Source organism: Physeter macrocephalus, chromosome 7, assembly GCF_002837175.3.
Source record: "Physeter macrocephalus isolate SW-GA chromosome 7, ASM283717v5, whole genome shotgun sequence".
In the NCBI taxonomy this organism is placed as follows: domain Eukaryota; kingdom Metazoa; phylum Chordata; class Mammalia; order Artiodactyla; family Physeteridae; genus Physeter; species Physeter macrocephalus.
In genome coordinates, this window is record NC_041220.1 from 82,246,105 (window position 1) to 82,376,210 (window position 130,106).

At 37.1% G+C, this 130,106-nt stretch overlaps 2 protein-coding genes and 1 pseudogene across 2 annotated transcripts; all 3 read right to left on the reverse strand.

Annotated features, from left to right (window-relative positions):
- Positions 1–4,898: 4,898 nt before the first annotated feature.
- Positions 4,899–79,817, reverse strand: DTHD1 (death domain containing 1). The gene is made up of 10 exons (XM_007120177.3): positions 79,547–79,817; positions 76,996–77,611; positions 72,856–73,186; positions 70,055–70,234; positions 68,742–68,986; positions 53,702–53,866; positions 51,708–51,997; positions 44,429–44,673; positions 10,330–10,387; positions 4,899–5,260 (listed from the first exon to the last, which is right to left on the reverse strand). The coding sequence occupies exons 1-10, from the start codon at positions 79,815–79,817 to the stop codon at positions 4,899–4,901; spliced, it is 2,763 nt and encodes a 920-aa protein (XP_007120239.3).
- On the reverse strand, positions 58,234–58,368 carry LOC112063506 (uncharacterized; annotated as a pseudogene).
- Positions 79,818–117,155: 37,338 nt separating the features above from the next.
- On the reverse strand, positions 117,156–118,305 carry LOC129392223 (uncharacterized). The gene is made up of 2 exons (XM_055085757.1): positions 118,208–118,305; positions 117,156–117,894 (listed from the first exon to the last, which is right to left on the reverse strand). The coding sequence occupies exons 1-2, from the start codon at positions 118,284–118,286 to the stop codon at positions 117,326–117,328; spliced, it is 648 nt and encodes a 215-aa protein (XP_054941732.1). The 5' UTR covers positions 118,287–118,305; the 3' UTR covers positions 117,156–117,325.
- Between the last annotated feature and the right edge of the window lie 11,801 nt (positions 118,306–130,106).

Sequence of the window (130,106 nt, forward strand, 5' to 3'; positions counted from 1 at the left end):
GAGCCTGCGCGTCCGGAGCCTGTGCTCCGCAACGGGAGAGGCCACAACTGTGAGAGGCCCGCGTACTGCAAAAAAAAAAAAAAAAAAAAAAGTTGTATCATGATGCCCTCAGTCTACCTCACTTGCTTATTAAGGTATTTCTATTTTACTCTAAAATACTTCAGAATATACAATGTGATATTGTGTATGCATTCATTTAGGTTACATTTTTTAGGAATAATCAGTTGTTCCAGTCGTGAATTTATACCCCAGATATGGTAAGCATCTGATCAAGATAACTATGATGTAACATCACAGGTTTTGTTCCTTAGAATAATAAATGTTAGAAGTATTTTAATTTATAAAATGTGGTGCTTAATGATTAGCAAAATGATGGTTGTAATGGGTTTTCATTAGTGAAATTGATATTAATAGAGATATGTAGATCAGCTCTAAATGGTAGAAGCATTCTTACCCCTTTATGGTATAAAACAGGCATGTCAGTAATGATGCCCAAGGCTTTATTGCTAAATGGTCCTATTTTGCAGCCGCTATTTGGAAGCGCTCTTGATGTGCCTGAATAGCCGAGTTGGGGTAATGTGGCTCTACTTATTGGTGATTACTGATATCTACTGCAAATAGCACAATATTTGTGCATCACCAGTTTGTGTTAGGTCAATATGCAATGTGATCCTAATCAGTCAGTCTCTTAAACAAGTCTAAGAGAGCATTTAACTAATTGAGTTGGGACAACTATCAATGATCACAACCCCTTCCCACCTCCTTGCCCTTCCCCCATCCCCATCCTCAAAACTAATATCTATTTGTACTGCTGATATGAAGTAGAAATACTGTTTTGCAAAATGAGAAGTAGGAATAAAGAAAGTTTAGGCAACATGATACGGTGGGAGCGAAGCCAACAACCTAACTTTGAATCCTGTGTCACTCACTTGTGACCTTAAACAAGGCACTCAATCTTTCTAACCTCCAGTTTCCTCTCTTGTAAAACTGGGCTGTGTACCTACCTCATAGGACACTGGTAGAATTAAATAAGTGAATACTTGTAAAGGGCTAAGCCGAAAGAGCTTGGTTCACTACAGGAAATGAACAATATGATGATCTCATTCATTCGCTCTCCCTTTACGCAGAAAGCATAACCCAAGGGACTGTCTCTTACTCATTTTTGTACTTCTGGCATTGAACAGATTGCCGATTGCCTGACCCAGGGTTTGTGTTCAGTAAATATCTGTTGAATAAATGAATTTAACATTCCTTTTTTTGGAAATTAGCTATATTTGCTAAGTTCTCTGACATCCTGGAATCTGTCCATATGCTATATTACTCCTCCTTTTGATACTTTTTTTTTTTTTTTTTTGCGGTACGCAGGCCTCTCACTGTTGTGGCCTCTCCCGTTGCGGAGCACAGGCTCCGGACGCGCAGGCTCAGCGGCCACGGCTCGCGGGCCCAGCCGCTCCGCGGCATGTGGGATCCTCCCGGACCGGGGCACGAACCCGTGTCCCCTGCTTCGGCAGGTGGACTCTCAACCACTGCGCCACCAGGGGAGCCCTTTTTGATACTTTTTAAAGATGGCAATGCCACTAGACTATGCTCTATTCATTAGTAGAAGCAATAATGTAAAATATTTAAACCAATATCTCTTTTTTTCCAATAGAGCAATTGAAGACAATCCATGCTTACCTAGGATGTAGAATTTCATGTTATGTGCCTCAAGTTGATTAATTTATGTAATAAATGTACTTAAATATACTGTTTTCCTAAGAATCTTCATAACCTGATGATTAGAATATAAAATGGCAATTTGGCAATGTGTATCAGGAGCCTTAAAAGTGTCCCTAGTAAGTAATCCCATTTCTAAAACTGTATCCTAATGAAATAATAATTTATATACATATGTAGAAAGATGATCATTGCATCATTATTTTTATGAGAAGGAAGTCATCTGAATATACAACAAGAGGGGAAAGACTAAATGAACTATGGTAACCAATTGTAGTACTCTTTAAGTATACGTTTGGAAGAAATTAATATATATGTTCACTAAAATGTGTCTACAGAAAGTTCATATAAACCCCGTTTGTGATAGCTCCAAACTGGAATCTACTGAAATACCTATTTACAGTGAAATGGATGTATAATATATAGTATCTACATATAACGGAATATTATTTATTAATGAGAAGGAGCAAACTATTGTCACATAAACAACATGGATGGATTTCAACAACATAAATTTGAATTCGAAAGCCAGACATAAAAGAATACATACTGCATTATTTCACTTCTTAAATTTTCAAAAATAGGTAATACTAAAATTAATTATGCTATGGCTATGAAGTGAGATATTATACAGCTATTAAAACATTTAAAGACATTGGAAAATGCCCATAATTTAATAAAATACAATAATATTTAAAACTGTATATATAATATATGACCCCTATTCTGGAAAAAAAAAAACCATGTAAGTTGCTATTAGAAGTACCAGTCAGGGTCTCAATAGGAAACACATGATACACTCAAATTAGGATAATTAGAGGAGGCTTTGTCTTAAAAGGGTGGGCGGGGTATGGAGGACCACAAGGAACAGTGCAGCAATACAGCTGTCACTACCCCAGACCGGATGGCACATGAACAGGAGTGGTTCCCAATCCCGGGAGAGAGCTTCCCATAGAGGAGAGGGGCAGTGGCCTTTGGGTGAGGGATGCATCCCGGCTTCAGTGAATTCAAGGGAGGAAGAAAGGGGATCATCTAACTCACTCTTCTCCCTCCTCCCAGCCTCCTGCTGGAGCTCCCCATTAACCAAGGCCACCCAGAAGCCAGAGCATCGCCAGTGTGGTCCCTAGAGTTCAGCCCACCAGACAGAGAGCAGGATGCACAAGGGTAGAGCGTGGCTGTGGCACACATGCCACATATGGGACTGATAATTCCTTTGGTTACCCAAGGGACAGGAGGTGCTGCAGAGATGATCAATTTTTTTTCTTTATCTACCTTTGTATTATTTTACTGCTGCCATAATACATGCATTTTAAAAAATTCTGGGGAAAAATGTGTGTCAGCATGTGTGTGTGAAGGGATATGTGCCTGTGAGGGTATGGATGTAAATGAGTTTGTGTGTGTGTGTGTGTGTGTGTGAGAGAGAGAGAGAGTGCAGGTGCGTGAGGATGTGTGTGTATGTGAAGGTGTACAGGTAACGTGAGAGGGCGTGTGTGTGTGTCGGGGGGGTATGCATGTTGACGAGTATATGTGTGCGTGTGCTGCAGGAGGGTGGTGTGTATGCATGGGTGAAGCCATATGTGAGGGTGTACACGTGAACCTGAGACTGTATGTTGTGTAAGGGTGTCTGTGCGGGTGAGACGTATATGAAGAAGTGTGTCTGTGTGAGGCGGCAGGAGTGCGGTGTGTGTATGTGAGAGTGTATGAATGCAGGTGAGAAGGTACAGGTGGATGAGAGTCTGTCCCTGTAAGGGGCAGGAGTGTCTGAAACAGGGGTGTGGGAGGCTATGCGTGTGTCTATATGAGTGAGCGTGCTTGGGGGGTATGAGGACACAGAGAGGGAGTGTGAGGAGATGTGTCAGTGAGTGAGGTGGTACATCTGAAGAGATTTGCGTGTATTTGTAAGTGTGTGTGTGTGTGCACATAGGTGTGTTTATATACATCTGCATACACAGAAGTAGAAACCTTTCCTTCCAGGAAAAAAGAAAAACTGGAAGAAAATATTTTCATAGTGGTAATCTCTAGTGGCAGAATAAGAGGCAAATTTTATTTTCGTGACTTCTTTTTTACTTCGTAGTCAGAAAGACAATGAATATTTCAGTCTGTTTTCTTCACTCCAAGGATATGTGACAAATATTGTACCTTTCTGGAAACATGTAAAAATGATAAAAATCTTGACTGCTGAAAGGTTTCTTAATAGGAACGTGTTTGAAAATTGGAATTCTCTTTTTTAACATATAACCAAATAGATCTCTAAGTCTCTGGTTAATTTAAAAGAAGGAAATCCTGCCTTTAAATCTGAGAACCATATACGTGTTTAATTTTTCATGTAACTAATGTAAGGCCCATTCATGTCATGCTGTTACAGGAAGCTAAAGTGCTTCAGGGTTTCCAAAGCCTCAAAACATAAACATTAACAGGAATTATCAATGATGGAGGGGCTTAGGTAATTATCATCTTTTTCTTTTAGTTTTTGTTTTTTTACAGGTGGTTTTTCTAAAAAAATAATGCTCCCATAGGGCTTATGTAATAAGGTTTCTGTCAAACTGATTTAGTAGCAGGTTGTTTTCCTAAGTCGGTGCAAAAGGCCCTGAGTTCTTTCACTTACGCTCCATGGTCTCTGCGCTGCCCCATTTTACTAATAATAACATACGAGGTTTTCCCGATTCTAGGCTAAATCTTATTAATAGTTTGTGGGAGTAAATGGCTGAAGTGTTCTTCTATTTTTAATTTATTTCAACCTTGGATGTTTTCTTAAAGTGATTTGCTATCATCAACATCAGGCGTCTGCAGCCCAATTTATTTTGTATTGTTATCTGTGGGCTCCATGGTATGCACATAATGTGAATCAGTTGCTTGGAGTCCTGGGTAACTAGTTTACTTTTATGTAGATAACAATTAAAAAAAAAGGGATTCTGTATACCATACCTATCCTTTATACTTAAAAAGCAACCCCAGCTATTAAAATACACACAGGGCAAACACTATTACAAATGCTATTAAGTTTGGCTGCAGAACACGTATCACTGAACCATGAGTGAGGCTTCAAACCCACAGATGCTTTTTATTGTCTGATTAGTGCTTCTTCACTTGTCTCAATAACACATCTATCAAAGAGATTCACTTCAAACAACATTACTTGGAAACTGCTAGTAAAATGTTGACAGAAACGGTCTTCAAACCAACTATGACCCTTTGTCTAGGGCAAAAGAAAGAGCAACGGGGCTGAACTCCGCCACATCAGACCACTGCTGGGGTTCAGTGAACACTTTATTTTCCCACTTGAATTTGAGCTCTTCAGCAAGGTCACTCCTGCCGATCTTGCGGAGATGGCGAGCCAGAAGGCGAAGTTTGTCCGTGGAATTTGGGAGTGATCTTTTCCAAAAGCAAAGAAGTTCGTGGGTCTGTCCTGTGAGATCATCAGGGTTCTTCAGTGTGATGAGCTGAATGGTGCTGCGGCGAAGGGGGAGGGATGAGGAGAGACACAGGGCGTTTTCTTCTGAGAGCTCGTCTGCCAGCCAGTAGAGCAAGTTGTCCCACAGGGCTTCTGCCAGGCACACGTGGGACACTCAGTGTTAGGAGCCTTTCATGGAGGGTGTGCTCATCTAACCCTCCAACTGTTCACAGGAAACTTAACCTCTGGTTTGGCCTCTGAGAAGCAGAAAGATTTGGGACCACCCAGATGAACCCCTGCCCTTTCTGGGGTCTTCTTCTGAGGGAACCACCTATTGCAAAGGGTTAGAAATGCTTCTCAAATTGTAACTTCCCTGAGATCCAGTAGGGCTCATTAAAACGGTGTTTAGGTCCCCACCCCAGATAGTCTAATTAAGCAAGACTAGGATAGGGGCAAATCTTGGCATTTTTAACAAGTTCCCAGATGATGCTGACGCTGAGGTCCCCAACCACACTTTGAGTAACACTATATTAGAAGACATTTTTCGATTCAAAAACTACTTCCCTTAATTTGTACTAACCTGATGCATAAATTATAGCAGCAGCTAGGCAATCCTCATGCCCCAACCCCCCAACTATACACACACACACACACACACACACACACACACACACACACACACACACAAACTCACCAAAATTCAATATCCAAAGAGCAATTCTGTGGAACGTCCATTTCACCAACATTCCCCCTGGCTTCTGGACTATTTAGAACTATACACATCTCTGACTATATCCTGTAAGTTCAGCATACCCCTTCCCTTACCCTGTGACTCCTGGCTACCACCTAAACTCAAGATTCCAATGTTCTGTTGTTTGGTTGTTATTTATTTTATTGTGTAGCTCAAATCCATCACTCTCAGCAAACCCCTCAAGCCCTTCTCTCTCCTTGTACACATCAGCCCTAACCTGCATCACAGTCATTTTCTCCCACTCATGCAAAACTCTGCTCCAGTTTCCCTGGTTGGGTGTCAGAAAAGAATTCTGTCTGCCACGTTTTACTCTGTTCTTTCCATCGACCTACTCACATAAATTGTACCTGCTTTGACACTATAAATCATGCCACTTTTCTGTGAAAGCTACTCAGGAAATGGAGCCTGTTAACACATCCTTCCCCTCCATTGCCACGTTCAAACCAACATTCTACTTCCCCCTTGCAATATATTCATTTTAATGTCCATGCTACATGGGTAGGCTTTCTTCTCCCCATCCACATCATCTGTCTCCTGCCATTAGCAGGCAGCAGCAACAGCAACCCTGTTGATAGTCACTCATACCTCTGACCACATGATTTCTTAATCTTGTCAACATCACTGACCTGTGTGGTGTCTCCATATTAAAAACTGACTTACATGGCCAATCCTTATGTTTCATCATCAGCCAGAACTGTTCCACTTCCATGGCTTCAGCTGCTCAATATTACTGCTCACCACTACCCCCTAAACTTCCACAGCTTCTATTCCTTTGCTCCTGCTTAATATGTTTCTTGCCCCATCACTAATACAGCAGGTCCTTTGATGCCCGCAGTCATTCCATCATCTCTGCCTCTGTACCCATACTGCCCTAATGATCAGTTGTGTAGGTCAATAATGGTCTTGCATCCACCTTAAAATCTGTTGTCCTCTTTAGCTTTCAGTGTTCTCAATTCGTCAATCGCCAATTCTGTCTTACTCACATTGCAGTCAACTACAGGGATGCCCAGGGTTATGAAACGATACTGAATGTGATCAACAAGCTCTATGCTTTGTACACAGTTTAAGCCTTTAGCAGTTTACAAATCCATTAAAAACTCTGTTTCTTGAATTCAATTTAAAATTTTCCAGAGCAATGACATAACACTTTCCTACCATCCTTAAGCCCCAATCTCACTCTTATTCTGTTTCACCCGGCCAGTGTCAGTCTCTCATAAATTTCCCCAAAGCCATTTGACCTGAGTTCTCATAACCTCGTTTTCATTTCAAAACCACTTTCTTACAGAATCTCACTCCTCCATGTTTTCTGGGTGCCATCCCCACAGTGTTTTTCATCTAATAATTTCCCTTCACACCTGTTCTTTAACCTCCTCGTCAGGTTCTTTCCATTCTTCCCACAGGCACTCTCAAGCCTCCCCTTTCCTTGCTTCTGCTGCTGTTTCAAGTTCTCAGGCTATCTCGCCCCGTCCTTTTACCATAAAATCTTTTCATGCCTATTGTAAATCTGATGCCTTAAGTCCAACACTATTAACTCACTCCTTAAGCCTTTGCTTTAGAGGTTATATAGGCTCTTTTTAAAAAATTTATTTTATTGAAATATAGTTGATTTACAATGTTGTGTTAATTTCTACTGTACTGCAAAGTGATTAAGATATATATATATATATTCTTTTTCATATTCTTTTCCATTATGGTTCATCACAAGATATTGATATCCTCTTTTAAAACTCTATTAAAGCCTTATTTTCCAATCTTTCTAGATCCCTCCTAAATACTACTTACAGCAACTGATTCTCAGTCTACATCTTCTCCGACTTCCACAGAGCATTTTCCTCCTTCCCTTGGGTTCCATTGCCTGCCCTGGTCTTCCTCTTCCCTCTCTTTTCCCTTTGCTGACTGTCTTCCTCCTGATTGTGCTGAATTACTGCTTCCTATCTCAGGCCCCTTCTATTTCTGTCCCCTCCCCTCAGTGAATTCACCAACTGCCTTAACTATATCTCCTCTATGTGAAATATCCCATATCTACTATATCTTCATCTTTGACTCTGTTTCCCTAAATCCTGGTACAGGCCTACCTTATTTTCTTGTACTTTGCTTTATTGCCCTTCATGGATACTGTGTTTTTTACAAATTGAAGATTTGTGGCAACCCTGCGTCAAGCAAGTCTATGGGCACCATTTTTCCAATGGCATTTGCTCACTTTGTGTCTCTGTGTCACATTTTGGTAATTCTCACAGTATTTCAAACTTTTTCATTATTTTATTTGTTATGGTGATCTGTAATTAGTGATCATTGATGTTACTATTGCAAAAAGATTATGACTCGCTGAAGGCTCAGATGATGGTCAGCATTTTTTAGCAATAAAGTATTTTTAAATTAAGGTATGTACATCGATTTTTAGACATAATGCTATTGCACACTTAACAGACTACAGTATAATGTAAACATAATTTTATATGCACTAGGAAACACAAAAATTCATGTGACTCATTTTATCATGATATTTACTTTATTGTGGTGGTTTGGAATCAAACCCACAATATCGTCAAGGTATGCCTGTATACCATTTACAATATTCATCTCCTAATTATCTTTACCAGTGTATACTAGAGCCAATTCAAATACCACATTTCTAATTTTTCTTTATTGGGGTATAGTTGCTTTACAATGTTGTGTTAGTTTCTACTGTACAGCAAAGTGGAGTTCCCTGTGCTATACAGCAGTTTCTCATTAGTTATCTATTTTATACATATTAGTGTATGTATATCAAACCCAATCTCCCAATTCATCCCACCCACCCCCTTTTCCCCCTTGGTGTCCATACGTTTGTTCTATACATCTGTGTCTCTATTTCTGCCTTGCATTCATCTGCACCATTTTTCTAGATTCCACATATATGCGTTAATATATGATATTTGTTTTCCTCTTTCTGACTTACTTTACTCCGTATGACAGTCTCTAGGTCCATCCCACATTTCTAAAATTGAAATCAACTTTTGTCTTTCCCTCTCTCCACCTGATCCTTCACTCTGTTCACTTTCTTAGTGAATGTGACTACTCAGCTGAGTATAATAACACATGAAAGATTATTCCCATTTCTCAAAGCCTATTTCTTATCACCTGTACTCAAGTTTTACTGGCCCTAACCCTAAACATATCTTAGAAATTTCCTCCACTTTCCAGCCTTACTGACTCAATCTTAATCATGACCTACCGCTTATTTTCTGGAATACTCCAAGAACCAGGGTTCTAACTCATACCCCTGCTATCAGTGTAGACTGACTTTAGTCTCCTACACAACTAATAGAGAGAAGTGTTCAAAGTCTAATCTGATCTTATTCATTCCTTGTTAATACATCTCTTGTAACCTCCTTCATTGTCTGAACTTCTTAATTTGCATTTAAAACTGTTTATAGTTTTGTCCTGCTCTAACCTCATCTGCCATCATCCTGCAACAGCTCAGATGGCATTGGTCATGCAAGACCACATTGTATAACAATTTAGGACTTCCTGGGACACTTAAGAAAGATCACTATACTCTTGTGGTTGTTGACAACAGTAGTGGGAGTACTTTTATTTGAACATCAAGTTCTTCAATAGTTAACAACATTATAAACTTGCTGGGCTTTCACCTACTGCTATTGTTGTTTTACTGGGTTTTTTTCTTTTGTTTTTTGGGGTTTTGGCTTTGGTATTTTATGTTTTGTTTTTGCTCTGTCACCTGCTCTCTCTTTGAAAATAATTTTATTGCCTTTGAAAGAGTGTATAACTCTAAGGTTTATTTCTATCCTACTCACTTCTAATAATTCAGCAAAGCTTGTATATTTTCTGTACAAGTCCATAAAGATAACCCCTGAATGAAATGTTAAGCCATCAGTGGTGAGACTGACACAGTAGTCAAATGCATTCGGCGATGTCTGTTGAAGACTAATAGATTATCACAGTAGTAACAATTAGCATCACAAAATGAATTGTTTCAAAGGCTAAAATAGAATAAAAGTGTCAAATTCTACCCTGAAATATGCTTCATTTTTATGTAATTGTATTACTCATAACCACAATCAAATTTTACATGTTTCCTATGTGGTTTCATACCTCCATATATACCTCTATTTAAAATCTACTTTAAGATTTGAACCCTAACGGTCAACATTTCAGGACAAACTGTAGTAGTCTATTTACCAAACAAAGCAATTACTAGTTATCTTAGTTCAATAATACTTAGTAGAATTCATATTTCTTGTAGATTTTAATAAAATTTAACTACATCTACATTCAAGAATGTTTTTGTTTATACGTGCATGACTTATAAAGGAAAACTCATTTATTAGGCTGATAATAAATGATTATTTAATAACTTATTGTTAATTACAAAGTTCTCTATTCTTTCTTACCAAAAGATTCACATAACATATAAAATATAAGAGAAAAATAGCACCATCATAATGAAGACAGAGCAAGTATTCCTTACCTAGAGGATCTGTAGAAATTCTTTTGGTACTCTGTGGACGGTTGATTAATTTTTCATGCTTTTGGGAGAAAGGGACACAGAATAAGCAGAAGAAATCACTAATTTGTGAACAAGCTACACATAAAAGTCCATCTGAACTTCACCCCTATTTGGAAAAAGTCCTGAACTGCATGCCTTGCAAAATTAGGTTGTGTATTTGTGCATGCATGCTCAGCAATTGCTTTCCTAAGATAAGGCAACATATATTAACCCAAATCTTTCAGAGAATTTAAATTTAGGAATACATATTTAAATATTACTTTAGCATTCACATTAACTCTCAATAAACATTTTCTAAACTAAAATTTAAAACTGTTAGTACTAGCTAACAAAGATCAAGTTACCGCTATGCTACAAACATAGTATTTTGTAAAAGCTGTGATGGGCCAGGCATCTTGCCTCAACACTCAGCACCAGGCCTGGTACCTAATGGGTACTCAAACATTAGTTTTTGTGAATAAATGAGTGAATCAGTGTGCAGACATGATGCTAAAAACAATCAAATCTTTAAGCAGATATTATTCTGAAACCAAAACTTTGTCAAGGAGAAATCAAATCTATAATCATTACTTTTCTACACTGTCTGCAGTTTGTTCTCATTAATATGGGATCATGAAAACAGCACAGGAGGTAAAGTAAAAACATCAGGGTTTGGAAATCTGTTCAGTCCTCTGGACAATTGATTTACCCCCTCAGTCTCAGCTCTGAAATGTGATTTCTTATAATGCACACACACATCACAAAAACCTGTACACGAATGGTCAGAGCAACTTTATTTGTAATAGCCAAAAACTGGAAACAACTAAAATTTTCTGCAATAGGTGAATGGCTAAACAAACTATGGTACATACACAAGATGGGATACTATTTAATAATAAAGAGGATAAATCATTGATAAATGCAACAACTTGCATGGACCTCAGGGTACTGTGCTGAGTGAAAAATTCCAGTCTCCAAAGGTCACATATCCTGATTCCATTTATGTCATTGTTGAAATTACAGAATTATAAAGATATAGAACAGATTAGTGATTTCCAGGGGTTAGCATAGTGGTAGAAGACCATAAAAAAGTAGCACAGGGGAGGTCTTTGTAGTGCTAGAATAGTTGTGTATCTTGAATGCAGTAGTTACACAAATCTACACATCTGATAAAATGTTATAGTACTATACATAAACATTGTATCAATGTTAACTTCCTGGCTTTGATATTTTGCTAAAATTATGTAAGGTGTAACCACTGAGGAAAACTGGGTGAGAATATATAGCGCCTCTCTGTACTATATTTAGCAACTTCCTGTAAATCTATAATTATTTCAAAATAAAACAAAATTTTTAAAACATTTACTCGTAGCAATGATACCAGAATGATGTAAGTGTTCTATGTTAATGCATAGCACACTGGTTCATAAAAAACACTCAATACAGGTTTATTAAATCTGAATATAATATTTTGTAGGTATTCTTGTCATAGACATTACATAAATATGTATATACAACTTCCATTAAGGCATATGAGCAAGATGGCAGCATAGAAGATACTGAACCCACCTCCTCCCATGGACACAACATATCTACAACCACGTATCAAATAATTCCCTCAGTAAGGGACTAAAGCTGGATGAACAATGCCTCCATGACAAAGGGTAAAAGGAAAACATTGAGACAGGTAGGAGAGACAGAGATAAAAGTCTCACCAAGGAAAAATCCAAACCCAGCCACAGTGATCCACAATCAGGAGAGATCATAAAGTATGGATCTTTTCCCTGAGAAGTGAGGGAATCGAGCTCTACATCCAGCACCCCAAACCCTAGATCCTGCACAAGAGAGATGAGCCCCCAAAACACCTGGCTTTGAAAACCAACAGGAAATATGTCCAGGAACACAATAGAATTAAATGGAACAAAAAAAACCTCTTAAAGAGCTTGTACAAAGCCTTCCTCAACTCAAAATCCAGTGTAAAAACATCAGGTTAAAAAACATATGGACCATAGGTAAAGGGGGCTGACTTACCAATCTTTCAGAGAGGAAGCCACCAGTTGGGATGTTCGCTGGGGACTGAGACACTGGTAGGAGCCATTTTTGTGATCTCACGCTATCTTGTGAATGAGGGCACAGGTGGATGCCATTTTGGAATTGTCCCTCTAAACTGTTACTGCTAATGAGGTTACCCCACTGAGAACTCTGCCAATGCCTGCATCTCAGCCAGCCCTCACAGCCAGCTAAACAATAGCCCCACCCACCAGCAGGCACAGTAGTAGCAGGTGGGCCTTGAAGCTGGTGGGAGGCCAGCTCCACCAACCAGTGCCCTGCAGCAGCAGCAGCTGGGCCCTGCCACAACAGGAAGGGGATATCTCTCGACACCTGGCTCTGGTGGCCACGTGGGATTATGCTTCTGAGTCCCACAGGACATTTCCTAAAAAAGACCATCCTTCAAGACTGGGAGAGATGGCTAATCTACCTAATACATAGAAACAAACCCAGAGAATTAGAAAATTGAGGAGAAAGAGAAATATGTTACAATCAAAAGAACAAGACAAAACATCAGAAAAAGAATTAAATGAAATGGAAATGAGCAATCTACCTAATAAAGAGTTCTGCATAATTGCCATAAAGATGCTCACCAAACTTGCGAGAAGAATGGATGAACACAGTGAGATCTTCAACAGAGACAGAAAATATAATAAAATACTAAACATAAGTTATAATTGAACTTAAAAATACACTTAAGGGATTCAACAGCAGACTGGATAAGGTAGAAGAACAAATCACTGACCTGGAACACAAAGCAATAGAAAACCGAGACTGAGCAGCAAAATGAAAAAAAAAGAAAAATAAAAAAAAAAGAAATAAAAAGAATTTTAAAAAGTAAATATACCTTAATATACCTTTAGGAAAACCTCAAATGGAATAACTTTCACATTATCAGGCTCCCAGAAGGAGAAAGGAGAGAGAAAGAGACAGAAAAATTCTTTAAAGAAACATTAGCTGAAAATGTCCCTAATCTGAGTAAGAAAAGAGACATCAAGGTCCAAGAAGCTCAGAGATTTACAAATAAGATGAACCCAAAGAGACATACACCAAAACACATTACAATTAAAATGGTAAAAGTTAAGGATAAAGAGAGAATCCTAAAAGTAGCAAGAGAAAAACAACTTGTTACATGCAAAATAACCCCCCATAAGTCTATCAGCAGACTTTTCAGCAGAGATTTTACAGGCCTTAAGGGAAAGGCAAGACATATTCAAAGTGCTGAAAAAATTTTTTTTTCCAACCAATAATTCTCTATCCAGCAAGCTTATCTTTCAGAATTGAAGGAAACAGCAATAGTTTCCAGATAAGCAAAAGCTAAAGTCCATCATCAGTAAACCAGCCCTGCAACAAATATTAAAGGGACTTCCTTAAGCTGAAAAGAAATGGCACTAATTAATAGTAAGAAAACATATAAAAGTAAAAATCTCATTGGAAAAGGTAAATATATAAAAGGAGTAGTGGATCAATCACTCGTAAAGCAAGTATGAAGGGTAAAAGACAAAGGTAGAAAATTAAAATTACAATAATTAGTTAAGGAGTACATAAAATAAAAAGATGTAAAATGTGTCATCAAAAATAGAAAATGGGGGTGGGGAAGTAAAAGATAAATATTTGGAATGTGTTCAGATTTAAGTTGCTACCAACTTAAAACAGAGTACTAGTTACATTGAATGTTCTATTTGAGCCTCACAATAACCACAGGAAAAAAAAATAATAGTGAATACACAAAAGAAAATGAGAAAGAAATCTAAACAAAACACTAAAGAAAACTATCAAAACACAAGCGAAGAGAGAAAGATAAGAAGAACAAAAAAAAAAAAACTATAAAAATAGCCAGAAAACAATTAACAAAATGGCAATAAGTAAATATCTATCAATAATTACTTTAAATACAAATAGACCTAATGTTCCAATCAAAAGTTATAGAGTGGTTGAATGGATAAAAAAAAAAAAAGACCCATCTATACACTGCCTATGAAAGACTCATTTCAGAAGAAAGGACACACAAATGGAAAATGAAGGAGCAGAGAAAGATATTCCATGCAAATTGAAATGAAAAGAAAGTGGAGTAGCTATAGCCATATCAGACAAAATAGACTTTAAAACAAAGACTGTAATAAAAGAAAAGAAGGGCATTACATAATGATAACAGGATAAATCCAGTAAGAGATATAACATTTATAAATGTATATGTACCCTACAGAGAAGCACCAAAATATATAAAACAAATAATAATGGTCTTAAAGTGAGAAATTTAAGCAATACAATAATACTAGGGGATTTTAACACTTCACTTACAACAATGGATAAATCATCCAGACAGAAAATCAATAAGGAAATATTGGACTTATATGACACATTAGACCAGATGAACTTAATAGATATGCACAGAACATTCTATCCAAGAGCAGCGGCATACACATTCTTTTCAAGTGCACATGGAACAATCTCCAGGATAGATCATATGCTAGGCCACAAAACAAGTCTTGATAAATTCAAGAAGACTGAAATATTATCGAAGCATCTTCTCTGACCACAATGGCATAAAACTGGAAATCAACTACAAGAAAGAAACTGGAAAACCTACAAAAATGTAAAGATTAAACAACATGCTACCAAACAACAGTGGATTATTAGGAAAGAAGAAGAAAATATGAAGAAGAAAGAAGAAAGAAGAAATTTCTTCTTCTTCAAAGAAGAAATATGACATACTAAAATCTATGGAAAACCACCAGCAAAAGTTGTTCTAAGAGGGGAATTCTTAGAGATGCAGGCCTACTTCCAGAACAAGAAAAATCCCAAATAAACAATTTAACTTTACACCTAAAGGAACTAGTGAAAGAAGAATAAACAAGTAGAAGGAAGGAAATTAGTAGAAGGAAGGAAATAATAAACATAAATGCAGAAAAAAATGAAATAGAGACAAAAAATAGAAACAATCAATGAAACTAAGAGCTGTTTTTTTAAAAGATAAACAAAATCAACAAATCTAACTAGACTAACCAAGAAAAAAAGAGAGAGCACTCAAATAAGTGAATTCAGAAATGAAAGATAAGTTACAACTGATATCACAGTAATAAAACAGACCACAAGAGACAATTTTAAACAAATATATGACCAAAAATGGGCAATCTGGAAGAAATGGATAAATTCCTAGAAACATACAATTTCTCAAGGCTGAATTATGAAGAAATAAATCTGAATAGACAAATTACTAGCAAGGAGATTGAAGCAGTAATCAGAAAGTTTCCAACGAACAAAAGTCCAGGACCAGATGGCTGCACAGATGAATTCTACCAAATATTCAAGAAGATTTAATACCTATCCTTCTCAAGCTCTATCAAAAAATTGAAGAGTTGGGAACACTCCCAAACTTGTTTTACAAAGCCAGCATTACTCTGATATCAAAACCAGTCAAGGACACCACACACACACACACACACACACACACACACACACACACACACACACACACAAAACCCAGACCAAATCCCTTGATGAATGTAGATGCAAAAATCCTCAACAAAATGTTAGCAAACTGAATCCAACAATGTGTTAAAATAATCATATACCACAACCAAGTGGGATTTATTCCAGGAATTCAAGGATGATTCAATGAATCAATAGCCACAAATTAATTAATGTGAAAAATCACATTAACAAATGAAGGATAGAAATCATTTGATCATTTCAATAGATGTGGAAAAAGCATTTGACAAAATTCAGCATCCATTTATGATAAAAAAAAAACTCTTAACAAAGTAGGTATAGAGGTAACATACCTCAACATAATAAAAGCCATATATGACAAACCCACAGCTAACATCATACTCACTGGTAAAAAGTTGAAAGCTTTTCCTTGAAGAACAGGAATAATACAAGAATGCTCATGATCATCACTGTTATTCCACAGATTATTGTAGTCCTAGCCATAGCAATTAGGCAAGAAAAAGAAATAAAAGACATCCAAACCAAAAAAGGAAGAAGTAAAACTATCATATTTGCAGATGATATGATACTGTATATAGAAAACCCAAAAGCTTCCACCAAAAAACAGTGAGAACTAATAAATGAATTCAGAAAAGTTGCAGGATACTAAATCAATATACAGAAATGTGTGGCATTTCTATACACTAATAACAAACTATCAGAAAGAGAAATTAGAAAAAAAATCCTGTTTACAATTGCATCAAAAAGAATAAAATATCTAGGGATAAATTTAACCAAGGTGAAAGACCTGTATATTGAAAACTATTAAACACTGATGAAAGTAATTGAAGACACAAACAAATGGAAATGTATTCCATGTCCATGGATTGGAACAATTAATATTATTAAAATGTCCATACAATTCAAAGCAATATACAGATTCAGTGCAATCTCTATCAAAATTCCAATGGCACATTTTACAGAACTGGAACAAGTAATACTAAAAACTATATGGAACCTCAAAAGATTTCAAATAGCCAAAACAATCTTGAAAAAAAAGAGCAAAGCTGGAGGTGTCATGCTCCCTGATTTCAAACTACACTACAAAGCTAATCAAAAGAGTATAGTATGGCCATAAAAACAGACACACAGATAAATGAAACAGAATTGAGATCCTAGAAATAAACCCACATAAATATGGACAATTAATTTATGACAAAGGAGCAAAGAACATACAATGGTGAAAGGATAGTGTATTCAATAAATGGTGTTGATAAAACTGGACAGCCACATGCAAAAAAAAGAAAGAAAGAAACTAGACCACTATTTTGCATCATACACAAAATTGAACTAAAAATAGATTAAAGACTTGAATGTAAGACCTGAAACCATAATAATCCTAGAGAAAAGCATAGGCGGTAACCTCCCTGACATCATTCTTATTTATGTTTTTTGTGTCTCTGACCCAAAGACAAAGGAAACAAAATCAAAAATAAACAAATGGGACTATATAAACTAAAAAACTTCTGCAAAGTGAAGGAAAGCATCATCAAAATGAAAAAGCAACCTACTGAATTAGAGAAGATATTTGCAAATCATATATCTAATAAGGGGTTAATATCTAACATACATTTAAAAAACTCATACAACTCAATAACAAACAAACAAATGATTTAAAAAATGGGCAGAGAATCTGAACAGACAGTTTTACAAAGAAGACATAGAGATGGCTAACAGGCACATGAAAAGATGTTCAACATTTTTAGGGAAATGCAAATCAAAATGACAATGAGATATTACCTCATACCCATCAGATGGCTATTATTGAAAAGAGAAGAAATAACAAATTTTAGAGAGGATATGGAGAAAAGAGAACCCTAATTGTTGTGGGACTGTAAATTGGTGCAGCCATTATGGAAAAGAGTATGGAGGTTCCTCAGAAAATTAAGAATAGAACTACCATATTTCCACTTCTTGATATTTATCCAAAGAAGACAAAAACACTAAATTGAAAAGATAGATGCACCCCTATGTTTATTGCAGCATAGAAACAGCGTAAGTGTCTATTGATGGATGAATGGATAAAGAAGATGTGGTATGTATATACACAATGAAATATTACTCAGCCATAAAAAAGAACGAAATCCTGCCATTTGTGACAACATGGATGAACCTTGAAGGTATGATGCTAAGTGAAAGAGTTCAGGCAGAGAAAGACAAATACCACATGATTTCATTCATATGTCTAATCTCAAAAAACAAAACAAAGGAACAAACAAAATAAACCCAAAACAAACTCATAGATACAGATATCAGAATTGTGGTTTCCAGAGAAGGGGTTTGGAGGGTTAGTGAAATGGGTGAAGGGGGTAAACTGTATGGTGATGGATGGTAACAAGACTTGTAGTGCTGATCACTGCGTAGTGTGTACACATGTTGAATTATAATGCTGTACACCTGAAATTTATATAATTTTTTTAAAACTTACATTAAGAAGTTTTAATGGGAGGAGGTTAAGAATCAACATAAGAACAATGTAAATTTAAGTATATTGATACTATAGCACTGTAAAATAAGTGCATAGAATTTTTGAGATATTAACTAGGTACTTAATCCTCTCAAAAAATTGAGAAATACCAATTTAAATAGTGCAGCAGATTCTATCATTTCCATCAACAGGCGTATGACCTGAATTGAGTCTAGGACAAGAGGTGCACATTGGATTTTTTTCTTTTCTTTGTGTAAACAATTTACCCCCCTCAGTCATTCTTTCTTCACAGATGTCTCATAGCACCTTGATGCACTGAGAGTGATTCTAGTGTTTAAGTATATGTATTTTTTCACATACGTGAAAATTCAAGCCACATTCTTTATCTGGTGCCCAACCACAGAAGCAGTGGATTGTGGATGTACAGGAAATCTTGGGCTCTTTTACACTTCCAGGCACTGTGCTGGTCTCCCATATAGTCTCTTTATTCAGGGATTTTCAGCACCCCCTTCCTATTCCTTCCCTTCCCTTTTCTTTCTTTTTTCTTTTTTTTCCCCCCATGGTTTTTTTCTGTGCACTATTTTTGCCTTGCATACCGCCTTTTAAATTTCACTGGTACTCAGGGTCAGTTCCAAGCCAAACAGGGAAGCCTCTATTTGTCCTGGAGTGTCCCCTCCCACAGATTCTGTGTCTACATGTTGTTCCTTGGATGCCTTCATTGGCAGGACTGGCTTTAATTTTTCCCTACTTTCCTCTCTTCCCTTCTTCCAATCAAAAAGTGCTATTCTGTTGCATCTTCTCAGGATCCACTATTTGCTAAAGGAATTTTTATTATTCCTCTCAGGTAACCTGATTTTATGTTAATATTGTATATTTTATTTTGCTTAATGCAGTTTCTAAAATGTCACTTTCAGCATGTTACTGCTCAGGAAGATTGTCTGGAAAATCTAAACCTGGCTCTCAAATTCTCAGTAATACACATATACCTTGTAAAAGGATGTAGTGGGGCTTATGTGGCATTTTTTCTTTCACTGTAAGTCTTTCAAGGGCATCAGTATAAAAGTATAAATAACTCGGATATGTACAGATATGTCTTATTTATGCTGCAAAGCACAACAGAGTTCTCATTGACTTAGAAGTGTTTTTAAAAGATTGGAACCAAAGACAGCCACTCACACCTGGAAGGAGTATGTGTCTTGAAGTTTACAGGCCACTGTTTTTTAAGACTCCTTCAATTACTGACTATTCTTTCCATCCTTCTTAAGTACAATCCTGTTATTGAATTCTTAAAACTAAGCAAACCATTTTTTAATGCAGATCATACATGTACCAGCTTGATCTTTTGTGTGCAACCCAATAAATTGGACTTGGGCACAACCTTTATTTTACCCAACATTGTTTTCCATGGCACATCTTAAAGTTTCCTTTCATTGTATCTTTACACCACTCCAAGAACCAGCCATGATCAGTCATGGCTCTATTTGTTAGACTGCCATCTCTTTGAGGGCTAATAAGTTATCTTGTTCTTATATTAATTGTTCACCATGCTTTACATGGTATTGACATATACATATAGGGTAGTAAAAACTGTTTATATGATACCTTCTCTTGACTTGAATTATCTCCTCCTTCAAATCCTACCATATTTTCAAAGCCATTGGTCAAATTCCACCTCTTTTATCAACTACTCTAGTCCCTGGTTTCTTATTTGTGAATTTATGCACTGCCACTCAATTTATCTCTTAACTTAATGTTGTCTTGTGTTGTCATCAATGCCATTCATATATCCTTATTCGCATATGCTTGTTTTCCCTCCCCAGTTAGACTTTCAGTAATTTTTGTATCCTTTTATTTTCAATCAAATAAATAATTTTATTAACATATTAATTTTTTTCCTCATCATAAAGTTTTGATCTCAAATAACTGTCAGGTCTGCTACTCAAATGAATTTATAGCCGGACAATTTATGGAACCCTGAAGATACCTGTTCCCTGTCCAGGTTAGGGTCCATTGCAGATAGTTCTCACTTTCCTTCTCCAGCCCCTCAAGGGCCTTTGCAAATATCCCTTTCATTTTATGCCCAGAATCCCCTGAAATGTATCAGGGTATAACATCAACTTGTACAAAATACCAAGATCTCATCCCCTATTTTAGTTTCCTTGTCAAAAAAGCTGAGTTAGCCTATCCAAACAAACTGGCCAGACAGATTATATCAGATAGTGTGTCACACAAAATTTAAATTTTCAGCAAAATACATCTTTCCTTCCTTGCTCTCACACAGAAACTAAAATCCCAAAATACAGACAATACCGTCCTCCACCCCTTCTTCTGATTCATCAATCTTAGCCAAGTCAGCCCCATTCACACTCCCAGTAGGAGTCTGGTCCCCTGTTCAGCTTCTTTAGCAGTTGCTGCATGAAATCATCTTCCAATAATAATGCAGCTCCTTTGGCACCTCCAGAGCTAGTGAACTCCATCTGTGAGTCTCGTGAGCCACACACACAGACCCAACATTCCTGGGAGCTATCTGGTCACACAAGAAAGAGCAAAGTACCTCAAAATTTAGAAATAACCCAAAGCCCAGGAACAAATGTGATTACAAGATTCCTTACAAGAAGCTTGCAGCTTCTCTTACCACTGCAAGAGCCTTAGGCACTAATTCTCATATGTAAGGGCATTTCCCAAATAAAAGTTACTTCCCCAAACGAAAATTTTAGACAGTTACAACTCATATTGAGGTCATTAACCACAGACCATAGCAGAACCTTAGTGTAAGTGAGGACAGCGTGTACACAGAGAGGAAAAGAGAAAACAAAAGACTCTCTTGCTTCAGCTTCTTTAGGTTGTCAGCCAATCTCCATTGCTTGACCAGAATCCATTAGCTATAAACGGCTGGTCCTCTTTCAAGACAATTGCTTTTCTTTATCCACTGGACTAGGTCAGCCAACATCTATCTCTGCTATCTTTGCAGTTTCCTTTGCCTTCTCCTCCACCTTCTCACACCTTTTGGTCACTCTGCCCTCAACTCCATCATCTGGATTCTGAAGATGACTTAGAGTGCTTTTCTCCAAGGCTTCCACCTGGGTTTTTATTTGGATGAATATATTGTCCATCTCCTACAACTTGCTCCTATTCTGCCTACATGCTCTCCTGTGCACTCCAGTGTAAGACACAATAGTCTCCTGTATCTTGCTGATGACTGGAAACAGGAACTGCTCAAAATATTCCTCAGGCCCCAGCACTTTCACTTTCCCTGGTTCCACCAGTTCCACGATGTCCAAGAGCTGCATTTCCCCTGCTACTTTAGAATCACAGTGTGGACCTGAGCACAGAGCGGTGAACAAGCAGTTGACCTAGAGGTCAACCAGAGCTCTGAGTGTCATGGCCCCTTTTACCACAACGCTGTGCCTCTATTGAAACAAAGCTCCTTTCAAGGGTGCCACATCAGCAAACATTCATGTCTCTGTAAATGCTCTGCTTGACCAGAAAGGCAGTGTGTCCAGTCAGCCAGTCACCAAAGGCCAAGCCAGCTCTGGGCCTTCTCACCCCCAACAAGAGTGACTATGTGACCCCAACCAATCAGATATTTTCTATTTGTCTCATCCTTGTTCTTTTTCTTTATCTTATGGAAGTTTCTTGCCTTCCGCCCCATTTTGTAGTTCTCTGAAAGGAGAATGTCCACTTCATGAAGTCTTAAATAAAGTTTATTTGTATGATGTAAATTGTCTTCTTTAACCATTTTAGCACCTCTTACAGTCATGCCACTGGTAGAACCTATTGTGTCATTTTCTGTGTTTTCTTTTATATCAGCACTTCTATTTACCACAGGGTTACCACACCATACCCTCAATCAATTCCTGATAGCTTCAAGGACTCTCTGTGGACAATTATGAAGATGATTATCACCACAAATTTAAAGTCTGTAGTTTCAGCTGAGCACCAGGGCTGCTCAGCAATATTTTTATGTATCCCTGGAGATTTCTTCCACCATTCCCTACAGAAGACATTGCAACTCTTTACTACTCTTTGCAAGACCTCTACCTCACCCTTGCCTACCACTCCCACCAAGGAGTTTGGTCTTCTACTCACTGAGAAAATAAGGCAGTATTCTCAAAGCTTAGTATTTATAAAAATGAATCTTGAGAAAAAGGCAAAAAAGTAAGCCCACACTTTGATAGAATTGGTCTCAGATAAGGCCACATTTATAACACGGGTGATTCTGATAGCGAAGTATGGTGGCTCCACTTAGAAAAGCACAATCAAGTAGGAATTACATCAATTATCAACTTGCATTCCAAAGGTATCCCAGCAAATGCATGGAAGAATGAAAGAAATATCTTTATCCAAGAAGTTATGAAGATTTTCAATATCATGTCAGGACCAAAGTGAAATTCTGATTTCACTTTAGTCCTGATGCTATAGAGATACAGTAATAAAAATAATTTCTGATTTATAAATTGCCCCATAGGTGTCATACAGATGACCTAGCTCTGGTGCATTCCTCCTCACGCAGGAACGCCAACTCTGGCAAAGTCCTCTCCAGGTATTTCTGGCAGTCCTATGGGCTTTACTCTCTTGGTATCCACATGTTCCACCAGGTACACCACAATGCTCAGCCAGGAAATACAGCCATCCACGCTCTTTTTGTGGGCACAACAGTTTCCCCTCCTGTGTCTATCATGGAGTCTATCATGTGCACTACCACGTAGTGCACCATGTTGGTTTCTACCCATACCACACTTTTGCTTCCAAGGTACCACATAAGCACAGTTGTTCCACATCAGTGGTCACCACAGGTTTGTTCTGCTGCAGTTCCAGCACCATTCTGCTGGATCTTTCCAGCAGTGATACCATTCTGACCTACTCTATATGGATCCCATGATCTCTCCTACTTTTCTCCCAAGCAAAGCAATTCTCCATTAGTGGCCACCCTAAGCCCTCTTGGTACGTAAGTTGTATGGTAAAGTGAGATAGAATGAAGGAAGTTTTTTTGTTTGTTTGTTTGTTTTAGTAAATTTATTTATTTATTTTTGGCTGCATTGGGTCTTCGTTGCTGCATGCGGGCTTTTCTCTAGTTGCCTCGAGCAGGGGCTACTTTTAGTTGTGTTGTGTGGGCTTCTCTTTGTGGTGACTTCTCTTGTTGTGGAGCACAGGCTCTAGGCATGTGGTCTTCAGTAGTTGTGGCACGCAGGCTCAGTAGTTGTGGCTCACAGGCTCTAGAGTGCAGGCTCAGTAGTTGTGGCACACAGGCTTAGTTGCTCCAAGGCATGTGGAATCTTCCTGGACCAGGGCTCGAACCCATGTCCCCCACATTGGCAGGCAGATTCTTAACCACTGCACCACCAGGGCAGTGGTTTCCCATTTTGCACTTCATAATATGTGTGATATTATTGTTTCCCAATGGACAGTGGGAAACAATGATATCCTTGACACCTAGAGCAATATCCTATCTCTTTTTTTCTTTTACTGAAGTATAGTTGATTTACAATATGGTGTTAATTTCAGGTGTACAGCACAGTTATTCAGTTATATATATATATATATATGGAGAGAGAGAGAGAAGAGTTCCCTGTGCTATACAGTAGGTCCTTGTTGTTAATATATTTTATATATAGTAATGTGTATATGTTAATCCCAACCTCCTAATTTGTCCCTCCCCCCACCTTTCCCTTTGGTAACTATAAGTTTGTTTTTTATGTTTGTGGGTCTATTTCTGTTTTATAAAATAAGTTCATTTGTATTTTTCTTTTAATTCCACATATAAGCGATATCATATGATATTTGTCTTTCTCTGTCTGGCTTACTTCACTTAGTATGATAATCTCTAGGGGCATTCATGTTGCTGCAAATGGCATTATTTCATTCTTTTTTATGGCTAAGTAATATTCCATTTGGGCATATATTCGTAGAAAATTATAATTTAAAAAGATACATGCACCCCAATGTTCATTGCAGCACTGTTTACAATAGCCACGACATGCAAGCAACCTAAATGTCCATCGACAGATGAATGGCAATATCCTATTTTAAATTGTAACTTGGGTGGTCACTAATTTCAGGGGCACCAACAAGAATATACTATTGCTATTTGATGGATTTAGAAATAAAAAGTGGTAGAGTTTTCTTCTTTAATTTCTACCTGCCTACTGGCTCTTGGAGTCTCTACTGAAGAACCAGTTTTTGTGTAAGGTAACATGCTAAGAACTTTCTGATACTTGAAGCACCACCTAACATGGGTGCTTCACAACCTTACAGCTAAATGTCATTGTAACACATCCAACAACAAAAAAAATGTGATGCTGGCATTAGCATTTTTATCATTTGCCCTAAGGCACTTATCCATGAAGAGATTTTCACAGGTGATTACTATAATATCGTGTGGCAAAAACTCCTCCATCCAGCCTTAACCCCCATACTCCTCCCACCTCCATGCACTTACTGTAGATTTTTCTGATAAATAGGTCATTTATTTTGTAGTTAGAAGATATAGAAGTGAGAGTGGTATGAATAATAAACCAAGGGAATGTACATAATTAGTATATTTCCATGTATCTTTACCACAGATTTTACCAGAAGACTTTACAATACTATAGCCAACCAAGTACCAGTTTTCACTGCTTACTCTGCTCTGTATTTATTTCATATAGAGGCCTCTTCAACTAAGTAATAGTTGACATTTGCTTAACTTGAGTTCATTTATTGAATCATAATAATAAACTGTAGAGTCTCAAATTTATAATGTATGACTCCTATAAGATTCTTAGTGGTTTTACATTGTAAATACATTAGAATATTGATCAAAGAAGTAATCTGATACAAAAGATTAATGTCAGCATAAAAACTCTGTGCTTCAGTTATGGGTCCAACATAATACAAATCAAATAAGAGCTTATATCACTGTTGGGTGAGGACATACTGGCATGAAGAAGTGGGCTAGACTTTCGGTTTCCAGTCTAATATGTGAGAGGTTAGAAGTTGCCACTCTGTCCTAAAAAGTAAAAAAGCAGAACAAACTGAAAAATCAACAACTCTCTTTAAATCTATCAGAGAAGTAAGGTCACAGGGCAAACCTCTGTGCCAAATTTGAAGAGACTGACAGGCAGATACAGAGAATCCCAACTTACCAGAGCAGAAACCCACATGGGAAGCACAAACCACCATGGGAACTAGGGCCAGGGTAAGGAAACCTGAACCAAAATTGATAAATTGCTAGAGGCTCAGTATGGATAAGTCCAAGAGTTGTAAACTCCAGGGGGACCCGTCATGGGCGGGGGGAGTTTCCACACTTTTGTGAATTTTACCTCCAGGAGCTCAATCGGGTTCTCATAGTGAACACCTGAGAAAAATCCTGTTGTGCTTCCTGCAGGTAGAGGGGAGAGGAAGCATTCTGAAATATCCCCTAACACTCTGTTCTTCTGAACCAGGCCTGCCCTCTGAAGAAACTATTTAACCAAAGCCTAATATTTTGGTGTTTTATCAGAGCCTAACTGACCTGGGGAAGGGAAATACCCAACTTCAGGCCCCTCTAGCCATCCTGTCCCGCCAAAGCTGGGGGTGGGGAGGAGACTGAGACTGAGAATCAGGGAGACTGAAGTTCACAGGCTCACTGAAGACTGAGACCTAGTCACAGGCCTATAGAACACTTCCCCTCCCTCACACTTACCACCACATCACAGAAGGGCTATTTACAGCAGTTCTTTTACCCAGTATATCACATTCAGCTATCAAGAAAAACAATTACAAGACATACCAAATGGCAAAAAACACAGTTTGAAGAGACAGAGCAAGTATCAAAACCAGTCTCAGATATAGCAGGGATGTTAGAATTATCAGATAAGAATTTTTTTAAAACTATCATTAATATGCTAAGGGCTCTAGAGGAAAAAGTGGACAGCATACAAGAGCAGATGTGAAATGTAAGCAGAGAGATGGAAATTCTAAGAAAGAACCAAAGAGATATACTAGAGATAAAAAACACTGTAAGAGACATGAAGACTGTCTTTAAAAGGATTATTAGTACATGTACATAGCTGAGGAAAGAATTTGAGCTTCAGGATATCTCAATAGAAACCCCAAAACTGAAAAGCAAAGAGAAAAACACAACATCCAAAAACTGTGAAACAACTATGAAAACGTATAGATAATAGGAATTCCAGAAGAAGAAAAAGAGAAAGAAACAGAAGTATTTGAAACAATAATGAGTGAGGGTTTCCCCCAAATTAATGTCAGACACCAAACCACAGAGCCAGGAAGCTCAGAGAATACCAGGCAGGGTAGATGCCAACAAATGAGCTAAATGTGTAACTGTATTATTTCATTCCAAACCCTTAACAGTAGTCTGAAGAATTGTCATCCCCATTTCACAAACGTAACTTGTCCAAGGTAACATGGAACTAATCTTGAAATCCAGGTCTGTCTAAAGCCCTGACTTAAATCGTAAATATTATTGCCTCCAGATAGTGATATCAGCTGCTATTTTATCTACTTACCATGTACCAGTAATTATTCTAATAATTGAAAATATATAATCTTGGTAGAGTGTAGTACATCTATAACCTTGTGAGGTAGTTGTTATACTTACTTTACAACTGAGAAAACTGAAGTTTATTTTTTTAAATTGAAGTATAGTTGATTTACAATGTTGTGTTAATTTCTGCTGTACAGCCAGGTGACTCAGTTATACACACACATATATATATATACATTCTTTTTTCATATTTTTTTCCATTATGGTTTATCATAGAATGTTGAATATAGTTCCCTGTGCTATATAGTAGGATCTTGTTGTTTATCCATTCTATATATGCCAGTTTGCACCTGCTAATCCCAAACTCCCAATCCAACCCTCTCCCAACCCCATCCCCCTTGGCAACCACTGGTCTGTTCTCTATGTCCATAAGTCTGGTTCTGTTTTGTAGACAGGTTCATTTGTGTCATATTCTGGGTTCCATATATAAGTGATATCATATGGTATTTGCCTTTCTCTTTCTGAGTTACTTCACTTAGTATGATCACCTTTAGTTGCATCCATGTTGCTGCAAATGGCATTATTTCAATCTTTTTTATGGCTGAGTAGTATTCCATTGTATACATGTACAGCATCTACTTTATGCATTCATCTGTCGATGAACATTTAAATTGTTTCCATGTCTTTGCTATCATGAATAGTGCTGCTATGAACAAAAGAGTGCATGTATCTTTTTGAATTATAGTTTTGTCTGGGTATATGCCCAGGAGTGGGATTGCTGGATCATATGGTAATTCTATTTTTAGTTTTCTGAGGAACCTCCATACTGTTTTTCACAGTGGCTGCGCCAACTTACATTCCCACCAACAGTGTAGGAAGTTTCCCTAGAAAACTGAAGTTTAGAGAGATAAAATAGTTTGACTAAAAACATACACACTAAGTGGCAGATGTAATATTTAAGCTAACATTTATAAGACTATGGATCCTTTATTTATATAACCTATAAGTTAAAACATACATAAAGTGAAGGATGTGAGGTAAGTCTTTCCCTAGGCCATTCTAGTATCTCTTGCATTATGCTCACCATTCACAAATATCATCATCACTGCTCTTGATTTACAAGCAGTATTAGATGGAGGGAAAGAGCTCAACTCCTAATCATATTTCCTTTAACCTTGTGATTTTATAGGTTTGTGCCTTGCTTGCCTCATTCATAAAATGGCCATGATAATAGTATCTGCTTCATAGTGCCACTAAAGGAAACCTTTAGCCATATCATATAACTTAGAGCAGGGCACCATATGTAATAAGTACTCAAAATAATAGCTGCTATTACTTAACATTTTTCTTTAGAATTACTTTTTTACCTACACAACTACATTTTTAAAAGAAACTATATTTCAGTCATAGGCGGAAATACTATATAACATGTATAAACACACGGAAACCTTAAAAACACAGTTAAAGCAAAACTCTATTTTTATATTCTCTTGTCAGTCAAGATCTCTGAGCCTGAGAGTTGTTCCCTGTTTGTTAACAGGGAAGTTTTGCAAGTGTTAGAGAGAGATAAAAACATGCAAAAACCAATCTGAGATCTACTCAGAAGATCATGGATTAAAAAGGATTAAAAATAAAATAACTGCCTCACCATGTGAATCCATTTTATTCAAAGCTGGTATGTTATTGTCCTAAAAAAAAAAAGCACTTACAATTCCAAAATTTAGGAAAAACATGACTGAGCGTTGACTTTTATTTGCCAGGAATCATATCTTTTACTATCTCCTACTGTAAACATGCATGGAAAGTATTTGTGTTCTTTTAAAACCATAGAGAACATTTTGAGGGCATCTGAATGATAGATCATCAAAAAAAGCAAGGAATGTGAACTCATAACCTAAGCCAGAGAAAGCTGGAGCCTTCATCATGTTAAAGGGATGGCCATTATCTCTGCTCTGAAAATGAGGAGCTATGAGCTGATGTCACTATGTGGAAATAACAGAGGAACTTACTGGGCTGTTCAGAAGTGACTATGCATTTAAAACCAGGATGATAGAGAAAGTCTGCTTCTGCCTCAAGAGCTAAAAATTCCAGATAACAAAGGAAGCCACCATCTGAGGCTATGGTTGCTCTATTAGTTTCAGCAAAAGGTACAAGCACTCTGGCTCTCTGGAAGATCTAGATTTGTCAAACACACTGAAGGGGGACAAATGATATGTGAGGCTATATGACACAGTGACAAAAGTGGCAGACATAAGGAAACAAAAGACCCGGCTTGCACAAGGAATGGGGGAAGTGGAAAAGCATGAGAGAATAATGACTTTTAATACTGGGTCCTCACACAGCCTCTGTCCCTGTGAGGTTATACAAGTCGAGGCAAACCATCTAAATGCTCTTGCTAAAGTCTCAGACTGGTGAAACAAAGATGATGGTTCCTACCTCTGAAGTATGCTACGAGGCTAAATTAAGATGATGTCTGTAAAGGATGTCACCTACACTGAGAATTCAACAAGGGGTGGAGGAGACCCACAAACCAAATGCAATGTGTGGACAATTTTTAGATGTTGTTTTTGAACAAATTAACTATAAAAATAGAAAAGTAAATCAGTAGGTGAATATAGGGCTGGGTAGTAGATGCTATTAAGTAATAGCTACTAATTTTATCGGGTTTTGCAATGGTTTTGTGGTTATTTGTTTGTTTTAAAAGTCCTTACCTTTTAAAGAAACTTATAGAATTATTTACAAATAAAGTTATAGAATAGCTGTGATTTGCTTTAAAATACTCAAACAAACAAACAAACAAAAAACCCTATTAGATGAAACAAAAATGGCAGAAAAATGATGAGTGATGGGTCCACATAGGTTCATTGTATAGTTCCTCTATTTTTGTGTGCCTCTGAAAATTTACACACACACACACACACACACACACACACACCCCTTTTAAAATAAATATATAGAGATTAAAATACACCAGCATCAGTTAGTAAATATCCTGTTATTGTTTTCATCACAGACATTATTTTAACTACACATTCAGTGTAGACTTCCTGTAGGTTTAGTCCACACAATAAAAGGAAGGGCTTCTACATAGAAAGATCTAAAGACCAGAATAAGCCCATGGAGAAGCAAGACTACTGTGGAAAAAAAGTAAAAACTGAGTTTAGAGCAAGAAGAACTGACCCAGAGTGCTCTCACTTGGAGATAAATCTAGGAATTAAGATTTTTGGAAATGAAATCAGGCTGTTACCAATCCCAGAAGAAATGTCCATCCATATCTTGCTTTAGCTCAGATCTTTCTTAGTTTTAAAACTGTACAACTTTTACTGCAACCAAACTTACATTTTGTTTCTTCATTATTTTTTCAATTGCTCCTTAGAAAATGACTCTTTTTAAGGCTTCAATTTGATTATGATTTTGTCAAGAGGAAGGGATTAAGTATCTCTCAGCCTTTGAAGGAGTCAGTCACAAAAGAAGACAGCTTTAGAAAACCCAGGAAACCAGATAGACCAATTCAAGATACCCCAAATGATCTAAAAATCTGGCAGAGATAGAAGGAAGGGGCCCTAGGGATGGCTGCAGGTATAAAGTCAGCAAGGTCTGGATAATTCAGGAAATATATATGTAATACACATGGAACCAGTAAAGGAAAGTTGTCAAAAGCAGTCTGGAATAGGTAAACCTAATTTCTAAATTAATGTCTCCAGATTCATTTTTTTATCTACCAAAGGGTGAAGCAGTAGACATACCACGTGGGGTTGCAGTGAAGATTAAATGACATAATGCATAGAGAATACTTCAAACACACCTGGCACTTACCAAGCACTCTGTCAGTGTTAACTATGGTGAATATGGTGAAAATTTTGCTCACTATTCCAAGCAGTTCTGGCCAAAGCAGATGCTTTTGATGCATAAATGCAGCTATGTGGGAGACCATATTGATTTTAAAAGCAGTTCAACAAATCAAAGATACACAGCACTATTAGAACTTGCATAAGCTTCTACCTTCTCTCTTTATTGTTTCACTTATAAATTATAATCCCAACAAGTTTTTGTCAGTCATGAAGACCTGTCAAGTATCCTGCTCAACTGTGAGCAAAATTCTTTCTAGAATGTTCTAACAGATTGTTTTTAATTTCCTGATTTTTTTTTTTTTTTCTTCTAGATAGGAATAGCCTTTCTGACAGAAAGGGTGATGTGAATATGCCAGGAAAGGCCTGGATAGCTACAAACATCTTCCTCCCATATCTGGCCAGAGTGTGTGAAATCCCCACATTAATCATTCCTTTGAAGGCATGAAAAGCTACTCCTAAATGTAACTGTTAGCTGGGAAAGGAAACACATAAAACTTTTGTCAGCTATTAAGACTCCACCTTTAATTGTTTTATCAATGTCCCCAGCATGCATTCATTTATTCTTTAATAGTTCAACAAAACATTATTGAATGTGTACTAGAGATGGGATTACAAAATTGAATGAGCTATGCTTCCAGCCCTGAGGAGCTCTATCACAAAAGAAGACACTGAGTATAGTGGTTGGGAGTGCCACCATTGGAATCAGACAATCTTGGCTTCAAACAGTAGCTTTGCCATTCTCTACTTATTTCCTCTGGAGCAATCCTCTCTGTACCTCAGTTTCTTCAACCACTGACCTTTTTAGTAAATGGCTTAATAGGTGTAAATGCTTTATCAAGTTACTATCAGGGAATAACAATAAATATTAGTTATTATTATCATTACTTTTCTTATTACATGAATTAAAATTATAACAGACCATAAGTTAGTACATATTCAAAGTGCTTTGGTTGCAGATACAGTGTAGTACCTTATTCTGCCTGGGAAAGTTAAAGGCTTCTTCTAAAGAGATGATAATAGAGCTAAGTGTGGAGGCAGTGCTGTCACAAGGACAGCTGTGGGAAGAGCCACGAGGCAGTTAAGACCACAATATGTAAAAGAAGTGAGACCTTAAGTGGAACTAGAGCAAAAGATGTTAGTTGGGTAAATGTAATATGAAGGGTTCGTAAGGGTAAGTTGTGGGGCTTTGTGAAGGGCCTTATAGGCCAGGGTAAGTGGCTCGGACTTTGATCAAGAGATAAAAAATGCCAATTGAGAAATTTTAGGAGAAGAGTGAAAATCATATTTGTTTTGGAGAAAAACGACTCTATCACTTGTATAGCCTAGAGTAGAAAAGGGGACTGGTGATAGGCCTTCAAGGAGAAAGTTGCAATCATCTACTGGATGGGACAACATTAGGGGGAATAGAGATGAAATGCAAGTTTGAACACACTCCCAAACTAAAGTCGGTGAAACATGAAGTTGTATCATAGGGCAGCAGCACAAACCAGTGTCCTGGGAGCCACCCTAGGAAGCACCCACTCCACAACTTCCTCCATCTCCCAGTGCCCTCTGTGTACCAACCTCCATGTGTGTTTACTCTATCACCAAGTCCATTTGATCCCAAGTCCTAAATCTCTCTCCAGTTCTGCTCTCTACTTGCCATCCTTACTGCTATGGTCTGAACATCAGGCCATCACCACCTCTTCCAAGGACTACTTCATTAGCCCTTTATTTCACTGTTGCTAAGCTTATCGCTTTCTAATTTATTCTTATAGGCTGTCACAATGATATGCTAACAAAATTTGATCATGTCACCCTCCTGGTTAAGATTTTCCAATCACTGGCCTCTACCTATAGGACAAAAGATGAGCTCAATGAAAACTAACTAGATACCTACTTCTTCATCCTCAGTTATGGCCAGAGTCATTCCAAGAATACCAGTGGCTGAGAGATTTTGTTGTCTACTCATATGCTAAGGATCTCTGGTTTGAATCTCTTCTTTGAACATGATCTCTATATCATGAAATCAATCACATTCTTTTGACAAATTTTGACAAAAGGATCCCCCTATAACAATTTCACAGAGACATTTGGATGACCTAAATAAGACATTCAAGGCCCTCCATAATCTTTACCCATCTTATTTCCAATATGATTTTTCCAAATCTTTCACTCAAGCCACATAGGTCTATTCATTGTCCTTTCTTAAAACACACCTGGTGCTTTGCTACTTCTAAGTTTCAGCTCATGGCATCCCCCTTATGTGGAACCCACTGCCTCTTTCTCTCTTGCTCTCCAGAACGTAAATATTCTCTACATCTGTCTTGCTCTGTGAAGTGTCCCCAAGTCACCTCAGCCCACCGGAACTACTCCCTTTTCTGAAGTGTCCTAGTACTTACCATCTCAGCCACTTATTTGCAATTTATCATCAGTTCCTGTCTTGTGATATTACTGTATTGTTGTATTCGATTATTTATATCTTTCATTGTTTTATAACTTTTAAAATGTTTATGCTTTATTTCCTGCACCAGAGTGTAATTTCCTTGAAAGCTAGGACTTTGACATGTATTACTTTATATATATATATATATTTTATATATATATATTTTATATATATATTTTATATATAAAAGTGCCTCCTCCTTTTTAGGAGGGCCTAAAAAGAAATAATACATGAGTAATATGTATATAGTAGGCACTTAATTAGTAATTAACAATTAATTAGTAATTGTTCATTGATATGGCTGATATAGCTACAGGAGAAAAAAGATTTGTAGTTCATGAACTAGAAAATTGTTTGAATTAATGAACATCATTTTTTACTTATTAAATGTTACAATTTTAACAGACTATATCCAAATACATCAATTACCTATTTTTGTTACATTTTCCCAGACAGGAAAGAATGTATGTGCTTCCTTTATAAAAGAATTATTGAAAGTCATATGACAAAACAGTGCACAGTTCTTGGTTTAGTTGTACTGCCCACTGAGCAGAGAAAACCTTCCCTTTTATGGACAGGGGGTTAAGGAGGAAGGAGGAGGAGGAGGGACAGAGATGGAGAAAGGGGAACAGGGAGGGAAAGAGATGGGGGGAGAAGAGGAGAAGAGAGGAGAATGACAAGGAAAGGGAGGGGGAAGCAGAAGAGGAAGGAGAAGGAAAAGAGAAGGGAAAGGTTCTCTTCTGATTAAATCGGTGGGCAAAGCAGTTTCCAAAAAAGAATGCAGTATCCTGTTGCTGACTAAACCAGTTTTGCTCATTTTCTTCCTTTCATATGTCATATACAATATAAAGTCTATTTTTCACTGACATGGTCAAAACTGTGTCTTTGAAGATCATTCTGATGGCTTAGAGGAAGTTTAGACTACAGGTAGGAAGGGCATGTCTAGGCAGTGCCAAGGGATGCCAGCATTGAAACACCGGGAAGAGTGAGGAGGCTTTTAAAACTTTCACAGCTTAAAGAAATTGACATGATAACTCTACTTACCAAGATTCTAGTGACTTTCTTCTATAATTCGTAGGGGATGGAGTATGAAGCAACATAGTATTGTAATTAACTCTTATACAGAAAGCATGAAACTAAGTTATCAAAAATTTTTAAATTACTATTTTAAATTCACTATTGTTATTTTAAATTCACCATTCCCCCCAACACACACAACCGTGATTTCTCTTACAGGTTTTTTAAGATCCATGCTTTTTCTAATCTGCTTTATTAATAGTTACCAATAGCGTTAAAAGTTCCATTTCAGTGTTGAACCTTAATATAATTTTGTAAACTATTACAACTAAAAAGCCTGGGTAGAATTGAAGTGCCTGTGAGTGTAAAAATTTTCAGTAGTGGGAAACTTCTCATTTATTTAATCAGGATTGTTCTCTAGTAGTTAATATCGTTAGGGAAAAAAAAATCAGATAGAAAAGAAAGCCAAGGGACTTCACTGGAGGTTCAGTGGTTAAGGTTAAGACTCCACGCTTCCACTGCAGGGGGCGTGGGTTTAATTCCTGGTTGGGGAACTAAGATCCCGCATGCTGCGCAGTGCGGCCAAAAAAATAAAAGAAAAAAGAAAAGAAAGTCAACCCTGGCAGGGCAGGGAGATGGCAATGAAAGTCCAAAGTGGTAAGAAAGTGGTGATTCTGAAGAACTGAATGTTGCATCAGCCTCTGCATGCTTCCTCCCTTTGACACAGCGAGTTATTTAACGTGGTGAGAAAGTAAGTGTTGAAGCAGTATCATTATTTTCTAGAAATCACATGTCAGGAGTTCAGTTTAAAAAAAAAAAAAAGAGGAAGTTCAGGCTAAGCAAAACTTGGGTCAACAGCTGGCTTACGTAAATGTGAAGGTTATGTATGACTGGGATGCTGCAGCCTCAAACGGAGTCCACAGAAGCAGCCACCTGGAGCTCTTCTCTCCTTCAAAGCAAAGCCTCTGAGCAGACAGGAAGAGTCAGCACTCAAAGGCAGCCACAACGCAAGTTGGTGCAAATAACGGAAGAGCACAGTCACCTATGTGACTTGATTTCAGAAGCACACACGTATTCCACTTCCTGCCACCTAAAAATATCTTTGACAGTTCTCTGAAACTTGCCTTGTTTCTGCCAAAGCACAAATAGACATAATGTGAACTGAATTGACTTGAATATTCTGTAAAATGAGGAAGTTTGAAGCATAACTTAGGAAAAATTTAGAGATAAATCATGCTTCTTTTCAGCCATACATTTTCACATATATTGACTATGTGATCGTTTTCAGAAGATCATATTGAAACGTGAACTATCACCAGGACCCTCTTTGTCTCTCAAACCTCATCCTTTTCTCGGTCCCTTATGTGTGCATTCACCATGATAGTCTTCCTTCGAGTCCTTGATGAGAAGCTTATGCCCATTGCAGTCTGGGTGCTTGCCATTTGCCTCCCTGGGTGCTCTCCTGGCCACATGAGCACACAGGCCTCTTGTCACTGTAACTCCTCAGCTCAGAAGACACCTCCACAGTGAAGTCCTTACTGGCCATCCCATCTGTAAGTGTCCACTGCCAATTCTGTCTATCCTCTGATGCTAATTTACTTTTGTTCTTGATGCTTCTTATGTTCCTCTTTAAACTTTTGGTATTTAACATGCAAGCTCTATTTATGAATTCACCCATTTAACAAACATTTGTTGAGCACCTAACATATGCCAGACATTATTCTAGATCCTTGTGATTCATCGGTGAACAAAACAGATAAAGGTCCTTGCCCTCAAGGAACTTTGTCCTGGTTGTGGAGTGGAGGTGCTCCTATGATAAACATAATACATGAGGAAATACATGTTCAAAGATAAAAATGCTTTCGAGGAGGGCTTCCCTGGTGGCGCAGTGGTTGACAGTCCGCCTGCCGATGCAGGGGACACGGGTTCGTGCCGCGGTCCGGGAAGATCCCACATGCCGCGGGGCGGCAGGGCCCGTGAGCCATGGCCGCTGAGCCTGTGCGTCCGAAGTCTGTGCCCCGCAACGGGAGAGGCCACAACAGTGAGAGGCCCGCGTACCGCCGAAAAAAAAAAAGCTTTCGAGGAAAGAAAAAAATCAGAGCAATTTAAGGAGGATCAGGAGTGTCAGGTTGTGTGTGTTGCAGCTGATTGCAATAAGAAATAGAATCAAGGTCGGCCTCAGAGAGAAGATGAAATTTGATCAAACTGAAGGAGATGAAGGTGTTAGCCGTGCAGATATCTGAAACCAAGTCATTGCAGGGTTTGGAGCAGAGGCAGGATGTGGCTGATGGTTTAAAGACTCACTCTGCCCTCTGAGTTGAGAGTAGTCTGTAGAGAGGCACGGGAAGAATGAGACTGTATACATAGGAACACTACTGTGTGACTGGCCCATGAAGACAAGAAGTGTTTGTTGAATGAATTCATATATGAATGAATGGAATATGGAGGCTGAAGAATAAGAGATCCTCACAAGCATGAAGTAATGGGCTATATGTTCACATCTTTGGGAAACAGACGTAATACATTAAGGTCACATCTTATAATTATTTGTATGTGAATATGTGTGTGTTTATATCTATATTCATATATATGAATATTTACTGCTTGCCTTCTCTGTGGAAAACACTTTGAGTTTTGACAGATGCCTTCACCTAATTTATGCCACATCCATAAATGTACGCATAATGTAGTTTTCATTAATGCTAAGCTCCATATAATGTGACTACTTCCATTTCCTGAAAAATAGCATATTCTAATACTGCCTAGCTGAGATGCCTTCTTTTTAAAATTCTGAACTTTATGGAAGAAGTCTGTTCTCATAAAAACAGAGGTCATGGTTTCAATTCCCATTTAGGTATGTTAGTTTTAAACAAGGAAGAAAATTTCTCCAGCTATAGGGTCTTTCTCAACGCCAAAAAGTTACTTGTGAAAACTTAGTTTAGGCATGAGAAAGGGCCAAAAGAGTGAATCCGGAAAGCCCTATACCAACCAATTTGGAGAAAAAAAAAACAGGTAGCATACTGGCTATAGATTAATATATGAAAGGCAGCAGACATTTAAAATGTAATGTTTTTTAAAAATGCCAATATAGTTTCAAGATGATACATTTCAAGGTTGGACAATTTTAAGGTTTGAAAAATTGTCTAATTTATCTGATAATTTGCAAATAATTATCAAATGTGTACTATGCCTGGCACCGACAATACAAATTGAGCACGACAGTGGATGTGTTTGTATGGTTGGTTGCACTAATTCCCAACCAAGGTAACATCACTCTCAAGGAGAGAAAATCTGCTCTTGGGCAAGACAAAAAAGCTTAAACTTTTAATGTATAAAACATAGATATACGTACAATGCAAAAACAGACATACAGTCTAAAGATCCCTTAGGAAGGCAAAAACAAACAAAATAAGGTTGAGAAACACTTGTCTATTGGAAAGCTAGGGATTAGGATAAAATAAGATAACTGCAGTGATAGGAAAAGTATAGAATGTTGTGGAAACACACACCAGGAACACCTAACTTGGTATGAAGGGGAGGTCGGGAAAGGCTTCCAGGGAGAAGTCACACTTCAGCAGAGCTGTATGGGATGACCAGTAGGGACTGCTCAGGCAAGCAGGTGGAGAGTGTTGTTCTAGAATCAAAGCAGAGGAAGAGCTCATGCAAAAGATATGGACAATCACAAGCACAGACTTTCCTTGAGGAAAATCTATATAAAACCCTTAATTATATAGCTTGGCTAAGTTGGCTAATTAACTCACAATGTCAGATAGGCCACAGAGAAAACACTACAAACTGAAAGTTGAATTTGGGTCACATTTTGTACCTCAAGTGTGTCCTCTCTCACATAGGAGTCTTTCTTTCCATTGTCCACCATCATCACAGTGAGACTTTCACCATTTCCTACCAGAGAATTCCAACAGCCCCCCTTACTTGTCTTCCTCTGCTCACCCCATACGTCAGAACAACACAGCGATCTTAGGAAGTAAAGTGCTAAATCAAGCTACCAAGAGATCACCCCTGATGTATCCTTTCTCTGCTCTCAAATCTTCATGTTGATCCAAATCAGTTCCTTGGCCTGCTAGCTAAGTGTTTTCATAGCCAGGCTCTAAACCGCTGCCGTGAGAGAACTCAAGTATTCCTTTAAGTCAACAGTTCCTAAACTTTTAGAATCTAATGAACTCTATAGACCTCCCCGCATTCATCCAGTCACAAATATTTAGAGTGCCTACAATATGCCCAACACTGTTCTAATTACTGACGCTAGAGCCGGAATAGGGTAGACAAGGTCCTTAGCTCATGGGACTTGCTCTCTCAAGGAGGAAAGTCAAGTCGAAATTAAATAAACAAATAAATAAATCTAATAATTTCAATTGATGATAAGCATTATGAAGTAAGTTTTGAAAGGGTCAGGCGTTAAAGAGTGACTTGAGATAAGGAGATGGAAGAATAAGGATAAGGAGGTGATAGTTGAGCTGAGACCTGACTAATAAGAACCAGTTTCATGACTATCTGAGGGAAGAGACCCCCAAACATAGGGAACAGCAAGGGCAAAGGCCCTAAAATGGAAATGAAAACTCACAGAGGAAAAACCAATAGTGGGTATACACTGCTCTAGCTATATCATTCTTAAAATATAATTTTCAGTATCAGTGGTTTACTAGACTATGCTACCCTACACATGCCTCCCAAGAACTCCAGGATCTCCCCCAAACCAGCAAGTAAAGGGTTAATGTCTCTAGGACCCTGCTCAAATGGCTACTTTCAATGTGAATGACAAGAACCCATGTCCTATCATTTGTGAAATAATTTTAATATCACCTCTACACTAAAGCATGGTATACATGAAATTGTTATACAATTTCCTAGGAGAACCCAAATGTCCTAAAATCCATCCTGTATCCTCGACTAAGAATCCTAGTGTTATCTGCTAAAGAGGAAATAGCATACAGTGGTTGCCTATGTGTGAAGCAGATTTTCTGGGTATGAATCCCACTTCTGGCACTTTCTTAGTCACGGGTACATGGGCAAGTTGCCTAAAATTTTTATGCCTCAGTTTCCTAAAATGAGAACAGTGATAATGCTTCATATGATGTTTGTGAGGATTTAATGATACAGTACATGGAAAACATTTGAAAGATCTTTGGCACATTAGAAATTATTTTAATGGTGGTTATACGAATTCTGAATTCCTGCCTACCATCCCCGGTCAAATTCATTCCATTTCCTTAGCCTAACATACTTTCTTCTTCATTCCCAATGGCCAAATTTCTACAAACTTACAAAGCTCAGGTAAAATGCCACAACCACCATGAATCTTCTATTGATTTTAGCTTCCAGAAAAACAATTTCCCTCCTCTGAATAACTATTCGTACACTGTTTATACCCTTAGTCTAATTATTCACAATCTTACAAGGTGATTTTGTATACATGTTTTGCATACTCTGCTAGATTGTAAACAATTTTGAGCAATGATGTCCTATAGAAATATAGTTTGAAACACATAATTTCAACTATTCTAGTTAGCCACATAAAAACTTTTTAAGCATATGAGATTAATTTTAATAATATATTTTTGTTTAACTCCATAACCAAAACTTACTATGAAATCATTATGAGCAAAATAACGAAATATTTTCTATCTTTTTGTACTAACTCTTTGAAATCCAATGTGTATTTGACACTTAAGGTACATCTAAATTTGGACTAGCCATATTTCAAGTGCTCCATAGACACATGTGGATAGTGGCTGCATCAAGGACAACATAGCTTTAGGGCATGTATTATCCTATACAGCTCTGTATTTATCAGAATGCCTAGCATAGCACATTTCCTATTTCAGAAGTTCAAATAATATTTGTCAAATTAATGACTTACTTTACTAATTTATTCAAAATCAGTACAAGATCTAATCCCATAGAAAACATGTTTCTGCTATTCATAACACAAGTAAAACCATGTAAAACTACTTCTGGCTTTCTTTAAATGATAAAAAGTTTGTTCTTCCTCTGGAGTGATAAATTTTTCAGTTATATTCCTCATTAGAATATAGTTTAGAAGTACAAGTCCTGGATCACTGAAAGAAATAGTACATATAACAATAAAATTATTTACTTTTTGTTTCATGTGTTGAGAGAATTCATTCCTACACTCCTGATAAGAATAAGAATTTTAGAAAAAAGTAATTAACTCTTTTTAAAAATTGAGGTAAAATTGGTATGTTATCAATACATTATATACGATTCAGGTGTACATTACAATTTGATATCTGTATACACTACAGAGTGAACAACACCAAAAATCTAGTTACCAATCACCATACAACTGACATCTTCAACCATTTTGTCCCCCAAACCCCCCTCCTCTCTGGTTGGTAATCACCAATCTGTTATCTGTATCCATGAGTTTGTTTTTGTTTTGGTTTGTTTGATCATTTTTTTGTATTTTAGATTCCACAGATGAGTGAAATCACATGGTATTTGTCTTTCTCTGTCTGCCTTATTTCACTTAGCATTATACCATAAAAGTCCAGCCATGTTATTGCACATCGCAAGATTTCATTCTTTCTGTTGCTGAGTAGTATGCCATTATGTATATATACCACATCTTCCTTATCCATTCATCCATCAATGGACACTTAGGTTGTTTCCATAGCTTGGCTATTGTAAATAATCCTGCAATGAAGATAGGGTGCACATATCTTTTCAAATTATTATTTTTGTATTCTTTGGATAAATACCCAGAAGGGGAAGAGCTGAATCATATGGTAGTTGTATTTTTAATTTTTGAAGAATCTTCATACTGTTTTTCATAGTGGCTGGACCAATTTACATTCCCACCAACCCCAAAGTGTATAAAGGTTCCCTTTTCTCCACATCCTCTCCAATACTTGCTATTTCTTGTCTTTTTGACAATAGCTATTCTATACAAGAGGTTTGAGATGATATCTCATTTTGGTGCTGATTCTTATTTCCCTAATAACTAGTGATGTTGAATATCTTTTCATATGCCTATCAACCATCTGTATGTCTTCTTTGGAAAAGTGTCTGTCTGGTTTCTCTGCCCACTGTCTAATTGAGTTGCTTCTGTATTTGTTGTCATATTATATGCATTCTTTATATATTTTGGATATTAACCCCTTCTCAGATATATGATTTGTAAATATTTTTTCTCATTCAATAGGTTCAACTTTTATTTGGATGATGATTTCATTCACTATGAAGAAACATTTTAGTTTGATGTAGTTGAATTTGTTTATTTTCATTTTTGTTTCCTGTGCCTTTGGAGTCAGATCTACAAAGACATTGCTAAGACCAATGTCAAGGAGGTTATGCCTATGTTTTCCTCTACGATTTTCTTGGTCTTACATGCAAGCCTTTAATCCATTGTGAGTTAATTTTTATGCATTGTGTAAGATACTGGTCTAGTTTCAGTCTTTTGCATGTGGATGTCCAGTTTTCCCAGCATGATTTATGGAGGAGACTATCCTTTCTTTGCAGTATGTTCTTGGCTCCAATGTCATAATTTAATTGTCCATATGTATGGGTTTATTTCTGGCTTCTCAGTTCTGTTCCATTGATCTGTGTGTCTGTCCTTATACCAATACCATACTGTTTTGATTACTATAGCCTTGTAATATAGTTTGAATCAAGGTGCTTGATCCCTCCAGCTTTGTTTTCATTCTCAAGATTGCTTTGGCTATTTGCGATCTTTTGTGTTTCCACACAAAGTTTAAAATTATTTGTTATAGGTCTGTGAAAAATGCCTTTGGAATTTTGATAGGGATTGCATTAAATCTGTAGATTGCTTTAGTTAGTATGAACATTTTGACTATTTTAATTCTTCCAATCCATGAGCACAGGGTATTTTTCCATTTATTTGTATCTTCTCCAATTTCTTTTATCAATGTCTTACAATTGTTAGTGTAGAGGCCTTTCACCTCCTTGGTTAAATTTATTACTGGCTTTTTTTTATACAATTGTAAATGGGATTGTTTTCTTAATTCTCTTTCTGATAGTTCATTATTAGTGTATAGAAATGCCACAGATTTATTTATATATGGATTTTGTATTCTGCAACTTTACTGAATTGATGAATTAGTTCCCACAGTTTTTGGTAGTGTCTTTAGGGTTTTCTATATATATTATTATACCATCTGCAAATAGTGACAATTTTACTTTTTTAAAAAATTTGGATTCCTTTTACTTATTTTTCTTGTCTACACTACTTTAGATAAGACCTTTAGTACTAAATTAAATAAAAGTGGCAAGAGTGGGCATCCTTGTCATGTTCCTTATCTTAGTGTAAATGCTTCAGCTTTTCACCATTGAGTATGATGTTTGCTGTAGGTTTGTCATGTATGGCATTTATTATGTTGAGGTAACTTTTCTCTATACCTGCTTTGTTGATAATTTTTATTATAAATGGATGTTGAATTTTGTCAAAATTTTTTTCTGCTTCTATTGAGATGATCATATGATTCTTATCCTTTATTTTGTTAATGTGGTATAACACATTGATTGATTTGCAGATGTTGAACTATCCTTGCATCCCTGGGATAAATCCCACTTGATCCTGGTGTATGATTCTTTTAATGTATTGTTGGATTCACTTTGCTAACATCTCGTTGAGGATTTTTGCATCTAAGTTCATCAAGGATATTGGCCTGTAATTTTCTCTTTTTCATGGTGTCCTTGTTTGGTTTTGGTATCAGGGTAATATTGACTTCATAAAAAAATTTTGGAAGCTTTCCCTCCTTTTCAATATTTTGGAAGAGTTTGAGAAGGATAGATAGTAAATATTCTTTTGAATGTTTGTTAGAATTCATCCATGAAGCTGTCTGGTCCTGGACTTTTGTTTGCTGGGAAGTTTTTGATCATTGTTTCAATCTCCTAACAAGAAATCAGTCTATTCAGATTTTCTATTTCTTCATGACTGAATCTTAGAAGATTTTTTGTTTCTAGGAATTTATCCATTTCTTGTAGGTTGCCTAATTTGTTGGTATATAATTGTTTGTAGTAGTTTCTTATGATCTTTTTTATTTTTGTGGTATCAGTTGTAACTTCTCCTCTAGATGTAACATTTATAAATATATATGCAGACAGTATAGTAGCACCAAAATAAATAAAGCAAATATTAACTGACCTAAAGGGAGAAATTGACAACAATACAGTAATAATAAGGGACTTTAATATTCCACTTACATCAATGATAGATCATCCATACAGAAAATTAATAAGCAAACATCAACTTTAAACAACACATTAAACCAAATGAACCTAATATATAGAGAGAAAGAACATTCCATCTAAAAGCAGCAGAATACACATTTTTCTCAAGTGCATGTGGACCATTCTCCAAATAGGTCACGTGTTAGGTCACAAAATAAGTCTCCATAAATTCAAGGAGATTGTAATCCTGTCAAGCATCTTCTGCAAACAACAGTGACATGAAACTAGTAATCAACTACAAGAAGAAACTGAGAAATTCAATAAAATGTGGAGATTAATCAACATGCTACTGAATAACCAATGAGTCATTAGGAATTTGAAGACAAAATCAAAAACTACACAGACAAATGAAAACAGAAACAGGACATACCAACATCTATGCTAAAGCAGGTCTAAGAGAAAAGTTCTTGAAGATACAGGCTTACTTCAAGAAACAAGAAAAATTGCAAATAAGCTAACTTTACACATGAAAGACCTAGAAAAAGAAGAACAAAAAAGTCCAAATTTAATCAAGGAAGGAAATAATAAAGATTAGAGTGGAAATAAATGAAAGAGTCTGAAAAGACAGTATAAATGATCAATGAAACTAAGAGTTGGTTCTTTGAAAAGATAAACAAAATTAACAAAACTTTAACTAGACTAACCAAAAAGAAAAAAAAAAAGAACTCAAATAAACAAAATCAGAAATGAAAGAGTAATTAACTCTTAAAACAAACGTGCAGGATTTGGTAAGTCTCACTGAAAATATTTTGATGTCATTTTCCTTGTCACCACATGATTTTTCGAAAATTGTGTTCTGAAAGGTATTCAATGTTTTTATAAATGATTTTTTTTAGTTACTCAGAATCAGTTACAGAAAATGAATGACATTTTTTCAATAGTCATTAACAACATACTGTCAGGACCAGACCAACTTGAATTGTTCCTATTACAAAGTTGATATGGAAGAAAGTAGAAATCCTGACATGCATTCTATCACTCTTGTAGCTTATCCTTCCTTATCAACATTATTCCTATCTTTCCTTTCAACCATAAGTATCCATATTTATGCAATATTGAATTTGGTAGAGAATTATAGAGAATTAACAAAATACAGTAATTAGGAAAGTAAAATCACTCACCTTTGGCAATTTCAATGGTAATTTGCAAATTGGCAACTGATAATTGTTTTCGTTAAGTATGAGAGATTGATCCAAGTTGTGGACTATCTTTTCTTTAGCTACTTTATAAACTACAATGGTACCCTTGTAATGAGGGCAGCTATAATTTCCAAATTCATCCACCTCTTTGATTTGGAGTTCCAGTCTAGGTTTCCTTTGTAAATGAAAAATAAGCTTGTAGTCTTTTCCATAATCCTTCCCATTGCCTAAATGGAAGTAAAATGCATTTGTTACTATTAATATATACCACTGTTTTTTTACTTACTTTAAAAAAATCCAAATAATCATTCATTTTTAAAAATTTGTCTTTTTTGTGTCAATACCTCTTGTCAAAACATAACCTAATAAAGCAGCACTAGGCTGAGACTGTATAAATTACTAAAATGATTCTCATCTATATTTGGACCAGGTGCTCTCTGGCTGCTTCTAGATCTAATAATCTTTGATTTTCTTTTTCTTTTTTTAATGCATTTGTGGGAGTCATCATTAATCTGATTTTCTTTATCTATTCCATTTTGCTACAACAAGAAACCACTGGAAATACTCATCTCTTTCTCTACATAGAAAATTATTTTCACTTTTTAAGAATGATATTTTTCCTTTCGCTTAACTATTCATATCACATTGCACACCATCATGACCTCACAACAGACATTCTAGAACTGTGCTCTCCTATACGGTAGCCACTAGCAAAATGTGGCTTTTAAAATTAAAGTTAAAACTAATTAAGATAAAAATTCAATTCCTTCGGTGCTCTAGCCACATTTCGAATGTTCAATAGCCACATTTGTCTAGTAGCTACCATATGGGAGAGTACATATATAAAACATTTTCACCATGCAGAAATACAGTGCTGTTCTAGAACTTCCAAACGGAATAGTTTCTAGATTTAATAGTAACTGAAATTTCTATTAAAACCTGGTGAATTCTCCCCAAACAAGCATATGTAAAAGTCTCCTCAACTGTCCACTGAAAATAATGGAGCTTTAGTGAACATAACATTTCACTCTTGGGGGTTTTACCATGACAGTCAGGATATTTCACCTTCTCATTGCAACAGTAAAACAGACACTACGATATTCGTAAGGCAAGTGTGCATTACCCTTAGCAAAATTTAAAAGTAAGCTGTAATGTAGTGGTTATAATATGTTTCTGACATAAAGATCTAGATCCACGTTCAGCCTCTAATATTTACCTACGCCGTAATATTTATCCAGTTCTTGCACATCTCTGAACTTCTTGGAGCCTTAACTTCCTTACCTTTAAAACGAGAAGTAAAACTTACCTCCTAGGATTGTTCTGGGAATGAAATGAGGCAGTATGGATAGAATGGTTGGCACAGGGCCTGGCACATAATAAAGGCTCAGTAAATAATAGCAATGACAGCAAATGAGAAGAACGAAGACGGATTCTTACATTGTTTTGAATTTGTATGACAAAAAACAGCCCACTTAAATTTTTAAAAAAACTGTCAATATGAAGCTTTTATATCTAAGTTGCAACTTTCTGCTGCTCTCAGAGGCCTGGAAGTTGACTGCCCAGAGCTTTCTCTTTCTCGCTCTCTCTCTCTCTCTCTCATGGGAAGCTTTCCCTCTTGCATTCTGTGAGAGATGTAGATGACACTAATACTTTTCTCCTTGTTGTGACTGCTAGAGGTCATTTTGGTGAATTTCTAAAGCACAATTAAATCTAGAATTAGAATAACTCCAGGTTATGGAAGGTATAGGAGTATGTCCCTTTGCTTAAGTCTACATTTTAGAAGCAACCTGGCTCCTTGAACAAAACAGATTCCTAGGACATCCTAGGACAGTCATGTCTAGCCAGGGTTTGCTTTAAAAGTTTCATTCCGGTAAGAAAGAAAAAGAAAGGGAAAAAGAAAAAAAAGAGAAATTATTTGGAGTCACTGAAATGTCATCTAGTAAATAGTAAATTAGAGTTTCTAGATCACTGTGGGAACACTTAGCAAACTTCTACTTCCATGTCACTAGAGTACTACCAATAAAAATGTTGCTACTTTTGTCCCAACAGAATATAATTTAGTAAATTTCTCCTTCCACCCCTTGAACGATACTCCCTGCCAGGTATACAATTACTTACAAGGGATAATGTAAGTATATAAAGTATATAAAGATTGGAGGATGAGGCGTAGTCACATTGGTTCTACCTATTTCTAAAACTTATTTACCTCGTATTGCCAGTTAATTTTAAAAAATAAAGATTTGTAATGTAAATCTCTAAGAATCACATTTATATATGAAATAAGGATGAAATTATTGAGGATTTACTAGTAATAAATAGCATGATCTTAGTGTTATCAAAGAAAGTATTATGTAGACTTAAGTTGGAGTTTCATTGTTGCTAAGATGTAACACTATATTTTGAAGACCTTTTGTCACAGAAAAAAACAGAACCAAAAAATGAACAAATAGCACAAAGAAATTGCATTATTTTATTTTTTTCTCCCACTCTGGCATATTTAGAGAAGTAAAACCAAAAGTCACTCATTACATACCAAAATTATGAAAGCAATCATTAGTTGACATTTTGAGAACCTCTTTCTCATCAACATATTATGTACATAGTTCCTAGTAGGGATCGTAAGATAGGAGCTATACAATAAATATTTGTCATTTAAAGAACTAAATTATTTATTTATTTATTTATATTTTGTGAGTTACTAGATATTTCTTATAGCAATGTATTTTCTTCTCAATAATGCGTATTGGAATATTTTTCATTGAAGACATAGGAAGTACAAACATAGACCTATATGTTTTTGCTTAGAAAAGTCACATGAAGAAGTGACATGCTACCAACACAGAGAACCAGAAGACTCTCATGAGAACCACTGGCTCAGGATATTTCTGTGTCCTAACACCTCTCCACCAGTTCTAGGTACTTTCACCATAAGCATCTTTGCTGTAGACATCTTTGCCACAAGGCTTTTTTCCACCACATTTTTGCCATATAACTATCTGGCCATAAGGCAATTTTGCTGTAAAAGGTAAAATAACTGGTTAACAGTTTGGTTTGACATATACAACAAAAAAATCATGACAGATGATGATGTTTTACCCCAAGAATTGGTTTCTTATTTCGAAACACACTACACTGGGGGGGAAGGAGGCTGAGACTGAGAGCCTGGCAGGCCCAGAGTTGAACCCACATTTCCCATAGAACTTTGGAACATCTGTCAACAGACATGTGACAATATGCAAAGGACAAACAGTGTAGAAGGTTTTGCAATGCAACACAAAGCTCAGTTACAAATATGCTTCCTAGTAAATGGAAACTGATACCTCTCTCAGTGAAGGATGAAGTTTTAGTGAATAAGAAAAAGTGCGATGCCAAACCGAAAGAGGAATAAACAAGTAAAAAAAAATGTATAAAATACTATGAACAAAAGACTTGGAAACAAGTGCTTAGGTACAACCCACAAAATAAAATCAGTTATCTGTGCAGCATTGTCATGAATCTACACACATTTTAATTGTATTTAAATATTTTGTGTCGCAGTAAAGTCTTTATAATTCTGTTATTCATTTTTCATGTTTCATTATGTGCTTTTAAATGCCCCTTTTTTATTTTTTGCCATTATACCTTTTATGGCAAAATTGCCTTATGGCTAATTAGTTATGCAGTAAAAAATGCTTGTGGCAAAGATGTCTATGGCAAAGATGCTTATGGCGAAAATACCAGAAACAATTTCTAATACCTTTGCCTCTAAGCCTCCATCATCCTTTGCTTGATTCATTGCAATAGCTCATTAACCTGTCTCCCTGCTGCTACACTTGCCGTATACCATCTAATCTCAACACAGATATAATCTGACCCAGATCATGTGTTGCCCCTGTTGAAAACCCTTCTTGGCTCCCCACTTCATTTAGAATAAAAGGCAAAGTCCTTGAAATGGCCTTCAAGGCATGACCAGTACCTACCTCATCTCCTCCAACTCTCCTCTTCATCCCTCTCATCCAGCCATCCCAGCCTCCTTGCTCTGCCTGGGACAAATTCTCCTGGGGTAGGATTATGGCTTGCTCTCTCATCTTCAAGTCTCTGCTGAAACGGCACTTTCTCTGATGAGTCTATTTAAAATTGCAAATCTGCCACTCTCTGAGACTTTCTATTTCCTTTCCTTTATTCTTCTGTAAGGAACTTTCCATCTCATTAAGCTGTACATTTTATTATTTATTTGCTTCTTCTCTGTGTCTCTCCAGTAAAATATGATGTACATAAGGACAGGGAATCTTTGTTAAATGAGTAAAAGGAAGGTCATTCTAACATTCTAACATGTGTGTCTGGGAAAACTATTTCTCTGGGCCAAAGGGCATTTGGGGCAACTTGGACACACACAGACCTCTTTGGGGCATTACTCAATGTTATGAGTGGTGCTAAGGTGTCATTATATAAAATTCTGTCTGCCCGTTTCCTAGCACTTTATGAATTTTCTGAGCACTGGGGGCTTAGATGTGATGCAATAGAAAGCTTAAGTGCTGAATCAACAGCTCTAACCTAGAGAGAGAAAGAAGATTCTAGCTGTGTCCAGAAGAATGCCAAAGGCCAATATAAAAACCAAAGGAACACCTATCTTATTTTCTCATAGAAGTAGAAATTATCTCCATGTCCCAAGGTCCTCAGTCAAAAGAATCATCTGTATTCTATATAAGGAATATAGAGATTGTGATATTTCTCAACGAGCAGTCATCTAAATTTATTAATTAAAGTTTTAAATACTTTTAATCACATAATACTATAATGTTAATTTTGTTCCAAATCTTTTGTCTGCATTCTTCAAACAAATACTTCTTCTAGCTTTTAGGCACCTCCCTAAAATAAAGCAAACCCACCAATAAAACAGGCCCTCCTTTCATGGCACTGTAGTCAGAGACACTGACATTGATCAAACAATTAAAAAATAAATAGAAGATTATATCTATGACCATGTCCACTAAGAGAATTACATAAGGATCTGAATAAGTAAAATAAGAACAGATGTAATCAGGAAAGATAGGAAAAGCTTCTCCAAACGTGATCATTATAAGCGAGATAGGAAAATACAGTAGGAGATGACTGGAGAAGAGGGTGGGGATGGATTGAGGGGAGGACCTCCAGGCCGACAACCTCTGGCAGTTTGTATCTGAGATTCACAGAGGCTACCACAGGCCCTGATGGAAGGATCAGGTATCAATTCTTTACTGAGGGTCTTGTTCCTCTTAGATGGAGAAAATCCAGTGAAGCTCCAGATCTGGCCATAAGTCTCTAGAAAAGGCACAGGAGAAAGGATCCTGGCATCCTGACTGACTCATTTTCTTTGAGTGAAGAGTTCTTCTTCATTCCTATATGGAGGGACTGCACACATGCTGCCTGTCTCCAAGTACTCTTATTTTAGCATATACTCCCTATTCCCCATTATAGGCAATAGTACACTCCACCGTTGCCTATGAGAAGCACGGTAACTCTCTCCTGTGTGGAGCAGGAGGTAAACACAGCTGCTGTCCCAAGCACTACAGGAAGTCATTTGCATCACTAGTTTGGGTGGGACACCTCCAGGTTTTGACTCTCTCTTAGAGGGATTATCCTAGCGTAGTTTCTACTCCGGAAGCCAAGTAGGAAGGGATATCTTCCACCCTTCATTCCTCTCCTCCTCTCCTTTCCCTTCCCCTTTTTCTGACATTTAGTCACTCACTCCATAGGTCCCATCAACTGGCTCCGATGGCTGAGATTCTGCATGCGAAAGTGGAAGACATACTTCAAATTGGGACGCTTTGAATCTCACTTATTTCTGAGATACCAAAAAAAGGGCAGCCTCAGCTTTAAGCCACATCATTTTTGAAGCCACAGAGAGCAAAGAGCCAGTGGAGCTTACAGTAATTTCCAGAATTAGAGAGAAAATAGGCACCATGTAAAAAATCAATGAGATCTATATTAATTTATAAGTAAACAGAGACTCTTACTTCAAGTCAAGTCTATCACAGGACTCCTGGGCCAGAAATTCCCACAAAACCCATTCCTGAATTTCCCCCACACCTCATCTTTACATGCATGCTGTTCGATATTATTCTGCCTCAAGGAAAGGAGTTAGAAAGGAAAAGCGGTTGAATCAATAAAAAAGAAATGTCTGTGATGGCAACTCCCCCAAAGCTCTCTTTCTCTCTTCTCTCACACAGCTCTTTCCTCTCTGTGTTCTTCTTTTTCTTCCTTTTCTCTTTCTCTCCTTTTATCTCTTCTGTCTCGCCCATTCCCTCACTTCTCCCACATCTCCTGCCACCTCTCATAGTCACTCACCCTGTTTGTCTTCCTCAGCATCATCATATATTCATTCATTTACTGCATATTTATTGAAAGCCCTTGATATACCAGGCACTATTCTAGGCTCAAGGGTACACGGCAAGAAAGATACAGTCACTGCCCTAATGGAATTTACATTCCAGTGAAGAACATAAATATAGGAATGAAAAGTATATAAACAAATAAATAAGTAATTTCAAGTTGTGGTAAGATTTATAATGGAAATAAAAGATCACTAGATAAATATAAAGATAAGAGGTAAGCAGGGGTATGTCATCTGGATCTGAGGTTCTTAACCACTTTTGTGCCATGGTCCCTTTTGGACTTTGGTGAAGCTTATTGATTCCTTCCCAGCGTAGTCTTTTAAATATATAAAATAGAATAATTGGAATTATAAATAAGACAGTTATGCTGGAATATAGTCTATCCACACATCTCTTGGGAGTCCACTGACCCCACGTTAAATTCTTTGTAGGATAACGTAGAGTTTGGGTATTATTTAAAGTGGAATAGGAGGTAATTACAAAGTTTTAATCAGGGGAGTAATAAAGTATGACTCATATTTTTAAAAGATCACTGTTATTACTCTATGGAAATATTGATACATTCCATTTCACATGGCTAATAGTGAAAACAGAGGAATATTTAAGAGGCAACGACACTGGTGTAGGAAAGAGATGATCCTAGCTTGAACTCAGCTATACAAATTATGGAGAAGATTATTTCTAAAAGTGTCACTTAGAGTCTGCCCATTAAGGAATGTGCATGCCCTAAAAAGAGAAGAAACAGACTGGAAAGAAAGAAGTAAATAAGTCCTTTTTCTCTTCCTACTTTTCCAAAGCTTCCCCTCAGTTCTTTGAAGATTTCATTAGTAAAACATGTTTAGTGGACTCCTTCTGAAGCTTGTGCCTGATAGCCCATAGCATATGCAAAAAGATTTCTTGATACTTACTTGAAGCCAATATGTTTCCAGTAAACCTTAAAAAGAGTTGTTCTCCTTCTTTCACTTGGAAATGGCGAGATGGCTCTGGAGGACCACTAGAGGCTTCCAAGCGCAAGTTCCTAAGCACCTGATGTAAATCTTTAGAAGGCACCACTAAAATAACGATTCTATGTGGGTTGTCTTTCTGGTGATAAAGTACAATGCAAACTGTGATGCTGAGCATAGCTTCCTCCAAAGACTTCACAAAAGAAACCAAATGGCTATTGTCCACAATGGAAGACGGGTGAAGCACTATAAACCTGCATGGAAGAAAGAAGGAGTAACCTGAGGGAAACAGCCAGTTTCAAAAATATCAAGAATAACTAATAACAGCCCCCCAAAGCAATGATTAACCAAACCTCCTTTAAAAATCAAGCATTCTGATGATTAATTGATTAAATTCCTGAACTACTTGAATGAAACTCTTGGCAGTCAGGAAACCAGCTTAAACAAATCAAGTTCTAAAACAGATGCCCATAAACAAAGAAGTCATCCAGCCTCAGCTTAGCTCTAAATATGGCAGCATATTTTAAATTATATTTTAACTAGCATTACCAAAGAGAATTACTTCAAAAAGAGAAAGATAATCCAGATAATCTGTTTACTATCAATAGGACACAAAATATATGTCATTATTAAGTGGGGATTGAAATATTAATCTCTGTCACTGTGTGATAAGAGTTGTTATGGTGGACACTGTATGGGTTGAATTGTGTCCCCTCCACCCAAATCCTGTGTTGGAGGCCAAATCCCCAGTACCTCGGAATGCAACCTTATTTGAAGATATGGTCTTTGCAGAGGTAATCAAATCAGTGTGAGGTCATTAGAGCACACCCTAATCCAGTATGACTGGTGTCATAAAAAAGAAATTTGGACACAAATGCACATACAGAGAGAATGCCGTGTGAACATGAAGTGAGCCATCTATAAGCCAAGGAAAGAGGCCTGAGACAGATCCCTCAGAGTCCTCAGAAGGAATAAACCTTGCTAACACCTTGATTTTGGACTTCTAGCCTCCAGAAATGTAAGACAATACATTTCTGTTGTTTAAGCCACCGAGTTCGTGATACTTTATGATGGCAGCCTAGCAAACTAATTCATATCCCTTTTCCTGTTCTGGCCCACCCATTGCCCAACTGTTCTCCAGAAAATTACTCTATAAGAGCCCCCTCCCCCAGAACAGCCCCACATCCATAGACAAAAACTAACTGATGCAAGAGTGTAAAGCCAGCCTCCTTGGTACTCACACTTCAGAGCTCCCCTGAGGTATCAGGCTGAGGTAAAACTTCAGCTCAAGCCATAATTTCTCCCATTTCTTCCCTTACCCTCCCTGCTTTCTTTCATCACTCTACAGGAGTCCCCCTGAGAGCCCTTCCTCAAAGAATCACTTGCATTCTCATCTTAGACTCTTTTTCTAGGGAACTGACCCAAAACAATTACAAATGTAAGCTCTTCCTTTATGAGATAAAGGCTATCCTGGGACATGTGACTGCCCTCTCTTTATGAGTGTCTACTTCTCAGGAACCTTAACATGTCTAACTCTTCTCATAATGAGCTGTCTAGAAAACATGGAAATGAGAAAGCAAAATGAGGACACTGGAATAACAAATTCAGTTTATATATACATAGGAGATAAGCATAATATGAATGGTTAATTACTATCTCCCTGGAATTTCAGAAATGAAGGTGCTATTTTAAAACTATTTTGGAGTTAGAAGAAAACTGTAAAAATAAATTTACGTTAAGAGTGGTTTCCAACAGCACCTATTAAACTATCATGAATGAAATTACAGACAGCGTATTCATGTCAGGACTAGTTTGCATTTTAAGAACACCCTAAAGGACTATTCATATTTCTATTTGAGGAATAAAAAGTCTAATCCTATGATTCTACTTCTGTAAACATCAATTATGAACCATCAGGATATAATATCATCAATATTTATTGTTTACTGTTGTATTACCTCTCTAAATGTTCACACAATTCAAATGATATCAAGCCACTTTGCACGGTTCTCACCATGACACCATCAAGCACAAACCAACCACTGTCTCGGCTTCTGAATCCCAATAATTTCAAAGATTCACAAGCGTTGTTCCCAGGTTTTCTTATGGAAGTGCTTTTTGTCCTATAATCCGGAAGCAGAAGAGAAACTGGTAAAATTTGTGTAGCATAAATCATATTTAATGCATTCATTCTTTCAGTAAGTGAATAATCTAATAACAATTCATTAAGTTATGTGCCAGTAATTATGCTGTGCACCAGGAACACAAAGATAAGATATATATTGCCCTTGCTCGACAGAAGCTCACAGTATTACAGTATTAAACAATCACAGAACAAGGTGATCTGTGTGGTAATGAAGAGAATGTACAGAGTGGTTTAACAGCAGAAGGAAGGTGTTCAGGAAAGCTTGCAAAGTGAAAATGCTAGTATTGAAGATGAGCTTTGGAGAATGAGAAACATTTTACTACTGGCAGAAGAGTTAAGGGAATATCTCAAGTCAGTAAATTCACTGATGTAAACTGATGCTTTAGGATAGCCAAGTCTCGTGGTATAGCAACCATAGACTCTGGAGCAATACTGCCTACTTCCAAAATCTGAGTGGCTCTGCCTCTTATTAACTGTATGACCATGAACAAGTTATTTGACCCCCCTATATTTCAGTCTTCTTATCTGTAATATGAGTGTAATAATACTATTCACCTCATAGGATTAAATGAGTTAAAATTTGTAAAGCATTTAAAATTGTAGTAAGGATAAATGGTATCGATATTCTCATCCTAATTCCTACAGCAGACATGACCATCTAGCTTTCTTGTACAATTCTCCTTGCTAACCTGCCCCACCCCAAAGCCTTAAAAGAGGCAGCTGTATATACTATGTGATACTTTCCCCCAACCAGAGTTGATTTCGCTAACAGTAGATCAACTTCCAACACCCAGCCAATTTTATTTCTTTCTTTGAAATTTGACTAAGAAAAAGGCCCAGAGATTGTAACTTATTGTCCTTTGGCTGTAGTGCCCTGGGCTATGAATATGAATAAGCAGAGAGATTATTAAGAAAGGAAAAACAGAACAGATGTTAAGAGAGAAGAGGAAAAAAACCAAGGTGAAAGAATGAGGGTAGTTTTAGAGATGGAGAAAGCAGAGAGTACCTGTTGTAGACTTAAAATAATCTCTTCTTAAATTCACTTAAATGGGTATCTGTTCCTCAAAGCTAAAGAAAGAAAAATACTTGATACTGAACATCTTGCTGGAAAAAGGAAAACAAAACCTGGTCTAATGCTGCTAAAACCCACAAGGGGGACAGAACCATTCTAGCTAGGTACTAAAGAATGAAGACGTAAGTGTGAATCCCACATCTTTATTTGTGAAAAGAATTAGTTACGGGTTTAAGACCACTTTAGTTTCACAGGTTTAGCTGTCCAATAAATCATAAATTAGGAACTGAACTAGATTTAAAATGTCTACTTTGAAAACTTTAGACTGTGTTGATCAACCAGGTTAAAATCAACAGGATAGGGGAAAATATAACAGTTTGGGGCTTTTGGTTTATAACCACAAATATGGTAACATTTTTAACACTTGGAAGTTAATAATCTATTAACACAGAAAGATATACTCATACTGAATCCAGAACTTTGGTCATTTACTAGAAATTGACTTAATTATAGGTAATATATTATTTTTTCTGATAATAACTCCTACTTTTTTCCTAATAATAGCCTGTTTTCTGTGAAAACCTACATGTTTTCAGCTGCAGTGGGGCTGACCCTACTCCCAGGTCTAGGTGGGTATATGACCTGAGCCAATTAGTACATTTGGCATCCATCAGTGTTGTTTTCAAAATACCCAATTTCCCCCTACCATTCTGAGCACATGATAGAGTTTCACTTCCTTGTCCCCTATGGTTGAGTGGGGCCATGTGACTTGTTCTGGTTAATGAATAGTGAACAATGTCATTTTGTCATTTCCAGGCTAAGCATTTAATTACTAGTGTGGGTCTATCCAAAGGTCTTTCTTCTGCCACCATGACAGCAACCAAACAGTGGATGCCCTTCAGCTTAAGTCTAGGAGTGAGACGACCAAGCCTGTCTTTGATGAATCAGGTTTGTGTTACCATGCCGTAAACTAGGCTAGCCTGCCTTGTACAGCACATCTTCCTTTTGGTTTTAGTGATCTGTTCAGTGATGGGTTTGTGACAGATATGGAGTAAGAATAAGACCCAGGGCTTTTATGTATACTCATGGGGAAAAGAAGTTTCCTCTTTTCTGCTGAGCTTGGCGTTTTGAAGACGTAGCAATATTACCAGCATGAGGAATAAGCATGTTGGAGGATGGAAGTGGCACAGAAAGAGAAGAGAGACTGGGTTTTTCCTGGTCCAAGAGAAATATTAAAATAAAAATATCCCCAGATTTGTAATTTATGTGGACCAAAGAATTCCTCTTTTCTTAAGCACTTTGGGTTTGTTTTTCTGTCACTTAAAATCAAAAAAGTCCTTAATGATATTAAGGTCAAATTTAAACTATTTTTTCCAGTTGAGATATAATTGACATGTAACTTTGTACAAGTTTAATATGTATAATGTGATGATTTGATACTTGTATATATTGAAAATTATTACCACAGTTAGGTTAGTTAGCTCATCTATCACCTAAAATTTAGACTTTAATATGATAATAGATACAACTCATATTGAAATTAAATAATTTAGTGGCATCCTTATTTATCCCAGCTGTTCTTAACAGCACTGCAACTAAACACTTTTTTAAAAATACATACTATTAGCAAACTTTGACAACTAGTATTGCCAGGCAGTGAATAGCCCTTGATTATACTCCACAAAAGATGACATTTTGATGCACTAATAGTTTGTAAAACATAATCAACCTTTATTCAATCAACTTGTTTATTCAAGAATAACTGACTTTGCTATTTCTTGAGTTCAAGGCTCTTTCAATGTCCAAAATTCCAGGCATTAAGGGAATAATGATTGGCCCATTTGGGGTCAAATATTCAAATATAATGAACAGGGACATTGAAGAACATGGAAGATCCCTTAGATCCACTAGGATAGAAAATATAATTTCCAGAATTTCTGGTATAATTACCCAGAAATAAAATAGCAGGATAGACAAACCAACAAGTGTCTTTCCCAGGCTGCCTTTTTCAAGTCTAAGAGTGTCCTGATGCATCATTCCCAGGTACAGGCCATAGTGCCACACAATTAAGATTTTTCCCTGAGATGAGATAAAAAAGATTGTTCCAAGGTACCTCAATATTTTGTCTCTGCAAGTAGAAATAGACATTACAGGGCACTTTTCAAGGATAGTTTCTTTTCTTGTTTTTTAGACTATATATTTTTGAAATTTTTATTGGAGTATAGTTGCTTTACAATGTTATGTTAGTTTCTACTGTACAGCAAAGTGTATCAGCTGTACGTATACATATATCCCCTCTTTTTTGGATTTCCTTCCCATTTAGGTCACCACAGAGAATTCAGTAGAGTTCCCTGTGCTATAGAGTAGGCTCTCATTAGTTACCTATTTTATACATGGTATCAGTAGTGTATACATGTCAATCCAAATCTCCCAATTCATCCCACACCCCCTTCCCCCTTGGTATCCATACATTTGTGCTCTACGTCTGTGTCTATTTTTGCTTTGTAAATAGGATCTCTGTACCTTTCTCTCAGTTTTGCTGTGAACCTAAAACTGCACTAAAAATATAGTCTAAACCACTAATCCATCTCACTGATGACATATGATGTGGATCATCTTTTCAAATGCTTATCTGCCAACTGTACATCTTCTTTGGTGAGGTACCTGTTAAGGTTTTTGGCCTATTTTTGAATCAGGTCTTTGTTTTTTTATTGTCAAGTCTTAGGAGTTCTTTGTAAATTTTGGATAAGAGTCCTTTATCAGATGTGTCTTTTGCAAATATTTTCTCCCAGTTTGTGGCTCACCTTCTCATTCTCTTGACATTGTCTTTCCCGGAGCAGAAGTTTCTAATTTTATGAAGTCCAGCATATCAATTATTTCTTTCATGGACTATGCCTTTGATGTTTTATCTAAAAAGTCATTGCCATACCCAAGATCATTTAGATTTTCACCTATGTTATCTTCTAGGAGTTTTATAGTTTTCTGTTTTACATTTATGTCTACATTCTACTTTGAGTTAACTTTTGTGAAGGGTATAAGATTTGTGTATAGATTCTTTTTTTTTTTTTTTTTTTGCATGTGGATGTTCATTTGTTCCACTGTCTTTGCCCCATTGTATGGCCTTTTCTCCTTTGTCAGAGATCAGTTGACTATATTTGTGTGGATCTATTTATGGACTATTTATTCTGTTCCATTGATCTATGTGTCTATTCTTTTGTCATCAATACCACACTTTCTTGATTACCGTAGCTTTATAGTAAGTCTTGAAGTCAGGTAGTGTCAGTCCTCCAATGTTGGTCTTCTCCTTCAATATTCTGTTGGCTATTCTGAGTAACAGTTTCCTTTTGATTTGGAAATTAAATTAAATTCTTCCTCACTTGGCTTTCCAATCCACAGGTAACATTATATGTTCTTAAGTATAAAAGTATATAATACACTTGATCTTAGCCAAAAGGCTGAGAAGCGATTAAAAGTATATAATAAATTAAAAATATTTCTAGTATACTACCTCCAAATTTAATAAATGTGAAAAATCATATTTGCTTAGTAAGCACTTACCTCAAAATTTTGCTGAAATCATTTCATTCTATTAAATGAGATTAACCTGTGTCGACAACATTGTACTGGCTGATCAGTACAAAGAAAAATATGGCGTGTGTGGTTTTACTTTTTATAAAATTACCATTTCTTAATGTAAAACATGGTGTTTATAGTTGATAACACTGTTATATAGTTGAAATTTTCTAAGAGAAGAGAGTAGAATTTAAATGTTCTCACCAAAAATTTTTTTTAAAAGATTAATATGTGAGGTGATGGATGTGTAAATTAGCTAGATGGGAGGAATGTTCACAGTGTATCCATATATAAAATCTCTATGATGTATGCTTTAAATATTTTACAATTTTCTTTGTTAATTATACCTCAGTAAAACTAAAAAGTAAATAAATAAAATTACTTTTTTAGGTGGAATCTTTTAAATATTATAAATTAAATATACAAGATACAAGATGATAAATAACAAATTGACACTAAGTAATCTAAGTTCTCTATCTCCCTAAGGCTAAACAACTAAATCCTGATAAATATGCTTTCTAATGTTTTTTTTTGTTTTTGTTTTTGTTTTTGTTTTTTGGCTTGCAATAAGCAGGAGGAATCTTAAGGAAATGTCCCAAATTCCCCTCCAAAACATCTGTGAAGCCAGGGTCGAATATCAGGGGGCAAACATCCAGGAATTATGGGATTACTATGGGGACAAATTCCTTTCCAATAACTTAGATACAGGAGGATAAAACTGTAAGTGATAATCAAGTGAGCAAAACACGGAGCTGTGATCCTTGAGATCCTCACCATAAAAGGTGAACTTGAGAACTTGACCAAGACTCTCAGAGAGGTTGAAGTAGTCCCGGGTAAGTAAAACCTGGTTCTCAGCGTAGACAGAAATAAATGCCATCTGGAGGAAAGCAGCTCCATTTACACGTGCAGAAATCTCATATATACATAATCACAAACAAAAGTCCCCAAACATGTAAAGAGATAAATACCATGAATGACAGCCAGCAGAAGTAACAGGCAACACCCTCAAAAACTGAAGGTAGCAGAATTAGTAGTTACAGAATGAAAAAACAACTATATATGAAATGTTTAATAAGATAAAGGACAGTATCATAAAAATAAGCAGTCAGCAAGAGACTATCGAGAATGATGAGGGAAATCTGAATATGAGCTGAATAGAACCTTAAGATATAAAAAATATAATTGCTGAAAACAAAAAGTCGATGATAGATTAAAAGTATATTTTAAAGTATACAATATTTGTGGCAATTGAACGGAAATGTGAAAAAATTACATAGAATATAGTATACAGAGACAGGAAGATGGAAAATGTAAAAGAGAAGAAAAGAAATATGGAATTTAGAAAGATATGGCCTAATATACATCTCATTGGAAATCCAGAAGAATGGAGTACATAAAATGGAGGTGAGGCAATATTTGATTAGAAAACATATGAGAATTTTTCAGAAATGTGAAAATGCTGTATGATAGCACCTATATGTGGAATCTAAAAAATACAACAAACTAGTGAATAAAACAAAAAAGAAGCAGACTAACAGATATAGAGAAGAAACCAGTGGGGAGAGGGAAGGGGGGAGGTACAAAGTAGGGGTAGGGGAAAAAAGGGTTATTATGGGATTATATGAAATCATGTGTGTGAAACTTTTTAAAATTGTAAAGCACTATAGAATTTAAAAAAATCTTTCATTTAAATAAGTAAATAAAGTCCTTCAAAAACACAAATGAATAAGTAGTTACAGGGCTTCCCTGGTGGCGCAGTGGTTGAGAGTCCGCCTGCCGATGCAGGGGACACGGGTTCGTGCCCCGGTCCGGGAAGATCCCACGTGCCGCGGAGCGGCTGGGCCCGTGAGCCATGGTCACTGAGCCTGCGCGTCCGGAGCCTGTGCTCCGCAACGGGAGAGGCCACAGCAGTGAGAGGCCTGTGTACCGCAAAAAAAAAAAAAAAAAAAAAAAAAAAAGTAGTTACAAGAAGGTCTAAAAGCAATAAAATTTATTTTTTAAATCTAAAAAAATGTAAATCCACTTATTCAGAAAGCATAATGTATTGTATTCAGAAAAAGTATTTAAAATTTACATCTAGATACATCATAGAAAAATTCAGAAATCCAAGTACAAAGAAAAGATATTAAAAGCATCCAGCAAGATAAAGCAGATCACCCAAAAAGTTATGAAAATAAAATTCACTGAGATCTTCACGGAATCGATAATTAAGTCCATAAACAGTGGCATAATATACCCAAAGAAATGAGGAAAACATCAATATAAATCAAGGATCTTAAGCCAGATTGGTAGCTGGTCTCCAGAGATACTAACCATACCTCTCAATATTCATGTCACTGTGTAGCACTCTCCCACCATGAACTAGAGACAGTTCTGAGACTGGCTTCAATCAATAGCATATTTCAGAAATGGTGATCTGATAACTCTGGGCTTAAAAATTAAGAAAACCTGGCAGCATCTGCTTTTGTACTTTTGAAAGCCCTGATCGTCCATGTCAGTAGTCCAGCTATTCTTCTGGAAAGAGCCCATGACAGAAAGAGGTCATAAGAAATCAGGTGGAAAGAAAGAGACCTTGAGACTACCTGGAGAGAGAACGAGGCCCAGCCATTTTAGCGTACCAGTGGAGTCCAGGCTTCCAGCTACCAGTGCCAGGGCTCCAGACATGTGAATAAACCCATCTTGGACTTGCCAGCCTCAGCACCATCTTACTGCAACGCATAACAAACCTTAAGCAAGATAAACCAAAGAACAGTCCAACTGAGACCCTAAACAACCCACAGAATCAGGAGAACTAGTAAAATGGCTGTTGTTTGGAATAGTTTGATATGAAGAAATAGATAACTGAAACACACAGCAAAGTTCTATTTCAAGAAAAACAATACACAAACAAATGCTCATGGATTGGAGGAATTAATATTCCATACTACCCAAGGTGATCTATAGATTCAATACAATCCCTATCAAAATCCCAATGATACTCTTTATAGAAACAGAAAAAAAATTTCTAAAATTCATATAGAACCAAAAAAGACCCTGAGTAAGCAATCTTGAGTAAGAACAAAGCTGGGGGCATCACATGTCCTGATTTCAAAATATATCACAAAGCTACAGTAACAACAGTATGGTACTGGCATAAAAACAGAAATAAAGACCAATGGAACAGAGTAGAGAGCCTAGAAATAAATCCACACATCTATAGCCAACTGATCTTCTACAAGAATACCAAGAACACACAATGGGGAAAGGCTACCCTATTCAATAAATGGTTTGGGGAAAACTGGATATCCATATGCAGAATGAAATTGGACTTGTCTCACACCACATGCAAAAATTAAAACTCAAAATGGATTAAATACATAAACATGCTGACTGGAAGGAAAAACAAAACTTTAATTGCTTAAAGTCGATGCAAGAGTTTACATAGAAAACTTGAAGGAATTCTCAAAAACAAATATTAGAAATGATGAGAAGGTTTAGAAAGGCAGCTGGCTTCAATACCACTGTAGAAAAATCTAATGCATTCATATATATATATATTTATATGAGAAAACAAAAATTTTGCATACCATTTATAATAACAGTCAAAACTATAAAGTATCTAGGAATAAGCCTAGCAAAGCGTGTGTAGTACATATGTGGGACTTTGATAACACTTCATTGAAAGACATTATAAAACTACACAAATTGAAGCATATATTATAGGTAACAGATTTAAAGACTTAATATGCTAAAGATGTCATTTTTCTCCAAATTGACCCATACGTCAGAGGAAATTACTAGCAAAATCCCAACAGAGTTCATTCTTGCGGACCTTAACAAACTGATTGTATTTTATATGAATGGGAAAGTTTCAAGATAAACAGAAATAAAAATTCTCCTGAATAAAAAGAATATGATATGGCTTACCTATCAGATATTGACTTTTTAATTATAAAGCCTTAATAACTATGACGGTGTTAGATTGGCTCAGAACTATGTAAAAAGACTGACCAATGAGACAGCTCAGAAGAAGAAAACTTGTTATGTGACAGAGGAGGCTTTGCAGATTGTTAGGGAAAGAAAGAATCGTTCAGTAAATCATGCTGGTAAAATGTTATCCACATGGAAAAAAAAGAATTCCTACCTCACACTGTATATAAAAGTCAGTATCAGATGGATCGAAGACTTACTTGAAATTCAAACCTTTAAAATTATAAGATAATAAAGCGGACCATTTTTATAATTTAGGAGATATAAGTATTTTAGGACTGGGCAGAAAGCACTGATCATAAAAGAAAAACATGATGAATCTGTCACATAAATATAAAAATACAGGCCACAAACTGGCAAAGGATTAACATTGAGACCATAAACAATCCTACAAATCAAAGTAAAAAGTTCAAAAATGAGTAAAGAAATTAAGATACCTCACATATAAGAAAACACAAATGTCTAACAAAAGCCATTATGAAAGATGTCACCTTCATTGTAATCAGAGCATTGCAGATTAAAACCACATGAGATCCATTTTACACCTATTAAATTTTCCAAATTACAAAATCTGACAATATGCAATGCTAGAAAAGATAAAAAGCAATAGTGGGAGCATGAAATTTAGTTCTACCAGTTCATAAAACTTGTAAAATTGTACATTTGCATACCCTATGACTGAACATGACTTCTAGGTAGATACTCTAAAGAAGTGCTTAGACAAATACACTTTGAGTGAAGAATAATCACAATAGTACTATTCGTTTTAGCAAAAAAATTGAAACTACCCAAATGTCCATCAGTAAGAACACTGATAAATAAAATACAAAGTTATTCAATAGAATATTATATAGAAGTGAAAATGAACTTTACACAATTATAAATGGAAAAGCAAGACTATAAGACTATACACAGTAGGGTACCATTTTTACAAAGGGTAAGCACAAACAAAACCAAACAAGGTATTGTATAGTGATGAATAAAAATATATTGATAAAACTAAAAAATAAAAGCAAAGGAATGATTTATAATTTCCTAGTAGTGGTTAACTTTGATGAAGATGAAGAGCAATTAGGGTAGCGAGGTAAGGGATGGGATGGGGAGAGATAAGTAAGGAGATGTAATTGTATTGATAATGTCTAATTTCTTAAGTTATGTGGTAGCTTTACCAGTTTCTCCATTTTATTATTTTTTGCGATATGATGCATATATTGTACAAATATTCTTGTGTATGACTCACATATTACATTTTAATAAGATGATCTTAAAACCAATAGCATTATATAGAAATGGCATTTTTCATGCAAAAACTTTCCCATCTAACTCTCTAAAATATTTCTTGCATAATATGGAATAAGTTTCTATTTAATAAATTAATTTCTCCTTTCATTACTGTCAAGAAATCTTTTCTGGCTCATAATTAAATAACTCTCATCTTTTCCCCAGAAATCATTCACACATGAAGGAATGAACTGCAACAAAGACCTTTTATTCTTTATATTCAAACTATGTTTTGGCCTCAAATCGTTTTTATCTTTTTTATCTTCTGAGGTATGGATTGCTTCATTGTGTTTCTATTTCCACAGAAAATGTTCAACTGGCTTTCACCCTTTGATGAAAGAATGTTAAATAAATAGTTCATATAGGTTCTCATTTAATTGTTTTATGCTACACTGGATGGGGAAAATGCACTGCCCATGTCTAGCACTAATAGCAACAGAGCATATTATAACTTATCAATTTAGTATTGTCAGAAAGTATGGAAAATTAATGACACAATTTACTTTCCCACAAATTTAATCATTAATTTATTTAATTCAACTAATTCAACATAGCACCGACTATGTTATAATTATGCTGAGTGATGATAAATGGAAAAGGGAATTTAATAACACTATGGTGTGATTTAGGATGTACAAAAGAATAGGGCTGGCACAAAGAGAGGAGTGGTCAATCCCTCCTGGCAATCAGAGACTGTCTTGACAGATAAGGAAAGAGCTGAGCTTCAGCTTATAGAATAAATGAGAGTTCTTCAGCTAAACATGGTAGAAAAAGCGAAGAGATCATGTACTAAGGCAAAGAAATGGAGAAGAAAAAAGAAATTGACACTGGCTAGTTGAATTGATGACAAATGGCAATCTTAGAATGCTGGATGAAATGTCACACACACACACACACACACACACACACACACACACACAAGTTGGAGGAACTCAAAAGCTGGAAAGAAAATCCCCTAGATCTGGGGAAAAAAGTCTCAAAAAGCTAGAATCCTCTTTCCTCCCTTGGGAACATGAGGGACTGATTCTATGAATCCTCCCACCCTCATCAGCCTGCTCCCCCCCACCAACCATGCACACACACCAGATGTGTGTGGTCTAGAGTCTAACATGTACTCAGGCACATTAGATACAGCGTCCAGCTGTCAGCTGGAACTAACTCAGTCAAAAAACTGGAATCCCCAAAGGGCAGCACTGGCTATGAAATGAGAAACAAAAACAACCAAAATCCCTTTGAACACTAGCTCAAGAAAGCAACAAAGAAGCACACAGAAGCTGCTCTGGGTGGAAGGGAAGGGGAGAAGAAAAGCTGATCTGATCAAAAATTATAATCAATACTCAGAAATGAATTTCTAAGGATAAGAGTCATAGAATGGAATTAGTATGATAGTTTACTAGATTACCCATGGTAATAGATAACATAGTTAATATCATGCTCATAGGTGAGAGAATAATCTGAATGAAACTTTAAAAAAAAGTGTTTACAATGATTAAAGGAATAAAAGAAGAAATAGGAAGCATAATGAAAAAACAGAGTACCTTGGGAAAAGTTTTCTTAAGACCTTTAAAATATAGCAATAACCTTTTAGAAATGAGAATTTTAATTAATAAAATGAACAGCTTAAACAATTGACGTTAAATTGGTAAAATATATAATAAATCTAAGGAAATCTCTGCAAATACAGCATATAAAGTATTAAAAAATATTTAACATTAAGGTGGACAACAGAATAAATTATGTTTAACCCATTTATATTTATTTAATATAACTGATGATTTTATTTATATGATATTTTCTCTTTAATGTCACCATGCTGTTTTCTTGTTTTCTTTCTGTTGCCACTTTGCCATATGAATTTTTACTTTTTCTTTTTCTTTTATATTATTTATATTCAATACCACATATTTGAAAATAAGAATTATTCTCCTATTCTTGATTTCTTAAATTTTATTTTATCCTTAGCTCATTAATTTTATCTATTTATTTATTTTGTTAAGAACAAGTGAGTAGTACATTTTGTGAGCCCTTGTATTAAAAAACAAAAACAACTTGTTAGGTGAAAACTCAAATTCCACAACATCTTCCCTTCAAATCTTTGAAGGCTTTAGTCCATTTTTCCTTGATAGTTCATGCTGCAAAGAATGAGCCTAGGTCTAGACTGATTTTATTCCTTCTTAATCTGTTTGTGCTGAATGGATGCTTATAGAATTACATTTTATTTAAATATACATTTCAATTTGTCATGTTTTATCTAAGTATAGGGTTTTTTTTTTCTTAAATTTTGAAATCAACACTTTCTAACTCAAGGTTTTAATCAACATCAGAAAATCACATTTTCATGCCTTTGATTGTTGCTTCTTGTATGATTGTTTTGGTCTCTTTCAATGGTACTTAATAATTATTAGGTTACATCACTTCAGATGAGTCCTTATCATACCTTGGTGACTTTTCATCTGAGCTTTTTATCTTTGTATCTCATCCTGTTGTTCTTCATTCTTTTCCTGGTCTATCTGGATGGCTTTCTGTTTCTTAGAAATTTTGCTTATTGAATACTACTTAAACTTACAAAATAGATTTCTATAAAATCCTCCAGGTAACTGTAATTCTCATTATTCAAATTACTGTGAAATGTCAGGATGATATTCTCTTTCCTTATTTCTATAGTTTGTTTTTTGTTATTTTTGTTCTTCTTTTGAAGTCTTGGTACTGATTGGTACTGAATTTTTTTTTCCTTAGGACATCATGGAGGACTTGGGTTTTTTCTTATCCTTGAAAATATTTTTCTGCCTGCTTTCAGTTTGGTCACTGTTTGAATCTCTTTCTTAGATCTAGAGGGCAGATCCATGTGCATAATTTCTAAACCAATTTTCAGTGTCTAGTAATTTTTACTGAGTATAATTTCTCTGGACGAAGTTGTAACCTTCTCCTATCTGTGCTGATTGGATTTCCAATGCTTTGAGTCGACTAAGTGTATGAAAATGTGCCACACTCAGCATGCCTATCTTTTAGAGATCTTATCACCTCTACCATTATCCCTATACTTTTGGCAATTTCATTTTTGACAATGCAATACACTGCCTCTAATTTCTTTCCACATTCTGCCCTGTTGTTTCTGAGGGATATGGAAATACAGCAAAGAAGAGGCAAAGAAACACTGATCTAGTCACTTCCACAAATGATATCTGTGTATTACAGGGATACATTTTTATTCTCATCGGTATATATAGACTATGGGATCAACAACCAGGGACAGGCAAATTGGTTTTCTATTATCTTTCTGTCAAATAGAGCTGCTTTGTTTTATGATGTAAAGTAAATGTCAGGCACAAATTATTTTTATTAATCCTTTGCAATCTACTCTATAGATGTAGAAATACTAGATTCTAGCAATAGGTTACCAGTCAGAATCAATTTTTAGAGTAAAGCTCTCATCTTTAATATATATATGTATATATACATATAAAATGTATATGTATATGAAGTACATATTTCTATATATTTTAGGGGCTTTTGAAAGAGAATGTCTTAGTCTGTTAGACTAATACATTTAAATAGGAAGCTCCAGGATATTTCTGGTTTTAAATCTTACCTTACCATGAATACAGGAACATGGATTAACTCATTGCCAACTGGGAGATATATATATATCCTAAGTAGCAAAAGCAGGTACAAATGGATCGTGTCTATATTTCTATGTTCTCTCTCACTTACCTAATACTAGGGAAAGTTTAACTTCATCTCCTAGCCACAACCCAATGTTCTACTATTGTCAGCTTCCTAAATTAGAAACAGTGGTAAAGAGCAAATAATCTACTTCTCTATTTCTAGTCTTGCAGCCTCAAACTAAATAGATGATGGCTACGTAGAGTCATGATTAGGAATAGAGATATGTTGAGTCCACACCAAGCTTGCACACTTCTCACGTACAGTCCTTCCTTGGTATTCAGATGCAAGAGATTGATTCTAGGACCCCCAGAGGTACCAAAATCTGTGGATGCTCAAGTCTCTTATGTAAAATGGTGTAGTCTTTGCATATAACCTACACACATCTTCCCATATACTTTAATCATCTCAAGATTACTTACAGTACTTAATACCATGTAAATGGTATGTAAATAGTTGCCAGTGCATGGCAAATTCAAGTTTTGCTTTCAGGAACTTGCTAGAATTTTAAAAAAATATTATCAACCCACAGTAGGTTGAATCCTCAGATGTGGAACCTGGGGATAACTGTACAAGTTCTTAATCTCATTGAGTTTCAGACTTCTCACTGATAAAATGAAGGTAGGGTGGTGGGGAGATTGGATGAGATAATGTACATAAGGAACCTGGCAAATAGTAACTTCTCAATTAATAATAGTTTTTATTTCTTTCTGAACTTGTTTCTTCCTCTGATGTTTTTTCAAAGAAAAAAAATTTCCCTTCAGAACCAAAGAATAGAAAGGTTCCGTTCTACCTTTCTTATTAGGAAAAAAAGTAAGTATTAAATGAAAGGACAGAAAATAAGATCAGGGTTACTATTATTCAGTGTATTCTATTTGTTGTTAGCATTTCATTTCTGATTTCATTTCTGGCTGGTAACTCAATATGTATATTAGTCTTATTTGTGGGGATTTTTTTAAATTATAAAAATTAGGAGAGAAAGGAAACTGCCTATATGGCAAATATAGACTCAAATTTAATTTACTTTTAAAAAGATCAGGTTAATCTTTTCCCACATCAATGGAACATAGAAATACAATCATCATATCATATCTTTGTAATTAACCATATCATAAATTTTTTTAAAACAAGGATTAATTTTATCTCTTTTGTGTCAATCTTTTCACATAGCATACTTGTGAACCCGTTACAGCTAAAATCATTACCCTTCTGGATCCACAATATTTTATTTCCATATTAAAAATATTTCATCATATTTCAATACTGACATTTAAATACATCTGATTACACTTTTAATCATTTAAGTTTCTTTGTTTAGCATCAAGTCAACTAGAGACATTAGAGTCTAACTCACCAGTTGAGGTATAAAGGTATGATTCTGTTTGTTGTGGCACTAGCTGTTCTTTTATGATCTATCTCAGACCCAAGATTTTTTTTATCAGGGTGTGGAGAACAAGGTAGGAATACAGTGATTGGCTTCTGGAAAAGATGTGTTGATGGGTGCTGAACATGAATCAGAGGGCTTGTGGATAGTACTGAGTAGGAAGTATCTTGCTGAGTTTTTAAATATGCCACCAGAGATGGGTCAATTGGTTGGACCTATACAAAGAAAAAATAGATATATATTCTTATATTTTAATAGCAGAAGATACAAAGTATCAGCACATTTCTAAGTCAATTTCCTGAAAATTTAATAGAACATAGTTTTATACATTTTTCTCTACATTGTTGGTTGGAATCTACACTATATTAATTTATAAAAGATCACAGGATTTGGTCTTCTTTTTACAAAGTCTTTCTGAAATCTAGGTTCCTTGCTCTATGTTATAAATAACTGAGAAACACTCTTAATTGTAGGCAAAAAAATGACCTAGAAAACAAAATAGACATTTTATATAATTTCTAATTAGAACTATTGTTAGATCAAGTGATCTTCAGAAACTAGAAAAACAAGACTATATTTATTTGTCCTCTCACATAAGAATGGCTGATAAAAATAGCTAGCATGATTCCAAAATTTCAAAGTTTATGGAAAATATTCATGAATAAATTGTATATAATATGATTTCTTCCTAACTTTTCTTCTTTGCTTACCACTTATGGTAACAACTGGGAGAAATTAGGAGAGCATGAGGGAGAGTTAGGCTAGGAGGAAATATGGAGGAAATATGTCTTCTAAAATGTACGTTGATACATCATTGTACACCTTGTAAATAATGTTTGTATGTATTAAATTCTCATCCCAGAAAAGCACTGTTTGATAATTAAATATAACCAAATATTTACAATGATGAGTATTTTAATTGATTAGCCTCTCTTTTAACCATCCTCTCAGGTGGAAATCTTCAATCATACGAAAGTCCCAATGTCTGGCATTAATTCTATCATAGATACTCAACATTTGTTTTTGTCAACAGATATCATAAATAAAACAACACAAAAAATTAGCTAGAAAAAGCTTTAAAATAAGGCAGGGATTTATTTTGGAATGAGATTTAATATGCTCCAAATCATCATTATATCAATGATGACACTGTAAGTTAGGTCATTAAAAGTATAAGAATTCATTTACTGTTATATTAAATATTTGTATCTTCTCCATCCTTTTCGGATGATGTTTGATGACCCACAAAATCTAGAAGAAACTCACCAGTTTTTAATATTTACCTTTAATTGTACAAGTACTGGTGAGCTGAAAACTCCTGGAGGGTAATTTAAGGATATTCGAGAATCCATGCTTGGCTTAAGAGTAAAGCCTTTCTTTGTTACTGTAAAGGGTTCTTTCTTTAAACAAGACACAACAGAAAAGATACCCAACTTATAAACTTTCACTTCAGCACAGGTCACCTGTGTGGATTTAAGGACATTAAGACAATGACATTAAAGGACATTAATAGTACATTGCTCTGGAAGTACATGCTGTACATATTCTCTGGCTGTGGGAAAAAACAACAACAACAACAACTATATGCTGTCCCTGTAATCTCTCACAATTGAGAATTACTTCATTAACCCCAAATGGATGGTCCTTTCATGAGATGAAGTAGAAGTAGATACTAGGAGTTTCTCAAATTTGAACTACACGATAGAAAAGAGAGAAATAAATGTATTTTTAAATTTAAATTATTCCCCCCAAAAGGTAAATGGATAATGGGCAATCACATTTAGTGTTTTCACAAATATTAATTATATTTGGAATCCTATCCTCCTTTACCAGAATGGACTTGGACTTTAAATATTGGCCTTTATCCAGAAGATTTAACAATGTTTTAGGAATTCCAAGGACTGAAAATTTTCATCATTTGGGTAGTTTACACAAATCCTACAGCACCTGTACTATCAGCAAATTCTTCCTGCTGACAATTCACAATCTCTTGATAAAGCCATTTTCTCTATTTCTCTCTTCCATGCAGGGGGAGCAGATGATTGCAAAGAGACACATTTGTGTTTCTTTTTTATATAGTGACATTTAAATTTGAAATGCATATATGCAGGGACATGTTCAAGCTTTTTTATCACAAAAAAGGAATTGAGTACATAAATGAAAACAAAATTATCTACTCATATAATCACCAAAGCTTAAAATGAAGAGGAAGACTTAGAAGTAATCTGGTCTATTCATGCTTCCCTAAACACCAGCTGGGCTCCACCCAGGCATGAGAGGATAATCATGCAGACACACACACAAACATTTCAGGGACAGTAACAATGGAAAATAATCTATCATTTGAAAACTGACTAAGGAAGAGATTTCACAATATCATGTCATGAATCCATTGTTGGGAAAATTCAGGGCATGATGGATGTTCTTAATTGGCCGGAGGAAAAATGGTGAGAGGTAAAGAAGAAAGGTTTTCTGGGAACTCATTATGGTTGCCATGCAGTTAGAGTACATTTGGTAGGTTCTGGGGAAATGGAAGGGTTTTTAAGCAGGGGAGTGTCAAGAGCAGAATTCTGATGATGGTTTATCTGACTCCAGAATTAGAATTCTTAAATGTTGTATGAACCACATAAAAATTTGGAAGGAACCTAGAGTTTAAATTTTCTTGAGCTAAATGTAGGGATAACAACCATTAGAAAACTATAAAAGAAAAGTATATGCTTTTATTTTTTTCAGTAGATAATGGCTCTCTTATTTTTTTCTTTTGCATTTTCTATTTACTAATCATCTTGCATACCCATTTGGTGAAAAGCACATGTGCTATGAACTGTTTTTGTTTTTATTATGGTAGTCACATAGACGGGTCAAGATTAAAAAGCCACACGTAAGGGCAATGATAACTAGACTATTATACTTACAGACTTCCTAGACTAAATATAAAATGTTTTAGTTGCATGAATTGGCATAAATAATTAGGACAGGCTTAGTTTTCATATTCAACTGTATAACTTTGTTTGTAACTCAGAAAAGACCCAAATCAGAAGATATAAATTAAAAAGAATTGTTTGCATGTGTGGCTTTTTTTTTACATTTATTCCCTGCCCTCTTCTTCAAATAATGATAACTTATATAAAGCTGAAAAGACAAATATTTTAATTATTTAAAAATAAGTTCAGTGATCCACAGAAGAACCTTAAATTTTAACTCCCATCAACTCTATGCTAAGTTTAATAATTATGTATATATTCTTTCTTCAAAACATATGAATTTGTCACCATAGATGGCTTGAGAGTTATTATAAGAAAGTCTACCATGAAAACGATAATTTATTAACTACTAACATGTGTTTATAGACTTCCTTTTATCTTCTTAAGTGTATTTTCTCATTTAATCCTTATTACCCTATCAGGTAGACACTATTATTGTATTCATCTTTTAGATGAGAATAATTGAGTCATATCAAGGTTACATAATTTACTCAAGTTCACATAGCAGGAAAGTGTAGGAACCAAACTTCAGACCCAGCCAATCTTCTGCGACAACCCACATCCTAACTACCACATATATTGTTTTCCACATACAGACTAATAACTAGACTTAATAACTATCTCAAGGCATACACATACACACATACACACACACAAATTGTTTAGTTTTTACATATTTTCCCAACCCATGAATGATAAAAATAAAGCTAATGTCATCTGGGGATTCTAGAATTCTTAAATTTAGACAGAGGTCCATCCCATTAGAAATGTTAGTCTAAAGCTAGTCTAAGGTGTGAAGCTAATTGAACCATGATGTTGGCTTTGCTTCCCAGGCAAAAATATAGCACTTGCTGGGTCCTAGACTCAAGTTCTTCACTCCCAAATTTGACCAATAAGCTCTGCTCTTTTATCTTTATGGATAGCAAAACAGCACAAAACAAAACAAAACAAAAACACATGAATTCACCGGCATAAATCTTATCAACCCTTCCATTTTATACCAATGGAGTAATTGTATCTGTACTATGATCTGGTAGTCTGAGTAATAGTTAGAAGAGAAGTCAAACAGCAAATGTATGTGTAGTCAAGGATTTACCAACCTTGTAACTTCCTCTCATTCCTTCCAGTGAATTTGGAGTCAGGTAACTTGATTGAAGGTCTACATCAGACAGTTTCACCATGATGTCTCTGTAATTTCCCCTGTAACGTGCAGTAAATGGAATTGCAATGCATATTGGAAATGGAATTCTCTTTTCCATATCTGAGCACTCTACAGTGATAACATTGCTGACCAATTCTTCATTATCGCTCACTATTAAAGAACTCATGTTATTAATTATCCGGCATTCTAGATGTTGTAGAACATAGGATGGTGCTGTAATATAACAAGACACTTGGGTAACAGTATCATCACTCAGCACATCAAGATACCTGCAGCGGGAAAAAAGGACATCATTTTTTCAAATATTTGATTTATAGACTGTATAGTGAAATGCCTAAGAGCACAAGCTCTAGAGACACGTTGTCATGGTATGAATCCCTGCTCTCCCACTTAGTAACTCTGTGACCTTGGGCAAGATACTTAACCTCTCTATGCCTCAGTTTCCTCAACTGTTAAATAGTGATAAAATAATACCTATCTCATAGGAAGACTGAGAATTAAATGAACTATTATACAGTAAGTAATTAAAAAGCTGTGCCTGGCACATAGAAAGTACTATATATATTAAGCTATTGTACTGTTGTTATTACTAATATTATTTAAGCAGACGATTCATTCCTGTTTTGTTCACTTCAAATATAAATCTGAAGATTGATGAAGCTTCTTGATAAACCAAGTACTAGTGCCTGAATAGTCTTCTAAATTTTGAGGAAGGTATAGATATGGTACTGGAATTGTTTATTACATTTTTAAGAAAAATAGAGAAAGGTACAAAAGTACTGTGAATGTATGTTTAATCAAAGTAAATAGAAACAGAATATTTACAGTCCTCAATGAATCAATCCAAAAACTGATTTTGACAATTGGTTTTACTCTTGATTTTTGTACCATCACCTTTGCCTAAGATTTTAGAGTCTTATAGATTTGAATTCAATTTTGAGATCAGTCACTTACTATTTGTTTGACCTTTAACATCAACTATTATTATTAAAACAGCTAATATTTTAGCTCTTTCTATGTACCAGATTTTAGGCTATACATTATTTCATTCAAATCCTCACACCATGGGTATGAGGTACTACTCACCCATGGGCAGGTACTACTGTCATTACTATTTTACAGATAAAGAAACTGAAGTTTAGAAATTTTAACTTGCTGAGGATCACACAGATGGTAAGTTGTAAAATCAATAAATGAGTCCATCTATCTTTAACACAAAAGCCCAAACTTTCTAATATAATATCATACTTCCCCAAATCATTCCAAAACACTGGCTTCTTTATCCATTACAAACTGAAACGAATACCAGATCCACAATAATGTGAAGGTTGAATGAGATAAAATATTTCAACTTCTTATAATAGTGGGTTAACATAAATGAGTGTTCAATAAATGTTAGCTCTCTATATTACAACTACCAGCTTGCATTTCCCCTCCTCGCTAGTTCTCATTTCATACCAGTGAAACGATTGAAATATAAACAATGTCAAAGAGAAATAAGAGGATCTTTATAAAATGCAGCATTAATATCAAGTTCTAGAATAATCAGCTTTTAACTATTTTTCAATTAGTAAATTGAATGTTATAGTGCCCCTTAACACAGAAATCTAGAAAATATTTTGAAGTTTCAGAGAAGGTTATTTATTTATATTTACAATTCTGAACCCATAAAGTTAGAAGGAATAGAAAATTATCCAGCACATGGGTCTGTTTGAGTCTCCTCTGATCATGGTGATAATGGTATTTCAGAAAATTAGATAACATTGTTTAATATAGGATACAATGATCCAGTCTTTTTTTAAATCATCATAGCATTGCTTTATTCATAAATTACTTTAAATCTTTAATATCATAAAATAGACAGTGTTCAAATTTCCCATTGTTGTTTTTAATTAGTTTCTTTTACCTGGATCCAAATAAAAGCCACAAATTGCAGTCAGTAGAACATGTGTTTATGTCTTTTGCATTATATATGTTTCCCCTCAATTTCTTCTGTCCTTCCTTCCTCCCTCCTTTCCTCCTTCCTCCCTCCCTCTCTCCCTTCTTCCTCCCTCCCTCTCTCCCTCCTTCCTCCCTCCCTCTCTCTCTCCTTCCTCCCTCCCTCTCTCCCTCCTTCCCTTCCTCCCTCCCTCCCTCTCTCCCTTCCTTCCTTCCTTTTGGTCTTACTCTCACTCTCTTGGTCTCTTGCTCTCAGGCTGGGGGAATACTACAGATCCAGTCTTGTATAACTTCAAAAACGACTCTCTTTTGTGCCCTGGAAACCCAACTCAATACACTCTTCTTGCAAAAGACTGACAGACAAAGTAGGGCAAGGGGCCCTGTAAATGCTTCCATTTCCCCTAGACCTAATCAAATAGATCTAGTCCAGCCACTAAAGTAATCACATTGGTTTATTCTAGTGTCATTTCCCTTTGTATACACTAAGACAACTACCCTGGAAGAGATAGGCTTTTTTCAAAGCGCCCTCCAGGGAGGAATCACAGCAGATTGTGAGCTAGGTTTTGTTTATGACTCTCATCTTTCTTGTGGCATGATGGCTTCCTAGCTTGAGGAATTGCAATGAGTAGTCATCTTCTGAAACATGCAAGCCAAAGAAAATTGGTTTGCATGCCACAAAGAGGAAATCTCTAACTAGGAAACACCTAAAGGAGGTGTTAGAGGGAGTGGTTCAGCAATGACTCATTAGTTGATGCTTTGAGTCATTTCTGAATGTGAGGATATGAAGTGTTAATGTTTTTCTCAAGTGAAATGGGCAACTGCATATTGACTACTTTCATAGTTGTTTTGCAGGGACAGTAAGCCTTTCACACCAGGGGTGGGGTCTTTCACGGGTTAAATATTACTCCTGTGACACCTATAGAATTCATTAGATTTTCAGACATGCAGGGAACCTTAGAGCTAAACCAGCTCAACCTCTTCATTTTATAGATGAGACAACTAAGGTCAAAGCGAGCAAAATGATGTGCCTGAGATCATAGACTCATTCATGGTGTTGTCCTGGAAATGGTATTTTATTCTGAAAGAGCAGACACAGGATAAGTGAAGTTTGGTGGTGTGTGGAAGTGGAGAAAGTGAGGGTTGTTGGGGGTGAAATAAATCAACATACTAATATTTAGCTCAGAGTGAACATCTGCCAAGCAACAAGGTGCTAGGCCCTTTAGGTGATTTTCTCATTTGACCTTACCAAATAATCCCAGCAATAATTTCTATAAATAAGAAAATGGGGCTAAGAAATGAAACAAGTTGCCCAGGGTCACAGAACTAGTAAGTAATAAAACAGGAGATAAATTTAAGTCTGTCTGTCTCCCAAACCAATGATTTTTTTTTTTAATTCCCCATTACCTTCTAAGGGTCTTAATTTTACTGTGAAAATATGGCTTGTGAATATTTTATTTTATTTGGACAATTATGGATTATTATCCCCTTGTATAGGGGAGATAATTCACAAAATAGATCAGTCAGTTTCAACATATTTTTTTGAAGTCATGGGCTCTTTGATAATCTGGTGAAAGCTCTGGACCATCTCCAAGGAGATAAAATAGGTGTGAAAATATACATTCAATTTTAAGAACCTCCCGAAGCTTATCCATGAGCCCTCCCAGAGTCCTACAGAAACGGGCTAAGAATTTAGGATGATTTATAAATAAAATAAATATGAGAATTCATTTGAGGATATAAATAAAATAAATCTGAGGCTTGGAAATTCTCTTCTAATATTTGAATTCTGCAGTCTCCTAGTTTTTTCTTATGATAATCTAAATAGTAGTGATTTAGGAATGTGTCCATGTTCTCGACAATTGTTCATTTTAACTACTTTCTTATACAGTCAATTCTTTCTTCCTTTAAAGAAACCTTTAATATTTTTCCTGAAACTATAAGAAACAAACAATATTAGTAATAGCAGCCATAAACATTTTTATGGGAGTAATTTAAACTGAATTATTGATTTGTAATATCTTTTGGAGATCTGAAATGTAGACATAAAATTTTATTCATGTATAAATATTGTTTTATATACAAGTAGAAACACACACATAAGCAGGAATATAAAAGCACCTCTCACATTGTATTTACTTACTCCTTTTCCATGATGTTATGCTTTTGCTTTAGACTCTCTGAATCACTGGGAAGAGGACTATTCACATATTTACTAGAGATATCACATGTTGTTGAGGATGTGGTAATCTCTTCACTTTGGCTTTCTGAGGTCTCTTGAATTTCTCTTTCTCTTGTCTGGATTATGTCAAGCGTCTCTTCCCTGTTGCCATTTATGTTCTCAACAGTCATGTGTTCTATTTGTTTATCATCTTCATTTTCTGCATTATCTGGGAACATTTTGTTCTGTGACTCTTCTTGCCCTGTTACATCTCCCTTCAATGATGTATTGTTTTCTTTTCCCACTAGTTCTGAACTCCTATGTATTTTATCTTTTTTTAACTGGACCTGGTTTGTGTAATGACTTTCCTCTCCATTTGTGGGAGAAACAGTAGCTGTTTCTATGACATTTTGTTCCCCTCTTGCAGCAATGTCTGTTGCTTTGATATCTTGAATGGTGGACATTGTCTGCAGTGGAGTACATTCATCATGCATGCTGCATAAATTACACATCTCCTTTTCTTCTTTCTTTAGAAATGTAGCAGTGCTCCCCAAATATTCACTTCTTTTCATGAGGCAATCTATGAATGCAATGATTTCTACATACACATACACACAGAAACACATTAAAAAGAATAAATACAAAACTAAACCAAATTATGTTTCTCCACTGACATGTAACGAAATATGGAGAAATTACCCTAGAAATCTACAAAGACCCTTACTAGGCTTTTAAGCCTACCTCCCTTCTGAAGAAGTCATTTGCACAACTGTAATTCTTTTAACACATCTAGAAGTTGGGGATAAATTGCTTTTTAACATAGTAGAAAAGACTAAATCTAATCCCTCTTGCTTGTGAAAATGCTTTGAATATTTGCAGAAAGGTATCATGACCCCCCTCCATAAGATGCCATTCAACTGAAGTCAATATCTCCCTCAGTCATTCCTCATTTGGTATGATTCTGAGAATTGTTTTTCTTCTTTGAATGTACTATACAGTTTATCAATGATCCACAAATAATTATTCACCTAAAGTTTAGCAGAGCTCTCCAGATGAGACTTGGGTAGCAGGCATACCATAGCTACATTATTTCTGCTGATGCAGATGCTGTATTTTATTGGGTACTTTTTTGCTATTATGATTGGATTAGGTTTATACTACTTCTCCTGCTGGACTTGTGATGACTGGAAATTTTCAAATGAGTCTTTCAAAAATAGCTCTAATTATATCAATTCTCTGATTAGAACCTGGCTACTCAAGGACTAATAAACCAAGTGAAGCCTCTTTGCTCTGGTGTAAACCCTCACCGTGATCTGATCTGATATAATCTCTCACTCCATCCCCATTTCTTATTATTTTCCTATCTGTTCATTCCTCCTCTCCTCACAGCTGGGGTCACCTGATGGCTTCTTACAGGCTTAGCAACTCTGCAATCTTTAGAATTCAATTCTGAACTCAGGAATATGTAACTTAAGGCCCTATAGCTCAGTGTTTTCAAAATCATCAGTAAATCATCCTTTAACTAGTCTAGCCTTATCATTGGGCTCCAGTTCTGAAAACTTGTTTTTTTGTCTTGTATCTGAGACCCTGTCTTTATTTTGAACTCCTATTCCGGTAGCTGAGTCATCATCATTTTCCATGAATGATCATTTGTGTTGCCTAGGACCACATTCAGTTCTCTCCAGAGATTCCATTCCTGGCTATGAGATCCAGCTGATGGTCTCTAGGTCATGCTGCCTTTGGACAGATTTCCCTCATGTCCACAATCTGCCCTCTAGACTGAATTTCTTAACGTTATCTGGATTCCTGATTGATGAGACCTGCCTGCTTGCCTTGACACTACATTATTTAGAGTTAGATTTGATGATGCCACCTATCTTCTTATCTAGAGTAACTTCTTGTTGTCTGAGATCATAGACATCAGATACCATGTTCTTCCTGCCATGCTGTATTTCACATCCATAACTGGCCCTATTCCCAAGAACCTGCACCCCACTTGGTGTGTGTGGGGGGTCTAATTTCATATCACATCCCACCCCATTCTTCCCAGTGTTTTTTCAATGAACAGGTTCAAGTTCAAATAAGTCTAAAAATAGAGTGTCATACTCCAATATGAAAAAACTGCTTGTCCTGCCTCACACTAATCCTATATTTTCCTACTTCTAAGTGTTGGGTCCTACTAATAACATCTCTGCTGGAATGCTCTTTAAGGTGCCCAGTTTCTGGCTGCATAAATCCAATTCATTCCTTAAGCTTCAGGTTAGATACTGCATTTGTGCTAGTGAAATTCTCCACTCTAAAAATGGAATCTCACCTATTTCTGAAGACTTAACGCATTTCATTTTTATGTCTCTAATGGAATTAGCCTCAATGTCTCTTGCATTATTGCGCAATTGCCTTAACTGATTTCCCATGTTAAATTGTTAGTCCCTTGTGGACAGAGACTCTATCCTGGTTTTTGTATGCTCCTTAGCACTCTCACAGTGGCTACTCAATCAATATTTCTTAGAGAAAGAATAAATGAAATACTTGCCTTGTCTCCAGGTACAATGATTCTCTTTGTCAAGCAGTACATACAGCTGCTGGCAGGTGGAGTGCAGAGTCTCTGCAGTGTGTTCCAAGAGTTGGTGAAGGGCCTCACTGAGTTCTTGACCCAGAAAGACCACTGTGGCTATCCAAGTGGCCCCGCCAGCCCCTTCACAATGGTCTGTACCCAGGAGCGCCTGCTTTAGCATCAGGTTTTGTCTCCAAATCTGCTTCAATATTTGGCCTAGTTTACCTGAGCCTATGTCTTCTGTATCCATTTTATGCTCCACAGGTGGGATGTTTCCTAACAGCAAAACCTAAAGGTTTAGCAAATTCAAGCTTGGCTGTGGTTTTTTTCTTCTAAAATCTAGGAGATGATCCAACTCAGCGAGCCAAGCGCTTTCCTGCAAAGTAATAGTTTATTCAGCTTCTTGTTGACCAGTGAGAAGTTACTAGGTGACCAAAGGAGGGGCGTTCCTGCACCGTGGGTGCCACTGTGTACAGAATAGATTAACCACAGGGATGGAGTTAGCTCACACAATCCCACTTTCCATGTAAGTTTTACACTTTCGATATACTATGGAAGCCTCATATACTTTTCAAGTTTTGAGGCAACAAAATATGGATTCTGTGGTAGGATGAGGAGTATATTAATCAAAGGTGAACTCTTTTAATAATACTGCTAATAATAACTCTATATAAAACTCAAAATACTTATGAATGAACTAATATGTTGTCTGAATTGCTTCAAAATAAGCTGGGAGTGTGGGAGCAGTGTATAGATGAAATAAGATTGCCTGTATATTAAGAACTGTTGAAGCTGGATATGGTTACATGTGGGGGTCTTTACAATTCTCTTTAGTTAGCATAGAACATTTTTATAATAAAGAATTTTTAAAATATTACTCTGCTGGAGCAGAGTCTATTACCACTCTGCTCTGTTAGGTTAATCAGTACCTTCTTCTATGGCAGGTCTGCAGTGAGATCGAGATAGGTACTTGGCCTCTTTCCTCTCCGATCATTTCTCTCTAATTGGATAAAATGCTCCTCCACGAACTGAAAGCAAACCTGAAGAGTGGCTTTCTCTGAACTAGCAAGGAATCTTCACCATGTATAATTAAAATTCAGTCACAGCACGTTCTCACTGCTGCTGGCCCCTTCGTCGGCACATCGTATATGACACCATGGTGTTGCAGGACCTGATACCAGGGCGGAGGATACCTGATACCGGATACCGGGGTCCGCGGAGGAACCCAGAGCAGCCTGCTTCTTCCTCTGCAATCCCTTCCTCTCATAAGGGAGAACACGGCACTGGAGGGAGAGGGCCTTGCATTCCGGACGGGCTCATGTTCTCTCGGGGGCACTGGAATGAAATAAAAGCTCCCAAACCACAGCCCGAACCCCTCCTGCCCGCAGCCATCACCTTATCTCATCTTAAGCACTGGGCCTCTTAGAGCCACACTCAAGACACCTGAAAGAGGAGACGGGGAAACACAAACCCAGTGAATAAGGAATAGAAAACGAATGCCAGTAAATACTGCTCAAGCTGCTTGTGGTCTGCAGAGGCTGAAGGAAAAGGAAAGGAGCTGCGGTACGAAGAGGGGTGGTGAGGGTGAAGTTCGGGGTGCGGCCTCATTCTCTAGTGGAAATCTTATTTTTCAGTGACCTCTGTTCCTTTAACGCCTGAAATATATGTGTGATTCGCATTATAATGCATATGTGGCTTTAATTTGATGCCGATTCTGAAAACTTTCTGTAGCATGTGCTGTGGGCCAGGCACTCTACATGCTGGGAACTTCAGAGAGACTTCGGAGAGAGGCAGGCACCTGAAAAGATGACTAAAATCAGCTCAGACTGTGTTGAGAGCTAGAGCAGAAGTATAAATTAAGAGTATCACCAAAGCTTTGAGGAGTAAAAATTTCATTCGGATTGGAGGCCTGGGAGATGTTTAAATTAGGAGCCAAATGATGAGCAGGATTTGAGCAGGCTTGACAACAGAGGGAAGGAACATTCCAGATAGGAAATAATATCATCAAAGGCAGGGAGGCAGGAAATGGCACCATGTGATCAAAAAGGGAAAAGGATGGCTCTAGAAGAGGGTTTATAAGTCTGGGAAGTGGCAAGAGAAATAATTATGGAGAGTCAGGGGGAGAAGTTGGAATTTTGTTTGGCAGACAAAAGAGAGAAATTAAATATTTTTGAACCAAGTAAATATATAGCCAAATCTATGCTGTAGGAATGCAGATGGTTTAAATGGTAGAGACACAAGAATTAAGTGACTTGAGGGCCCATATTAGAGCAACAACAGTGAAGGCAGGGGAAGGGGATGCTTTGAGAGGGCATTCGAAGTAGAGTAACCAGAACTTGCTAAATCATCAGTTAGAGGAAAAGGAATAGAAAGCACTGAAAATCCATTCATTTATTTATTTGAGAAATATTTATTGGCTGCTGGTATAGAACTGTGCTTGGTAATGGAGTATAACTAAAAATTTTGGTTTAGGTGACTGAACAGATGGTAAACCAACTGAGTTGAGGAATTTAGAAAAAAAACCATTCAGCTTGATTGGTAGGTAATTTGACTAATTTTGGATTTGTTGTGTTTGAGATACACAGGACAATTCTTTGGAATATGTTAGAAATTTAGAAGTCGAAATAATATTGGCACATTTGAATGTCATCAGTCAATAGATAGTGAATGTATCCCTATCTGGAAATAGAAGAGATCGATGGGGAATTTACACCATGTACATTTTAAGTATTGAATGAAACTGATAATGAAATGCTGAATCACTGGACCAATATACACTTATTCCCTTCTACAGATGTGGGAAAATTCTTTCTCAGGTCAGGGGGAAAAAAAACCCAAACATTCTTCCTCAGCCTCACTGACATTTGCTATCCTCAAGTCTAAACTTGTTCTCTGTCTGGCTTCCTCAAAATATGTAATATTTGCAAAGTGAGACCTACCACAGGCCACGCTGCGTTTACTCATTAAAACAAGCATCTGCATGTTCCTACATCTTGTTTTCAATTAATTGATGTCACTAACCAAGGAAAGAACTGACATTTGCAATCAAGATTTGTGACACCCACAGAAGTTAACTACAAAAAAATCAATCTTGATGGGTTTAACATTGGATTAGCATCTTCATTGTGGCTACTCGTTATTATGACTACTAATACCTCCTTTTACTTTCTTTACTGAGAATTCTCTGCTTCCACTGACATTAAAGGAATTAGTATGCAGTCTTGAATTCACACAAAACATTATGCGGTTGAAAAGACAGCAGTTCTTCATATTAAAGCATCAAAGTGAGTAGAAAGAAAATTCCAGTAAGTAGGATAATCACTCATTTACCAGCTGAATTAATAAAACTTTGCAATAGACTGAACAGCCTATTGATGCGAGTCAGGAGGGAAGGACAATAAAGTTTCTAAGTGTAAGGAACTGGGCTACTTTCCATGGAGTTTATGGTGGGGAGCAGTGGATAAGTCAGATGTTAGCAACATTATTAGTTCTGTTACCTGCTCTTGTTATTTTCTTTGAGTTCCTGTGTAGTTTCCGACACCAGACTTTGGTGCAGTCAGCCCAGAAAAATTTTTCTCCGTTTGGTATCTCTCTTATTGAATGCCTTTTATGTTTAGAGCGAGCTCACACAACTGGATGATGAGTAGAAGAAGAATATAAAATGGTTGTTTTGTTTTTGTTTTCCCCAATAACTTATCGCACTGGGAAAATACAAATTAAATACCAGAATTCTTAATATGCATATCAATTTAAAAGTGTTTTTACATTTAACTAGACAGTATAAATAAAAGTTTGTAACAGATGAATAAAAAATAAAAAATTAAAAAATTAAAATGTTTTTAAAAAGCAGGTGGTCAAAATCAAAGTTAAGACTTCTGGTTAAACAATGTAGATTAAATACATATTCTATTGCTGCTTCCTCCTAAAACACCACTGAAGAAGATAAAGCAATATATAAACCACAAAGGACAAAGAAAATGGGTGATAATATGATGGAGAAAAGATGTCAACAAACTTTTGGAAGATCAAAAACAGATGGACAAGTTGTAAATGACCTAATTGAGTAAAGAGAGTCCCTCTATGGTGGAAAATAGGCTTGTTCTTGCCATGGAATTTCAGGAGGGCCTAGGAATTAGAGACAACCAGTAGCTCTGGAAGTGAGAATGAAGTTGGCACTGTAAACAAGTTTTGTTCCATTTCAGTTTTGGGAGCAGGTAGATACCAAAATCCCTCTCCTCTGCCCCAAGTAGCCAGGCAACAGTCTCTTTCCCACCCATTGGAAGCTAGAGATGTTCTCTATGAAAAAACTGCAGCAGAGGCAGGAGGCCTGGGCTGAGCAGAAAACCAGAAGGAAGTGCCACTGTACACATAGGGTTAAGTGAAATTCTACAATTTAAAAAAGTGAGGTCCCACTCTATTCTTCTGCTCAGCCCCAAGAACAGGGGTAAGCAAGTGTAACCTCTCAGGCAGAAGATTAGAAGTTTGTTCTCTAGAGTAACTGAATACCCCAAGAAAAAAAAACAATTCATAGTGAAACTTTTAGGGTCCCTCACCCTTCTCCCCACCCTCAATAGATTACCCTGCTCTTGTCAGATCATCAATAATGAAGCACCCAATCAGAAGCCCTATCTATGTATGTAAAGCTTCCAAAAAATGCCCCTAATGCTTCATTTTTCAGTATCGAATAGTCAAGGGGGTTAGGCATTTGAAATAAGCCTCTTATATAATGCTGAAGACTAAAGCAAACACAAATAAAGAACTTGAAAAAAGTAAAGCCAATACAGGAAAGAGAAGAAAATATCAAATAAGTCTATAATTAACACTCTTAAAGTCTAGGATATGAGAAGATAATGAGCCCACACAATAAGAAAAGATTTTCCAAAAAGAGGGAGCATTCAGAAAATGAGAAAGACCTCATAGAAAATAAAATATAACAGATTTTTTTAAGCTTGTATATGGGTAGAATGAAGCAGTTGAGGAAGTATCCCAGAGTTAAACAAAAAACAAAGAGACAATAGGGGGAAGAAAAAAGGAGGTTAAGAAATTTAATAGTTCAATCTAGGTGGTTCAATTAAAATGAGTTCTAGAAAAAGAAAACAGAAAGAAATTATCAAAGAAATAATATAAGAATATTTCCCAAACGAAGGACTTTGTATTCCAGACTGAGAAAGATCAAAACTATAGATTAAAAAAAGAAGAAGAAATCATAACTGGTCATATTATCGTGAAGAGTCAAAACATCAAGGACAAAGATCCTAATAGCCTCCAAAGAAGGAAAAAAGTTCACATTTAAATCAGAAGGCATTGGAATTTTTTTTTTAAACATCTTTATTGGAGTATAATTGCTTTACATTGTTGTGTTAGTTGCTGCTGTATAACAAAGTGAATCAGCTATACATATACATATATCCCCATATCCCCTCTCTCTTGGTCTCCCTCCCACCCTCCCTATCCCATCCCTCTAGGTGGTCACAAAGCACTGAGCTGATCTCCCTGTGCTATGCGGATGCTTCCCACTAGCTATCTATTTTACATTTGGTAGTGTATATATGTCAGTGCCACTCTCTCACTTCATCTCAGCTTGCCCTTCCCCCTCCCTGTGTCCTCAACTCCATTCTCTATGTCTGCGTCTTTATTCCTGTCCTGCCCCTAGGTTCATCAGAACCATTTTTTTTTTTTTAGATTCCATATATATGTGTTAGCATACGGTATTTGTTTTTCTCTTTCTGACTTACATCACTCTGTATGACAAACTCTATATCCATCCAGCTCGCTACAAATAACGCAATTTTGTTTCTTTTTATGGCTGAGTAACATTCCATTGTATATATGTGCCACACCTTCTTTATCCATTCATCTGTCAATGGAAATTTAGGTTGCCTCCAAGTCCCGGCTATTGAAAATAGTGCTGCAATGAACATTGTGGTACATGACTCTTTTTGAATTATGGTTTTCTCAGGGCTTATGCCCAGTAGTGGGATTACTGGGTCATATGGTAGCTCTATTTTTAATTTTTTAAGGAACCTCCATACTGTTCTCCATAGTGGCTGTATCAATGTACTTGCCCACCAACAGTGCAAGAGGGTTCCCTTTTCTCCACACCCTCTCCAGCATTTATTGTTTGTAGATTTTTTGGTGAAGGCAATTCTGACCGGTGTGAGGTGATACCTCATTGTAGTTTTGACTTGCATTTCTCTAATGATTAGTGATGTTGAGCATCCTTTCATGTGTTTGTTGGCAATCTGTATATCTTCTTTGGAGAAATGTCTATTTAGGTCTTCTGCCCATTTTTGGATTGGGTTTTTTGTTTGTTTTTTTTTTGATATTGAGCTGCATGAGCTGCTTGTATATTTTCGAGATTAATCCTTTGTCAGTTGCTCCATTTGCAAATATATTCTTCCATTCTGAGGGTTGTCTTTTCATCTTGTTTAGGGTTTCCTTTGCTGTGCAAAACCTTTTAAGTTTCATTAGGTCCCATTTGGTTATTTCTGGTTTCATTTCCATTTCTCTAGGAGGTGGGTCAAAAAGGATCTTGCTGTGATTTATGTCATACAGTGTTCTGCCTATGTTTTCCTCTAAGAGTCTTATAGTGTACAGCCTTACATTTAGGTCTTTAATCCATTTGGATTTTATTTTTGTGTATGGTGTTAGGGACTGTTCTAATTTCATTCTTTTATGTGTAGCTGTCCATTTTTCCCAGAACCACTTATTGAAGAGGCGGTCTTTTCTCCATTATATATTCTTGCCTCCTTTATCAAAGATAAGGTGACCATATGTGCTTGGTTTATCTCTGGGCTTTCTATCCTATTCCATTGATCTATACTTCTGTTTTTGTGCCAGTACCATACTGTCTTGATTACTGCAGCTTTGTTGTATAGTCTGAAGTCAGGGACCCTGATTCCTCCAGCTCCATTTTTCTTCCTCAAGATTGCTTTGGCTATTCAGGGTCTTTTGTGTTTCCATACAAATTGTGAATTTTTTTTTCCTAGTTCTGTGAAAAATGCCATTGGTAATTTGATAGGGATTGCAATAAATCTGTAGATTGCTTTGGGTAGTAGAGTCATTTTCACAATGTTGATTCTTCCAATCCAAGAACATGGTATATCTCTCCATCTGTTTGTATTTTCTTTAATTTCTTTCATCAGTGTCTTATAGTTTTCTGCATATGGGATTTTTGTCCTGTTAGGTAGGTTTATTCCTAGGTGTTTTATTCTTTTTGTTGCAATGGTAAATGGGAGTGTTTCCCTGATTTCACTTTCAGATTTTTTATCTTTAGTGTATGGGAATGCAAAAGATTTCTGTGCATTAATTTTGTATCCTACTACTTTACCAAATTCATTGATTAGCTCTAGGAGTTTTCTGGTAGCATCTTTAAGATTCTCTATGTATAGTATCATGTCATCTGCAAACAGTGACAGCTTTATTTCTTCTTTGCCGATTTGGATTCCTTTTATTTCTTTTCTTCTATGATTGCTGTGGATAAAACTTCCAAAACTATGTTGGATGATAGTGGTGAGAGTGAACAACCTTGTCTTGTTCCTGATCTTAGACGAAATGGTTTCAGTTTTTCACCATTGAAAACAATGGTGGCTCTGGGTTTGTCATATATGGCTTTTATTACATTGAGGTAAGTTCCCTCTATGCCTACTTTCTGGAGGGTTTTTATCATAAATGTGTGTTGAATTTTGTCAAAAGCTTTTCTGCATCTTTTGAGATGATAATTTGATTTTTATCCTTCAATTTTTTAATATGGTGTATCACATTGATTGATTTGCATATATTGAAGAATCCTTGCATTCCTGGAATAAAGCCTACTTGAACATGGTGTATGATCCTTTTAATGTGCTGTTGGATTCTCTTTGCTAGTATTTTGTTGAAGATTTTTGCATCTATATTGATCAGTGATATTGGCCTGTAGATTTCTTTTTTTGTAACAACTTTGTCTTGTTTTGGTATCAGGGTAATGGTGGCCTTGTAGAATGAGTTTGGGAGTGTTCCTCCCTGTGCTATATTTTGGAAGAATTTGAGAAGGATAGGTGTTAACTCTTCTCTAAATGTTTGAGAGAATTCGCCTCTGGAGCCATCTGGTCTTGGGCTTTTGTTTTTTGGAAGATTTTTAATCACAGTTTCAATTTCAGTGCTTGTGATTGGTCAGTTTATATTTCCTATTTCTTCCTGATTCAGTCTCGGAAGGTTGTGCTTTTCTAAGAATTTGTCCACATCTTCCAGGTGTCCATTTTATTGGCATATAGTTGCTTGTAGTAATCTCTCATGATCCTCTGTATTTCTGCCATGTCAATTGTTCTCCTTTTTTCGTTTCTAATTCTGTTGATTTGAGTCTTTTTCATTTTTTTCTTGCTGAGCCTGGCTAATGGTTTACCAATTTTATTTATCTTTTCCAAGAATCAGCTTTTAGTTTGATTGATCTTAGCTATCATTTCCTTCATTTCTTTTTCATTTATTTCTGATCTAATCTTTATGATTTCTTTCCTTCTGCTAACTTTGGGATATTTTTGTTCTTCTTTCTCTGATTGCTTTAGGTGCAAGGTTAGGTAGTTTATTTGAGGTGTTTCTTGTTTCTTGAGGTAGGACTGTGTTGCTATACACTTCCCTCTTAGAACTGCTTTTGCTGCAGGATGCAGGTTCGTAGTTCCCGTTGTTTTTGCTGTCTGCCCCCAGTGGGTAAGGTTAATTCAGTGGATTTTGTAGGCTTCCTGGTGGAGGGGACTGGTGCCTGTGTTCTGGTGGTTGAGGCTAGATCTGGTCTTTCTGGTGGGCAGGACCACATCCAGTGGTGTGTTTTGGGGTGTCTGTGAACTTAGTATGATTTTAGGCAACCTGTCTGCTAATGGGTGGGGTTGTTTTCCTGTCTTACAAGTTGTTTGTCATGGGGTCTCCAGCACTGGAGGTTGCTGTTCATTGAATGGAGCTCGGTTTTAGCGTTGAGAAGGAGATCTCTGGGAGAGCTCTTGCCGATTGATACTACATGGGGCCCGGAGGTCTCTGGTGGTCTAATGTCCTGAACTCGGCTCTCCCACCTCAGAGGCTCAGGCCTGACACCTGGTTGGAACACCAATACCCTGTCAGCCACATGGCTCAACTTGGTGTGAGGGATGCTTTCCAGTGAATTAAGGTGTGAAAAAGACACAAGACATAAATACCAAAGGTGTTGCATGTGCTGCCAACTTTCTGGTTCCACAGAGTCCGAGCCTGCGGCGCTGGCATTGAACTTCTTAAAAGTAACACTCAGGCCTAGAAAATAATAGAATTGTGACATCAGTATTCTGAGATTTCCCTCTTTCAAATTCAGAATTCTGTTTTCCCCAAAGTATCATTCAAGTGTGCAGGGACAGAAAAAAGAAATGGTAATTATGTGATGGGATGCAGGTATCAGCTAAGGATATGGTGGTAATCATATCGCAATATAAAAGTATATCAAATCAACACATTGTACACCTTAAACTTACACAATGTTATATGTCAGTTATGCTTCAGTAAGCTGAGAAAAAAAGAGTAAAATATTATTTTTAAAAGGGTGCAGGGAGAGAAAGGGCATTTTCAGGTATGCAAATATCAAAAAATTTGTCTCCTGTGTATCTTTTCTTGGGAAGCGACTAAGGGATCTAGCTTTGCCAAAAGTAATGCAGTAACACAAGAAAAAATTCAGAAAATAGAAAATCCAGCTAAGAAGAGAAGTAAATCAATGCATAAAATGAAGTCCAGACTGCAGCCATCATCTGAGCAGTCCAGGAAGCTTCCTGAAGTGGCAGATGTGGAGCTGAAGAACCATCTGATGTTTTAACCATTTTGAGAAGTCTTGCAGCTCTTAGAGAATTTGGGGGAGGAATTATTGATAAAGAGCAAATGAAAAAAATGAGACAATCAATAAAAGTAAATTCTAAAAAAAATGGATATATAACCAGAGTGAACTGCTTAGCTCTGCTACGAATAATATTTACATAGTCATAATACATAAAATATCTATAATTAATTTAATTAAAACTGGTGATATAAATACATTACCAGGATAGGTACAGAAGGCATGGATGTGGAGAATGAGTATTGTAGGGTGGATATGAGAGCAAAAGCCTTATTTCTACAGGAGGAAGTCAGTATTTAAAAGTAAATCAAATATTTCAATATAAAAGGAAATTAATATTCAGGAATCTGGAGGTAAGTTCCAAGAAGAAACTGCTAAAAAAAAAATTGAGTATGATTGCCTCTAGGAAAAGATGTGGAAAAGAGAAAAGCAACTCCTGACCTGTAGAAGCAAGGCCAGTACTACCAGTGAGGCCTTGGTGTTGCTGTGGGCTGGCCTGACACACAGCTAAGCCTTAGTGTTTTCCTGTTGAACAAAAGAATTTCACAGAACATCAATACCAGGCAAGGTTACTCTGTAACTATGATGGATCAAGGCAAAATAAAGACCATTCTATTATCAGGTCTAAACCCAGGTAAGACATGAGTATTATGCAAACCACAAAATACTAAACATCTCCAGATTCCAACTAATATGAGTGAGGTCTGCTTCTTACCAACTCTAACTTGAGCATGTTTCTAGTCTTCCATCCCTATAGGTAAGATTTATTGAGATACCCAATCATAGCATCGTCCCCACTTTTAAACAGCATCTATCTAATCCAGGGTAGGAAACTTTCCCAAAATCTCACCACCAAAGCCCAATCCTATAATAGTAAGTCCCTTTTAACACCATTTAACTGAGGTTCCCCATGGTGTGAGTTCTCCCTCACTGAAATGAGTAATAAGCCCTACCTGTTAAATTACAGGTGTGCTCCTGGTGGCCTTTGGCTGGAGGGCATTGGCAGATCCTTGGGTACTTGGGTTGGAAGGAGGGCAAGGGGCAAGGATATGTCGCTTCTCCTCAAAGTGTTGTCATATTATTTTATTTTTTAAAAAAATCTATCTGTATATGTATGTATTACTTTGAGATAAACTAAATTCACATATTTAAAAAGAACTGAGGCCCAATGTTACATTTACTACAGGTCCTTTGGCAGTGATGTTAAAGTTGACATAACATCGTCATATTAAATGGGTTACTTCAGAACAGTTAACACATATTCTATTGACTTTATAATGAGTAATTTATCATTGAAAATGCCTGGAATTCAGTAGCAAGTGTTCAAGAATGAACTTAGGTTAGAAGCAGTCAAATGGGCTGGACCTGATATTCAAACAGAGGTGGAATAATTACCACCTGGTAACGGCCCGATATCAAATACTTCATCTAGAGCACAGCGCTCCTGATATAACAGAAGGTCAACAAATATTTGATGACTAAGATAATGATGAAATGTAATAAACAACCCACAAGTTCTTCTTTAAAAATCATCATAGGGACTTCCCTGGTGGCACAGTGGTTAGGAATCTACCTGCCAATGCAGGGGACACGGGTTCGATCCCTGGTCCGGGAAGATCCTACATGCTGTGGAGCAACTAAGCCCGTGCATCACAACTGCTGAGCCTGCACTCTAGAGCGTGCGCACCACAACTACTGAAGCCCGCGCGCCTAGAACCCGTGCTCTGCAACAAGAGAATCCACTGCAGTGAGAAGCCCATGCACCACAATGAAGAGTAGCCCCTGCTCGCTGCAACTAGAAAAAGCCCACGCGCAGCAACAAAGACCCAACACAGCCAAAAATAAATAAAAAATCAAATCTTTAAAAAAAAATCATCATAATATTCTCCTAAAAAAGTAATAAAAATATTCCTTACTATCATCAAATACTTGATCAGGATTCAAATTTCCAATGGTCTCAAAAGTTACAAATGCTTTATTTTTTGCACAAGTTTTAAAAATTGGGCTCCAAATAAGGTCCACATAGGCAACTAACTCCTTGTTAATGGTTTACATACAAATTAAAACTGAAAAACTCATTTAAAAATTATGCCAACAAAAATGGTGATGGAACAGTTTACTCATAGATTTGAGACTTATCTTTCATTTTTGCCATTTTTATGTCTTAATGAGAAGTAGAAGTAAAGGAGTTGATTGAAACTAAGTCACCAGATTTAAAAACTATAGCAGACATATTTGCAGAGATAGTTTCATTCCTTTGTGTTTAAGCAAATTCCCAATCTTTACCAAGAGATTATGGTAATTATTGATTTTGATATGTTTTGTCATACCTGAAAGTTTAGTATTGAAAGTTCTTATTGGCACGTTCTACAGTCACTATATAAGAAAAATGGTCTGTTAAGGTTGTCAGGAACTGTGTTATTGAATTATTTGGATAGCAGAAGCTCTCTTTTTAACATTAGTGGCCTCTGAAATTACTATCAGTGTTTGGATTATAGTTTGCAACCCTTCTCTATTGAGTCACTGTTGTGTTTATGAAAACTATGACTCTTTATACAGTCACGGGCCTATGACATGAAACCAGTGAAGTAAATTTTCATGTGAAATGAAAACTAGACAGTCGTCTTCTCTGCCAAAATTTTCAGAGACAGATTCTCAAATGAGGGTGTGTCAGATGCATTGCTACTGTGCACTGCATGGTATCCCAGCATTGAGAATGTGTTTCTATACCTTCCTCATGGCTTGACCTCTACCAGGGTGTGATTAGAAATTTGAAGCATAGTTCTGGCAAAGAGAAAGAAGAAATAGGTGAAAGAAGAAAAAAAAATTTTTTTTAAAGGAGAAAGAAAAAAAAAGTAAAAGGGTCTGATAATGTTTTGACACTACATGTACCTTTAAGTTCACCTCCGGTTTCTCTCCTTTCCTCTGGACAGTCACAAGGAAATCTACCAAAGGAATAGGACTGTGCTATTCTAGACCTCACCTCCACAGAATGTCCTTCTACCCACACTCTGATATCTCTTAGAGACCTTATTCCTGGACATATCATACCAAGACTCATTTCTTTGAAAGTTGAATGATGATCAGAAGTCTTATTCCTCATACTGCAAAAATAAATTTGCAAGAAACAAATTCTTCAGCATGAACTGTACCCTGAGCATCATGGACACTCTTGTATAAAGTGGGGAAAGGATGCTTAGTGGTGCCCAATTTGCTGCTTTTCAGAAGTAACTGAACTCTTCTAACTAAATATGGATGAGCTGAGACCACCTCAGGATCTCCCCCCACCAGTGTCCATCATTACTCAGAGAAAGATATTATACACATTGAATCCTCATGTGTCTTTGTTGCTCAGAAGTAAAATTCATTACAAATGGAAAGTGTCGAATTCCTTAGAACCACAACTTTCTCTCCTCTTAGACCATTGTTATCTTGACACATTTGATCTTACGCTATCAACTGCTGTGTTAAATTATTTGTATCCACTACAGATATTAACCAGGTCTGATATCTGAAAACTGTTACCAACCTTTTTTTTTTTTGCTTCACTTCCCCTCCTCATTGCTCTCATCAGCAGGTTCAGGGCACCCTAGCATTTCAGTGAGTGGTAGATGGTGGGAGGAACAACCATAGCTGGCCCTAGGCAAGCATTTTTATTATGAAATAATCACTGGCATCTCCTTTCTGGCCCTGCTTCCCCCCCCACCTCTCCCTTTAAGCATATCTTCCATGTTGTTGTTTTTCGTCTGCTGCCTTGAATCGTCTGCCAAAAATCACTTGGATAAACCCATTTATGCTAGAGTCTTGGCAGGTGTGTACTTCCTCACCAGGATTACTTGAATTTTTAAAGAATGAATCTGTGATGGTAAAGTTGAAGCTTCTATGGAATGCCTTTCCAGGTACTTCTCAGCCTGTGCATTAGGTCTACACAGTGAAGTGCTATCATCGGGAACAGTTTTATCTGTTTTTCTGAGCACTGTCAGAAATGCATCATTTTGCTTTTTATTGATTCATTTCTTAATTTATAACTAGCTTTAAAATGTTAAGGAAACTTCATTTGATTAAAAAAAAAATTGAGAACAGAAATGAATTCATTTCTTTTCCCAAGACGGGCTCAGTCTTTGTTAGGGCACAGATGATCCAGGATTGTGTCACCTTTTAAAGATGCTGTTACAGTTGCTGGTAGACCCAGATAATGGCCCCAGTGTAATTAATCCCAGGCTCCCATATTGAATTAAATCTGCTTTGGGTTATTTAGGTCACATACTGCCTAAATGCCCTCTCTGTGTCATTTCTCTGTAAAGAGTGAGTGTGTTTCAGTTTTCTCTATAATATACATTTATTTTTGGAGCTCATTAAACAGGTTAGGAAATTTAAATAGGTCTAACCAGTAGATAGAAGCTAAAGCTGAAGTTAGAAATACTCTCTGTGGTATTATCTAACACAAGATGAGGGTCGTTTTTTAACTCTTGGCTGCTACCTACGGAGACGCTAAAAGTGCTGTTTGAAAAGCAGGTCTTAAAATCAGGTCTATACTTTTTAATATATTTAGATATTGCTTCAGAATATTAGTTTTGGTTTAAAAGCAAAACTCGTAATAGGTAGTGAATGCTATGTACCATTTTGTCCAGGTGGAGATGGGGGTAAGAAAACTCTAATTTATATAGTATAGTCCAATTTGTCCTCCCCAACACCTCTCTCAAACTCCCTTTTGCTGCAAATATATGGTTGTGATCTCTCCTTAGTCTTAAATTGGTTTGCACTTTTCTAAAGTCTAAGTTTGCTCCTAGAAAATAAACCAGGTGCTTGGGGGTTAATGATTTAATTGCATTTCAGTAAAGATGCTATATGAATTCATTTGATTATACGGAATGGTACAGTAAATCAGTGCCTCTGTATGGGAAGTGGCTTCCTTGTGTTTTGAAGAAGTTAATCCCTCAGTGCCTTATTCATGTCCTAAGAGGGACTGGTGGTACTAGGAGAAATATTCCAGAATGATCAAGACCAGAGGACTTCTTTTATTTCATTGTACAAGAGAAGTAATGTATTCATCCATTGAAGAACTGAGTCCTCTGTACGGGTACTTTTAAAAACCACAATTTCATCTTTTAAAACTTCAAAATGGGGCTTCCCTGGTGGCGCAGTGGTTGAGAGTCCGCCTGCCCATGCAGGGGACACGGGTTCGTGCCCCGGTCTGGGAAGATCCCACATGCCGCTGAGCCTGTGCGTCCGGAGCTTGTGCTCCGCAACGGGAGAGGCCACAACAGTGAGAGGCCCGCGTACCGCAAAACAAAACGAAACAAAACTTCAAAATGTTAATGATAGCTTAAAATAGTAAAGATGGAGCAATTTCTAAAGAATTGAGAATTACTAATCCAATAACTGGAAGTACAGGGGCCCTCAGAGTTTAGCTTATTGAGATAAGCTGGAAGATTTTAAATATGCATTTTCTACATATTCAAAATATTCTCATTAAGAAATTCTAGTTTGTTTGTTTTTTTAAGTACTAGACTCCTAAATATTTTATTGTACTTCGCGTACTCTCATTTCAGCAACAAGTTGTAATCTTAAAACCTGGAAAGCAACCTTATTCTTAAGAACGCAGAAAGTGGAGCGCTTCAAGGAGAGGTAGCAGGGGACATGCTAGGAATTTTAAAAAAAAGGTAGAAACTATCTTTAATATGCTTTTTTGAGAGGAAGAGGTGATCCATGGTAGGGCTATTTTTGAGTATACAGGGGATTTTTGCTGAAGTTGATAACTTTATCCTTGTCCAAAGGAAGAAACAGTAGTGTATTTGCATGACCTTGAAGACTGATGTTTTGAGCCATTACTTACTCCAGCAGCTGTGGCAATGCCCTTTTGTATGATACAAAATAAAGAAGCAGAATATAATAGGGAAAGTGAATTCTTGAGAAAGTTTGCTATGTGGATTCAGCTTCAGCTTCCCTACAATGTTAACTATTTCAATGTGGTAGTAGTGATACCCTCCCTACAATTTGGCTGTGAAATTTAGGCCAATAATAGATATTGTGACCCATTTGGGGGCAACCTTAATCAGCATCACTTGTGAGCCATGACTAGCACAAGCAGCAAGACAAGATCAGTGATAATCTACTGGATAGAAACCAGGTATTTATGACCAAATCTCTGTTGAATAAATATAAGGACAATTGACCTGTACATCTACATATTACAGAGAAAGGAACACTGATGTGAGACATTTGCCCACCCATCAATTAATATTATGGGTTTATGATATGCTAAGCATTGACCTAATCCTCTGGGTGGCTTAAAAGACAGCTCTTCTTCCTGTGGATCTTAAAAATCTAGTAGGAGTGACTAAACATTGCATTTGATAAGGATCAAAGGAAACCACAAATTTAAAGAGTAAACTGGCCATGTATTAAACAGGGTTTTAAAGAGTGTGTGCTATGGATTAGACAAGGAAAGCAAAAGGAAGACACAGCAAATAGCACAGGCAGGCAAGTGGAATGGTGGATGTTAAATATAAATAACCTGAGACATCCTCAGATGCAACGTCAAAACTGTTGCAAAGTCCCCAGCTTGCAGAAAGAACAGTGGAACCACAGGTGAACCAAGAGTGCAGAAGTCAGGAGAACTTCCTGGTGAAACCATCCCCAGGGATGCAGCTCCAGCAACAGGGAGGTCGTTGTTTCACTCACCATCTAGTGAGACCAAGCACATTCTGTTTCCGTGGGGATAAGAACTGTGAAGCAGCCGTCTTGAACTCAAAAAAAAAAAAAAAAAATCCTCTAGGTTATATATCAACTTATTTTTAGCAGTGAGGTTTTTCTGCTCAATTCTTGAAACTTTCAGGCTGGTGGATAATTGAATTTGGTTGGCCCAGAGAAAACTTTGCATTCTGACCTACAACATTCAAGGCACTGAAAGAAATGGTTTTTCTCACACGAGCTTCTCTTAGGGATCCTGGGATTTCTACTACTCTATGTTAATGGCCAACATGACAGTTTTCCCCTGTTTACTCTCAAATGATTTTCTTGGATACAAAAATGGTATACAATATCAGGTAATTACTTCTAGCCCCTTTCAGCTGAATTTTCAGATGCAAAGCCTTTGGAGCTCTCGTAAATCTTCAGAGAAATGCTGCTTTTGTGCTGTGACTGATTGTGTCTCCTACGTAAAATATTGTTTCCTTTTGAGGTTTTGAGAGGTATGTTCTTTGGAGAGCCTCAATATCAAGATGAAGTAGAGCTTGTAGCACTTTGTAAGCTCACACCCAAGGGATTTCTGAGAGTTCATTTTTAGTATTTTAGAAGAAAACAACAGCAACCACCTTGACTGTGTACTAGACCGGAAATATCACTGACATCTAAATATACATATATAATAACACACACATTCTAAAATGTGTTCCATGCATTGTGGATAAATAAAATCCATCCATTTTTGTGCGTGCTAATTACTTCCATTCTAAACCTTAAATTGAGCAAGATAACTTACAAACATATTCATTCATTTAACAAATGTTTACTAAGCATCTATTGTGTGTCAGGTCTTCTTTTTAGGCACTGCGAGACACAAGTCCCATCCCTCATGTAGCTGATGTTAAAGTGTGTGACTTATATCCTGTTCATGTAGCTTAGATTACTAGGAGAGGCTAGCTGGCAAACTTTTTAAGATAAACTTAAATAAATAATTTCTAATACTATATAATCTGCCTTTATTATGTATTTTTGTTTGGAGTTTATCTTCATGCTACAGGTAAAAGACCAGTTCCCCACCTGTTGCATCATGTAAAGACTATCTGATATTTCACAATAAAGTTAATACCAAATTCTTTCAGATCTGATAGCTTTGTTTATCTTGACTGCTAGAATAAAGTAATTGCTAACAGTTATGCTTGAAACAAAACAGATTCCTCTAATTCCAAATAATAACTAAGAGTATTCTCCATTGTTGATAGTATCTGTTCTATACAATGTATTTAAAAAAAGTGTTTTTTAAACTGGTTATAGATTCACAAAACTACTATAATGACTAAGACATTTGTAGGTCTTTTTAGCATCATTTTTTTTTTCCCATAATGAATTAGCTCTTTTTGACTGGTGAAGGATTCATTTTCATGACGTCAAACCACTGGATGGAATTTTGAGTTCTGGGAGCTTTAAAAGGCTCATTATGTGATATATAACATTCAAATCTAATTTGAGAGAAAATGCTTGACTAGGGTCCATTTCCTGAGCGTGTTTTTGTAAATAGATGCACATTTGGAATATATACAGTATTTAAAATTTTATAGCCTGTGTATTTCCCTCCCCACCAAAATCCAAATATTTTAGGGTACTTAAAATAAACTCATGAATATATGATAATTACAAATAAAACCAGAAAAATTAGAAATCATTCAAGGAAAAAAAGAAAATAAATTACTGTCAAAGAGATAAGATCATTCCTAAGCATTGAACTTAACATTGAGCTTCCTGGCCACCAAGGCCATGGCAGGATGAAGTCTACTGTTCTCATTTTTAAATGAAAGAAGGTAGAAAACACTTCTAATAGTGAATCCTAGATGATTTTAGCATATAGATATTTATGTAAAGAGGAATAAAATAATGAACAAGTTCTCCAAAAGAGGCTTTGAAAAAGTATCAAAATTTCTTCATGGTTCTTGTATCAAATTTAGTCAAAGTATTGGAACATTATATTATGGGAAAAGAATTGACTTTAGGACAATTAAGTATTTACTTAGATATGCATATTACTGATAACCTCTATTGAAGCAGGAATACAGGTTAAAGCAGTTGAAGAAATGAGGATTAGCATATCTCTGTTAAATTAAAGAAGGAGGCCAATAGATTGAGGGGGCTCTAATGCCATGGTGGCTACATAAGCCAGCCCAAATCTAAGCCTGTATATGCCTCAAGTTTATGAAATCAAAAAGCTAAGGACAACCAATCACAAATAGCCAACTAAGTTTTAAACTATAGCCTATTGAATAATTTCCTTTCTTTGCTTCTGCACTTCTTTACATAAGTCTTTCCCTGGCTCTTGTTTATGGAGTGCTCCTAACCACTTGTGATTTGACACCCCCTGACTTGAGTCAATTTTTGCCCATATAAACTCTTAAAATTTTTAATATGCCTCAGTTTATCTTTTAACATCCCCTACAGTTTTATTCAAATATTATATCAGCTGTGCTTTGGACGAGAATAGATGCCTGTCCATTCAATGCTACATTGTAAACAGCAGGAGCAAATGTCTCACTACCTACTTGGATTCCTGGGACCTGGGAAAGGCTGATACCCTTCACAGGATACTCTCCAAGTGATAGCTTCATTCCAGCCAAAAGCCCAGTGGATGTGAACAAGAAGGTAGGGAAATATGAAATGGGAGTGGCTTCTCTGGGTCTTCATCAGTGTGGTCTCAGGAAAAGAGAATTTTCCCCTTCTAATTAGAGGACTCCCCATCACAGCCTGGCTTCTGTGAGTTAGGGCATGGTATATGAACTACATAAACTCTGTGTAAAAAAAAAAAAACAAAGCAACTTTTATCTTGAAACTCTGTAAACAAGGAAATCTAGAATTAATACCCAGGCAGCTTTTTTTTTTTTTTTTTGGTGGTGTAACAAGATTATGAAGGTCAGCTTTTCTAAATTAATCATCTGTTTATTAATTTTTCCTTTTTTTCACTTTTTGGTGCTAGATCTTATTTTCTTAGGGTACTGACCTTTTTCTTTTGCACTCATGTTACTCCATGTCCTCCAAGAAGCAAATACCAGTACCGGATTAAACATGCTAGAAATGTATTCACGGGAACTTCCAATGAGAGAAAGGGGGAGGGAGCTGGGAGAGGCTTGGTCTGACCTTGGGTGAAAAAGAAAGGAAGGAAGGAAGGAAGGATGGGAGGGAGGGAGGGAAGAGAGAAGTATTGATTCTAGATGGTTCTTGCAGTTCTAAAGAAAGTTCATCATGGTCATCTGGTAGGTCTTGAGCCAAAGTCTCTACAGTGAGAGGAATTTCTGGTCTCCCAGGAGCAGACCTGCCTTAGTATTGCTGCCACACTCAGTCACTGGCTGGAGACCAGTGGGAAGGCATGGCCCTAAGAGAATTCAGCAAAGCTTAGCAGCTGGGTCCATTAGTTAGTTATACTCTCAGTAGTCAGAGATCCAAGGGACCTTGGAGATCTCATGGCCACCAAAACGATGTACATATAATGGCCTTAATTTACCTTGAGCAGAGTTAATCATCCTACTTTCTATATTTGTTTATCTATTTAATATATAATAATAACAATCACTTTTTGAATATTCACCATGTGGCAGACACTATTAGAATGTTTACATGCATTATGTTATTTCACCATCACAAACACCCTGTTATTATTCCCATTTTACAGAAGATTGCCTAATGAGTTTCTTGCATGGACTGGCTGTGATGGATTATTACATCATCTTCATTAAATTGAGAACTATGTTTTCCAGAATCCCCTCACCTATTTGGTCACCCTACCTATAGAGTTAGCCAAAAGAAGAACCTGCAAGAGGTTTGAAAATTGGAAGTGATGCAGCAGACATTACTTTGAAAGTTATTCTGCAGCCAGATGAGATGATGGACAGATGAAGCTGTGATCAGTGGGTTCCAATGTGTCTTAGTTCTCTTCTGCTCTGCCAGCTGTTCTCCTTGCAGCTTACTGGCCCTGAAGATCAACAGTGACCTCATGTATACCCCAAAACACTTGGCTGTGGATCCACAGAGTTGGTTGTCCTCCACAGAAAGCACAACTCTCCATAAAGCTCCCCATGAAATCCCCTTTTACGGTTCTAATTTAGGAATGGGATGTACTTGGCTTCTCAGACTGCTTGCTTGCTAACTTCTCTGATCTTCTAAACCCTCCCTTCCAGACTTTTACTTCCCCAGCCCCTCCCACAATTGTAAAGTCTATTTCTTATAATAAATTCCTTTTCCTAGAACACATAGCGACTCTCCTCCCCTGCCTGAACACTGACTGATAGAGTAACGGTGCAATAAACATCTATTGAAAGAATGGGCAAGTTAGGCCTAGCCTAGGGATTGTCTACACAGACAGCCTTCAGAGTCCAATGTCCTGTGTTTTGGATTAAAGCAAACATTATCCATCTGTTTCAAATATGCAAGAAGAAAATTTGACCAGAAGTTATTGAGATTAAAGTAACTCACTTATAGTTTTCCAAGTGTTTTAACAGTATCTGCCACATGGTGTATATTCAAAAAGTTATTATTATTATTATATTTTAAATAGATAAACATCCTACAGTGTGTGATATGTGGGGCAAAAATTTTGTCCAAAAAATTAAATAAATATGAACACCTACAAATGTACCTTGTTGGGATCCCAGATTTTTGCGTCCTAAAAAGCAGAGGATAACACTTTAGTCAAGAAAATTTAAGAGAAGGCATTATCTACCAGTCAAGCCCCTAATAATAAATAATTTCAAATGTGTCTAAAACTCCCTGCAAAATACATCTTCAAGATACTGAATGGTGCTAATTTAATATTACTCTCTCAATATATAAAATTAAATGTTGAAAAATATCTTCCAAAAATTATGGCTTTGTCATAATTTATATTAAACTTTTTTCTGAGAGTAATTTTATGAGACACTATCTCTTTTATGCTTTTCAGCTTTAATTTTGAACAACAGAGAATCAAATATGGAAAAAATATGTCACCAATGGTGCTGTCACACCAACCTGGGAAAAAAAATATAGGTCCATAATTATAGTCGTACACAGTTCTTTTCTGTGCTTGCTCTGTTTGTCCATTTTGGTTTGCCACAAATGTATCCTTCCATATGCTTCTGTATGGTAGTTGTGCCAGCTGATGTTCTATTTGGTTCAGGGGATGGGGGGATGGGGCAGGAAGAGCAGAGAGGACCTCCCTCCTCTTTCTTGCTTTTTCTCTCAGCACTGTCTGTCCGCAGTAATCTACCCGCAAAGTGACTCTTTATTCCCACTACTTTTGGCACTTCCAAAATAAGTTTCATCACATGCCTTAGAGAAACCAGCACCAGCCAAGGGGGACTCCTGATCAGAGGTCTGAGCCTCCACTCTGTGAGGCCCCACCTGTAAGCTGCTACTCTGGTAACTTCTATCTTTTCCCTTCTGTTCCCAGAGCCCTTGGGGTAGTAGTTGCTTATCCTTATTAACTCTAGGTTCACCCACGTGTTCCCTTTTTGCTCTGAAGGCCCCCAAAGCCTACATCATCATTCCCTGCATTAAATCTTCCTTGTTGAAACTCTTGATGTGAATTCTGTTTTACTCATTGGACTCTGTTACCATCACTATTACATGGCTTCCAGCAAGTAAAGCGGGGCTTATATTTTCTTCCTTGCCTTTTTCTTCCCCTCAAGTATTTACGAGTGTTTCTAAAGTATGTTGTAAATGTCCTCAAGAAACATCCTATCAGCCACTCTGGGGCATCTGCAGTGTTTTTCTTCTTCCCAGTTCCTTATGATGTCTACTGCTAAGGCCTTGAAAGCTATGAAACTTAGGTCCTGCTGATAGGCATTGAAGGTGAGGTTCTCCCTGCAGATCCAAATATGGCAAGCCATTCTACTCATTCTGCCCCTCAATCTACTGTGCCCACCCCTTGCTCCTAAAATATCCATCATAATATAACCTCCACTCTCTTGGGGCTTCCCTGGTGGCGCAGTGGTTGCGCGTCCGCCTGCCGATGCAGGGGAACCGGGTTCGCGCCTCGGTCCGGGAGGAAGGGGAACCGGGTTCGCGCCTCGGTCGGGAGGATCCCACATGCCGCGGAGCGGCTGGGCCCGTGAGCCATGGCCGCTGAGCCTGCGCGTCCGGAGCCTGTGCTCCGCAACGGGAGAGGCCACGACAGTGAGAGGCCCTCGTAAAGCAAAAAAAAAAAAAAAAAAAAATATATATATATATATATATATAACCTCCACTCTCTAGGGCTGCTTTCTTTGATGTACATTACAAGTTACTTTTGTGTTGGGCTCTCAGTATCTTTTAGACATGTAGGGAAGCTTCCACTTTTACAGTCCATTTCATGGGGTTGAGCTGCAAGGTAATCTGTGTCACTGATAGAGGGAATTGCTTAGAATTACCCACGTCCCCACAGAGGCAAAGAGGCCCCACCCCCATGCCTGCCCAACTTCAGCCAGAGTATCATCTGTTTTATCTCGTTTATTTTCCTTTCCTCTGAAGATTTCATTTGTACAAAGGAGTCTTCTGCTGCAAAATGCTTTTCAAAACTGCTAGCATAGAACCTCCTGGTATGTCCAGACTTACCTAAATCCAATGGTGAAAATACCTAAGTTTTAATCTAGGACCACCGCTACAAATGTAAAAAATACTTGCATGGCCTGTGATTCTTAGGATTCAATGTAAAAATTTCTTCCAAGTTTTAGAACATTTAAAAAGAATGAATTTCTCCCTTATTTGTTGAAAAATATTGCTGTGTGTACATGATCTTCAAGGAAACTCAAGGCCTACATTCCTTGAAATTGTATTCGTGGATGCAAAGAACTTACTAGAAAAATTGTAGTAGTTACACTTACTGCTTTGTTGCCACTAAGTACAAGAACTTCCATCAATGAAAAAGATAAAAAATCAGAACCCCTGGATTTCACTAAACAAGAGAAAATTAAGAAATGTGTTGAGCTTCAGAGATTTCTAAGAAAACATTATACTTTGCATTAATATGCATTAGTTCCAAGGAGTAAATGAAAATTGCATATGAAAGGGATTTGAAAGTTAAAAAGTACTAACAAAAGTAAGGTGTGGATATTTGCAATGCTCTTCTCAATAAAAGTGAATACCTGGGAAAATATTTGAAAAGGTAAAAAAACAAAAGAAAGGTTAATGAAAATACAAAATTTAAAAGAAATCAGAACTCTATATAGGAGGAAGCCATATGAAAACAGGATTTTTTAAGACTGGCTTATTTCTGTCAAAGTGATAAATTCACTATATGCTAGTGTTTATTAGTTAAAACAAGCAAAATGTGGGAAAATATTAGTCTTTAAAAACTGAGCCATTTACTTGTGATAGTTGCAGTAATTTCTCTGTGGTTCCATAGATTTCTCAGATTTTTTTTCCAAAGGAAAATGGTTCTTAATAAGCATTTCTGTAGAATTTTTGGATGTGTTGTATCCTGATGTAGTTTGGAATGGATTGCTTTAATGTAGATTTTTCTCTCACATGGTGTCCAAGTTAATCTCAAAGGTAGCTTGATGGTTTTCACATATATATTCAGTTAGGCTAAATATTCTTTATTTCTTATGATGTGACTTTTAACTGGTAAATAACACTTTACTCATACTCATATTTAGTTTTCTTATTTATGATCCATTTAATCCAGTAGGAATAAATGAGACTATTATTAGCCTTAGTGACTATTCCTTGACCCTTGTAGACAGACATGTATTATTTGGGGATTTTCTGCATGAGTTCAACGTTGACCCTTTATACTTTAACACAGTCTACATCTTAACGGCACCATAGAGACATGGTGAGTATTTTTGATCTCTAGATTGATAGGACAATAATTTTCAATGACTTTATAATACTTTTGAAGAAGTTGGACATATCTTCTATCATGATAACAGAAAGATCAACTCTCTCCCATCCTTGTGAAGAAAGAAGTTTTTTTTGACTCAGACTCCACACCATTTCAGTCAACTGGCCCTGTTATTCAATTTCTAGCAGAAAAGATTGCCTAATATTAACTATCCTAAAGCCAAAAAAATTTTTTTTTTTTTTTTTTTTTTTTTTTTTGCGGTACGCGGGCCTCTCACTGTTGCGGCCTCTCCCGTTGCGGAGCACAGGCTCCGGACGCGCAGGCTCAGCGGCCATGGCTCACGGGCCCAGCCGCTCCGCGGCATGTGGGATCTTCCCGGACCGGGGCACGAACCCGCGTCCCCAGCAGGCAGACTCTCAACCACTGCGCCACCAGGGAAGCCCCAAAACAAAATTTTTGAAGGATCTCTAATTAACTAGCTGTAGCTAATGACTCTGTGGCAAAAACTGCTAGTTTTCCCCAAAATAGGCATTCTCCCCTATTCTTTTAATAATAGCAACTGGAATTTTAAGTGATCACATATATGCCCAGAATAAAGATTTCATTTCTCATCCTCCCTTGGAGCTAAGTATAAATACTTAATTAAGCTCTAGTCCAGAGGATATGAGTAAAGTAATGGGCAACTTCTAGGTCTGGCCTATAAAAGAGTACATTGTACATTTTTTTCTTCTTCCCTTCCCACTAGCTGGGATGTGGATCTGATGGTGAGTGCTAGAGCAGCCATGTTCAGCCGTGAGATATATGCCACATGTTAATAAAGATTGAAAGTGCTTTATCCAGTTCTGAACTACTTTTATGTGAACTAAGAGAGGAATAGGCTTCAATCTCATTTAGGTAACTGTTATTTTGGCCTTTGTTACTATATTCAAACAAGTATCCTAACTCATAAAATCCCAAGTATATAAAAATCTTATACTAGGCTATTGAATAGAGTGTGTAATTCTAGCTCAACTACCTATCACCAATATGAATTTGAGCAAATGACTGAAAGTCTCTTATCCTCAGGTTTGCTTCCCTTCTATACAATGTAGGTTGCTATGAGGATTAATATATTTAATCCATGTAAGCCTTCAAAAATATTAGCTAGTATATTAGAGCAGTACGTCAACCCATTAAGTTATATATATATATTTTTGGCAAATAACTATTTCAAGAGTTTCTTTGGAAGTTACATCACTAGTTAAACTAAATTAGTTATATGTCATAAGAGCACGTCAGTGAGGTCTTTTGAAGCTCATATGAGTATTTGTTACCATCCACACATTTCCTAGGTTAAATTTTTCTATGGTATAGTACTTAGTGATCTTTATTACTTTTTGGTTGTCAGTTGGATGGGATTCTATAATTGATTTTTAAGTAAAAACCTTAACTTTATCCATAGGGACATCTTATTTCATTTTCATTAAAAGGTAGGTAGACCGTATGTTGAAGCCTGTGTCCTGGAGGCTCTATAATTTCCATTCAAGTTTGTCAACCCTCTTTCCAGCTTGAATTCTATGGACCTGGAACAGATGTCTAGAATGTATGCATGTTAGTGACATTTTAAAGATTATTTCTTCAAACCATGCCCACCAAAAAATTCTCAATAGTTTTGCTACAAGAAGCAATAGTCAGTAATCTTTGAGCATACCTATCAGACACAGGGTTCTCGGGGTTCCCTAATTACACTGGATTAGCTTTTCTAAAAGTTCCGAAAGTGGGTCCAAAAACTAAAAGTGTTACACAAAAGGATGTTTTCCTGATCAAATAAATTTAGGAAATGCTAAGTTAAACACAGTTAAGCAGGTTTCTTTTCTGCAGAAGTCCCGTGAAGCCTTTAATATGATAACGTGTGTCATAAATCTCTAGGAGAGAGCATTGATTGAAGCATTTTCCAAGCTTACTTGGTAAAGTAGCTCTTGTTTTCATAAAGCATTATATAGACCTTTTATGAAACCCTAGTCTGGAAATGTTAATTCTGTGATTGACTTAAGCAGGGCCTTGGAGAGCTGAATGGGTTCTCTGTTGGCATAACCATCCCATCAGATTAAATCATTAGTCAAATGCTTTCTTGCCCCTATACCTTCCTTCTTTAACCGCTTTAGACACTATGCATTAAAATAATGACTATTTCTAGGGCCTGTCCTCAGGCCCGACTTAAGCTTTCTCTTCCTCTGCTGAATCTTGCCACTGAGGTCCCTCTAGGCCTAATGGCCAAGAACCTTAATTTCTTTCAGGGCTTATCCACTTGCTCTGAATTCATCATGTTACTAATGTGGCTTGTGGATGACCTGCCTGGTAATTTTATTGACTGAACCCATTTTTTTCCTCACAAGTTATCATGAGTATTCAGATTCTCTTCAATGTTCAAAGTTGCCACAAGGAACCTGAAAACTAGGATTCGAAATGCATGCGTCCTAGATATTATAACTAAATAAACTACAAATTTCATTAACAGTCAGAAGAAATTTGAATCAGGACATTGTTGGCTGTATTATTGATACAATATGCAAGAAGGTATGTGAGGGAGTGGGTGGACTACTTTGAAGACTTGGGTTGTTATTGTTTTGTATTGTTTAATGGGATGATTACAGTCATGTACAGGCCTGTACCCAAGATACACCTCGCTCAGTGAAAGATTTCCATCAATAACACAGAGATGAAAGCTGCTGTTAATGTCTGTTTTCTGGGCAAACCTTTCGCTAAAGATGCAAGAATCCATTTTAATAGCCTAGTTCCAGTCACTGCTTAATAATACTCTAGGCCCAAGGGGAGGTGGCCCCATGTAGTAATTACAGTGAGCTAGGCCTATACATCTGACAGTGATACTAAGCTTGCACTCCAGCTGTAACTTTTTCAAAGTGTGTGACTTTGAGTAAGTTACTTAAACTCTTAAACGCCTAAGTACCTCATCTATAAAATGAGGCTAATAGTGGAATCTGATTCATAGAGTTGGTGTGAGGATTGAGAGGGTTTTTATACTGAGCTTGCCTGTGGGTTGATAAGTATGACCCCAATATTAATACATACAGGTAATATTTAATAAATATGACCACCCACACATGCTCACATGCATGCACTCCCGCAAAAATGCAAGACCCCAGCCTTGTTGATGTAGTAGCATGTTCCTTTTGTCATTTGTTCTACCAAATGATGTAATTGGCCATAGGCTCTTATCCACTATTCTCGTCATGTTAGTTGTAGTACATAATGTAGTTTGAGTTTCAGCTTTGAAGGAGGTAGGACAACAGTCCACACATCTGCAGTAAATGTCAGCTGTCTATGAACCTTGCTGAAGGCTGTGGAGTGTCTGAGAGAAGTTTGAGGTAGATACTCAGTCTTTTGAAAGAGAGAAATTTAATTACCCAAAAGGGACTGAGGAGAGGGTGTCAAAAGCCGTTGGCTGAGAGGAAGAATTTCCAACATCTCAGGAGCAGCAGGTAGAGTCCAGACTCCAGCAGTGGTTGAGGGGCAAGGGGTGAAGTGGGGACAGAGTTGGCAAGAGCTAGGAGAGAGAGAGAGAGCCAGAAAATTACAGCTGCACCTATCATTTAAGAGATAACCCTTCCTCTCCATCTCTTTTTCCCATTGATGTGAACCTTGAGGGGTCTGATGCAGCAGCTAGTGAAGTGAGGAAAAAAAGTCTACCCTTCCAATCCTATCCACCACCCCAAGGAAGGCTTCTAAACCTGAAGCAAACTTGTGGGAAAGGGAGTGTTGACCGAGGACAGTACGTTTTATATTGAATGAATAATACTGGAATTAGTCTGTTATGTTAGATGAGACTGGACTTTTTTATTACATGCACTAGACTGTTCTTGTCATTGACACAGTTAATAAAATCTAAGGATTTTCATATTTCATTCAGGGGCAGGAGTAGAGTAAGTCCAAAAGCACAGTTTGAAAGGGACAATGGAAGAAAGACTAAAGTGCTTTGTATTTAGTGTTCCCTGTTGAATTCAGCTGGTTCCATAAAATATTTACCTATCTGAGGATTGTATAAATGTTTTGTTTATTTATTTAAAAGTGCACTCTGCACTTATGAAGCTAATCTAATGAATTAACTTGGTGCCTTTTTTTTTTATATTACTTTAGTAAAAAATTGTCCCTACCCAGGGCAAAAAATTGTCCCTACCCAAGGCAAGTGACTGCATCCAGGGCTGTTTTATTTTCTTGTTTTTCTGAAGATGAATAAAAAACCAAGAAACCTTCCTTTTATAGTGTCCTAGTAACTGTAATGAAAAAGCCAAGCATTCATGGCTGAATGAATGCATGAGCAGTAGTTCCTTTACAAGTGAAAGAAAGCAAAGTTTATTCAAGCATGACTGCCACAGTCTCCTTTATATGCTTGCAAAATGTACTGGGTAGACACAATGTATTCTGATTGCTAAACCAGGCTGAAATTGCAGTAGTGTGGGTATGAGTGTTTCCACAGGAAAAAATATAAAACCATTACACAGGATGCTACAGAAACCATGTGGAGTAAAGGAAGTGCAAACTTGAGAGTTGTGTCTTCTCAGGTCTGTGCACCTGCTGCGGAGCATAAGTGAGATGGTATGTCATATTTCACACATAGAAAATGATCAAATGGCAAATAGATACCTTTTCTAAACATGTGTTTTAAAGAAACTGAGAACACTACCTTTTCAGACAGATAAACAGGATATATGGATCTTTGTTTTCTAAAGTAAGAACAACAGACATGGATGGCGCGGAAGTTTTAGTAAGCAATGTACAAACTGCACAGGAGGTCAACGGTGAAAGAACTTTTAACTCATGTGTCCATGTCTGGCACTGTTAGAGACAGAGTAAAGTGGTTAGCAGTTAGCAGCTTCATTCTCAAATATACCAACACTTTTTTATGAAGGGCTGGGACATTTTTAACCTCTGTTCCCCTTCAGCCAACCTATTTTTAATTACCTGGTTTGGGGGAAATTATTAAATTTGTTTATATTATACAAAAGAGGCACCTCATCATTAAATTTGTTTATATTAAATTTGTTTATATTATACAAAAGAGGCACCTCATAGTTAAAAACTGAATTTTTCCCTAACATTAGGATTCTACTGTAGAAACGAGAAGGATGAATCGACTTGATTGTCCATTTTATTGTCCCTAAACACAGAGATATCAAATAACAAGGATCAAATAATTTTTATAAATCCCTCAGAAAGCTGTGACTCAGTCATATCTATTATTTGTAAGTTGCAGTCTACAAATAGACATATACCCTTGAAATCTCTACAGATTAGACTGTGTACTTCTTTTGGATAGGTGGAATAGAAGAGTGATTAAAAGGATGGTCCCTGTTAGAAGTCTGTTTTACTGAAAAGACTCCTTTTTCGCTTTGGCTTTTCTTACTAAGCATTGTTTTCACCTCTTCAGGAGAGTTGGCTTTTCACGTCATCCCTCTACCATGGTTCTGAACAAGGCAGTTCTCTAAACATGGGGAGGCTGCATTAGCGAAAAAAATAAAAATAAAAATAAGCATGGTCCCTGGAATCATGTGAATGTGCTAGCTATCATCTAATACATTTGCAACTTAAGCTCTCTGCATCTCAGTTTATACAGCTGACGTAAGAGCATAATAATAATACATTCCATCAAGGGGTTATTTTGAAGATTACATAAGATAAGGAAATGATTACATTCTCTCCTGCTTCAATCCCTTTGATGACTTCCAATCAACCTTCTGATAAAATCCCCAAATCTAGACGTGGCCTATACAGTTGTACATAATGTACCTGCCTGTTCCTTCAACTTCATCTTGTCCTTTCTTCACTGTCTAGCTGACAGACCCTCTTTCAGTTCCTCAAAAAGTCCCAATTTTTCCTAACTCTGAGGTTTTACAAATGTTCTTCTTTGCCTAGAACACACCTCTGTCCTCCCACTCACACGCACAGCACACAAGCTCACTCCCACTCAGCCTGTACTTCTCAGTTTAAACGTCACTTGTAAAGAAGAATCTTCTGATTTACCATACAAAACCATTCCTTCCCCTTATTATTCTCTTGCATAGAATCTCATTCGTTCCTAAAACGACAAATGTTGGGGTACTTTGAAATGAATGGAAAGATAGACAGAAATCAGGCAGAGAAGGAATCAAACATTACTCTTCTTAGCTTTTGACAACATGCCAGGCTCTGGAAGCTATGGATACATTCAAACCTCCCACAGGTTTTACAGCTTGGAAGAGTAACACAGAATTCTGGCTCCCTGTGAGAAAGAGGGAATGAAAGAGCAGGGCTCATGTGGCCATTTCCCCCTTCCAAAAACACCAAATAAATAAGTCACTACACGATCACAGGGCAGGGTGTGTATGTGGGTGGAGGTAGGGAACTAAGAGCGTTAGAAACTCACTACACAAGAAGGAAAGACTGGGAATAGGGGAAAAGCAGTGCCTGCCTTCTCAGTTAAAATGTATTAATTTGAACCATAGGCAATGACCATTTCTGAAGTTAAATACAGACAAATATCAGCAAATTCATATGGCTTAAAGAAAACCATACATGTATAAATTGTATACACATGTAAATATATAAATACAGTATATAAATGCATAGATATACTAGTAGGATATGTAATATATATACCTATGTATATGTATACTACACATGTAGTGTACTCTACTATATGTTATATATATATATGTATACATACATTATACCATATATATTTGTATGATCTTTGGGTAATATCTGCCTCTGTTATCATACTGTAACCTCCAAAAAGATAGTGAAGTAGGTCTACTTTATCTCTGCATCTCTGTGACTCATCACATCTTATAATAAATACAAAAATTTGTTGAATGAATAATAGTTTCAAAGTGTTTAACATGTTATTTGACTTACTTTAAGAACTCAGTAGATGCTATTCTGATGATCACACCGGTTACTGCTTTTGCTGATAAAACATTCTTGATGTGTGGGTTATTGACTTTTGATCTGGGCTCTGTTTTTCTAAGACTTCCACTTCAGAAATCCATAAGCTTGCTTCCGAGGGTCCCTCATATAGCTTGTCCTTCACTGGTCATGATTTCAGGCAATATCCCATAGTCGCAACTTCTACAGCTCCTAAGTTTTAAACAAGCAGAACTAGGGTGAGGAGAGACTATAACAAATTAGAGAGTATATTCCTGTCCAAAAATGGCAGTCAGTTTTCCAATCTGTTCACACTTGCTTTGTGGGAATGTGAATTCAGTGTTATCAGACATTCTGATTTTTCAAAAGAAGCTGAAAATCCATATTTTAATGTAAAATCTTCTAAATTTGAGAAACTAATTAAAAATTGCTAAACTCTATGTAGTTAGAAAGATACTCAGACTTCATGCTGCCCGTAGGCAGCTAGTTTGTGACCTCTGCTTTTATGGTAGTTGTCTTGTGGTGAGGTTTTATCAATCCTTTTCTTGTTTTTCATTTACCTTTTACATGAATATTAGTCTGTGCTTTTCAAATTGGTCTTGTAACAGTTTAATTTCATTATTTTATAAGGGATCTATTTCTAGCTGTTGCTTGTGTACTTCTACCTCTCTACTTTGCTTCTCTGAATCTCTTGCCACTTTTTTTCCCTTAATATCAGAATAACTCTCAAGGTTAATTATTTATATTATTTATTTATTTTAAGGGCAGCATTTTTAGCACAAAGGAAAAAAATGAAACGATACAGTATTTTCAAGCTATAACAGAAAGAAATGGAATTTTGTGATGTATTTAGTCAACTCAATTTTAGAAATACTTGAGAAAAATTGACACAACAAAGTGAAGCAATTATGTTATACTCAGCTGATGTATTTCATGTGCAAATCCACTGAGTGATAGTTAGGGTTTCTGGACTTCTCTTAACACTGATTTTTCCTTAAGAACCTTTTTTCCATATAAAAATAAAATTAGATTTTTATGTTAGCAGAGGTAGAAACTACTGGGTGTTCGCATCTCTGAAATGCAATCTACTTTTGGATACATGATTATTTTCTATACTATGAGAAAAAAATTCACTATTAAACTATGATATAACACTATTTATTTAGAATTTTTATTATGTACACATATGAAAATGCTCTTTGAGAATTATTTAGACATAGATTTTTATCAAATCTTACAAAGCCCTGTTTCTTTGCCTTTCTGCAAAGAAATCTAGTATAATCTTTTTGAAGACATTTCAAATGACAAACTCAACATGTGTAGCACTGTCAGTGCGAGTAACTTCAATGAAGTGTTGACAACATAAACATCTATGATCAAGTTCATGAACGTGTAGGCAATGACAACTATGCTATGACTGCTGCCTGGTCAACAGCAATTCATTTTAAGATGAATTTCCATTTCAGAAGTAGTAAAGTGTTAAAATATGTGTATCTGTATCAATGAAATACTCTAATCCTTAGAGCCTAAATGAGTTTCTGAAATATTAGATTCATAGGAAAATTTATGTTCACTTTTTTCTTGATATTATTAGTGGTTTCTGAAAAACTTATATTTTAAAATAAATTATTTCCACAATACCGTCAACTTTTAGTCAATAATTGAATTGATTGAATATTTTACACTGCTCTTTTGTCTACCTTACAGCAGATATCCACTAAGCTATTTCCTTGTGGTGAGAAAGAGTTAAAAAAAACCTTTCAAAGCAACTCTTAAAACTTAAAGTACTGAAAAGAGTCAACCTCATGAATGTATAGCATTTCAGTTTAATAAAACAAACATTTATCTAAGGCCTTATGGTAAGTACTTCAGAGAATTCAAATATAAGATTCCAGGTATCCATAATGCAAGGCAGACTGACAAGAATACTATAATACAGGTAATAGTACTTCAGTTATACAAATATTTAGTAATAAGAAAAATGTCTCAATATCCATAATGCAAAGCCCACTGACAAAGTGCTCCAATAGCAGTAAAAAGAAAGGGTAATGGGAAAATCCAAGAGAGAGGGTTGTATGTGCCTGAATATACTGTACATCATTTTCCCCCCAAAATTAGGCATCAGAAAAAAGGTCCTTATGGTCAAAACTTTAAAAGTCTTCTCTGAGGCATCATAGCAGAATGCTTAAGGCATAGGCTTTGAATCTACATAAGCTGAGTTCAAATCCTTTCTTCCTTATTTACTACGTGTAAGTTCTTAGATGGAATAATCTTTCTGTGTCTTGGTTTCCTTACTGGCTAAAAAAAGAGATAATGATAGTATCTACCTGTCAGCCCTGTTGAGAGAATTGAGTTCATAAAGTGTAACAATGCCTGGAACATAGAACCTATGTATCATAGGATCTCTACCTGCCTGAAATTATTGTACATCAATCTGAACTGCAAACTACAGAACCGTGGGAGTGGGGAGTGTAGCCTAAAACCTCCTCAATCAATCCTAGTTTAGGATACATACAGAAGCCATCTGATGAAATTGGTTAAAAGGAGGTGAAGATATTTAAAACTGATTAAGCAATTATTTATGGGGTATGACCTCACAATTTTAAGTGTACCATGTTATTGCAAGCATCCTTTTGAAAACCATTAAAAAAATTGGTGAATCATTAGTGTACATCTTTGGGATGAATGAGAAAAAAACAGCTTCTTAATATAAAGCAAGCAGGAACTTGTGGTTTGTAGTAAAATTCCCAATGACAGAATCATAAAAGGTTTCAGAAAATTAGGTACCTTCAAAAATTTAGACAGAAGTGAAAATAATATACTCTGAAAACAAAACAAAACACCTGTGATTCAAAGTGAGGCTCCAATGATGAAGTCATTGATGTCAAAGTTGCAAGCTAAAATTTGAATAAAATTATTTTATAAAATATGCATGGAAAAGGCAGTATTTACTGCCTTACCCCCATTGATATATAATTTTACTTTTTTTTTTTTTTTTTTTGCGGTACGCGGGCCTCTCACTGTTGCGGCCTCTCCCGCTGCGGAGCACAAGCTCCTGACGCGCAGGCTCAGCGGTCATGGCTCACGGGCCCAGCTGCTCCGCGGCATGTGGGATCCTCCCGGACGGGGGCACGAACCCGTGTCCCCTGCATCGGCAGGCGGACCCCCAACCACTGTGCCACCAGGGAAGCCCTATAATTTTACTTTTATGAATAGTTTATCTAAAATGATGAATTAAATATTATAAGTAGACATTTGCCTATTTTATCTACATTCCTAAAATTTTATGTTTGGCAAAAGTAATATTGTATTTTCCTTTATAGAAAAATGGAGGGATTACTTTAAGTTCTGTTCTGTAATAATTCTGGGTGTCAGAGATTTGGAAAGGCTTGAGAGGGAGGTGGGATTTGAACCTAGTTTTGAAGAATAATTGGACAAAGGAGAATAGAATTAGATGTATTGAGAGACTACTATTTTCTAGGTGCCTTAGATATGTAATCACATTAAATTCTCACAGGTATTATTATTCCCAGTTTACAGATGGGGAACTTGAGGCTCAGATAAGTTGAATTTGCTCAAAATGCCACAACCTACACTGATCAGGCTTCGTTTTGAGCACAGACCTTTGCAATTCCAGCACTGTGCTTTCCCTAATAGGCAATCCAGTGCAGAGGATGGTCCCTGGAGAAGACTGGGTTGGAATTCTCTCTGTCTTATGGAATATTTGGTGTAAATCATGCAACATCTTTTTCCTGTTTCTCATAGTGGGGATAATAACTCTGTCTTTTCAAGGAGCTGCTGAGATTATTAAATGAGCTTTTACAAGTAAATTGCTGGGAATAGCAACTGGCACATAAATGCTCTATGGGTGTTCACCTTGATGATGTAAGGAGAAAGGGAAGGAGGAAAAGGACGGAGAGGGGGAGGAGAGGAGGATGGTTTCCGCTCTCTCAAATTGCCTCTTTCAGAAGCAGAGTGCATTCTGAGTAGGAGAGATGGGGAGAGCAAAGACATAATTAGACAAGGACAGAGCTATCTGTGCTCTCTCACTAAAAATGGAGGAAATAAGGGTTGGAGTGGGTCATTTTGGAATAAATCCAGAAATAAAAATATATGTTCCAAATACATATTTGGAATAAACAAATAGGTGGAAATTAACTGGGACTATATACTCCAATGGCCTTGGCAGTAAACAGATTTCCACACATCAATTCTTATAAAGATATTTTTCCTGCCTCCTTTTCTCCCTGAATGCCTCACTCTGAGGGCTGCTAAATAAATAATGTATAGCCTACGAATACAGCCTAGATGTGTTCAATTTATCCACTATTTACTACTCAATCTCTTTAAGTCTCAATTAAGCCTATGTTTATAAAACTGGAAAAAGAAGTCCAACTCATGGAGTTGTTGTACAACATATACAACATATATCTTAGGTGTTTGGCTAGAACCTGGTATGATTAGTGCCTCAGACGTCTTTTATTTTCCTTCATATATTAAGGTTCTTAAGATCAGCATACATCTTATTACCAATGTATACTTTCAATGAGGGAGCATTGTTTTTCTTTCACTTCTCAGAGCTATAATTAAATCATTGGAGTGCCTTACAGTGCTTAACTTTATTTCCCCTCAGAGAAGACTGTAAATCTAAGGGTCGTATTGTATTTGCTAACCACTGTATTTTCAAACTATTAAAAAGTAAATGTTCAATAGAATTTTCAAACAATAAATGACAGAATAATAATCAAGGAACTAAGATATTGCTGCAAAGAGGCACAAATTCTCAGTTATTTTATAATATCTACCAAGAGAAGTAACTTGAGGACTCAGCATTCAAGTAATGATGCTTGACGTTCTGAGACATACCATAACTGATGTAAGAATTTTTGTTTATTTATAACCCACCTTATTCAGAAAAGGATTTAAGATGGCTTACAAAGATAAAAATAAATGACAAGTATGTGAGAACTCCGAGGGAGAGGAAAAAATAAAAAAACACAAAGAGTATGGACTTAAGATGAAGTCAAGAAAGAGCCACAAAAATAAAATTCTGCAAGAATTAAAAAAAAAAAGACAATTCTCGAGGTTTGGAAAATGTCAAGAAAACTTTCCTGGTGGAACTAGGGCTTGCTGTAAAGTATTTAGTTCAAAAGAAACTGGAGATTTGGTGTCTCTGGAGCATGCTTGCCACAGCTGTTTCGGAGTCTCCCCGGGGGCAGGAGGGTGCTTTTTGATGGGCAGGTGTTTTGGTGAAGATGAGGCCTCCCTAGGGCCTGGGCTCCTGGGAAGCCTCCCACACTTCAGACTTCACCAATTATTTCATTTTCATAATAAGCTCAGCGCTTTCCCTAATTGCTTTACTTCCATCAACAGGTCTAGGGGAAAGATAAGGACATTTTATCTTTTAAGGGAGAGAATTTCAGGCACAGCCTGTAAAAAGATGTTAACTAAAAAATAAGGAGCTGGCCCTTGAACTCACCAGCAGACAAGTGGATTTTATGGACACTTAGGTATTCCGGGGCACACAAGAGTTTTTCTTTTTGGATTCAAGTATTTTCTGGCTTATTTTTACTTCCTAGGGCAGAGTGTCAAGGTCCGAGTCCAAGCGGAAATGTCTTTCCCGGATCTAACAATCTCAGGTGCCAGAAGGACTAGGGCAGGGTTATCCCTTCCCTCGGAGGAGGGGCGGGGCGGAGCGTGGAGACAAGAAAGGGGAATTTATTTTTTTTATTTTTTCGGTACGCGGGCCTCTCACTGCTGTGGCCCCTCTCGCTGCGGAGCACAGGCTCCGGACGCGCAGGCTCAGCGGCCATGGCTCACGGGCCCAGCCGCCCCGCGGCATGTGGGATCTTCCCGGACCGGGGCACGAACCCGTGTGCCCTGCATCGGCAGGAGGACTCTCAACCACTGCGCCACCAGGGAAGCCCAAGAAAGGGGAATTTAAAAAATCAATGAGGGGGCTGTGTTAGTTCAGATCTAAATGGAAAATCACCTCCACCCCTTAAAGCTCTGTCTGCTTGGGCAAGTTGTTCTGCCCCGCAGACTCCTCAACTAGAAAATGGGAATATTAATCCCCTCCTCACAGAGACAACGTGAAGGAGGATCCGATATAATGCATTCAGCCTAATCAGCACGGGTCTTGGTAAATAGATTCCCGGGCCCATCGAATGCAACTTTACGCAGAAGCAGCCTGGGAAAATTAGCGCCCTAGATGAGTCTTAAGTTTGGGAAACGCTGAGGCAACCTGTAAAGTACTTAGTAGAGTAATACGAATAACCAGTGGTGGTGAGGTTCCGCCCATTTGACAACCCACCCATCAGTGCGTACCGACCAACCAACTGGCCGGCTGGCCGGAGCCAGGGTAGGGTCACGGGCATCTCCGTCCCAGGAGGGTCATGACCTCGCCGCTTTGGGCTCCGGGACGCGTCCTCGCAGCTTGTCCAACCCCGCCGGGAGCCTCGGGGCCGAGGTGCGCCAGGTGGCGAGGGTGCCAGGCGCGGCCAAGTCGCGACGGACTGAGTCAGCCACCCAACTATGCTGTGGAACCCGGGAGGCCGGCTCGGCTGCCCGGATAGCTGAGCCCCGCTGCCCCCACGCCAGGCGCCTCTCCCCGCCCCCGCTGGCCGGGAGGAAGCGGCTGAAGCGCGGCGCCGAAGCACCTGGGCAGGGCGCGGGCGGCGGGCGCGGCGCTTCCGGAGCTGCGCGCAGGTCCGCGCTCCCCGCCTCCAGGTGCGGCGGCCGCGGCGTGCCGGCCGGAGTGACAGCGCCGCCCGCGCGGCCGCCTCCTGGAAGCAGACGCCGTGCGGGCAGCTGGCGGGGACCGGGAAAGGAGGAGGCCCCGCGCCTGGGGCAGACGGGTGAGGACCGATCGAACCGGACGGGAGAGACGCCGGCGATTCCTCGCGCCTCCCAGGTCCGCTGCCCGCGCGCAGGGCAAGTCCCGAGGGCCGCGGTGGGCTGGTCGGCGGGGCCGCGACCGGGGCGGGAGGACCGTCTCGGGCTGAGCCGGAGCTTTCCGGCACCTTTCCGGGTAAATTTCCAGAGCGCCAAGTGTTCGCCTCCGGTTTCTGCCCCTTGGATTTCGCTCCTGCATGTGGGCGTCTAAAAGGAAACCAGAAGTGGGTAAGTGACACAAAAACTCCGCTTACTAATGGGACTTGACTCGGGAGGGTGACAATCCGGTTAGACAACTAGACCCCTTCCTCGAAAAGGAGCTGCCCTTTCTTGAGTTTCAGGTACCAAGTTATTTTCTCGGTAGAGATAATGAGTTTGCTCGGATCTCCATGCTCCCCCGCGCCCTGCTTGTTCTACACTTTGAGACGGCAGGCCTGTTAATTAACTTTAATTACAATCATTTGTCCTCCACTTGCCTGAACCCAACCTTATACTCGAGAGCTGTCGACAGTGAGTTTACCAGATTGATCTCGTTTACTTTTGGAGACAGAGTCTCCTGGGAGAATGGATGCCCATCTCATTAAGTAAAGTAAATTCATCCTTGCTTGTTTTCTTAAACGTTTCCCTCACTTCCTTGCGGCGATCTGGAGCAATTTTGATTTGTGGGAAGGCTTTGTGAAATTATATTGTGAACTATAACCTTTGGTAATTACAGGCAAGTTAGAAGCTAGTTTGTGTGGAATAGTGACATTTTAGGCTGTCGCAACTTTGTATGGTGACAGAAACTTTTTTTTTTTTTTTTTTTTGCGAGCTTGTCCTTGAAGTAGGCTGCTCAGTGGAATATACCCTTTTGGTTAAAAAAAAAAGCGTACTGAAAAGTAAGCTATTTTTAAAAGTACATTTAATCGGGTGTCACTGTGATTACTAATAACAATATTGTACTTACAGGCTCAGTATTGATTTCCCCCCGCACTTAAGCACTCTACACCCAGACGAGTTTATGGAACATTGCCCATAAATAATTGGAAGATGAAGTTATGGCTGTTTTAAAAAGGAAGCTAACTTTTTTAAGGGGGGGGAAAACAAAAGAAAAATACTTTTGAACTCTTAGTTGTGACTTTTATGCCCTTACAAGAGAAATATTGAGGGGAAAATCCTCATGACATTCCACTGTTTAACTATGTTTAAAAAAGAAAGAAAAAAGTAAAATGGGTCATGGAACTAGGCTAGAGCCTAAAGTGGAAATATCTCCCTAGATCCTTTTCAAACAGATATTTAACACATACACACTTAAGGTGGGTCTTAACGCCAAGAGTGTTTTATATAGACTTGATTTGTCAGTACTAAAAGATTTATTTAAATTAAAATGTACCTAGAGGGAAAGTCAAATGACTTGTTAAAACTTATTTATCTGGTCATGTGTATGTTTGTATTTTTTTCCTTCCTCTGTAAGCCTGTCAGATTTTATATGGATTGTCCCTGAAAGGAGAAACGGATGGTACATTTAAACACACACACACACACACACACACACACACACATATATATGTATTTTTCCTGTGTCTCTTGAATATTAAATTTTTTTTGAATGAAAGATTCTTTGAATTCTGTAGTGCTTCACAGTTTTCAGAAGATTTGCACACATGATTTCGTATAATCCCATAACAGCCCTTTTCTCCCCCTAGCTACTCCTGCATTACCCCTTCCCCTGTTCCTCTCCCCACTGGTAACCACTAGTTTGTTCTCTATATTATCTGTGAATCTGCTTCTAAAAACAAATTCTTAATCATCTAGCATCAATACAACTTTCTAGCAGTGTTTGACTCATAGATATTCAGTGAGTACTTTTCAATTCAACTACTTACTGTGATTAAGTATAGGACTAAGATTATAATGAATTGCAGTTTTCTTGGAAACTCTTACATTAGCGCCATAAGACTATGAAGTTTTAAAAACTCGCTTAGGACTCTGGGTTGTAAACTTCATGATATTTGAGAAGTTATTTCTTTTTGCTTTGTTTCTTTCTATCCCACCTCCTTGCAACTTTGAGAAAGTTTGGTGAAAGATGCTATAAAAGTGCTACTTATAAATGACAACCATTGCTTTTAACAAGTGGTTCTTTTAATGTTTTTTTTTAACAAGTGTTTTGGTTTTTTTTCCCCTTGTTTGTTGACTCATTCATTGAATCCAATTTTTGGACTTTCTAAACTGAGGGATTTTCGGAATTTTCTGTAAAATATTAGTTAGGTAAAGAATGTCTTATTAATGTTGGAAATATTTCTTATCTTTGACCAAATGTGATTGATGAGAGACGAGAGGCTATGAGATGTCTTCTCAATCTTTTCTGTGAAGTCCTGGACCACTGTAGTTTATCATTTTAGGTTTTTTAAAGTATTGGCCAGATTAAATACATATTATAGCTAAACCTTTTGCTCACTATTTCCTTAATTGAAATAGTGGTCAGTGGTATTCTCTTTGCATGATCCTTTCTAATTAGAAATTTGACCTGTGAAAGTTTTACAGTTTTGACTCAGAACAAAACTTACTTCCTAACCCATGTTATAGAGGGAACAAAGGAGTTCGGACATGGATTGGAGTAATCATTTTGAGCAGCTTCAGGGGTAAAAACTACTAGTGAAGAGGTGGGGAGAATTATTTTTCTATGTTATACTATTTGTGTACAAGGTGGATGAGTAGGTGAGGAAATACTCAGGAAGGAACAAAGAAGATAAAAGTAGGATGCAAATAAAGTAGGATGCAAAAAAAAGGACTTTTGGTTACATTACATAGCTTTAGGAAGAGGAGAGAATGGTTTAATCAGTTTGGAGTTGGAAAGATGATCAGGGAAAGGTAGAAGAGAAGTGTGGTCTCCATGCTGATTATCAGGTGATGGGCTCCTGGGGGTGGTCGTGGTGAAAGTAGTTGCCAAGACACTTGCACAGGATCTTGATGAAGTTCACAGTATTTAAGCCCATCCATGGCCACTTCCAGCTTCCTTTTCTGTCATCACCTTTCATTACCTGTTGAACCCTAGGTCCTTCCCAGCTATTCTTGTCTCCTTGATTGCCTGAAGACAGCTCCCTCATGGCCCCCTTTGTGTCATTCCTTCTACTTGAGATACTGCTCTCTCCACCTGCTACATTTCTTCCCATACATCTTGAAATTCCACTCCATAGCTCCTTCACTGATCATTCCATCCTCAGAGTTCTGAATTGCTGCATATTTCACTTATATTCATGGAGTTGATTTGAGATTTTTGGAGTTCCTTGGCATTCTTGAAAGATGGTGGTGCTACTTCTGTATGTAATTAAACATGAAACAATACTTAAAATAGAAACCATGTGTAAGTCAAGGTCACAAAACTTGAGTTTGCTCATCATTATTCTTTAAGTGCTTTTATTCAGTACATTCAAGTCTTTCAATTTTGGTGTTCCTCCTTTACTGGCACTTACTGACTAGTAAAGAACTGATCATATGCATGCCATTTTCCCTTGCTTACAGTCATGTGTAATCTATCCCAAGATTTTAAACTCTTGGAGAGAATACATTGCATTTTCACTTTCTTTATAGGACTTAGCACTGTTCTCAAATGAAATAATAGGTGTTATCTTGAACTGCAAATATTTCCCCCTGTTATCTTGGAGAGAGTAGTTAGCGTTCCTTAAATATTTATTGAATGAATAAATGTAAATAAATGAGTCAATAAGGTGAGAGACATTTGCTGAGATACCGTTTACCTAAGAAAAAGAGACTTTGATAATTACAGAACCAATAGGAATAAGCCCTCAAATTCAGTTGGAAAAGAGGTCAGGGTGCTATTTATAAATGCTAAGAGAGGAAACCATTCACAGTAGGCTATTTTGAAACATCTGGTTGTTAGTCAAAAAAATGTGACTCAAATTCAGAGAAATAGTGGAGTGTACATTTGTACTAAAATTACAAAATTGATATATATAAAAGTGCATATATCATAAGTTACATTTTATAATCTTTTTACTGAAGTATAATATCATGCTAGTTTTTATCTCAGCCAAGTAAACATTAAAGCTGTGTTCAGTGTAGCATGAAATAGAACAGAATCCTGAAGAATATGTATGTACCACGCTCATATCAAGAATTCTAAAGGGTCCGATTTTCCTTTCAGCTGTCAGGAAGCAGATGTGGCTAAACTGTAGAGGGAGTAGGAGGGGGCTGGCACCAGGCAGAGGCAGCTGCCCAGGTTTTAGGGGCACTCAGGTAGGAGTCCTCTACAGTGGTGCCGGCTTTGGCTTATTATGACTTTTCATTATCCCCAATCCTGCTCTTGTAGGAACTCAGGAAGATTCTTGACCAAGAATTAATGGGCCCACATTAAAGGTCTCTGAATTAGAATTGAAAGTAAGTCTCAAGCATTAGGCAATTAAAGTCTGGAAGGACAGTTTGAAAGAGAAAAGACTTACTGAACCTGAGAAGATTTTCAAGCCACATAACTAGTGGGATGTTACTGAAAACACCTAAACCCAGGTACTACTTATGTTAGTAATAACTTCTCATAATAAGTAAAGGAATGATCATTACTGGCCTTCACTGGATGTGGAAATGGATATTAAGTTCTAGATTTTGAAAGAGTTGTCTTTCAGATTGCCCAGAAAAAAGTAATCCAAATGTGACTTGGTCTTTTCTCCCTGATCCAAACTGCAGAATGCTTCTGTCTGGAGCCTAGCTATTTTCAGCTCAAGCCTCAGTTATTCTTCATCTAGCAGCCAATAATTACATGCTTATTGCTTGCCAGGCACTAAGACCTTTATGCATATTTATTCATTTCATCCTCAAAACAGTCCTGTGGGGTAGGCACTATTGCTTACAGATCACTGCTTCCAGGTGACAACAGTGCGACTCAGAAAAATAAAGGAACTTTCCCAAGTTCATGCAAGCGTCACATGGCAGAGCTGAGATCACTGGACATCACTGTGCTGTGTCCCAAGTCAAAAGTCTTCAGGTAAAATCATCATTCTCGCTACTATAACCACATCTATATTTTACTAAATTAATAAAACTATGTTTACTGCTGTGTGAAGTGCTTTGTAGGTTTATTAGAAGAATAATATACAGTGCTAATTGAAAGGAATGCAGTTTTATTAGGCCAGCAGAAGAATGCCAGTCACACTATGTATGACCAAGTGCAATATTGTATACAGCGGATGAATTAATAATCAGCCAACATTTTTTGCACACTTATAATTCATGTCAGGTACTGTTCTATATATTTTATATATTTTACTTGTTTAATTCTAACAGAAATCCTATCAGACATGTTGTCTTCATTTTACAGACAAGGAAACTGAGTTTCAGGGAAGTTAAATAACTCCAGGGACACAGTAAACAACTGGGAAAGACAGGGTTGGAATTGCAGGCAGCCTGACTCTAGAGCACTGTGCTTCGTGTACTATGGCCTGAATATTGCAAAGAATTAACTGTAAGTGACTTGTAGGCTTCCATATTTACCCACTTACATGGATACATATACTCACAGCTGCAAAGGTATATACAACTTGAGTTTGCAAGGCATGGTATACTTTAGCAGCATTTCCCTAGGGACTCTAAATCCTTATGCATAACTAGACAGTCAAATGGGAGGGAAAATATGACCTCCTCGATACCCCTCTACTGTTAAATCAATTGCATAGCTTTTAGGAGGCATCACAGTTAACAGCACAGATTGTGGAGTCCGACTCTTAGAATTCTGGAATCTGTCCGCTGTTTATCTTCTGTGTGGCTTTGGGCATGGGCCTTTCAAGACAGCTGTGAGGATTGAATGAGATCCTATACAGATGGTTTGTAAACACTCCACAGATATTGGCTATTACTATTAGCAATGTAAGTCTGAGGGAGAATGAAAGACGATGGATGTGTTTTCATGAATGGGAAAGAGAATGCTTAAGGTAGAGAACATGGGGCAGTGAAGGTCAGAGCCTGTGGGTGACCACAGTTCAGAGAGATGGCCAGGTTGAGGGAACTGGGTTTCCTGTAAGGGGTTAAATGGGGGTAGTGTTGCCACAGACTAAGGTAGGTGACTGATGGTAGGGGAGAGGCATACTAAATGACCAAGTTTACAGTTTCTGAGGTGAAAGTACTCAGACTAGAACAATAAGATTCTTGACCTCTGACCTTTTGTAATCTGCTCTGTACTGTAGGATGGAGTAATACAACAACAAGCGTGCTGTCTCAGAACCACTTCCTCTTCTGCATGGTTGTAGGGAACAAGGTGGAACGATTTGTCTGTATGAATATGTGGAGTTAACAGTGAGTTTGCTTGATATGCAAATATAGCGGTACCTATTTCTCGTGACTATATTCTGCACTGAAACAAAGGTGGAACTCTGTAAGACCTGTAGCCTGAACTAACTAGCTCAGTGTATTATTTATATGGAGTGCCCTACGTTTTTAAGAGATTAGCTATTTCTCCACGTTAGTAACTTGAAGTCAGGGACACTGCTTTTAATCATCTGTAGTGCCTGGTATCCTTTAGGGATAGCTGATTAGCTGTAAAGATTTGGACAAGTAAAAATTGTACCTGAGGTTTCTACCTTGGGTATCATTGTAGGATGTCCTAAGTCATCTTTCTTATCTACTGGTGCCACTCAGTCATTATGACCAGCAAAAGAAATTTCTTACACATTTCTTGATTTCTCCCTAGGAGATAGTTCCACTCAATTGGGGACCACCGTTCTGGAATACAATAAACTTCCCTTGTTTTTAGAATGTGTAAGACTTGTATTGATGACACTGAAAAGTTTTGCTACTCATGTGGCAGCCTAATTTCTTTTTATGGTACACATCTTCTAAGGTTCCTTTCAGTCCTGGGATCCTATGATTGTTAAGCCATTATTTTGCAGGCTTCTAAATACTGTAAGGTTATGTTTATGATTTTAAAATGGTGTGCCATTTTAAAAAAATGGATTAAACTTATGAGTGAATTCAGTTATACTATGCTACTTTTTACCTCTCATAAGATATTAAAATCAGGCAAAGGTGATTCCAAAAGTTGTCAGCACTGAATACTTAATGACTTTATGGTTTATTGGAGTGACCCAAGGTTTTCAGTTATTTTCTTTCCTAGTTCAACTAGGGAATATGACAAAGTTATACTGGTAATGGGTGGGGGGCTGGGTGGTGGGGAGTGGTTTACTGTGGTGGTTTTTCATACTTGAGGCATTTGGAGGGGGAGGGCTATCCCAACCCATAAATTTTTTTTTTATTGAAATATAATGGATTTACAATATTAGTTTCAGTTGTACAACATAGTGATTCAATATTTTATAGATTATACTCCATTTAAACTTATTACAATCTACTGGCTATGCTGTTCAATATATCCTTGTTGCTTATTTTATACATATATATTTGTATTTCTTAATCTCCAACCCCTATTTTGCCCCTCCTCGCTTCCCTCTCCTTACCACTAGCTGGTTCTCTATATCTGTGAATCTGTTTCTGTTTTGTTACATTCAATTTTTAGATTCCAAATATAAGTGATAACATAGAGTATTTGTCTTTCTGTGTCTTATTTCACTAAGCATAATATCTCTAGGTCCATCCACACTGTGGCAAATAACAGAATTTCATTCTTTTTTATGGCCGAACAACATTCCATTGTATTCTGTGTGTATATGTATCACATCTTCTTTGTTCATCATCTGTTGATGGACACTTAGGTTGCTTCCTTATCTTGGCTATTGTAAATAATGCTGCTGTGAACATTGGGGTGCATGTATCTTTTCAAATTAGTGTTTTAGTTTTTTTCTGATATATACCCAGGAGTGGAATTGCTGGATCATATGCTAGTTCTATTTTTAGTTTTTTGAGAAACCTCCATTCTGTTTTCCACAGTGACTGCACCAATTTACATTCCCACCAACAGTGTATGAGAGTTCCCTTTTCTCCACATCCTCACCAACATTTGTTATTTGGGTTCTTTTTGATGATAGTCATTCTGATAGGTGTGAGGTGATATCTCATTGCGGTTTTGATTTGCATTTCTCTGAGGATTAGCAATGTTGAACATCTTTTCATGTTCCTGTTGGCCATCTGTATGTCTTCTTTGGTAAAATGTCTATTCAGATCTTCTTCCCACCTTTTAGCTGAGTTGTTTGTTTTTTTAATATTAAGTTTGATACTGAATATGTGAGCTGTGACCTTATTGGTCATATCATTTGCAAATATTTTCTCCCATTCAGTAGTTTGTGTTTTTGTTTTGTGGATGGTTTCCTTTGCTGTGCAAAAGCTTAAGTTGGATGTAGTCCCATTTGTTTGTTTTTACTTTTGTTTCATTTGCCTTGAAACAGATCCAAAAAAAATATTGCTACGATTTATGTCAAAGAGTGTTCTGCCTGTGTTCTTTTCAAGAGTTATATGGTTTCTGGTCTTACATTTAGGTCTTTAATCTATTTTGAGTTTATTTTTGTATATGGTGTGAAAAAATATTGTAATTTCATTGATTTACATGAGACTGTCCAGTTTTTCCAGCACCACTTATTGAAGAAGAGACTCTCTTTCCTCCATTGTAAATTTTTGCCTCCTTTGTCATAGATTAATTGGCCATAAGTGTGTGGGTTTATTTCTGGGCTCTCTATTCTATTCCATTGGCCTGTGTCAGTCTCATGCTGTTTTGACTACTGTAACTTTGTAGTATAGTCTGAAGTCAAAAAGTGTGATACCTCCAACTTTGTTCATTTTTCTGAAGATTGCTTTGGGAATTTGAGTTTGCTTTTGTGGTTCCATGTGAACTTTAGGATTATTTGTTCTAGTTCTGTGAAAGATGACATGGGTATTTTGATAGGGGTTGCATTAAATCTGTATATTGCTTTGGGTAGTATGGCCATTTTAACAATATTAATTCTTCCAATCCATGTGCACAGGATTTTTTTGTATCATCTTCATTTTCCTTCATCAGTATTTTATAGTTCTCAGAGTATAGGTCTTTCACCTTCTTGGTTAAGTTTATTCTTAGGTATTTTTTTCTTTTTGATGAATTTTTAAAAGTCCCATAGGTGGTTTGGAATGCTTCCAGTTGTCCTACTGCCAACCTTCTCCTCTCCCTGATTTTTTATTTGAAGATCTCTTGTAGTGGTTAGATGGATTGGAGAAATCTGTATTTGAGTCCTGTTTCTGCTCCTTAGAAGCCTGGTGACCTAAATAGACAAAACTTTAAAACTTTGTGTGCTTTCCACTTGTTATCTTAAATCATCTCAAAGCTGGGAAGGGGTCATTCAGCAAACATTTATTGAGCACCTTTTATGTGCCTGACAGTGTTCAAACTTAAGGCCTAGAGCAGTGAACAATAGATAAGATCCCTACCCTCTTGTAAAAGTCCACAGATGTCAGGTAGTGACAAATGCCATGAAGACAGAGAAAGCAAGGGTAAGGAATACTGAGGCACAAGGCATGCTTTTATGCATAAGGGCATTAGGGAGGGCCTCTCCGAAGAGGACACATTTCAGCAGAGACCTACTCAAGTGATGGAGTGAGCCATGAACCATGGGTATATGTTGGGAAAGTAGATTTGAAAGAGATGGAAGGGTGAGAGGTAGGGTCATGAGGTGGGAATAGGACTGAAGCCAGCTTAGTGGTGATTGAGTGATGGGGGTCAGGGGGCAGTCAGGGGAAGCCAGGGAAGATGAAGTTGGGAAGTTGCAGGGAGTGATGTGGTGTGACTTTTGTTATAAAGTGAATCATTCTGGCTGCTGCAGTGAGAACATGCTGCTTGTGGGGGCAGGGGGCCAGGACAGAATCTGGGATATCAGTCAGGAGGCTGTTGCAGTGGTCTAAGATAGACAAGATAGTGGCTTGGGCTAGGATGTGAGTAGGAGAGGTGGTGAGAAGCAGTTGTACCTTTAAGGTAGAGCTCAAGAAGTTACCTTAAGTACCTTTAAGGTAGAGCTCAAGAAGATAATAAGATTATGGTTATTAAGTGATACTGAAAGCCAGACATATAGCAGGTGCTCCTAAATGTTACTTCCCTTTTACTTATACTTTTTCTTGGAAATGGGTCAGGATAGCACAGGCAAATGTACATTCACATCTGTAATGCTAACTGTTTGTATGTTCTCTAAACATGTACTGCATATACATCATATACTATGCATAAACAAATAATTTGACTGGCATTTATTGGGCAGCTTATATGGGCTGGTCATCATCTTGGTAGATTTATTAGTTTATTATGGGATAATAAAAATAATTATAATGACAAGTACTTGTTTAACATTTGTTGTGTGCCATTGGTGTTCTTGATGCTTTACAAAAGCTTTATGAAATAGGAACTATTATCACTCCTACTTTCCTGATGAGGAAACTGAGGCACAGAGAAGTTAAATACTGGGATTTGACCAAGATTGTCCAGCTCCAAAATCCTGGCTTTTGCACTGCACTATCCCACTTCTATAGGTTACTATGGAATGAATAGAATGTGATTAAATGCTAAGAAGTAAGTGTGGTAGGAACACAGAGAAGAGAGTATTTCTTGTTCACTAGAGACCTTGTGAAGGAAATAGCATTTGAGTTAGACTTCAAAGAATGAGAAAGATTTCAACTGTGGGAAGATAATGGCTTAGTGATGAAAATAATTATAATGAGGGAAGTGAATATGTACTAAACACTCACCGGGGACTAAGCACCATTTTAACACTTAAGGTGGATTATCTCATTTAATCTTCACCAGCACTGAGGTACCTTTGAGCATTTCCATTTTATGGGTAAGGAAACAGACACATACACATGTGCCTATGAAAGTGGAGGAGGGTAGGAATTGAGTATGACTCCAGACTCCTGGGCTATGTTTGGAAGGGCATCCATCCTAAGGGGGGAGAGTGATGGGCTTAGGCTCAGGTATGAGGAATTGAAAACCGAACCAAATTTTGTTGTGCATCTGAGTCATCTTTGAAAGGTGTTACAAATATAGATTCTTGGGCATGTTATCATCAGATGTTGCTGTACAGCAGATCCACTGACTGGTACCTGGAGAGCCACAAACTTAAGAGCATGGCATGTGTGCCCGGTGCCCAGGTGGAGGTCAAAACATGGAGGGCTTTGATTTCATGTTAAGGAGTTTGCACCTGGTAGACTTTTATGGTTAGGCGTGCCCCTCTATTTGCATCTGGTGACGTGCCTGGGGGCTTGAAGCCTCTGAAGTGGATCTGTGAACACCCTTGGGTGGTCAGACTGTTAAAAAGTCAGATGATTGGAGGATGCAGCTGACACAAAAGTGCAGAGAGGATTGTAAGGCCTGTGGCAGGGAGCTTCTCTGGGTCACGAAAAGGAATCTGGTTCATTAGCCCTATTCAGCATGTCCACTGATAGCAGAGAGAGGTGGTTTTGCTTAGAACATTTGGTATATCCATCCCTGAGTCAGCCACTCAGGAAGTTTATGTGTAAGAGACAAAAAGGACTTGTGTATGAAAACACGAAGGCTCCCACATGCACACCCCCCCCACCAAAAAAATTCACAAAATGGGCTTCCGCACCACTGCTACCATCCTTCCCGGCCGGTCTCCCACCTCTTAAACATGTCCCAAGCACTTTGCAAATTTCTAGAAACCTAGTTAGAGATGTATGTGGAGAAGGGAGTGATTCATTCTATTTCAAGGGGTTGATAGGAAACCTTCAGAGAGGAAGTAATACCTGCCTACTCAGAATTTTAAATAGTGCCGAGGATTTTGCAAAATGTGTAGATTTGCAAGCAGTTGCAGCATACGCAAAATGTATGGGGCCATCTAACAGTTTGCTGCCTGGGGGAAATGATAATTAACAATAATGTGCTAAAGTCAGTGATGTGGCACAGGTTAAACTTGAGCCTGAAGTTAGTACATGGGAACACCCACCTTGCAGGAAATGTGTATGAGGTACGGTATCTGGAGCATCATTGCCGTTTACATCAATAGTAGCTGCTGCTGTTTTTATTGTTAGACTGAGACCAGACTGTCGTATGGCACCCCAAGGAGCTTAGATTGTCTTGTTCAGATGTGGAGTGACAGGCTAAATGTGGATTTTCAGTAGTTCAGTGGTACATGGAGACCGGGCTGAGGGGTTTGTTGGGATGGTTGCAGTGATTCAGGCAGGAGACGTAATGAGGGTCTGAACTGTGTTGAGGAGGGTGGAGGAGTGTATCAGTTCACGTTTTTTTTTCACAGTTCTGGAGGCTGGGGAGTCCGAGATCAAAGTTCCAGCCGATTTGACTATAACTATTTCCATTTTGTGATGGGCAAACAAAATTACCTAATGCGTTTTTTTTTTGTTTTTTTTTTTTGTGGTACGCGGGCCTCTCACTGCTGTGGCCTCTCCAGCCGCGGAGCACAGGTTCCGGACGCGCAGGCCCAGCGGCCATGGCTCACGGGCCCAGCTGCTCCGCGGCATGTGGGATCCCCCCGGACCGGGGCACGAAC

Coding starts and splice junctions, on each gene's coding strand:
- DTHD1 (XM_007120177.3), bottom strand. CDS start 79,817: ATGGATACAGAAGACATAGGCTCAGGTAAACTAGGCCAAATATTGAAG. Junction 68,987..70,054: donor CAGTACTTGTACAATTAAAG/GTAAATATTAAA, acceptor TTCTTTGTATAG/GTCCAACCAATTGACCCATC. Junction 5,261..10,329: donor AATTTCTACAGATCCTCTAG/GTAAGGAATACT, acceptor TGTGCCTGGCAG/AAGCCCTGTGGGACAACTTG.
- LOC129392223 (XM_055085757.1), bottom strand. CDS start 118,286: ATGAATTTACTTTACTTAATGAGATGGGCATCCATTCTCCCAGGAGAC. Junction 117,895..118,207: donor AAGTAAACGAGATCAATCTG/GTAAACTCACTG, acceptor GTTTCCTTTTAG/ACGCCCACATGCAGGAGCGA.